Source organism: Diospyros lotus, chromosome 11, assembly GCF_014633365.1.
Source record: "Diospyros lotus cultivar Yz01 chromosome 11, ASM1463336v1, whole genome shotgun sequence".
In the NCBI taxonomy this organism is placed as follows: domain Eukaryota; kingdom Viridiplantae; phylum Streptophyta; class Magnoliopsida; order Ericales; family Ebenaceae; genus Diospyros; species Diospyros lotus.
The window spans coordinates 26,731,230-26,875,028 of record NC_068348.1 but is presented as its reverse complement, the minus strand read 5'-3'; the positions used below and the strand labels follow the sequence as shown (position 1 = coordinate 26,875,028).

The 143,799-nt window shown below is 35.7% G+C and overlaps 11 protein-coding genes and 1 non-coding gene across 20 annotated transcripts; 7 read left to right on the top strand and 5 right to left on the bottom strand.

Moving 5' to 3' along the window:
• Positions 1–6,194: 6,194 nt before the first annotated feature.
• Positions 6,195–9,272, top strand: LOC127812929 (probable polyamine transporter At1g31830). Its single transcript, XM_052353522.1, has 2 exons — positions 6,195–6,568; positions 7,519–9,272. The coding sequence occupies exons 1-2, from the start codon at positions 6,566–6,568 to the stop codon at positions 8,974–8,976; spliced, it is 1,461 nt and encodes a 486-aa protein (XP_052209482.1). The 5' UTR covers positions 6,195–6,565; the 3' UTR covers positions 8,977–9,272.
• A 1,008-nt stretch (positions 9,273–10,280) lies between these two features.
• On the top strand, positions 10,281–18,165 carry LOC127812932 (membrane-associated progesterone-binding protein 4). The gene is made up of 8 exons (XM_052353527.1): positions 10,281–10,584; positions 10,712–10,788; positions 10,904–10,975; positions 12,037–12,074; positions 13,597–13,640; positions 13,922–13,968; positions 17,121–17,295; positions 17,795–18,165. The coding sequence occupies exons 1-8, from the start codon at positions 10,465–10,467 to the stop codon at positions 17,960–17,962; spliced, it is 741 nt and encodes a 246-aa protein (XP_052209487.1). The 5' UTR covers positions 10,281–10,464; the 3' UTR covers positions 17,963–18,165.
• Positions 18,166–18,381: 216 nt separating this feature from the next.
• LOC127812930 (ATP-dependent Clp protease proteolytic subunit 4, chloroplastic) lies at positions 18,382–26,846 on the top strand. 4 transcript variants are annotated; one of them, XM_052353526.1, is made up of 3 exons: positions 18,382–18,915; positions 25,273–25,758; positions 26,526–26,846. In XM_052353526.1, the coding sequence occupies exons 1-2, from the start codon at positions 18,389–18,391 to the stop codon at positions 25,754–25,756; spliced, it is 1,011 nt and encodes a 336-aa protein (XP_052209486.1). In that variant the 5' UTR covers positions 18,382–18,388; the 3' UTR covers positions 25,757–25,758; positions 26,526–26,846. The 4 variants fall into 4 exon arrangements, with proteins under 4 accessions (XP_052209486.1, XP_052209484.1, XP_052209485.1 ...); XM_052353524.1 differs by having other exon boundaries at positions 26,418–26,846; XM_052353525.1 differs by having other exon boundaries at positions 25,273–25,783; positions 26,418–26,846.
• A 2,405-nt stretch (positions 26,847–29,251) lies between these two features.
• Positions 29,252–39,616, top strand: LOC127812495 (protein CYCLOPS-like). Of its 3 annotated transcripts, none has more exons than XM_052352896.1 (12): positions 29,252–29,358; positions 29,577–30,274; positions 31,266–31,321; positions 33,957–34,097; positions 34,592–34,640; positions 34,722–34,774; positions 35,058–35,713; positions 36,452–36,495; positions 36,620–36,671; positions 37,497–37,545; positions 38,613–38,741; positions 39,092–39,616. In XM_052352896.1, exons 2-12 carry the CDS (start codon positions 30,083–30,085, stop codon positions 39,213–39,215), a joined length of 1,545 nt encoding a protein of 514 aa, XP_052208856.1. In that variant the 5' UTR covers positions 29,252–29,358; positions 29,577–30,082; the 3' UTR covers positions 39,216–39,616. The 3 variants fall into 3 exon arrangements, with proteins under 3 accessions (XP_052208856.1, XP_052208857.1, XP_052208858.1); XM_052352897.1 differs by lacking the exon at positions 29,252–29,358 and having other exon boundaries at positions 29,508–29,687; positions 29,788–30,274; XM_052352898.1 differs by lacking the exon at positions 29,252–29,358 and having other exon boundaries at positions 29,508–30,274; positions 36,623–36,671.
• A 2,654-nt stretch (positions 39,617–42,270) lies between these two features.
• Positions 42,271–42,342, bottom strand: TRNAM-CAU (transfer RNA methionine (anticodon CAU)). Its single transcript has one exon. It is a non-coding gene; the product is annotated as a tRNA-Met (tRNA).
• A 13,468-nt stretch (positions 42,343–55,810) lies between these two features.
• Positions 55,811–59,897, bottom strand: LOC127812521 (uncharacterized). Of its 2 annotated transcripts, none has more exons than XM_052352930.1 (5): positions 59,561–59,897; positions 58,482–58,612; positions 57,400–57,522; positions 57,091–57,218; positions 55,811–56,552 (listed from the first exon to the last, which is right to left on the bottom strand). In XM_052352930.1, exons 1-5 carry the CDS (start codon positions 59,766–59,768, stop codon positions 56,246–56,248), a joined length of 897 nt encoding a protein of 298 aa, XP_052208890.1. In that variant the 5' UTR covers positions 59,769–59,897; the 3' UTR covers positions 55,811–56,245. The 2 variants fall into 2 exon arrangements, with proteins under 2 accessions (XP_052208890.1, XP_052208892.1); XM_052352932.1 differs by having other exon boundaries at positions 59,610–59,752.
• A 1,056-nt stretch (positions 59,898–60,953) lies between these two features.
• Positions 60,954–63,200, bottom strand: LOC127812472 (hypothetical protein At1g04090-like). The gene is made up of 2 exons (XM_052352868.1): positions 62,891–63,200; positions 60,954–62,793 (listed from the first exon to the last, which is right to left on the bottom strand). The coding sequence occupies exons 1-2, from the start codon at positions 62,994–62,996 to the stop codon at positions 61,223–61,225; spliced, it is 1,677 nt and encodes a 558-aa protein (XP_052208828.1). The 5' UTR covers positions 62,997–63,200; the 3' UTR covers positions 60,954–61,222.
• Positions 63,201–81,011: 17,811 nt separating this feature from the next.
• LOC127813100 (uncharacterized) lies at positions 81,012–86,724 on the top strand. The gene is made up of 4 exons (XM_052353857.1): positions 81,012–81,545; positions 83,464–83,739; positions 84,392–84,529; positions 85,038–86,724. Exons 1-4 carry the CDS (start codon positions 81,219–81,221, stop codon positions 86,589–86,591), a joined length of 2,295 nt encoding a protein of 764 aa, XP_052209817.1. The 5' UTR covers positions 81,012–81,218; the 3' UTR covers positions 86,592–86,724.
• Positions 86,725–87,563: 839 nt separating this feature from the next.
• Positions 87,564–98,462, bottom strand: LOC127813101 (uncharacterized WD repeat-containing protein C17D11.16). The gene is made up of 17 exons (XM_052353858.1): positions 98,119–98,462; positions 96,056–96,182; positions 95,371–95,555; positions 95,061–95,140; positions 92,631–92,726; positions 92,408–92,531; positions 91,483–91,541; positions 91,312–91,377; positions 90,377–90,447; positions 90,196–90,292; positions 89,339–89,413; positions 89,070–89,168; positions 88,748–88,891; positions 88,627–88,656; positions 88,453–88,515; positions 88,256–88,333; positions 87,564–88,011 (listed from the first exon to the last, which is right to left on the bottom strand). Exons 2-17 carry the CDS (start codon positions 96,172–96,174, stop codon positions 87,940–87,942), a joined length of 1,458 nt encoding a protein of 485 aa, XP_052209818.1. The 5' UTR covers positions 96,175–96,182; positions 98,119–98,462; the 3' UTR covers positions 87,564–87,939.
• An 827-nt stretch (positions 98,463–99,289) lies between these two features.
• On the top strand, positions 99,290–104,524 carry LOC127813578 (replication protein A 70 kDa DNA-binding subunit A-like). The gene is made up of 2 exons (XM_052354618.1): positions 99,290–99,728; positions 101,665–104,524. The coding sequence occupies exons 1-2, from the start codon at positions 99,451–99,453 to the stop codon at positions 103,892–103,894; spliced, it is 2,508 nt and encodes an 835-aa protein (XP_052210578.1). The 5' UTR covers positions 99,290–99,450; the 3' UTR covers positions 103,895–104,524.
• Positions 104,525–104,685: 161 nt separating this feature from the next.
• Positions 104,686–108,123, bottom strand: LOC127813732 (uncharacterized). The gene is made up of 4 exons (XM_052354861.1): positions 107,956–108,123; positions 106,371–106,536; positions 105,920–106,213; positions 104,686–105,570 (listed from the first exon to the last, which is right to left on the bottom strand). The coding sequence occupies exons 2-4, from the start codon at positions 106,509–106,511 to the stop codon at positions 104,923–104,925; spliced, it is 1,083 nt and encodes a 360-aa protein (XP_052210821.1). The 5' UTR covers positions 106,512–106,536; positions 107,956–108,123; the 3' UTR covers positions 104,686–104,922.
• A 15,933-nt stretch (positions 108,124–124,056) lies between these two features.
• LOC127813410 (probable methyltransferase PMT20) lies at positions 124,057–129,555 on the top strand. Of its 3 annotated transcripts, none has more exons than XM_052354367.1 (8): positions 124,057–124,502; positions 125,938–126,235; positions 126,317–126,465; positions 126,551–126,746; positions 127,055–127,265; positions 127,656–128,328; positions 128,462–128,539; positions 128,905–129,555. In XM_052354367.1, the coding sequence occupies exons 2-8, from the start codon at positions 125,960–125,962 to the stop codon at positions 129,125–129,127; spliced, it is 1,806 nt and encodes a 601-aa protein (XP_052210327.1). In that variant the 5' UTR covers positions 124,057–124,502; positions 125,938–125,959; the 3' UTR covers positions 129,128–129,555. The 3 variants fall into 3 exon arrangements, with proteins under 3 accessions (XP_052210327.1, XP_052210328.1, XP_052210329.1); XM_052354368.1 differs by lacking the exon at positions 124,057–124,502 and adding an exon at positions 124,754–125,500; XM_052354369.1 differs by lacking the exon at positions 124,057–124,502 and adding an exon at positions 125,585–125,804.
• The last annotated feature ends 14,244 nt before the right edge of the window (positions 129,556–143,799 follow it).

The window sequence follows — 143,799 nt, the reverse complement described above, 5'->3', positions numbered from 1 at the left end:
GGAAAGAGATAAAGAGGAAGATTAAGTCAACCAATGATATCTTTAAATATCTCAAGAATTATCTCTATTAGGGAAGATTATCTTTTCTCCCCATGGAAAGAGGATCAACATCTCTTTTTGAAATATATCTTATCTCCTAAGGGAAAGGCTAACGGACATCTATAAATAGAGGACAACTTCTACAGGTATCGGATCTGACTCCTAAAGGACTCTTTGATTATCCTTCATTACTGTTATTATACTCCTCAAAAACCCTATGAACTGACTGGAGCGTCGGAGGGATCATGGGGAGCAAGTCCCCACCCTTTTTGCAGGTACTTGGTCCGAGGCAGAAGAAGGTGATCGGCTCCGCATCATCAGCTGGGTATCCCAGATTTTACAACTTCTACTTAAATAATTACATTTTTATGATAATTTTTGTCCTTATTTTTAGCAAAGAATTACTCTTTTGTCTACGCAATCATAGGTTTTTTTTTTTCCACCGTCATTTCCATTTTCAAATCTCTTCCTCTCTCGTCATCTTCCTCTCTCTCTATACTTTAATTAATTTTTTTATAACACTTGAAACTTATACATATACACTAATTAATTTTTAAATTATCATTCTATAACTACTAAGGGTATTATGGACAATTATACAAAAATAAGTTATTTTACAGCTTATGGTATCAAATACCACAACTACTTAACTACAACTTCTAAGAAGTTGCAGCAAACAGGTTCACTGCTTATTCTAAGTTTTAGAAGCTATAATCTAATAAGCTATAAGTTATAATTTCTTTAATTAAACTGCAACAAACGGGGTCGACATCTTATTGTGTGATTTTTTTGGGAACAGTTCGGCACGGTTTAAAAAAAATTTATATCGCGCAATTTATGATTTGTGAATTTTTAACTCGATTAAAATTAAATCGATCAAGTATATTAATAAAAAAATTAAAATATATAAAAGCCTAACATGTGGACACTGCCTGTTAATGCTCAAGGATTATAACTCAATGGTCATAAAATATTTTTAATTTCAAAACATGTTAATCAATTTCTATTGCTTGTTAATAAGTAACTCCATTAGGCATTTTTCTTTGCACGTAGTTGAATTCAATGAGCATTATAACATGATGTGGCTATGTCGTAAATTTTGAAATTTTAATTTTATGTATATATATTTTAAATTACGTTTTATTATTGACGTCCTCAGCCATCCTATCTTTAGAGTTATACTGAAGAGGTAAATTGAAAGATGTGCCCGAATGACAATTATTTTTTTTTATTGAATTGTAACTTATTTTACTTTTAAACTCTAAGATATTGTAAGAATATAAAAAGTATGATTTTATTTATTTATTTTATTGTTTTACTTAAAAGTTCACAAGACAATAGAGAAAGCATCAAACCTCAAAAATCGCACGATACCGCACCACATTTTACGATGCAAATTTTGCACACCAAATCAAAAATCGTGGACTTAAAATATGTTCACTTTAATTTAAGTAGAAAAATTGCTTATATGAACATGATACAAACAAAAATAAATATTAAATTATAATTATTTATGCAATTTAATATTTTACAACAGACAAAAATAAACACATCACATGAACATCATATTTTTTCATTGTTTTATGAAATGAGTTAATTCTTTCAAGAACAAAAACACTTGTCATTCAACTTTTTATCTTTCTTAAAAAATTAAAGATAAATTAAAAATTAACAATAAAATAAAAAATAGGTAAAAGTAATAAAATGTTATTTTATTTTGTCTTATTTATGACTATTATATATTTATTATTTTTATCTCTTTTTTTTACCTTCTCTCTTTTTCCTCCCAAAATTTCTAAACTTAGCACACGCCATCAAGTGCCTAAGTCATGCATTGGCCATTGCTTCCTTATGCACCCATATGCTAGTCTTATTCTTTTTTTTTTTTTTTTCTCATTAAGGTAGCGTTTGTTAAAATGAATAAGATAAAAGAGTATCAAAATAAGTCCATAATAGTTTTTGAACTAAGATATGAAATGATCAAGATAAAATTGGGAAGCATTACGAGATTTTTATCAAGCTGTTTATTAAATTTTTTAAAATTCACTAGAGAACACAAATGTTATTTTTTTTTTATCTATAAAGATCAAAATATGCTTATTTTGAGGGAGATGAGAGATAAGTATATCTTGAAATATCAAGATAAGAGGTCATTAATGATTTTTTTTTAAAAATAATTAAATAAACTTAATAAATATGTTGGAAATGATAGAAGTTCGGGATACATCCCATATCTTGACTTTTCCAACTCATATCTTGATTAACAAACACCCCTTAAAAAAATTCAAATCTTCATATTTTAAGTATCTTTTTTCTACTCATTTTTTCTTTCTCTTATTTATATATCTCAAATGAATTTTTAGATTTTTCTCTCAAATTGCATTCAAACAACCCCCCGCCCCCCTCCCCTTTTTTTTTTTTTTTTTTTTTTTTAGTTCCAATTGATCGCCGATGAACTTTCGACCAAAAGGCCCGTCATGGATCCAATTAAAACACTCTCAAAACTGTTCAACTACTTTTAAAAAATCTTCACCTATTTAGTCATGCCAGTGACCCCATTTATAGGGTTTTCCCTAATACCCAACTTCCCAAATCGATCAATGGGAGACTAGAAACTTGCTAGAGGTAGTAATTAAGGCACTCGAGCACCTCCACCATGCAAGATTGTGTCATTGTCAATTGATTTGCAGCGCTTGTAAGAGAATTTTGCTCAGACCACTCCTTTCTTTTTAGTTCATTCACTTAAGCCCCCTAAAAATTACACTTGCATTCCTGTTCAAGAGTTTTACTTTCTTTGCAGCCCTCTAAATTTTACAGATTCCCTCCTCCCCAACTTTGTTTTGATTGAAACTTTTAAATACTTCTTTAAGAAAATTACTATGTTACCACTACGTGTGTGTGCATGTTCTACTTCATTTTTATTTTTTTGGTACCATAATAAATAATACTCAAAAATAATAAAAATATTAATCTATTCTTAGAAGACAATCAATCTCATCTTATCAAGTGTCTCTATTAATAAGAAGTATGAAAATGATAAGTGTCATTTAATCTAATATAGATTTAAAAGATAAGCTCAGAAAATATAACTCTTGAATCTTCATTCTAAATAATACAACCCCTATCAATATAGGGTTGGAACCAAGAACCTTGGCGATAACTTTGAAAATTCTAGCTTTCACTGTTAGCCTAAGATAACTGAGCATAGGATTATGAAGACAACTTCAAATATATTAGCTTATCTCATCTTTAGAGAAATTGATTTTGGCTCTATCTTTATTCAGTTTGATAAATTTGCCTTTAGTTCAAGATAATTGAGCCCTTGAATCTCAAAGATAATTTGAAGTATTTTGACTTACTTTACCTATATAAATCTGGAACCATTTTCTTTTAAGTAAACTAAGAGACTCTTACTATTTATTATGGATTCATTACTCATTTACTCTATTAACTTAAGTGTTAGAGGTTATATTGTGGAACTAGTTCTACTATTTTTTACAAGTGATTGTATTAAGGTAAAACTGTAGTAATCGATTCCAAATAAAACAAAATTTGGATTATTATAATTTATTTATTGGATAAATTGTCCCTCTAGTTCTTGAATTTTGTACTTAATGACAAATTTATTGTTGTGCTTTTAACTTTTATCACTGCAATCACTGAACTTAATTAATTTTTGTTAAAATTTAGTATCTTTTCTAGTTTCTCATCAAATTTTGCTAATAAAGACTGACGCCACATACATTATATAAATCTCAAAATTATTTAATTGTGAAGTTTAAATTAGTTTAATACAAGGTATTTTGGGATGCATAATAATGGATGTAATGTCAATTTTCATTAACATAACAAGATAAAAAAATTAAATAAATTAAATTTTAATAAAAATAAAAATGTAATAACTTTCCTATAATTTACCCTTTATTTAGCCACATAATGTATTGATTCCTTTAAAAATGAACGAATTTATCTTCTATATATAGCTATTTACTTTTGAGGGGGCGTAGCCGCCTAGGCCTAGCAATAATAATGCAAATCCATAAATATCAGTTGACGGATCCGAATAAGTAGATAGTTGATATGATGGTAGCTTTACTTTAGCTAGCATGCGGCATTATTCAGCATAAACAACATTATCCCCTTTAGCTTCCTCTGACTGCTAATGCTATCCTATCCATCGTATGAAAGTCTCTGGTTTTAGCCTTTTCAAGTAAGGTTTTGGTTTAATGGTGGCATTAGTGCAATCTTATGGATAGTGAGGAAACTAACAAGTATGGGGATCACTGAGAATCTAGATGGGTCTCACAGAATCTTCATGCCAAAATTACGTGGTGGATCCGAATTACCCATTTTAAAACTTCCAAATAGATCCGACTCCACACTTATCACATCCATTTCAGTCCTTGCTGCAGTTAGTGGTCCAGGATGGATAGAAAGTCAGACTTTTGGGGGGTGGGCTTTGGGGGGGGGGGGGGGGGGACAGGACACTGACCTCTATCGCGCCTGGAATCGTTCAATCTCGAAACGTGCGACATCCATGATAATGTATTGCGTTATTCATCCTATGTGCCACAATTTTTTTACAAGGCTATGTAAATGATTAGTTATCGAATTTATTGAAATTTATTATTTAATTAAATTAAATTAAATTAAAGAATAAAATAAAATAAAATAGATTGATTAATTTAAAATTTTAAGTTAATTCATAATTAAAAAAATTAAACTCAAATGGTATAAATCAAATCAAATCAATTAGATTGAAAAAATGTAAAAATACCAAAGAAAACAAAAGTAATTGATAAAAAATGCATAAAATTAAAAAAAAATAATATTATTTTATAAACATCAAAATAACATCGTTTTAAAAATTCAATTAGTTCAGTTAATTTAATTTTTCAAACTAAAAAACTAAATCAAAAATTTAAAATTAATTTTTTTAAAAGGATTAACTGAATGGAACTGATATAAGGAAAAAAAACCAAATAGAACCGAATCAACAAGTTTAGGTGATTCGGTTCAGTTAGTTCGAATAAATCAAACTTTTGCTCTCTCTTATTTTCTACAACGTCCCATAGTTCGTAGTAATTATTTTTTATTAGCCAATTGAATTTATTTAGCTAAAAGTCGAAATACTAGTGTGTAAAACTAAATTAAAAATTGAAAATTAAATTTTTATATCAAAATCAAATGAATCAAATTTGATAAAAAACCCTAAAAAGAATTAGCCTAAATTAATTAATTTAGTTTAAGATTTTAGATTTAGTAAAAAATGAAATTATATTAGACTTTTTATTTATATGTATTTTGTTTTGGTAATTAATTTTAGAGTCGTAGCTAATTTAGATTTCATTTTAGTTTATCACTTTATTTTTATTTTTCTTAACGTAGCGTTTGTTAAAATGCCTAATATAAAGTTGAAATACTTTTCAGATCAAGATATGCAATAATCAAGATTAATCTGGAAAACATTTTAAGAAATTTATCAAATTGTTTATTAATTTTTTTAGAATACACGAGATGACATATTCGTTATTTTTTTATCTGTAAAGTCTAAAATATATTTATTTAGAAAAAAGAGATAAACGTATCTAAAAAATGTCACATAAGAAGTCACATGACTTATATTTTAAGTTTTATCAGATAAGTTTAACAAATACACTAGAAATGATAAAAATTTAAAATATTTTTTACATTTGATATTTTTTGGTGTATATCTTAATTAATAAATAATTATAATTTGTATAAAGTTTAATAGTTATGGCCTGCTTGACAATGAATAGTGTGTAATTTAATTCTTTTTGATCGCGAGCTTAATGGCGGCATAACAAACGGGGGACTAAGACCAAGTGGTTAAGAAGGGGGCACAAAGTGCCTGTCGTGGTGAATCTTGGACCAAGACCAATGATTGAGTCTCGCAAGTGGCAATGTGGAGGTATCTCTCTCCAAAGTGAGGGGGGCTTCTTGTGCGCGATGAGCTCGGATCTAGCCACTGTATTCGGGTGGCTCACCATGATTAACCTTCTCTCACGTTCTGTCGGACCGAGAGTAAGAGACGTTCGGGATGGGTGATTTAATCTTTTGGACCAACGGGGGACTAATTAATACCCGCCTGGACGTAGCAAGGTAGTGGCGGTAGCAAGTGTTGTGTTGTCTCCAAGAAATACGGCCGATTGCGCTTCGTCACCCTCTTGTTTGTACTAGTCAAGTGCTTGCCACGAAGCCGAAGCTTTGATTTTTCTGGGCAAGTGTCGTATATCTTGACAGCAAATACCCAACGGAGAACGTATTCGATCGCATCTCTGTTTTGTTCCCAAGACTCTTCCCTCTCCCTCCCCTTCTCTAGACTCTTCCCTCTCGCTCTCTCTCTCTCTCTCTCTCTCTATATATATATATATATATATATATTTACACATGTATTCGCGAATATGTATATCTGCAACTGTAATCGGCCCAGCATATCATCACCCTTGGATTCGAAGATGACATCGCATAGGTTCCAGTGCCCAGACTGAGTTGCATTTCTTTTATGGTTCGTTCCTTTCCTCCTCATTTCTGTTTACTGTTTTCCCCTTTAATTGCTTGGTCGGATTGGTACTTGTTACTGCCTTTTCAGATCTCTGTCCATAATTTATGTCTTTCTGATTGTTGTAATCAGACTTGTGCAATTCTAGAACAAACCCATCTTTCTACTGGTCTTCATATTTTACCCCAATTTGCTTGTTGATTTTGAATTTTAGGGCATGTTGTAAATCATTTTCATGTTTCTGTCAATTTTGCTCATTTCCTTGTTCATAGTTTCAAACCCTTTGTTGCTTAGACTCTAAATTAATAGTTATATATGAGTTTTCTTTTCCTTCTCTTTTTGCTTCTCTATTACTCCATTACTTCTTTGAAGTCGGATAGGATAATTTTTTTTTTTTTTTAAAGAAATGATTTGAAGCCAGCTCAGGTTTGCTTCGACTATGATTTGATGCTTGCATGATGAATTTCTTTGTTTGGTTGTAACTTGTAACTTTTCGATTAGACCCTCACTGCTGTGAAGTGGACAAGACCCAAGTTAGTAATATCTTGTTTGTTGATTTTGGATTGTAGGGCTTGTTATAAATCCGGTTATGTTTCTGCCGATTTTGCTCATTTCGTTAGGGCTTGTTATAAGGAACACTTTGTTGCTTGGACTCCACATTGATATTTGTTTTGAGTTTTCTTTTCCTTCTTCTATCATTTTTTGAGCAAACTTGTTAATTACTCCTTGACTTCTTTGAAGTGGGACAGCATGCATTTCTTTTAAGAAATGCTGCGAAGCCAGTTCGTGTTTCTATTGAAGTTTTTCGCTCATGTCATTGTTCAGATTGGCATACCGCAGTTTGCTTCAATTGTGATTTGATGCTTGCATGATTAATTTATTTGTTTGCTTGTAACTTTTGAATACCGTCACTCCTGTGAAATGGACTTATCCTCATAATTTGAATCTTACTGTAGAAATTGAGGAATAAAGCTAATAAGCAAGTTTCAACTGCAATGGGAGAAGAAGATGGTGCGACATACGTGAGAATTAATGATGTAACTTCTCCTAGGGTCAATAGCGCCAGGAAAGTCTCTGTTTTGCCCCTTGTTTTTCTCATCTTCTATGAGGTTTCAGGGGGACCATTTGGGGTTGAGGACAGTGTTCAGGCAGCTGGCCCCCTTCTAGCCCTTGTCGGGTTCTTGGCATTTCCGTTTATATGGAGTGTGCCAGAAGCCCTTATAACTGCAGAGATGGGAACCATGTTCCCGGAGGACAGCGGCTATGTGGTTTGGGTATCATCTGCATTGGGTGACTTTTGGGGGTTTCAGCAGGGCTGGATGAAATGGCTTAGTGGCGTCATTGATAATGCGCTATACCCTGTATTGTTTCTTGACTACTTAAAATCAGCAATCCCAGCATTAGCTAGTGGTTTTCCTAGGGTGACAGCAACATTGGCTTTGACTACAATTCTCACTTATATGAATTATAGGGGTTTAACCATTGTGGGGTGGGTCGCTGTTTTGCTAGGGGTTCTCTCACTCCTTCCTTTTGTTGTTATGGGGTTTATTGCCATCCCAAAACTAAGGCCTTCACGATGGTTTGCTGTGGATCTACAGAGTGTTGACTGGAATTTGTATTTGAACACTCTATTTTGGAATTTGAATTATTGGGACTCAATAAGCACACTTGCTGGAGAAGTGGATAATCCAAAGAGGACTCTACCAAAGGCTCTGTTTTTTGCCTTGATCCTTGTTGTTTGTGGGTATTTCTTTCCACTACTAATTGGTACAGGATCTATTCCACTTGATCGTGATTTATGGACTGATGGGTATTTCTCAGATATCGCTAAGATGGTTGGTGGAGTATGGTTGAGTTTTTGGATTCAAGGGGCTGCTGCAATGTCAAATATGGGGATGTTTGTGGCTGAGATGAGCAGTGATTCTTTTCAACTTCTTGGCATGGCAGAAAGAGGGATGCTTCCTGAGTTCTTTGCCAAGAGATCTCGTTATGGAACTCCTCTTATTGGGATCTTATTTTCAGCTTCTGGAGTAATTTTGCTTTCATGGCTGACCTTTCAAGAGATTGTAGCTGCAGAAAACTTCCTATATTGTTTTGGAATGATTCTGGAGTTCATAGCATTTGTGAAGTTAAGAGTGAAGCACCCTGCAGCATCTCGGCCTTATAGGATACCTGTGGGAACGGTTGGATCCATTTTAATTTGCATTCCTCCAACCTTATTAATTTGTGTTGTCTTGGCTATTTCTTCCCTAAAGGTAATGGCTATAAGCCTCGTTGCTGTTGCAATTGGACTAGTGATGCATCCTTGCCTCAAACGCGCCGAGAAAAGGAGATGGCTTAAGTTCTCTGAAAGTTCTGATCTTCCAGATCTTGACGGCAGTGCAAATGAGAACACCGAATCCTTAATCAATTAAGACGTCCCAGCTATGTGTGTAAAGAAAATCATATTGGGATTTTGCCAGGTGCAAACATGGAATATTGCCTTTCATCAAGCTTTTGGAGAGGTCCCGATCATCGGCGAGTGTTCTACTGTAGGTTTTGTATATCATCAAGCTATTTGCTTTTCTTTAGATGCTCATTAGCTTTTGTTGAGCAGTAGGTGCTTGCAATCTTTGTTTTCACAAGGGTGTTCTGTTGGAACGACGGCTGATTTATGAATAAACAACTGTTGGATGTATCATGAAATCAGTTTGAATCTAATTGCCTGCAACAGTGTGTTCATGGCAGAAGCAATCCCTTCATTTTGCATTTTCTTTTGTTTACGTAAAAAATTTGGGTACTATTGTTGCAGAGACAAGCACAACAGCTGTTGAATTTTTGCGGAGTAATATTCTGGTTGGCTCGTGTGATTTGGTTTTCATCAAAATGCTGTGCTTGCAGGCTGTTTCTTTGTTTGTACCCCACCTAAAAAGCTTGCCTAAACGTGTGAGAATCTCTCAGAGGTTCAATTTGGTTGTCTCCACAAGTTGCCTAATTACATAATTTCACCCATTGCTTGGCATCAGAGAGGAAGAAAAGTAGCATATTCTCATTCACTGATTCTGATACTAGTTCTGTTTTAGTCGAAGAGACTTAAGCTTTGGTGACCTTATGAAATGCTTTGTTGGCACTGCAAACTCTGCACGTGGATTGGGTAATCCTTCTCCAGAGTTTCTCCTATTAACAACGGCCGGGCCCAAGTCAAAATAAAAGAGGATAATTGCGTTAAGTAGCTGACGGCTTGTGTAAAAAATAATATTATCATGAATTGTTGTTTCTTTGTTGGCACTGCTCTTGGAAAATTTATGGGAAATAGGAAGCAAAAACTGTACAATTAATAAAACACTTAGAGTTGAAGCTCCATTGCGCTGAATTCTGAACCTGGATACAGGGACAGGAATCAAGTTTATGTTTATAATCTCCAGTTTCTCCATGTTTGATACAGTAAGAGCTAACTCCTGCAGTTTATTCTGCTACCACAGTTACTAATGGCCCTTCATCCAGAGTAAAGCAGTTTATTAGAAGATTGTGACTTATCTTCACTAATTATATTTATAAAGTATTCACTCCTAAAACAATGGTGTGTTTCAAATTAAAATCTTGTTATTAAAATTAAACTTGAATTAAATATTTGAAAAAGAAAAGAATTGTTTATTTAATTGTGCAAATAAAAAAAGTAAGAAGAGGGAAAAAAATATTCCTTTTTTGATTTTAAAAGGGTAGAAAAAGCAAATCAAGAGTTCAAGAGGGAGAAAAGAAAAGTTTTGAGGGGAAAAGAAGAAAAACACATTTCTACAGTTCAACGTTCTTCCTTCTTTTCGCAGGTTCCAAACACAGCTTTAGTTTAGCTAACAAGTAACAATTCTAGCTGCTGTTTGTTGAACTGAAGGACTGTGACTAGAAATCTCTCTCTGCATCGATCAATGGCGTCTTCCCCTTTTCTGGGGATCGCAGCTTCGGTCGCTGTCCTTCTCGCCTCTTTCTTCCTCCTCAGATTCAGATTCGGATTCTTCACTCTCTATCCACCGCCACCAACTACACCGGTTTGTTTCCTCTCTCATTTTCACTTATTTTCTCTCCAAAATTGCTTTTTTCGGCATCCCAATTCGTTGCAACTTCCAATTATTTACTGAACCCCACATTTCTTTTCCTATTATCTGATGTTGACAGCGATTGTTCACTGCACAAGAATTGGCATTCTACAACGGCACTGACGATCGGTTGCCCGTCCTCTTAGCTATTCTTGGGTACCTCCACTCTTTCTCCCTTGTGCTGTATAACTATGATCCGGTTGCTAGTTCAATCATATTTTGCAATTTTGTTTATTTGTTTGCTTGTTTTGTGTGGTGATGAAATTGTCAGCTCTGTCTTTGATGTAACGAAGGGAAAAAGTCATTATGGGGCAGGAGGGGGTTACAATCATTTTGCTGGAAGGTTTGTGCTTTGCTTCCTAAGTTATTTCGTGGTTTCATTTCAGTCCTTCATTTACATGAAATAGGTGCAATAGGATCATGACAACGCTCGGGTATCTCCTTGGCTGTTGCTTCATTCCGTAGGCTTGGCCTGTAAGTGAATAATAGTGATAGATCATTTGATATATTATGGTAAGGCTATATCACGATCTTTATTTATTGTTGCTCTAGTGTCTGAGTTCTTTGAAACACAGTTCTTGGATTCCTTGCAGTGAACCGTTGTGGTTCTGGCCCAAATATCGAATTTCGCTCTAATCCATGGGAGCCATGCCTATTCAACAACCTTTTACTTATTTTATTTTTCATTTGTTTTGTTGAGAGTTGGGATATTCACTCATTCTGGTTTTCATTTATGTTTAGTTATTTTAGTTTGTGATCAGTTTTAGTTGTTTTCTTGTAAATGTACCAGCAGTGCTGAGTTCTTACAGAACAATCTGCATAGTATTGGAGAACATAGAACATTTTCCATTACTAAATTGAGTGTCTCTATTTAGTTAGGTTTTTGTGCTCAATGGTTCTCTTTGCTTTTCAAAAAATTGCTCCTTTTGTCCTTGGGTTGCTTTTGTGCGATAAATGGCTTATGAGAAGAACTGATGTTAGCTGTTAACATATAACTTCCTAGTTGAACTAATTTTTGATTTCCCTGCCTGGATTGTAATGGCAGTTGGCATTTCCTACTCATAGAATCAAGTAAACAATGATGTAGGTTGTCGTTTAAATAATTTAAAAGCATCTAAATTGTTGTAGTATGTTCTTTGTCCTTCAGTTGACTACCAACTGCTAAGACTTTCCACTTGTATTAAAACTTAAGTAATGTTTTACTGTCTGCCTTCCTGTTGCTACTTTGTAGACTTGTAGTATCATCAAATTACTCAAATCAGAAATCAATAGCTTGAATATTTATTGGTTAAGATCAAGCCAGTTGGGTTAAATTTTAATTCCATATTTCTTCTTTGCTTTGTTTGGATCCATGTCTTATTTGTAAGCTGACTTTTTTAGCTGGTGAAATTGTGATGATTCCAGAGATGCATCTCGGGCATTTGTTTCAGGAAATTTTACAGGTAAAATTACTTAACTATTGTTAAAAGGATCTTTCAAGAGAATAAAATTCCTTGATTCTTCCATTCCGTTTGTAAGCTAATAAATATACAAGAAATCTCCTAATAATTCTCCTAAAAACTAGGAACAGATTACAATCCTAATTAGTAGGACTAGATAACTTTACAATTTACAGATTTACATAAGAGATTAAGAAACTTAAAAATAATAAGGCTTTATCTTCTAATTGACTCCTATCCTCTTGGCTCCTTATCCTTTTCTATTTGATAGCCAATCATCCAGCTTTAAACTTCAATCGTTGACAACTATTTATTTATTTATTGTTTCTAAGGATGAACTATGCAAATTTCATGTAAAGTAATAAATAAAAAGTTTTTGAGGAAGAAAAATATTAACACAATAACAATTTGCAGTGATGCTTCAAAGGGAAATCAACAGCAAATATTTAATTCAAGCCTTCTAACATAAATTGTTGATATCAATTATCAACTTAACTTTTTTATTTTTATCAAGTATCAATGCAAAATGAAACGTAAAAACCCAATGCCCTCATTACATGACATGATAGATTTAGCATATTTAATTAACCCAGAACAGAACTCCAGATACTAACTCTAAACTGTTTAATTAAGCTATGGGGTAGACTTTGAACTCCACTTCCCCTTTTCCTTCTCTCCTTCCCTTCTTTCTGTCATCACCCTAAGTAACTGCACTAAAAATCAACTGCAATGATGTACGTTATGATGCCATTTGGATAAGCTGTATCAGTCTCACATTAGTCATTAGAGCTCCTTCCAGCTCTAAGCCTTAGTCCCACTATATGGGCTTGATTACATAGATTCTAGCTCACTAATCATTGTGCCCAGAATCCATCTTACAAGATCCGATGGTTTTTACACTGTCTTAACCCTCCTCCTCCATCCAGGTTTGGTTTGAGCTGTGATAAAGAGTAATATCTTAAAACACTCAAAGTGTGAAGAGGATTATTCAATCCACATGCAGTTTTAGGCTTGACTCTGTGATATCAAGGTTCTGATTTCTGTGAGGAGATAGAAGGAAATAATGAGATTCCATTGAGAAAATGGGATCCATCTTTCCAAAGAGTGGGAGCAAATTACTGTCTTTTTAGTTCATTTTTATATTATAACAGCAAATTTAAAATGTTTTCAAGGAAGCTACTAATAGTCTAGTTTTGAGTAGGCATGGATGTTTGGTCCTCTGTTACATTTACTCTTCCTTTGCACTAGGTTCTTCATCTCAAATAATATTTTCTGGTTTAAGAGAACATGCAGCTTCTCAATAAGCTTTTATACCTACAACCTTTGGCTTGCATATTTCGGCTTGTTTTATTGATTCCACGACACAATTGTAACCATAGTTTTTATGAAAAAAAAATTAAAAAGGTTTTGACAGAAGAGTTGCTATTCCTAGTGACATTTTGGCAGTTATTCCCCATAACTGTAGTCACATGTTTCCACACTTTTTTCTCTTATATATTACATTTCTGTCATTTTATGAATGCAGGAGATGGGCTCACTGACTCATTGCATGGTTTGTCCAGCACTGAGGTAATAAAAATTTTTATTCCTTGTGTTCTGTTTTTCTCTGAAAATGTTTTGGTGTAGCTCACCCCTCAATCATCCTGCCTGCCCTAATTTTCCCAAATAATCATTCCCAGTTCCAATCCATGGCCTACTTTAACTTTCAGTTGCCTGTGCCCCAGCCCTGGGGCTTGATGTCTGACTTGGGGATTGGGTGCAACATTATATTTGGTATTTCCAGCCAAGTGCCATTTGGCATGCATGGTCTGCAACTCAAAAGTTTAATATTTTTATGATTATGTCTGCAGGTGAAAAGTGTTGTTGACTGGCGTGATTTCTACTTCAAAACATACATGTGAGTTGCACATTATTTGTCTTTCTATTTGTTCAAGTACTCCAGTAGTAATAAATTGAAAAGAAAATTGTTAAAGAGGAAGGAAAAAACTGTGCAGTTCTAACCCAACTTATAGACGAAATTCAGCATGATTGCATGATCATTGAAATGGTTTTTGAATCACATATACCCAAACTTTGTTGTCCTTGCTTTGGGAACTTGTGGTGGGAACTTTATGAAAATACCATAAGCTTGATTCAAATAATTATCCATCAAACTTCTGCATACATTTGTTTGTGATTTTTTAAGATTTATTTATTATATATAACTTTCACTGTTTGTGTAGCATATATTTGTGGCTACTGTGTGAATATTGTTACCTAAAGGGAGGCGATTGCACTATTCAACTTTAGGGTTGGTGGTTCCCAAAGTATGGATACATATGAAACATGGTTTTTCATGTCACTGGGATTGGCAATGAGCACACATATGTTCTTTAGGTGCTATGCTTTTGAGACCATGCTGCTCCTTGCATTCCTAGTATTTGAAACTTGCGGTATGCTCTTGAATTGTGCTGACTAAATTTTCGAAATTAACTTTTTTGAACACACTGCCACCAACCCTAACTTGGTTAGGATAAGGTGCAATTGATGAAGAATTTGTTTGAACATGGTCATCAATATGCTAAAGTTCTACAGACATAGGTGGGAAGATTCTGGGCTCAAATTCTGAAGTTCAAGGACAGTGAAGAGAACGTTTTTGAAGGCTTAGAAAGGACGACAATGCTACTAACATGATCTTTCATGGAGCATTGTTTCCACCTTGTGTCATCTTATCTTTATGGCTTCTGTAGGCTAGTGTGATGTCTCCGATTTTCAGATTTTTTATTAAATGAAGTTGAGGGAACTGTTTCTTAGTTTCCTGATTTGCAGGACGAAATCAGGTTTGGTCCGCCTTTCGGGCTGGGTTATGTTATTGGTTCATTGATTGGTTGCTATGAGGGGTGAAGTTTCCTCCTTTTTTTTGGCTAGTCTAGGTTGTTGGTAAATCAGAGTAACAGAAAGATAACACACAGCTAAAATAAAGTTGAGAAAATAGGAACTGAACACCAAGATTTATGTGGTTCACTCAATATAGGTTACGTCCACGGGCAAGTGAAAAAGGGATCAGAATAGAGTAAATACAACTACTCTCTAATTGCTAGGAGAGAACAATTATTAGTCTCTATCAATAGGAGTAACACCTTACAATTTCTTTCTAGGCACTAAGAAGTGAAGCTATAGAGGAGAAGAGAAGAAATGTGATGGAATGAGATGGGATAATAAAACCATCCTCCAAACTTCCCTTATATAGGCTTCAAGGATGAACTATGGCCACAAATTTTGTGTGGCTAGAAATTGGGCAATTTCTAGCCATTCATTTACTTGGTCACCATTTAGCCACTTGGCAGCATTGTAGCCATTCATTTAGTTGGCCACCATTTAGCCACTTGGCAACATCTCTCCCACTTGTATCATGACCCAACATTTCTCCCATTTGAGTCAAATGGGAGAAATGTTGGGTCATGATACAAGTGGGAGAGATGTTGCCAAGTGGCTAAATGTCAAAGTCTTCAAGTGGGAGAAATGTTGGGTCATGATACAAGTAGGAGAGATGTTGCCAAGTGGCTAGATGGTGGCCAACTAAATGAATGGCTACAATGCTGCCAAGTGGCTAAATGGTGGCCAAGTAAATGAATGGCTAGAAATTGTCCAATTTTTAGCCATACAAAATTTGTGGCCATAGTTCATCCTTGAAGCCTATATAAGGGAAGCCTGGAGGATGGTTTTATTATTCCATCACATTTCTTCTCATTAGTTATCCCTGTAGGTCTGCCTTCAATTGCTACTAAGCAATTTCCTCAGGACTACCTTTATCTTTAGTTTCCATAGGGAGAAATTACGCCCATTGAACTTCTCAATATCATATTTTGCTGCCATGGTATTGACAACGATTTGTTTCTCAACAGCTTACTTTATTTCACCTTGAATGGTATCGTATACGCAAACAGTATTGTATATATATATACCATGTCGAGATAAACCTCGTATACGTTAATAATACTGCAAAAGTATACAACTACATGTGTGAATAGTAATCATGAATAGTAACCACTAACCTGACTCTGATACCACTATTGGTAAATCAAAGTAACAGAAAGATAACACACACCTAAAATAAAGTTGAGAAAATAGGAACTGAACACCAAGATTTACGTGGTTCACCCAATATAGGCTATGTATAAAACTACTCTCTAATTGTTAGGAGAGAACAATTATGACTCTCTCTATCAGTAGGAGTAAAACACCTTACAATTTCTCTCTAGGCACTAAGAAGTGAAGCTATAGAGGAGAAGAGAAGAAATGTGATGGAATGAGATGGGATGATAAAACCATCCTCCAAGCTTCCCTTATATAGGCTTCAAGGATGAACTATGGCCACAAATTTTGTGTGGCTAGAAATTGGGCAATTTCTAGCCTTTCATTTACTTGGCCACCATTTAGCCACTTGTCAGCATTGTAACCATTCATTTAGTTGGCCCCCATTTAGCCACTTGGCAGCATCTCTCCCACTTGTATCATGACCCAACATAGGTCCTGTGTTTTTAATTCGAAGCAGACCATTTCCCAATTGAAAGAAAAAAAGAATGTCATGATTAGATCTTTGGTCTTGTGATGTAGAATGATCACGCGGTAGACTGCAGAATTGTAGGTTCATTGATATTGGGATTGATTATTTTCCAAAGAAGCTTATTAGATTTGTGTCAAATAAGAAGGCTGGAATTGTGGGGAAGACATCAAATCTTCCGGACATTTTTGGGATCTTTAGCGTTGACAATATATATGCTAAGATTAATGCTTGTTGTGGTGCCCAAAATACAAGGACATAAAAGTAATATATTTAATTTTGTAGTTGATTTTGGATTTGGTCATTCTTTTCCCTCAACGAGCCATCTCTATTTCAATGTGCTGGCTTGTGTAGGGGTGTATAATATATGAGATCGCAAGTGTTTTCCCCTTTTTTTTATTTTGGCTCGAATATATTTGAAGCTACCATACCGAATAAATGTGTACTCATTGTTGAAAGGGCAAAACTGCTTGCCTTTTGTATGGTATTGATTGGTGATTTGTCAGATATGTTGGCAAGCTAGTGGGTCGTTACTATGATAGCCAGGGGAATCCCACAAAAAATCTGAAAGGCGCTGAAGCAAAGGCTGCTAGAGGTGCCCAGCTAATGGAGAAGCAGAAGAAAGAAGAAGCAAAACTACCTAGCTGCAATTCAAGGTGGAGTCAGGATGAGGGATCAGAGGTACAACCCTAACCCTGTTTAAATTATGTTTGGTCAATGGACACTTGGGAAGGCCCGCACAAAATTCTTTATGACCTTGGCTTGTTCACTGTTGTAAAACACTTGCGTCAAAATGATGTTTTTGCCCTTCATCAAGAAAGATGCCATTGCCAACTCATGGTCAGTATTAACAACAATAACAACATATCAAGTGTTAATCCATTATGTGGGGTCAATTGCATGAATTAGCTCGCCAACCACTTCCAACGGGGGCAGCCCTATCCTTTCATGAGGCCGTTACAACTCATGTATTTTAAAAATCTTCCACCAAATTTATATATGTATGTATCTTTGTCTACCTCACGGTGGACAAGGTAGTAATAAATCCTTTTTCTTAGGTGCATGTGTTTTGATAATGTTTACAAAACTTTCAAGCATCTTAACTATTGGATACTTAACCATGATTCAACAAGTATCTCTATTGTTGAGCTCTTTCTGAGCATGTGTTTCTATTTATCAGGTCTGGTGTGACACTGGCTATCCGCGGCTAGTTCAAAGACCACTAGAAATGGCCATTAGTGGGAAATTGAGCAAGCGCTGTGCTTGCTTCAGCGAAGAGCAACTAGGCCAGCCAGGACTGGAAGTCTACCAAGGATGCGATTACCTTGCCAAAGTTTGTCGACTATAGGCTGCATTAAAGTGTTTTCCTTAGAAGAAGGGTGATAAGAGACAAGTTATACGAGCAGTGGAATTTGGAGTAGAAGAAAACAAGCCAGGAAGAGAGAGCTTATTTATGGCTTGAAATGTTGTCTGTTTGCTCACGATAACCACAAGTTCTGTTAAATATCTTTTTGGTATGTTTTTGATAGTTTTAGATGATATCATTCAATAGATTATGCTGATGTTTAAGTTACGATGCTTATTGTTATGAAGGTAGATTGACGCTAAATATCACTTAGATGGGGAGACACCATGTTAATATTCTTTATTTTAAAAAGTATAAAAATGTGTTATTTTTCTAAAAATATAAACAAAGCATTAAATTAAACTAAATGGGAATTTCCCATTAAATTGAACGACGCATTAGATAAAAGGACGCCCATTTCCATTGTTAATGTCAAGTTACCAGTTGAGCCGAGCCGCAGCCACACCTTACCCGAGACTGTCTCTCTGCTCTCTCTTCACAGTGGACATGGCTATGGACTTGCTCTCCATCTCTTCTCCTCTCTCTTCTCATTCCCTCTCGTCTCTCCCATTTCAGGGTTCCCTCAAACTCCAAAACCCTCTCTTCAAAATCCCCGCCATTCTTCCGAAACCCTTCCCATTGCTCAAATGTTCCCTCGCTTCTCGCCAGCTATCGTCCAGTCCCCAAACCCTAGCTCATGCCGCCCTTTCGGGCCTCGACCTCAAGGAATTCGAGCAGTTTCCGCAATTGTCGGCTCCGCAGACGCCGGCGACAGCGATAAGGGGAGCGGAGGCCGACGCCATGGGGCTGCTGCTGAAGGAGAGGATTGTGTTCTTGGGCAACCAAATCGATGATTTCTTCGCCGACGCTATCATCAGTCAGCTGCTCTTGTTGGACGCTCAAGATCCAACTCGAGATATCAGGCTCTTCATCAACTCCCCTGGAGGCTCTCTAAGGTATTATTATTTTTTCCCCTGTTGTAGTGATGTTTGAACTATTGTGTTAAATTTTTCATGATTTCAGCTTTTGGGTTAGCTCTTTCATGGTGGGAATATTTGTATATCTGCTTAGTGTTTGTGGCGCGTATACATTTGCATAGCTGTTAGCTAAGCTTTACCGCAGACAGTTCTTCCAAATGACGATCTTTGGCTTCATTATTCAAATATGAGATATGAAATCTGCTACACTTACAAGTTACAAATAACTTAAATGTTATTTAACATTTGAATTATATCGAGGAACATTTGAAAGTGGTTTCTTCAGCTGTTCTTGCGATTTTCAGGTGCTTGCAAAATTATTTTCTCTGGTTCTTCAAATTACAACATAGAAATGGGAATTCCACTGGTGTTTTGGAGTTTGGAATAATCTAAGTCTGTGAAAGAAAGAGTATCAAGTAAGAAGAGAAACAATTACTGATAGACATTGGTGTCAAAGTGAGGAAGTGACTGTAATTTCAGGGCTCAGATATTGGTGTCAAATTATTGGGACACTTTGTTTCATTATAGTGGAATATTTTCTTCCATGGATGTCATGCTTTGGAATTTTTGAATACATCCTCGAGCATTATTCTTTCTGTTGGTAGAGTTTTTGATAATGGTGGTCCAATCTTAGGGCAGTCTATACCTAACAATCACCCTTCTGTGACCTTTTTTTCTGCTGCATTTTGACACCACTACTGATGCCTCTCTGTTTTCATCTTTTATGCATTTCACTTGGCTCAAATCCCTTGTTTTTCTCTTTCTTACTTTAGCTACATTAGATAGGTCTATTTCTCCACCATTTGTATTAAGCCGTTGTAAATTTTCATAGGTTTTCTTTGATAATTGTCTTTTTTTTTTTTTTTTTTCCTTTTTGACTTTTTTGGGGCAAAACTACTACCTTTTTAGGTTTTCTTCATCATCACTTTATGCAGAGTCCTGTAGCAAGCTCTTTTAGTTTTGATTTTCTCCTCTACCTCTTCATTCCACCATCAAGACTCTCTTTGATTTATAGCTTTTCTCTTGGACTTTCCTAGAACCATTTTTGTAGTATCTTGAATGGTAGTAGCCATTTTACTCCACACTTGTTAGCCTCTCCTTCTGCAGTCTAATTCTTCTGTTGCACACGTATTCCTTGAAAATAGTTTGTTTTCCACCTTTTAAATTGCAGCATCTGATCCTTGGACTTTGTTTTGCATCATTTCTCTCCTCTGTTTGTTTAATTTGGTCATTGTTAGCTTTATAGTGTTGTACATAGTTATTTGTTTTTCTTAATTGTACCTTGTAGAATTGTGTACATATATATATGTAGCTATGAATAAAATATTCAACACTTTTCTTTTCCCCAAAACCCTAATGTTACAAAACCCTAACCCTAATCCTTAGTCCGCCGCCATACACCACTTGTAGATACTCATATGGGCCCTAATGTTAAGCTTGTACCAAGACAGGGGGGACCATTGGAGGATCCTTAGTGATATAGGAGATTGGTTGGAAAGCTCAATTACCTCACTGTTACACTACCAACCATCTCTTTTGCTGTTAGTGTGGTGAGTCATTTCTTGGATATCCCTTGTGATAACCACTGGCATGCTTTAGTACATATCTTGAGGTACATTATTCCTGGTAGAGGCTTGTTGTTAAAGAAGAAAGGACACAAATATGTTGTTGGATATATGGATGTAGATTAGGCTCGTTGTCCTACAAATAGGCACTCGACCTTGGGCTATTGTATTTTGGTTGGAGGTAATCTAAGACACTTGTAAGAGTAAGAAGCGATATGTTGTGGCTAGATCTAGTGCAGAAGCAGAATATTAGACGGCCATGACTTTGGCCACATGTGAGTTGGTTGACTTCTTAAGGAGTTGAGATTTGGAGATTTAGGGCCTATGTAGCTTATTTATGATAATCAGACAACCTTTCATATTGTCTTTAATCTAGTTTTTCATGATCAAAATAGACACATAAATAGACTATTATTTTGTGAGACAGAAGTTGATCTCTAGAGAGATGGTACCTCATTCATTGGCTCTAATAACCAACTAGCTGATCATCTTACAAAGGCATTACAGGGTCCACGGCTTGATTATATTTGTACCCAGCTAGGCATGTATGACATATGTTCAGCCACATTGCTCCAATCAACCTATTATGTGTTTTGATATTTAACAAAACATAATTTTAGTAAAAGTATTTTTGGTATATTTAAAACTCCTAGTGGATTTTTGATATGTCTTATGGTAGATAATATATTTTTAAGTATTATAGTATTTTGTGTATCAAAATGAATCAAGAAATATTATTTCTCTAAGTTTGGAATATTAGCGCATTATAAGGGGACATATAAGAAAATGTTTTCATTTTGGAAAACTATTTCTCGGTATTTCGATAGCTAATATTTATTGTTGTTAAAATGATTTTTAATGAATTTTTCAAGAAATAGAAGGTATGTATTTTAGGGGTGGTAAAATCGCTAAATTTCGATTTTGTACTAAAACTAAAATTCTACTTTTTTATTGTTTTAGATTTTGATTTTTTAGATATTTTTATTGAATCCAAATGGGGGTACTTTCTTATTTGCATTTATGTATTAAAGTAAATGGAATGTAAAATATAAATAAAATAAAATGATGACATTTAATTAAGCTAAAGAAATGTAAATATCTTGTAATGTATACATGCTATATGGTTTATATCTTCAAACAATTACTATATGTATAAAATCTATTTTCTGTAAAATTGGCTTCAGAAGTCGATTCTTGTATATCTAGAGTCAACTCCCCTTAATCTGAAGTCGACTCTTGCAAAGTTAGAGTCGACCCAGCCGAGAGCATGTTATGCAGAGTTGACCTGGTAGCATTGGTGTTTTTCGAAGAGTCGACTCTAGCATTAGAGAAGTTGACTCTTGTATTACTAGAGTCGACTCCCACTTAAAATGGGAGTTGACTCCTGTTTTAGAGAAGTCGACTCATCGGGTCTAACGGTCAAATTTTTTTTAGCCGTTACAGATCCGTTGGAAGCTCCATTATATATATCAAGAAGAGATTTTTGGAGAAGGCTAATGCTCTATCAAGATCTATCTTTCTAAAGCATACCCAAGCTCTCAAGCAATTCAAATAAAGCAATCCAAGGCTCAAGTTCAAAGATATATCATTTGGAGCCCAAGGCAAATGAGAAAAAGATATTCTCTCCAAGTGTGGTAAATTGTGTTTGTATTCATACTTGCCTTGTAATATTTGTTCTTATATTCATATCCATATTTGTCCAAGTGTGTTGGACATAGAATTGTTCATTTGTATTATTTGTGGATTGTGAGGGCCTCCTAGAGCCCAAGTAATCTAGGTGTGGTGTTTTGTTGTAATAGTTTCCGAGGTGAGTTAAGGGGAAAACCTCGAGGTTGTACAAGTTTGCTAGGTGATCTTGTGTGGAAACCTAGTGTTGTAGTTATAGTGGAACCTCAAGTGTCAAGTTGACCTTAAAAGAGTGGAGTAGGTGTTGGAGATACCGAACCACTATATATTTTTGTATTGTTATTGTTGTTTGCATATTTATATTGCTATCACATCAAACAACATATATATTTATAACAAGTATTTTCTTTGTATAAGAAAATCTCAAGAGTTTAAAAGGGAAGAATTCGGTTGAAAAATTTTTAATCACTCAATTCACCCCCTCTCTTGAGTGGCCATTGTGTGTCAAGGGACCAACAATATATATGCGCCTACTTGAAGAGGGGGGGGGGGGGGGGTTATAGTGTTGTAGATTGTAATTTGTTTTCCTTAGTTGTACCTTGTAGAACTGTATTTTCCTAGCTATGAAAAAATATTCAACACTTATTCTTTCCCCCAAAATAGACACCAATGACCATAATTGTATGTTGTGGTCAAGCATTATCCTAGTACAATTTTACAACTTAAGCGGTCCTTTTGCCTCATAAGGAAATAGTCTATTTGAATAGTTGATATGCCATTTTATAGGTGATTAAGTCTTTGTACTGCTTTCTAAAACTAGTGTTAGCTTTAATGAGCTCATATGCAATGGCAAAATTTAGAATAGCTTTAACCTCATTATTTCTTTCTTTAACCAAATCCTCAACCTCCATCTCCATCTATATCCACGTAACCATTTAAGTCACCTCCTATGATCTTCTTATTTTAGGAGAAGAAAGTATTTCTTGTACCAGCTCCTCTAAATCTTTCCAAAGTTTTGCCTTCATCTCATTTCTTAACCCAACTTGCAGTGCATCTGGACTAACGATATTCATATTTTCTTCTCCTAAAATAATTTCACTTGTAATAATTCTATCTCTTATTCTCATCACATCCACTATTCCATCCTTTAAAGTCTTAACTACATAATCCTCACTTTATTCTTTGTTCAATCCTTCCCTTGAGTACCAAAGCTTATATCTAGATTCTGTTAGTATTTAAGCCTTCTCACCAACCCATCTTGTTTCTTGGAGGCACATGGTATTAATTTTTCTCCTAATCATCACATCCACTGCTTCTACAGATTTTTCTATCAAATTCTCAATATTCCATGTTACCATCCTTACTATATGCTCATGGACTAACGCACATTTGTCCATGAAAATCTGAACAACCCTTGCATGTTAAAACTAAATCTAGGTGCCCTTCCAACAGCTCTATCTCATTTTAACTACACTCAGTAGTGTAGTGTGTCACTATGGGAGGGTTACACCCTAATGATTTTTCATTTGTCTAGAATTCTTGTTGTTTGATCTGACGAGTTTTACGCTGAATTATTGTAGTAGGTAGTATTGGTTTTGTATAGATTTGGTTGAATTATTGTAGCAGGAACTACTGGTTTTGTTCTTCTTCTTCTTCTTCTTTGTGTGTATTTGTATCACTTCCTTTTGTGGCTCAGTTATTTATCTATATGTAAAGAAAACCAGGTTTAGAAGAATTCCTTCTGTTGCTTCTAACTTCACCAAATTTCTAGTCTTTTCTCTTTTTGTGTACCTGCCATCAGATGAATCTAACCTTTGATAGAAGTTGTTTGGATCTTTCACCATGATCCAATTGAGCACAGTTTAGACAAATGAACAAAACTCGCCAAGGGAAATAATTAGATAGAGTTATGTGGTTGGGCATAATCTGCTTGCATTCATATGCGAGAGCAATAATCACACTATAAAGGGCATCCCTGAACCCCATTGCACCATAGAGATAATTGCATTATAGTACAAGAAAAAATTATAAATATGGCCCCTCCCCCCAACACACACACACACACACTCACACATGCAAGAAATACTCAATAATTTGACAAATACCTAAGTCTCTGAAGTCACACGTATTTACTCTCTTTTCCTAATTAATCCTTTCCTTTGAGCCTCACCTTTTCGCATTCTTTTGTTATTTGGTGCTTTCTTTGTTCTCAACACCTTTATTTAGGGGGTATAAAATTTTCAAACATGAATTCCTGAAGTATTTAGGCATGAAGAAATTCAAGAAAAACTTTATTTCCAAAGCATATTTGAAAGTTACTGTCCTGAAATTTCAATGCATGTTTGGAATTTACTCTGCCATTGGCAGAGATTCTCAATGATGATGATCTGCAGACTTGGGGTGTACCCCACCTAACAGCTTGCTGGGGTGCAGTTCTTTATTTGCCCAAGTGATTTGCAAAATGATAATAACAAAAATTTATGGATATGAAATATTTAATCCTAACCTTCATGGAATTGAATCTCATGTTGTAAACCTCTCTTTCTCTTGCTGTTGAGTAATGATCAACCAGCAGGACCAAGTGGTAGACCATGTTTGCTAGACCGTATTTTTCTCTTTAATATCTTATGTGCTTGTAAATGTTTTGAACAATGATGTGAATTAGTTTAATATTTTGCTTATGCTTGAAGTAAACGATAAGTGAAACTTAAGTTCTGCTGTTGTGTTTTTCTGCATTTACATGTGCTTGGCACAATTGAATTATGTAAAATGTGTCATGAGCTTAGTCAAGTAAAACGCCTAGCTGAATGCAAATTCGAAACTGAGAAAAATGTCAACAGAAGAGTTCCAGTTTGTGTCCATGTCTTGGCAACCTTTATTGAATATACTTTGATGATTTTACCTTGTTTCCCTTGTAATTTTTTTGGTAGCTCTGTTTCCGTTATAATTGCTGAAATCATTGAGCTTTCCAATATTTGTCCAGTAATTGCAAAGTCAGCAATACAAAACAGTAAGAATTTATCTGGTTGTTGGTTGAACCTCTACTTTCCATTTTGTTGATCCTGGCAATTAGATGATATGAATTGTTGGTTGCGCCACCTTGCTGAGTACTGTGCTAATTAGCTTTGCTTGTTTCATTTATCAGTGCCACAATGGCCATCTATGATGTTGTACAGCTTGTGAGGGCTGATGTTTCCACAATTGCACTGGGCATTTCTGCATCAACAGCTTCCGTAATCCTTGGTGGTGGTGCTAAGGGTAAGCGCCTTGCAATGCCCAATGCACGGATAATGATACACCAACCTCTTGGAGGTGCAAGTGGTCAAGCAATTGATGTGGAAATCCAAGCCCGAGAAGTCATGCATAACAAGGATAATGTCACAAGAATCATATCATCTTTCACTGGCCGCTCATATGAACAAGTTCAAAAAGACATTGATAGAGATCGATACATGTCTCCGATTGAAGCAGTTGAATATGGAATAATAGATGGCGTTATCGATAGAGATAGTATTATTCCACTTATGCCTGTGCCAGAAAGGGTGAAACCAAGACTGAATTACGAGGAAATCAGCAAAGACCCAAGGAAATTCTTGACACCAGAGATCCCTGATGATGAGATATATTAGATGTAAGTGATTAAGTGATTGATACTGGTATGTCATTATGACTTTTATTTTTCTCATGTGTTCCCAGTACTTTTAAGTGTAATCTATTAAGTAAAACTGCAGATATTTGAAATCGCAGCAAGGAAGCTTTTGTTTTGTTTTGACTTTTGAGCGGACGTAAATAATTGCAATAACCATATACTTTTGATTGGGAGGGTGGTTTAGTATTCTGCTTATGAAAAAGTTTTGTATTGATACTGCTAATACCAAGTAGGTGGTAAAAAAGAAAACAGAAATTGCACCTGACTTCCAAATAAATGAATTCGTTTGATGACAATGGATTAAAATGTCTAGGGCCACTTGCACGAGTGGCCCTAGACATTTTAGTGCATGCTAAGGTTAACCCTCGGTCATTTGTGGATTTACCTTGTGGATGGTTTTGGAAAGATAATGGTTGTTGAACACGACAAAGTGAAATACTTAATATAGACAAATCTTCTTAGATACACTGACACAAAAGTGATGGATAAAGTACATATTCTTTTATCCGTGTTCATACTTGAAAATTCTGGATATTATCTGTTCTTAATGTTCTGTTAGGGTGTCGATTTATGAGTACTGTGATGATGTTTATGTGACCTTCTATTAATACTTTTCTTCTTTCTTCTAATTTTCTTGTCAGGTTTGAGTCAATGCTTGGGTTAGATTTTCAGCTTTTATCATATGTCGTAGTTGCAGATCCATGATTGGATTTTCATCAACATTAGTATCTTCATCGTTGGATTTTCAGATTCCATTGTGCCTGGGCCGAAGCAAATACTGTAGCGGGGTCATGGTCTAGATGTTCTATGACTCGTGTTTCCATTTACGAAAATGAATTGTCAGAAAGATTTTGTTCTGGCTGTCTCAGCACAAGCATTTGTAGTGTGATTCAGTAGGGAGTGGCGATGATAAAATTGAGGCAACACCAAGATGTAAACAACCATGTCTGCTTCTTCTTGTCTGTTTGGGCTAAAGATTAGGCTGTCCTGGCTTTGGGAGCTTGGTGAGTGGATGTATGGCTGGATCAAAGCTGAAGAACTATAAATCTAGGTGCTGTCTTTGCATTTTACACCAATATCTTTGCTGGATTTTTTCTGTATTTTTAAATCTCATTGCCTCACCTCTTTGCTTTATAGTAAGGAATATAGGTGAACTCACTAAACATGTTTACACATTGGTATTTTGATGTATGCTTTTGCAAATGAAATTCTAGTGGTAGATGGGTTAAAAGAAGACATGAATAATAAGCTGACCTGACATAATAATGCAATTAAGATTTGAAAGATCATGATTGTTTGGAAAGATATAATTCTGTATAAAAATGACCTTTCTAAACTGTAATCGGAGGAAGCCCTTCTCTAAATCTACCTGCAGCATCATAAAGGCCAAGACACCCTGAGATCAGTGCTGATGAAGCTGCCATTATTCTATCTCAGCCGGTCCCATAAAATATAAGCCTACAACCGCTTGCTGATAGTGAAAGCATTACCAAATCAGACTATTCCATTCAAGTGCTGGAATCGGGAGAGACAGACAGACAGACAGCCAGTTGATTGGCATTGGTAATTAGAGAGAGTTGTCACTGTTAGAGCATAACCACTAACAATTAGACCCTCCGGCTCCGCACAAGCTAGAGTTGCTGCCGGCTCTCCAAACAATATTCTAGTTCAGAACAAAATTGTGAAACTCGGTTTGCCGGTTGATGGTCAATATTATTCTACTTTTCTGGCCTTGAAGTAGACCTGTCGGATGTGTCCACGTCTTGCTTTCACCATTTGACCAAAACTCTTTGCCTCCGCCAATGCATATAGCTTGCTTTGTCAGCTACTGTTTATTATCCATTTTAGGTGAAAAGGGGACTTTTGTCTTGTTAGGGATAGATGAACCGTTTTTTTAATTTGGCAGAGGTTGTAACACATTGCTATTCAAAACATTTTTCTATTCATAACAATGTGACCAACATTTTTATTCTAAGATATTATATGAGTGATAGTTTGAATAGTTGTACTAAATTCAAGCATCGAGACAAAAAATATTATCAATGAAACTATTGTTTTAGGTGATGTTCTCTTATTTTTTTTAATATATTGTTATGTTTATCATAACATTACACCTTATTTAGCGGAATTAATTAAATAAAATTTACATCTTTAATTATTTTCATTAATGATTATATTTTTTAAATGACTATTATAGTTGCTATTGTGATTCAAAATAACATTATATATGTGGGAATTTTGGTCATTGAAGTGACACATTTGAGGTCCAGTCAAAACCCTTGTGAGGAAGCTCTTCCCAATGGACAAAATTGCTGGTTAAGAAAACATCTTCTTATAATAAAGATGCATGATTAGGTGATTGCTTAGGTATCATTGAAGCTATGTGTCTGAAGTAAATTGTTATTCAAAAACCAGTCACAAATTTTGTAATTTGCTGATAATTGGACCCCAACAAACGTTTGACCAGCCACTCTTATTTTTCATTACTTTTATACTCCATCTTTGCAAGGCTGATTCAGTCCTAATGTAGGTTAGGGTTGGTTTGATATCACCCTTTAAATAAATAATTAATCTTAAAACTCGATAAAGGCATATTTTTGCCAATATTAGAAGAGTTAATTGTTATATGTAATGTTATAAATAAATTAGGTTCGGTTGTTTTTGTTATTTTTATTTTTTTTAATTTTTTAAAATAATGAAAATGTATTTATTTTTATATTTTTTTAAAAAAATTGAATTATACAAAAAAAAAAAATAATAAAAAATTATTTTGACTGTTTTTATTACAAATATGTTCAAAATTTTTAAAATACAAAAAATGCTAGAAACAGAAAAACGCATTTTCAGTAATATTAAAACATAAAATTAAAAATGAATTCGAAACTGAAAATTGAAACATGAAGAAAACAACTTCTTATTTTTTACAATATGAATACTAAAATATTTTAATAATAAAAATGTAATTTTATATAATTTTTACTGAAACTTAACACAGTGTTTTCATTCTTTTGAGTCTCAGTCAATGCTTGTCTCAGTCAATCCTTTATTAAATCCCCATTATACCTGTTAGCCGTTAAAATGTAATTTCACACTGAAAAATCATTCAAAATTGAATGGTTGGTCGGCTTCTGCTACTTAAAAGTACATAATTTCACACACAAGACGTTCCCAAGGTCCAAAATTGACCCATCAACTACTACCCTTTTTAAATGTCAGTTTCCGAAGGTCCCTTTCATGGCTTCCATCATCCCGCTTCGACCTCCACCAAGTAAACCAAAATTCCTCATTAGTTTAGTCCGGAAATGCTTGGTTTATTCCAAATTCTTTTCAACTTGGTTTAGTTTACTGTCTTCAGTATGACTTTCAGATGCAAATTTATTCCTATACGTATACTTTTTTCACGTGTACATAGTCAATTAGGCGCGTATGAGAAAAAAACTGCATGAAACATGGCCATTTCTTTGAATTTGAATTGTTAAGGGTTCAAGTTACTGCCATGAAAAATCTCGTTTCTTGAGAAAAAGAAAAAGACAAAAATGTGGAGCTTGGAATATAAGGAAAATTTGGTTTCTTTGATTCCAGGTCTTTATGTTTGTTAATTATGCCTACAATCTGTATGTCAAAATATCCTAGACTAGAAAAATGAGGAAAAAGAAAAGCTTGTTAGAGTGTTTTATAATATTTGTACGCATCATTTCCTATTAACTATTGTATTAAGGTTTGGTTTGAAGTTTGTGTCTTCAAGCTTTCCCTACCCTTCTGGTCTTGGTTTTGTTTAAGAATATTACTTGTCTCTGCAGAGAAGCTTTGATGGGGTCATAAGAAAGACTCATTTGTACTAGTCTACTGTTGATCAAACTCGGAAGCATCCCACCTTTCATTCTTCAAGTGCAAAATTGGTATTTTTTAAGGTTGGTTTAGATTGTTTTGAGAGTCTGTATTCCATCCAGTGATTTTCCAAGATATTCTCAAAAGTCTTAAAGTGGTTAAGAGTTTTGAGTTCTAGTGCAGTTTATGATCAGAAGCAGTTTGCCTGGTTAGCTGGATTACAAGGATTTCTTCCTTTTGATAAACCTAAGGTTTATGACCCTTAAAAGTCATAATTTCTTCAGAGAGGCATCCTAGTCTCCTTCTTGCCATATAATTGACTAGAAAGGTTCTGATGCAAGGTAGATTCCATCAAATGACAGAAACAAGGGAAGCTCAGGCTATCATTCTTTTTTAAAACTGGGACTGGTCAGACAACTTGAATTCATACTGATCTCACGTAGTTCAAAGTTCAAAGGAGTGTGTGAGAAAGGATCTCATGGAGACTGAAGGAAGGAGTTATTCAGACATCTATAGGAACACAAGTGAAGAGTTGTTCTTGAAGTCCTTGATGGAGACATCAGTTGGTATGCCAGTGCAAACAATGGAAATGTTGGGTTTTAAAAATCTCTCACAAAATTTTCGTACGGACAGTGAGGATCTCTTTAAATGCTGGCTTGCAAATGGAGAGGTAAGCAGTTGTGTAATTATTGATGCTGACTTTGTAGGATCATTAGGTATTGTCAATCAAATACAATGAATACTTGGGAGCTTTATGGTTTTAGATCATTTCCGGTCTAGAAATTTTGATTTCCAACGTTCTTCATTCCTTCGATACTCTACTTTTTCCTTGAAAGTTGTCAAGCATTGTTAGTTTCCCTTTTATAGAGGCAACAAGCTTCATGCACTCATTGCCTTGATTTTATCTCAGTTATTGGCACAAAAATGCTCTAGTCAAGACATTTTCTTAAATGTTGCTGCAGGTGTGCTTAAATGTCTTGGAATTATTATTGATGTACTTCATTTCTTTTTATTCTTGACATTTTAAGTTTAATACCATGCTGAAACGTTAGCTTGTCTGAAGTCTGTTTTTCTGGAGTGAATTTCTATTCACTTTAGTTACTAGGAGATAAAAAATTTATAAATGAGAAGCACTATGCATCACCTTCCTTTTTCAATCATGCCTTGTAGGTCTGTGACTAGTGAATTTATTTTCTTTGGTTCACTTTAATGGTAAGAGTCCAAAACCGTAATATCAGGCAATAATTAAGTGAGAATTGTGGAAGTTATAACCATATGCCATCTCATACTTGACATTTTATAAATCCATGGATACATTATAGATGGTCATATTTTTTTTCTTTGCAAGTATATTTATGTAATTGAGAAAAATTGGTTTAATGACAATGGGAAGAGTTTTGTAAAGAAAATCAAATAGTTGAACATGTGTGATAAATGTCATGGAAGAAGCGCTTTTTTTTCTAATAGAACATGATGTTCATGCTTTTGGTGGTTTTTACCAAGATACAAACTAGTGGAAATTATTGAAATGCCAATTTTTGCTTAGCTTTACTTGCCTATTTTCTTTTCTTTTCTTTTGTTTTTTGGGTATGTGCAGAAAGGTTGTTTGATCATTCATTTATGATGCCCTTCCTTTAAGTTTATATTCTTTTGTTTTCCAGAATCATGGCCATAACTCAGCTGGCACAGAGTATCGAAATCGACAAGCATCACGAAGGTTAGTTGGTGATAGTAATGAAGTTTCACATTAGGTTTTGTAAGAACTTTTTATCCTTTATTTCATTTAATTATTGAAAGAACTTGAGATTTCTTTTTACTTGTTTGTTGGAACCCTTATTTTGTGTATCAGCAGTCCAGCAATAAGACAAAATCTTTTGCAAAGATCTCCATGGCATTTGTATTGGAAATATTTGTTGCTGTAGAAGTAGGGGCAATATAATATCAGTAACTGTCAGGATGATTATTAGTATCCTTGCCATGATATCTTAAGAATCATATAAACATCAGACAAATATTTTGATAAGGAGACTCAGTATTGGATTGGGAAGTTTTGGTGTTAATTGCCACTTAACCAATTTAACTCTTTTCCATTATACTTGACATTATTCACCACTTAAGACATTGTGGTACTTAACATGTACCATATCAGAATTTGGTTCCATCTCTCAATGGGAGATTAAATCTGGTTAGACAGTGACTTGATTCATAGGGGGACAAGGCTGTGGGGATTGATAGATGATGGTTTGAAAGCGTTCCAGGTGTATGATGTCCTTAATGATTCCAATGGAATCAAAATTCTAATTCCAACAGTTTTAATGATTCCAACAGAATTAGAATTCTAATTATTTCGTTTGCAACTAAACACTAAAAATTAGAACTGAATGCCAATTCCAATATTTGAATCAAGATGAAAATGGAATTAAATAAGAAGTTTGACCATATGGTCTTAACAACCCAATCAAAATAAAAGGTTAATATACAATATTAAACAATTGATTTTAATTTTTAAATGTTCTATATAAAATAAATAACACTGAGTTACATACTACTGAATTGTAGAAAAAAGTTTAATTAAGATATTAAGTACCAAAAATAATATTACATAGCCATCACATGTATAACTTTAACATTTTATCATTAAAAATGTTATAACTAAAACAAGATGTTAGCTAAAATAATGCAAAAGATATGATTTCAAAAAGCATTTTTTCACACAACTTAAAAGTAAGATAATGTAAGAAATTAACATCACAAAGATTGAGAAAGAGAAGGAGAAGGAGAAGGAGAAGATAAGGAAACCCTAAAAATATTATAAGTGGGGAAGGGTAATTGTGGAAATAAAATAAATAAATAAGTGGAGCTTAAGAATTCCAATTCTTTATTTTACAATTCCAACCAACCTTGATTCTAGTTCCTACACAAACACAAGAATTCATTAAAACTCTGAAATTGGAATTCCTATTCCAGAGTTTTTGAGGGTTCCCTACGGACTGTAAGAGCATTATAGAACAACTAAGAAGGAACAATTTCTTTTTTTAATTTCATCTTTGAAATCCAATCATCTCAATGAAATTGAATGTTTTAAACATACGATAGAAGATAATGAGTAGTGGATAGGAATATACGGTGAAATTCATGCCATAGAAATATTAGCATCTTTTGTACCGGATACAATAAATAAAATTTTAGATAATTCAGTGGGAATAGGTGATTTTTCTAGAAAGGTCATATACAATCAAAGTTAATCCAGTACGTACAAAAAGGTTGATCCAGAGAGGTCATCTGTAACCATTGCAGGAAATGGAATAGTAATACACCATTTCTTGGGGAATCTGTCCTCAGATATACAGAGAGTGAGTACTAGCCAATGTGTAGCCACATGATTATGGTAAGTACCAGAACTTGGGAGTTTTATGTCTTGTGATTCACTGAATTAGCAGGATTGAAATAATTTGGTTTAAAGTCTGGTGGATGTGTGGAAATTTTCTATCTACACAAATTTGTTTTCAATTAACTCTTGAAGCATAATGCATCATAGAACATATTTGGATGTGGCCTTTCTGATTTTGTTTTCTTTGTTTCTGTTATTTCAATAAAACACCACAAAAACTTCTTAAGACCGAATTCTATATAGGAGTTTCATTTCATAGAAGTGACATTGGAATCAAAGGAAAAATCATTTTGAGATGAATTTTTGAAATTATATTTTTTTTCAAGGTGGTGTCTTTTGGTTGGGCTCAGTTGTTTTAACAGCTCTCAGAGGTGACTTAACAAGTGAGTCTCTTTTCAAACAGGATGAGCATTTTGGACTTGTGGTGATTAAACACAAGGAGAATTCGTGAATTCCAAGTATTTCTAATTTATAATTGAAATCTTGGACACCACTTATAGTTTTATAGTTTTGACCCTAAGTGGACACTCCGAAAATTTTATTCTTTGAGTTAAACTTCTCATTCTTCAACTCTTAAGAATATTAAAATTGTTGTAATTATCCTGACAAACTACCAATTTTAGTTTGATTTATGACTTGAAAAGAAGCCATCACTGACTATGAACTTTTCTCTGAAAATGAAAGATCTCCCATAATTTTGATTGCTACCTTTCTCTATGCCTCCCTTCCCCCTTCCTGTCTCCCACCCCTCTCTTGCTTGGCTTGCTATTCTGTAAGGACTCTGATAGACTAAGATTTATCTTTTAATGCAAAACATGGAATGTTACAGAGCTTTGGTTAGGCATAATGGATTGAGTTAGCTGTGGATATCTTATGAGGGATGACATTTGATCCAATTAGCGAGAATGATAATGTTATATGTCCAACTTCTGTAAGAACCAAATGCCATTATCAAATGCAGGATCTCTAGAGAGCTAGCCAGCTTATCCAGTCAGCAACTGGGGGGTGTGCTTCAGAAGAAAGGAAGTAACGATAATTTATTCCCGCAAATTACTCCCGCAACTGATGAACAGTTGGATGATCTCAATCAAAATTCCATCAGGTGATCTTCTGTAAATTTTTTAAGATATGCATCTCATTTTGAATCACGTGGTTTTTGCCTTCTAAATTTTTCCTCATTATTTGCTCAGGTGACAAAAATATAATACCAATAAAAAAAAAAGCAGGAATTGAAATTATCTGGTTTTGTTATCTAACTTATCTTTGTATGGCTTTTGGAAATTAAAAATGAATGTCTCCCTTTATTACTAGCATGGGCAACATTCATTTTGGTTGTCATATTTCATTGCGACACCATCAACCCGAACACATCCCTCACCAAAAGTACCATGAGTAATCTTTGATATTTTGCTGGACAGTTTCAGCTTATTTGCTTCCAATCTTTTCGAAGTTCATACATGTCCAATATGATCCTAAGTGTTGCGACCTCTTACATTTTCTAGGTTCATTCACAGAAGAAATGGCCTTTTTCTGCATTGGTTTTGTATTAAGCATTTGTTTTATGGTTGATCACTGAATCTGGTCCTTCTCTACCAGGAATGTGGCTGAGAAAGGGCTGCAAGCTAGTAATCTCTATTTTGCTAAGGTCTGTATCCATTGAGATAGTTTCAGAAAATCAGTTTAATATGACATGCCAGGACCATCTCATATGTCAACTCACATGCAGGCATGGTTTAACAGTTCTCAACCCATGACAAGAAGCCGATCCTCTGAACTACGGTATCATTTTCTTCATCATATAATTTCCCATAAAAATTATATCCACAAGTTTTTTGGTTACTAGTTAGCACTTTCTTAAATCAAACCATATGTTAATTTTCATTATAGATCTTCAGTGATGAAGAGGTTAGTCATTCTTATTGGAATCAAGGGAGAGCTAAATACATGTAATGGGTTTGAAAGAATCCAAGATTTTATGTTTACCTTTCTACAGCTGAGAAACGTGATTGAAGGAAGTTTTATCATCTTCTTGGATCCATTTGAGTAAATACTTCTTTTGCAGGAGGAGATATGCTGCAATGCAGAACTTTAATGTTTCCGGACCCGGTATCAGCAATTTGAAACAGGAATTTACAAATCCAACCGGACTTGGTAGCATTTCAATGTGTGAGGTTACCAACCAGTTCTGCTCATTTATACCTCCATCCAATTCATCCTTGTCTACTTTCAACACACCTCCTATTGATAATGTAGACAAAGTTTCCTCTGTTGTGAGCATGCTGAAAGACACATTAGAGCGCAAGAAGCTTACCAGTCCTATTGAAAGAGGAGCTGCTGAAGATAGCTCCGTTGGACTTTATGGTGCTCAAGAAGTTCTAGGCGACACAAGTTTGAATCAAGGACAAGGAGATTGTATTCGTGAGGCACCTAGAACATTTCAAGATATAATATCTGTTCAAGCTAATTATCCTGGAGTTTTACAAACAGTTGAAAGGTCCTTGGGTATGGACTTAGAAGGTTTTCTATCTAATACAAATCCAATGCAGATGAACATGGTATCTCGAGAACCTTCTCCAAGTGAATCTTCTGCTGCTGCACCAGTGGTCTCAACTGGGTTTGATCCATGTGATGGACCTAGCAATTCAGGTTATACTATGAGTGAAAGCTCCAGGAAACAAATTGGAAATGGAAGTTCAGAAAGTGGTTCCAAAGCCAGAAGTACGTATAATATGATGCTCTAGATAACTTCACTGTCTGAGTCATATGCATAAAGTAGATCGAGTAATTGCTTGCTAATCATTATTGTTTAACAATGCCTTGTTTAAGTTAAATGTTGTCCTAACTTTTTCACCTTGAGGGCTGCTGCGTTTTCTATTCCTATCAGTATCTGACCACCTAAAGCTTTTATTTCCTGTTTGAGTTTAAAATTTGCTGTTTTCTGCCCAAGAAGTAGTTACTTTTTCTCTAATTAAGAAAATAGGACACATAGATTAAGCATCTGATATCAGCATCTTATGTAATTCTACTTTTTAAAGATGTTATTTTGGTAGTACAGAATCTATTTTGCTCCATAATTTTACTTCTCACTTCTCAGCCATGGGACTATTTCTCTCTTGCACCATTTCATAGTAATAAAATATCTTGTTTAATTGAAGTAAGTTGATGCCTATGACAAACTATAGAGCAAAAATTTAATCATTTTCTAGTGAACTATAGTTGAATTACTTCTGAAAATCTTTCTTTATTTGCTTTGAACAAAAAATGCATTGTTTAGACTGCTACTGCTACAAGAGATGGAGGACCTGACCTACAAAGGGATATTGTATAAGTTTTAAAACACCTCTTCTGACTTTTTCCCAATTTTATATCACTTACGAACATCCATTTTCTCTTCCTTTTCCCTTTATCTATAAATATGTGAACACTAAGTATGAGTTTTTGCTTTTTGATCTACAGACATAAGGGAACGCATATATGACAACTTGAAGGATGATCAAAAGGTATGCTCCACCAAATGATAGCTCCTTGACAACAAGGAACAAGATCAAAACAATATTATTAATTTTTTTTTTTTTTTAAGAATTGCTAAAAGTTCACATTTTTCTTTCTTTTTTATGCCTTCAGCAGAAAAGAAGTCTTGTTCGATATGGATCTATTACATCATCTTCTATTTCAGGTAACAAAACTTATTTAGAACATCATCTGAAAAACACGTTGCTTTCCATCTCTACACTTCATCAATTTCACCCTACAAAAGTAGAAGCATGAGCACACAGTTTAAGCCTTAGGTCAACCCCTTTGTGAACATAGTGCCCAAGGACAAGTCTGTCTGTAGCCTTCCCCCGTCCTGCACTGTCTGTTAATAGGGGCTTACACTGGCCAATGGTTTTTGCCTTTTGGTGTCCAATCCAAAATAGGCTACTAAATGTATTTTTCTCTTTTTGGAAAACTTCTGGAGCTTGCGACTAGATTTCTTTTAGGATTGGGTTTTTCTAGGTTGGTAATTTGAATAGAACGTTTTATATGTTTGGGTCAATAAAGCAAGCGGTCTTGAGTACCACAAGTGTCAGCAGATTGTGTATAGCTTCAATACTGAATGGAGTTTCGGGTTGGACAACAAAGGTTTCTCTACCATGGCTCTACCAAAACTACAAAAGGTGCAGAGGCATATGGGAAATGGAATTAATACAACAAAACAGAAACAAATGCAATATTAGAAATTGCCATATCTACTTTCTGCTTCTGTCTGAGCACTTGTGGAGCTGTCTTCCTCTGATATCACAGCTCACCTTTAGAATATTAAATTCCTTAAGAGCAAATCCTGCTACAAGAACATTCACATACGCACCCCCTGGGGAATATGTAATCTCATAAGTTTTTAATTTAATTTCTTTATTTCTGCTTATTTCATGATTTTTATCAATGTATATGTGCAGAATATATTTTGATATAGGCATTTGTTGGGTCATATAATTTTCTCTAACCAAAAAAATCATTGCAGTGGAGAAAGCTGATCCTACAAAGAAGCGTAGGGTGGAGCGATCTCGGAAGTATGTATTACTCCCTTTGTATATTTCCTTTTTTACATATATTTCTATAACCTCAGAAACAAGTTGTTTCAATTTATAAAAAAACTAAAAAGGCAAATGCACCTAGCTCCATTAATGTCTTCCAAGTCATGCTTGAAGATGGAAAATTTCAAGAATGTATTCCTTTTTACTTTTTGGAATTTTTGTTTTGCAGAATTTTACTTTGCTTGAAATAAGACTAGATATCAGGCAACATAGCATATTTTGACATTCAAACGCAATCTAACAGTTATTAACCATGATCAGCTACCATTTCACGTTACCAGTACCCTTTGAACCATTATTTTCTCTTTTGATTCATTTTCCTTTCATATTTCTCTTCTGTCAGATTATCAGATTTGCACCTTGACTTATCCTGATTATTTTTACAATTGGTCACTACCCATATGTTTTTGTTTTAAAGAAAATAAGGCCCAATAGTTGGGCCTTACACCTATTCTGATGCTTTAATAGCGATAGTGATACATGATCAAATCACCAGGGTTTAACTTCTCTGACTTTGTCCCAGAATTCAGAGACCAATACAGGAAAGTCCCTCCCAAAGCTATTTTCCATCCAAATTTGACTTAAAGAAGCCTTTGTAGTTTCCCATTTATGGAACCAAATCCCAAACTGAGATTAGATCTTATTTATGCTCGTGCAGAACCCCCAAGGGTGTTTGTTTACCTATTTTGCATTTATACATCTTTTTATTTGCTTTTCTTAATCCACTTCTATTCGCTCTCTTATAAGTAGTTGCATGAACATGTAGAGAATTGATCCATGGTAGCTTGTAAGTGGTTAGGTAAAGTAGGTTTTGCATCACTTCTTTCAGGCATCATCACTATCACTCTGTCTATTATGAAAAAAGTTCTTAATCAACCATTTGATTGCTTTTTTTCTACGGAAAATCAACTTGATTGCTTTTCATTGTCCACTAAATCTGAATATTCGTCATTCTAGGTTTTAATTTTTAAATATATTTGTAGCAACTTAAGACATACATGCCAGATGAAGATGAAAAGTATCTGAATCATCTATTGATGCAGAATGGCAGAGGCAAAGGAAAGAAATCTGACACCATCAGTTCCCTCGGACGTGCAGTCCATTTTGAAGCGGTGTGATAATCTTGAGAAGGAAGTGCGATCACTCAAACTTAACTTGGCCTTCATGAATAGGTACTGGAGATTCTAAGTTGAACTTTATTTTAACTGAACTAGTAAATATTGGTTTCATTCGATATGAAGCACGCAAGTCGTCCAGTTCTTTTTAAGTTTTGAATGATGATAAATATAATCAGATGCTAATGCTATGCAGAATAACTGATTTGCCAAGATAAGGTGAGGGCTGTTGACAGATTTCCCGTGCTTCTTAATTAGTAGCATGCACATATTTACATTATAATTCTTTGGATATTTACGTTATATGTGATCAGTAATACTACCAAGTTCTAGGCATGTTTCAGTGTTCAAAAATGGTCCAAATGCTTCTGCCATGGCTAACAATTCCACATCTTTTAAACTTTCAGAAAGGATTCTGAACAGACCAAGCAGATAGAAGAGCTTCAAAAGGAGAACACTGAGTTGACAAAAGAGAAAGAGCTTCTTCTAGTGGAGATTGAAAGGATTATTGGGGAAACTGAGAATATGTGAAACCTTATATTTCTTTATATGTTTCCATGCCATGCCCACAATGACTAGTGATGCTACTATGGAATCAATTTGGAGAGCCAAGCCTCCATGGCAGCCCCTGGAATGTTTGAATTGCCGGTTTGGTTCTTGAAGGAAATTCAATCTTAACTCACAAGTGAATCGAAAAATGCAAATGCTACCCTTCTTCTTGTCCAACTAAGGGTGGGTTGCTACTCTTTGTTGATGCTCTTGTAACTCCTGTTAGTGCCCTGTATTCAATACTGTGGTTATTGTATTTCTCATGACATAACAATGAAACAATGATGACTACTACGAAACACCGTGAGCTGGCTTTCAAATAGTGAGCTTTGTTAGTAACAATTGTAACATTTCAAATTGTTCAACTAATTGAGAGGATGAAATGGTTTAAATATACATATATATGTAAAGTATAACATATATATATATATATAATTATATAAAACACACACACACACACACATATAGAAGCAGGCAGCGCCAGCTGCTTGCCTGTACAAGGGCCTAATGCTCCCTTATATCATTGGGGATGGCTTGGAACCCGTTGATCCCCTTCTTCTTCCACTATTTTCACATGTATTTGTAGGGATATTTCACACCCCCCCCAAAAAAAAAGTTTCAAAAATAAAAATAAAATACAAAATTTTCATATTAATTAGTTTATTTATGGGGAAGATGAAGAGTTTATAAATTGAGGTAGGGTCTATCAATTGAGGATTTGAAGTAAGTGTAAGAGAATAGAGAAAATAAAGAAGAATGGAAAAGTCAGTTAAGAGAATAGAGAAAATAAGAAGAATAGAAAAGTCCAGAGGAAAGGGATGCGACTAGTAAAGGGAAAAAGAAAGTTACGTTAAGGTGGCTAAATAGTGGTTGAGAAGGTAGGAGGAGCAATCAAAATCTTCCCTAAAGAGATCCAACGTGAAGTTTTCCCCCTCACAAACTCTTATTTCAAGAATTTTTGTATTATAAGAGAAGTTATCTTTGAAATGTACTTTGTTTTAGATTTTTATTTGCATCTATGATCATACTATTTTGATTTATGTTGTTCGGCTTGAGATGACGTGGTCAGAGATTTTCCAAGAAACACTTATAATGTTAGTTGAGAAACTTGCCTTTTTTTGGCTACTTAGGCTTGAGGTGATATGGTTAGGAATATTTTAAAATGCACTTTCGATGTTAGTTGAGAAAGCTTTTAGAAAAAGGTTAACACAGTTACAAATGACACTACAAAGTAGAAATTTGTATTTTCTTTCATGCACACATTTTATATAAATGCTTTATTTTTATTTTTTAGAGAGAGTTCCTTATTTAGAAGGTTCATCTTCTAACTTGGTTCATCCTTTTAAATATTCAAATATTTCAAGCGAGACATGCAACTCAAAAGGGAAAAAAGTTCTTGAAGTGTAACTTTTGGAAGCTTAATTATTTTTTAACATGACATGTTTTGTATATGGTAAATATGTTTTGTGATGCACTAGAAGGATGTATAAGTTTTATTTTGACAATATCAATTGTATTAAACATTTTAAACTCATTGTACGAATTTAGTTCTCATTTAAAGCATGTTATTTTATTTTGAAGGAAACAAACGACTTTTAAGTTCATGTATTAGGTTGCACTGACTTAAAAGTTCATTTTAAGAGATTCTAAAAATATTTGGTTGGACACCTAAAAAATCTTTCTTTTTCCTTTAAATTTGGTATTTTGGAATGATTTGAAAATTTAGACTTCTTAATACAAGTTATGAATCAAACTAAATTTATCTGTTAAAATAAGCCCACTCACAAAAATCTCGCCTTGATGAACTGAATTGAACACAAAGTTTCTGTAACATCCTATATCGAGCGATAGTAAGGACCAGAACAACTTACTTGATAGGCCTACACAAACTTCTCAGGGAGTCATCCATCCTTGAACTTCCCTAACTCAAGCACGCTTAACTCGGGAGTTCTTTGCCTACATTCAGCCCCAAAGATATCTAACTAGTATTGTTTTATTTCTTAGTTATTTTTGATATATACTATCATTCTTTGGGCCCTTGGGGTATTATATTCTCCTCCCTTGAGCACATGACATTCTCGTCATGCGACCTTACAATTGGTCTCAGATCTTCTCCTCTTTGAAAGCTATCATCTAAGAAGCCTGTCAGAAATCGCTCATTGTATAGACCCTCGAGCCCCGACGCCACTCCTTGCCCTCATCAGACCGTATTCACCAAGGGTCGGCTTTGATATCACCTGTAACATCCCGCATCAAGGGATATGAAGGATTGAAACAACTTACCCTGATAGACCTACGTGAACTTTCCAGGAGTCACCCATCCTTAAGTTTCCCCAACTCAAGCACGCTTAACCCGGGAGTTCTTTGTCTACATTTAGCCCAAAAGATCCAACTGGTATTGTTTCTTTCCTTATTTATCCTCGATATATATTATCATTCTCTGGGCTCTAGAAGTATTACAGTTTCGGTGAAAAGGCAAGGCCACTAGATATAAACATCTCTAAATATCGGTTAGGGAAATAATTTTTAGTAAATTTGAGAAAAATAAATAATAAAAATGAAAAACCAAACAAACAAAAGTTTTTTAAACAAGATGTAAACCGTCAACTTTATGAAAAATGTTTTCAAAAAAAAAAAAATCTTCAAATTATGACATAAAAAAATATTTTGAAAAGCCGAGTATTTCAACCATTAGAGATCAACCATTATTACTTAAAATTTGTCATACATCTTTAAGTAAGAGGCCTTGGTGTAGGCCCAGAGACATTCACAGAGATTGCAACATTAAGGGAGTACCATCACAACCAATTACTACCCCATGAACTAGTAAGGTGGTATCGAAGAAAGGAAAGATCCAACATGTATATAGCTCTAAGCATAGAGATACAGCCAAACGTATACAATATATAGTTGGAGAAAGGGTTATTATAACTACAAAAATCCCTAATACTATGTAGCTACAGGAAGGGGCGAGCTATCACAAGAAGTTCAAGACCCAAACAAAATCCAAGGCAGAAAGAAAAAAAATATTGTTTGATATCAGAGCCAGGTTTCGATCCTGGGACCTGTGGGTTATGGGCCCACCACGCTTCCGCTGCGCCACTCTGATTTGTTTATTTATTTAAAAAGTAAAATAATATAAAACAGAAGAATAATGCGAGATACTGGACATGAAAAAGACCGGCAAGCGAGGCTCAGTCCGGTTCGGTCAAACAGAAAACCGAACGGAACCCTCGCGGTTGGACCGCTCTTTTCTCAGATCGAAGAAGAAGAAACTTGCAGACTTTCTCAAACAAACCCAGATGAGATAGAAGAACAAAGAGCGACCTGAAACGATTTTTCATTGACGAAAACAGGGCCTTCGTCTTCGCCAGTGATTGCTGAACGGAACCAACGACGGCGGCTGGACTGGATCTCTGTAAACAATCCTCGTCTCCTCGATCGGCTTTTCTTCGTGGGTTGGAATGGAACCAGCGATCTCCTTCAACATTTTTAGTTTTATGTAATCTTTATCTTTTCTGTGGTAATTTTAGAACTAGTGAATGAGTAATGATGCTTTTATTATTAGATATAAATTGGCTCTCATGAATAGGTGCCGGAGATTCTAAGTAGAACTTCATTTTAACTGAACTAAACAGTAAATCTTGGTTTCATTTGATATGATGAAGCATGCAAGTCGCCCAGTTGTGTTTGAGCTTTGGCTAATGATAATAAATATGATCAGATGCCTAATTCTAAGAGAAGGTGAAGGCTGTTGACTGATTTCCTGTACCTCACAGGTACCTCTATCAGTTCTATTCTACTCACTTGTTTATAGAAACTCAAATTGATTGGAAAAACATTACCATCGTCAAGTCAAAGAAAATCTTCAGTGATCCCATTGAAGTGCAATAAATAAAGAGAGTATTGTAGCTGAGATTTAAAAAGCATCAAGTTATAACATAGCCCTCTAGACCATGCAAGCTAGGGAAGCCATGATATCATGGTGGACTAATAATTAATTCTTTTAACTCTCTCTTGAATCTGTTGGAAAAAATTTAACGTAGAATAGAAACAAAAGGAAGATGATAAAAGTAATTAAGTTTGAGGTGTGATATTGTTATCTTAAAGGTAGATTTTGTTACATATAATAATAATAATAATTATATTAAAAATGGTTACTCTTATGATATATCAAGTTCTTCTTTTATTATTAATTACAGAGAAATAGTACTATAAGGTGACAGAACCAACAAAAGAAATAAACCCAACAAATATTTATACAAAAGAGAAAATAATATTAAAGAGAAAAAAAGTAATGAATTGAAGAAGATTTATTATGTGTGATCTGACCAGATCCCCTATTTATAGAGAAAAAGTGAACAATCTCAATTCGATAACTTTAGTGTAATTCAATAATAAATTGAATTTATCTAATTTCATCAATACAGTCGTAATTTCAATGATAAATTGAAAAGTCACAAAAGAAAATGTTGAAAATTATAAAGAAGTAAAAGGAAGAAAACAATTCTAGTGCTAGTAAACAAGAAGGCTCTAGAGAAGAATTGCCAACTTTGACAATTTGACAAAGTGGAAGAAAGAAAAGGGAAGGTTATGGAGAAAGAGTCGCAACTATTATATACACATATATAATAACATAAATATTTTTTGAAATATTATTATTTTTATAACAATCTCCCAAATATTTTAAAAGATTTATAAGAAAGGAAATCATCAAATACTGAGTTATCTCATTTGAATATAATGCATTGTATGTAGTACTTTCTAGACTATGAATTAGATCAAGTTATAATTTATAGGATTAATGGTGAAATAATTTTTTTTATGAACTATAATCCTTATTATAAATTATAAACCTCACCATTCATATTACACCCCCCCCCCCCCCTCAATTCTTTGCTGTTCATTATGGTTTTGCGCTAATAGGCCATGCACGTGTATGGTAATTCACAAGTGCTCTATAAATTTAGCCACAAATTTCATATTTATCCATGCATGAATTATTTATACCATTAATCAAGCCAAGTGATTGCATTTTCTTGATGTAAGAAATATTAACATGTCTTAGTCTAGCATGCCAAATATCATACAAGTCAATCAAGTAAGCAAAAGAAAAAGCATCATTCTTATTCTTATTCATAATTTAAGCAACATTAAGAACAAATAGTCCCTTACTACAATAGCCCTTTCCCACAAAAACATTAATTTTTGTCATTGCAATCTTATCATATTCAAATGACACTTTAACCCTTACTTTTCCCAAAAGAGCAACAGAAACCAAATTCGCCCTTATGTTTGGAACATGAAACACATATTCAAAGATAGAGTTTTTTTGAGGTCAACTTTAGAAGAACCTTGCATTTTCCAAGAACTTGTGTAATTCTTGAGTCGCCCAGGCACACATTTTCTTCTCCATCCCTTGCAAGTGTGCAGAAAGAAAAAACATCTTTGTTTGCACATATATGCTTGGTAGCACCAGAGCCTACCACCCATTCATTTGTGTTGCCCACAAGATTTACTTGAGAAATGACCGTAACAATTATTTCATTGTCATCTACTTCAACCGAATTGGCCTTAGTAGGATTGTCATTTCTCATTTTCTTTCGACATTGAGTTGCATGGTGACTTGGTTTCCTACAAACAAAACAATTGCCCTTCTTTCTCTTAAAGTTGGGGTTAAAAATTTTGGGCTTGAAATTAAACTTAGAGTTTTTATGAAAATACATGTTGTCGTTGTTACATTTCCTTTAAACCAAATTGGCCTTTGAAACAATCTCTTTTGCTTTAACAAACTTTAGTTCCTTTTGATTTGTGTCTTCGATGATGATGTGGACTATGAGATCTGACAGCGACAATTGCTTGAGTTGTTGCTTGTAGTCATTCCAAGACTCGAGCAACTTTTCAATAAACAACCTAGCTATAAATTCTTTTGGCATGTTGATCTTTTCGACTTTCAAATCTTCCAGCAACTGTTGGCACTCATTGATTTGGACTTTGTCATCTATCATCTCCCATCAATAGTATTTTTCAATTACGAACTTTTGTTTGCTGACATCTTCAGCGGTATACTTAGAGATTATGGAACTCCATATCTCCTTTGCTTTTTTATAAGGATTATAGGCATCAAACAAATCATTAGATACAATACTAATAATGGTGTACCTACATACCTTGTTGGCATGCACCCAATTTTCCAGCTGCTTGTCACTGACTCCACTCTCACCCTGCAATTAAAACACAATAAAAACAAATCATAATAAAACTTTTATATTTTTTTTATTTTAGTGAGAGGTTTATACTCGCCAGTGTACGAGTGCAGTTGTAGTCCAAATTTAAATTTATATTTTCTGGATGAATCCAGGTCGTCCACTGAGAGATTTATTTATGGCAAAAGAAAAAGAATGTCACACACACGCACACGCATTTGGACAAATTGACAACAAGATTTTTTATGGTTTTGTTTTTAGACAACAGATACTAGAAAATAAAGTAAGGCAAAAATTGAAATAAACATTAAACGTAAAAATATGAATTTGGATAGTGCTTGAGTTAAGACAATTTCAGTACCAACCCGTTGATTCCCAAATTTTAGCATAAAAAATTAGCAACATTAATTTAATTTCAGATATGAGGGTTTGTTATTAAATGCAATTAGAGATGATGATAGTTCTAGGTTAAGCAATCCCCATGCATGATATGCGAGATTCTAATTTAAGCAACCACCATAAATCCAATTGCAATTAATACACAAAACAACTAAATTAATCATCTGGGTTTAGGTATGATAGCGTTTCCAGTTCTAGTAACTCTCATACATGGCATGAAAGCTCTAAGTTAGGCTTACGCTCCAATCCAAACCTAGTGATTTTTTAATAATTAATACACACTCATACTGAAATTTAAATTAATGTTACTTATTTAAAGCGCAGCTTTCTTTGGGAATCATTAGCGTTGGACACTGTCCTTGCCTTAACCCAAGATTAGATTTAACTACTCATTTTTATTTGAAAGTTAATTGACATAAATTTAAATGACGTAATTTAAATAACAGAATTTAAATGACAAGAAATTTAAAGGCATAAACTAACCGGCCATTTAGGCGGTGGATAATTAAATGACAAGAATTAAAATTGCAGAAATTTAAAGGCATAAACTAACCGGCCATTTAGGCGGTGAATAATTAAATGACAAGAATTAAAATTGCAGAAATTTAAAGACACAAATTAACCGGCCATTTAGGCGGTGAATAATAAAGTAATAATAAATGACATAAGAATTTAAAAGAAGAAAGAAAAAAGTAAGATTATAAGAGAAAGTACTAAAGAAAATGAGAAAGAACAAGAACAATTCTCAAAGAGAGAATTATAAGGAAACAACTAAACTTTTATTCAAAAATAATAATCACACTTACAAATGCAATCAAGTGAGCTATTTATAGGCCACAAGATGCAATACAAACCACACAATTTCAATTATTCAATTAGACATAATTATATCTAATGGGCACTCACACACTTAAAGTTAAATGGATTTTAGCTATAATACACACCTAATATTAAATGGATTTTAGCTAAAATACATACCTAATAAAGCACTCATAAAGTTAAATGGATTTTAGCTATAATATCCACCTAATAGTTAAATGGATTTTAGCTAAAAAACACACTTAATAAAGCTCTCACATAAAAAATAAAAATAGATTTCTATAAATTGGTTTTTAATCTTCATTAGGATTAAAAATAATCCTTGGGCCTTCTCCAAATAATATTTTCCATGGGTTGTTCAAATTGGGTCTTAATTCTTCATGGGTTTGAATTCTTCATGGACTTTAATTTTTTATGGGGCTTGATTTCTTCATGGATTTGAATTCTTCATGGACTTGATTTCTCCATGGGTTTGATTTCTTCATGGACTTGAATTCTTCATGGACTTTAAGTCTTCATGGGCTTGAATTCTTCATGCCTAAAAAAAATAAAAATAAAAATAATTTAATGTTATTAATAAATTATATATTATATATATGTATTACACATGGCATATATATATATTAGATTATATTATATATATATTACATGCATGCATATAATGATATATATGTATTATATATAATTTTATATATTATTATTATTTACTTTAGAACTTCATTTCATTCATCTTTCAATTTAAATTTACATATAACCATAAAATATATATTAATATCTAATTTAAACCATATTTAAGATCGAAAGAAGGGTATAATTATAACAAAATTTTTACAAAATTAACCACTAATCATACCCCCAACTTAAACATTGCTAATCCCTTAGCAATCAGATTATACACATGCCAAGCTTTAATAACTGTATGAATGTAAAAATTTCAAATTCGAAACCGAAATGCATAAAATTGAATAAATAATTTAGTATTCTAAATCAGATTTTTGGTTAAAGGTCATATAATCTTAGGAATGAAAATTAGGATAACCAACACACAGACTTACTCCCTCAAAGTTTTGACTTCAAATCTTACTATGGATTTTCTCTCCAATAAAAAGGATTCCTCAAGTGTATACACAAGGGGGTGCACCGTTATAAGAGTAAATGCAGAACAAGTTCAAAACTCGGTGCCATCCCAAATACAAGGAACGTATTTTCATGAAAGAACAAGGAAATTGACATAGCTTCACGATTGGAATAATGCTCTAGATGAGTAACTTCTGAATTTTAACATGATTCCCTACTCCAAACTCGAATTCTGAGATCACATGATTTATAGCATCAAAAAGGGACCAGAATGGGTTGTAATGGGGCTATAAGGTTAATACGGGTTGTCAAAGAAAAGGTAGAGTGTGCAAAGGGTGTGTCGGGATTTTTTTTTTTTTTTTTACCATTTCTTTTGAAACAGTTATGCTGAATAGCTAAGAGAATTTTCCCCCTTTTTTTCACTTTTTTTTCTTCTTTTTTTTTTTTCTTTTTTTTCATTTTTTTCTTTTTTTTTTCTCTTTAAATATGAAAATAGATAAACAGACTAATTCCCAAAATCACACCAAACGAGGGTAACGAAAGAAATTGTACTACACATAGCTCAAATGGGATAGCAAATGAGGTTAATTTAAAGAAAGAAAAAGGTTTAATAAGCTCAAAATGAAAGAAATTGATCCCTCTATCATGCTTCTACAAAACGATGATACTCAGTCATCTAATTCAGAGTTTGAAACCAGTCAAACTTATCCATTATCATACTAGACATTCAAAACGAATTGATATTTTGAAGCCATTGAAAAGATAAGATAAACAAGAGAGCATATTTAGAGTAAGTGTTATTTCACTCAGAATTAATGGTTATTAGGCTCAAACACTTACTTGGGTAATAGTCTCCACTTCTGTTGAGGGATCATACAATGTACTAATCAGCTAATTACTGTTACCTTTGACTTTATGACCGATAACCAATTTTTAAATTTTGAATCCCCGATGAATGCAAATTACTTATTCTAATGCACATACGTTTTCAAATAAGAAATCAATGCATCCATGTTTCGTATTGCAAACTTAACCGGCTATCAGTGCATAACTTCAAAACTTTAGGAATAGCATTATTTAAAACACATTTTTTTTTTTTTTAATAAGAGCAGATAAAGATAATCAATTCACACAAGACAACAAACTAGCAATAGCAAACTCACAGTTAAATATGAACCAAATAATTCATAACTAAATCTTACACCCCCCAACTTGAATTGCAGTAATAAATTAGGGTTGTTAAGAATACCTGTAACTCCACAAGTCCATAGATTTGCTGTGAACTGCTAAAACTTAAACAACAAATGAGCACACCATATATATATATATTTATATTTTCACACCAAAATAAAAATTTCATGCAAGTCATAAGATAAGCAAAATGCGTCTCAAGAGTACAAAAAGTACTCCTTACTCAGCCATCTTATCAAAGACTTTGCTAACAACATTCCACAGTTTTGTTTTTTTGTTTTTTTTTTTTTTTAAAGAACACAACCAAGAAAAATCCTGCAAGGTGTACAATAACTAGATGCGTCTCAAGAGTACAAAAAGTACTCCTTACTCAGCCATCTTAATAAAGAGCATTTCTCACAGTGATAAATCTAAATTAATCGGACCCCTTTGGCGCTTGTTACTAATTGCCTTAGACCAGTCTATCCGAGGCTCATGAGGATCGTACTGTGGAACATAAGCATGTAATTTCTCTAACAGCTTATCAATGGTGGATGCAGAAATGAGAATCTTTCTTGCTGAACGAGAAATGAACTGTTGGTCCACAGCTTGATCAAGAAAAGAGAGTAACCCATCGAAAAAATGGTTAACATTTAAAAGTCCAATGGGTTTGGTATGGAGATTACTCTTGGCCCAGGAGATTATACAAAAGATTTCTTCAAGTGTTCCAAAACCTCCTGGTAAAGCAATGAAGGCATCTGACTGATAAATCTTACAAGCCATGCGCTCAGACATAGAAGTCGTTTCTATAAATTGACCGCGTGTAATCCCGGAAATATGTGGTTCAGCTAAAGGGATTGGCATTATACCTACCACAGATGAATTTTCAAGATGTACAGCTTGTGAAACATAACCATTCAATCCACGACTTCCCCCTCCATATACCAAATTAATTTTTTTCTCTCCTAATTTTTTACCAAGTTCGTTCGCTGCAAGTGCGTAACAAATATCGCTCCCAAGTTGAGAGCCACAAAGTACGCATATGGTATTGATTCGACGAACTAACTGACCTTCCATGTTTGTTCCTTTTGTATGTCCTGAAAAGAAGTTTGGCGATCAAAAGTAGCTATACAACAATTCAACAAGAAATAAATACAAACAAAAATCATGCGTATGTATAAGTAGTTGTGATTGTGGCTCACATCTTCCTCTGGTTTTACGTCCAGAAACGGCTTAAACACTTTCTATGAAGCGGGGATAAACTTCCCATCCAATTTTCTTATAGATTGGCAAACAGGATCGTTTTTAGTCAGATTCCCAAGACTATAGCGTTGGTGGTCACTTCTGAACTGGGTCCATAAAGCAAGAAGTTCTCTTTGCACTATTCCACATGGATGCGTCTCAAGAGTCAATCGGATATCATCCAGAGACTCCTTACTCAGTCCATCCTTTATGAAACTAATTTTATCTTCTCGATTTATAGACGTAAACCCCACAGATTTGCATCGTGTGTTACAGGTCCATCGAGCACATTTGTAACAACCATTCACTCTTTTCGCTCTTCTTTTCTTCGCAAAACTACTCTTCCCTAAGCCTGGAAAATGCTTAAAACTAGGTGAAGTTTCACCAGCTAATCGAACTTTTGCTTCGATCAGCCAACGAATATCTTCAGGGATGTTATTAAGCATCAACAACCTAAGTCTTTCACACATAGCAACATAAATTTTTTTCAAATCATTCTGCGGGAGAGATGGATAGTACTTGTGAATTTTTGAGAGATAAAGATCCATTTTTTTTTTTTTTAAAAAAAAATTATACTAAGAAGAAAGTAAAGAACTATAAACTTTACAAAAGGGATGAGAGTACCTGATCGGAGAATAACACAAAGGAGAGAAGATTGAGCTCAAGAGGGGTGACTTGCCTCATACAGATATGGAGTCTCTTATAGAGCAATGGGCATCACTATTCTACACTCGACTCGAGGCATGCCATAATTGCACCGTCAGACTTGACGTCGTTTAGCGTCTCATTTTTCAACATTTGGCAGTGTGCCTTTTTTTTTTTTTTTTTCAACGCTCGGCGCCTCTGTTTTCAACATTTGGCAGTGTGCCTTCTTTCTTTATAGGGCAGTGTGATTGCACTGCCCAAGAAAAAATGGCTACCACCAGCATCAATTCTGTCTCTCTCAATTCAATTTTTTTTTAATTAATTTTGTTTTATTTTTATTTATTTATTTTTTTTTAGGTAAAATTTTGTAGACACCTTACCCCCCAACTTAAATTGCGTATTGTCCTCAATTGGCAATAAAAGGATAGAAGATAGGCATACCTGGCGGTCTTCAATACATAAACTCGTATGGAGAAATTTTATTTAGACTGCACATAGAGAAACACTAGTTAAGTAATGAAGAAAATGAACAACTTATATGTATATATATATATATAAAATTATTTTATTATATTTTTATTTAATTTTTTTTTAGAATTTTTTTTCTTTTCTTCCAATTAAGGATCAAATGAGTGGTTGCCCACCTAAACGTATAATATCTCCCATTCACTACACCACTTTTAAAGTTATTTTCAAAATTATATAAATTGATTTTTCTCATGAATGCACATATATATTTTGAAAATATATCGTCCGGAGGTGTTCGTTTTATTATATCCGCGTATGACACTTTAATTTGCACAAACATCTCACACGTGTTTGGTTTAATTTGATCCTCAATAATATCGACTAACCTAAAAGATAGAAATTGAGGGGTAAATGTGGATAAACTTATGATTTTTTCACATTTTGGCTCTCGAATTTTATCCTCTTCTTCCTCCCAGGTTTCTTCTTTTCTTACATCATTTTGGTCTTTTTCTTCCTCCAAGGCTTCATTGACATCTACCTCACTATGATCAACCACTCTCTCTTCTTGCACCAAAGGGTGTACTGTCCTAGGGGCATCAAGTTTCTCAATTATTTCTCCATTCCTTAAGACAGTCACTCCTATGTCCTGCTCCTGACTTTCACTTTTGATGATGGGTTTTATTAATGGGATTTGGAGTGAGTTGGGATGGACAGGCTCTGACATGCTCAAAGTCTGTGTTAGCTGTGTCAATTGGTTCCTAATGTCCTCTGTAACTCTAATGGTATGTTCTTGACATTTGGACATTTGTGTAAAAATTTCCATTTGGCCTTGCATAAATAGATTGAAGGTATCTTCTAATGAACTCCCATGAGGGGGTTGATATGCATCGAATGTAGACCCTTCATTAGTTTGAAATGATTGAGGCTGGGAAAGGAAGTGCTCATGTGGTTGGGCTACAAAATCATTTTCCCATGAGAAATTTGGATGAAAGTGTGAATTAAGGTGATATGCATCAAAGTCCGAATGGTAGTTTTCCTCATGGTTCTGGTAATACATTCTCTCATAGTTGTGTGTGTGTGTGTAACTGGATTGACCATACAATACCTCCTTAAAAGCAGGTATTATAGGGCAATCATCCGTTAAATGAGCTGAAGTTTCACACACAGCACACCAAACCTCAATTTCATGGTAAGTGGGTAACAAATGGGTAGTGTCTGGTTGCAAATCAAAAGTGGCTTGCCTAAGAGGGTATAGATAATCCTTAAGAGGTCTAGACAAATCGGATTCAAAATGATAATTTTCATCATGATAAGTATCTTGTGCAGACAGATTGTAGTAATTTTGAGACATGAGTGTAAAGTTGACAATCCAATTGCAGGTAAAGACTCAGAATGATATGAAAATACTGTTTCAAAATTCTACCTGATCTCAGTCTCATATACAATGCACAAACAAAAATAAAGTAAAAGAGAAATAGAGTTACCGATTTTATCAAGAGATGCTTATTCTTTTATTTTTTTTTATTTTTTTCTTTTTGTTTTTGCCTTAATCTCCCCGGCAACGGCGCCAAAATTTGACTGCACTCTCACCCTGCAATTAAAACACAATAAAAACAAATCATAATAAAACTTTTATATTTTTTTTATTTTAGTGAGAGGTTTATACTCGCCAGTGTACGAGTGCAGTTGTAGTCCAAATTTAAATTTATATTTTCTGGATGAATCCAGGTCGTCCACTGAGAGATTTATTTATGGCAAAAGAAAAAGAATGTCACACACACGCACACGCATTTGGACAAATTGACAACAAGATTTTTTATGGTTTTGTTTTTAGACAACAGATACTAGAAAATAAAGTAAGGCAAAAATTGAAATAAACATTAAACGTAAAAATATGAATTTGGATAGTGCTTGAGTTAAGACAATTTCAGTACCAACCCGTTGATTCCCAAATTTTAGCATAAAAAATTAGCAACATTAATTTAATTTCAGATATGAGGGTTTGTTATTAAATGCAATTAGAGATGATGATAGTTCTAGGTTAAGCAATCCCCATGCATGATATGCGAGATTCTAATTTAAGCAACCACCATAAATCCAATTGCAATTAATACACAAAACAACTAAATTAATCATCTGGGTTTAGGTATGATAGCGTTTCCAGTTCTAGTAACTTTCATACATGGCATGAAAGCTCTAAGTTAGGCTTACGCTCCAATCCAAACCTAGTGATTTTTTAATAATTAATACACACTCATACTGAAATTTAAATTAATGTTACTTATTTAAAGCGCAGCTTTCTTTGGGAATCATTAGCGTTGGACACTGTCCTTGCCTTAACCCAAGATTAGATTTAACTACTCATTTTTATTTGAAAGTTAATTGACATAAATTTAAATGACGTAATTTAAATAACAGAATTTAAATGACAAGAAATTTAAAGGCATAAACTAACCGGCCATTTAGGCGGTGGATAATTAAATGACAAGAATTAAAATTGCAGAAATTTAAAGGCACAAATTAACCGGCCATTTAGGCGGTGAATAATAAAGTAATAATAAATGACATAAGAATTTAAAAGAAGAAAGAAAAAAGTAAGATTATAAGAGAAAGTACTAAAGAAAATGAGAAAGAACAAGAACAATTCTCAAAGAGAGAATTATAAGGAAACAACTAAACTTTTATTCAAGAATAATAATCACACTTACAAATGCAATTAAGTGAGCTATTTATAGGCCACAAGATGCAATACAAACCACACAATTTCAATTATTCAATTAGACATAATTATATCTAATGGGCACTCACACATTTAAAGTTAAATGGATTTTAGCTATAATACACACCTAATATTAAATGGATTTTAGCTAAAATACATACCTAATAAAGCACTCATAAAGTTAAATGGATTTTAGCTATAATATCCACCTAATAGTTAAATGGATTTTAGCTAAAAAACACACTTAATAAAGCTCTCACATAAAAAATAAAAATAGATTTCTATAAATTGGTTTTTAATCTTCATTAGGATTAAAAATAATCCTTGGGCCTTCTCCAAATAATATTTTCCATGGGTTGTTCAAATTGGGCCTTAATTCTTCATGGGCTTGAATTCTTCATGGACTTTAATTTTTCATGGTGCTTGATTTCTTCATGGATTTGAATTCTTCATGGACTTGATTTCTCCATGGGTTTGATTTCTTCATGGATTTGAATTCTTCATGCCTAAAAAAAATAAAAATAAAAATAATTTAATGTTATTAATAAATTATATATTATATATATATTACATGCATGCATATAATGATATATATGTATTATATATAATTTTATATATTATTATTATTTACTTTAGAACTTCATTTCATTCATCTTTCAATTTAAATTTACATATAACCATAAAATATATATTAATATATAATTTAAACCATATTTAAGATCGAAAGAAGGGTATAATTATAACAAAATTTTTACAAAATTAACCACTAATCAGTCACCATCTTTGGGTTTGGATCCAATTAATGCGAGGCGACTCTATACACATAAAGTATTGAATTTACTCTTTCTTGCCACCGTTTGAAATTGTTGCCATCAAAAACCTCAATCTTGGATATGATAGGAAATACCTTGGCATATGACAATGGTGTGGATGGAACAGGAGATGGAACATTGATGGAATTTTCCTCACCATTTGGATTGGTGGCATTGTCAATAGAATTGTTGATATCGGAAGAGGCCGTCTACTTTTAGATTGTTGGGAAAAATTGAAGGTATAAAAGAAACAAAATGATGATGATAAAAATAATTAAACTTGAGAAGAAATATCACTGTCCTAAAGATAGATTATGCCACAGATAATAATGATTATATTAAAAGCGACTATCAGCATAATATAACAAACTTTTCTTGTATTACTAGTTATAGAATAATAGTAGTATAAGGTGACAGGAACAACAAAAGAAATAAAACCCAACAAATATTGATACATAAGAAAGTAATATTAGAAAGAAAAAGGTAATGAATTGAAAATCTATTATGTGTGACTGGGCAAGATTCTCTATTTATAGAGAAAAAGTGAACAATCTCCATTTGATAACTTCAGTAGTAATTTCAATAGTAAATTGAATTTATCCAATTTCATCAATGCAACTGTAATTTCAATAGTAAATTAAAAAGTCATGTAAGAAGATACAGGAAATTATAAAGAAACAAAAGGAGGAAGACAATTCTGGTCTGGAGAGAAACTGTCAACTTTGATAAAGGAAAGGGAAGGGTATGGAGAAAGAGTTACAATTATATTATATATATATATATAATAATATAAATATCTTATAAAATATTATTATTTTTATAACAGAATCTTTATAACTTTGTAAATTGCATGTTAATAATTAGTTAAATATCATTCACATAGAGCATCAAATTTCCTGTTGAACCCCTTTAAAAGGTAATGAAAGAAAAAGTACCTACGAATTTGCAAAAGGCTGAGACACACGTCCCTGTTGCTCGGGCAAATATTGAAGCCAGAAAACAAAACACAAGGATGGGAACATAACAGATGCTTTCCATATAGCCAAGAGTAAGATTTTACACCAGCAGAAGAAATGCTGAGTTGCTCACAATCATGATATGCTAATCTTCCTAAAGTTACAACTCTCAGTAAGACAATCAATTCACCAAACTGCAAAGATTTCTTGTTACAGACTACATGCTTTTGCACTAAATGGTATGACAAGGTATATCAAGGTACCCACACAGAAGCACACTTTGCACAATAAGGTTGCATTTGTTTCTCATTGTAGTTCCAGAAGTTACCCATTTCCAATTACATCGGCAACCAGCACTATTACCAAAAAAGAAAAAAATGCTGCTTTGTATTACTGCACTCTGGAAAATATGTGGGAGGTGACCCTTTTCTATAACGGATGGCCAACCAACCCATAAGAAAGAAGTATGCTACAAACAAAACAAGCCTTCTGCTTTGTATCAGCGTACTCCAGCAATACCCGGGAAGCCGAACATTTTTCCATATTGGATGGTCAACCAACCTATGAAGGAGAAGTATGCTACAAAAAGACAAGCATGCTTTAGGCGCTCTGCATGGGAAGCCAAAGGCCTGAGCCTGACTGCAGCACCATGGGGCAAACAAGATTTAGCTTGTTGGAGGATTTTAATCAACGCCATGGAGATCAAGGAAGTTGAGAACCCCATTACAACACCAGCAACTGCTTCCCACTTCCAGTACCATGCTCTTTCCCTCCTAGCATACCAGGTTTCTACTATCCTCATGTATCTGTCAAGTGTAAAGGCAAATTATAACTAAATAATATGGATGGCAAAACACAGTGGCACCAGGTATACATCCACGTACATTCTCCTCAACCATGTCCAAGATAATGGATGATTCCATACATCAATTGTAAAGAAGTGCTTTTAACAAAAAGATGGAAAATATTTACAATCCTTCCAACCAAGAGAAGGGCTGCATATCTACATAATCCAAATAGCACCAGCATGTATCTAAACACGTCAACTAATCACTATGCTGTTTTTGAAGTTAAAAAGAAGATGCACATTCTGAACCTTATACAGTTAGCTGGTTTCGGTAATCATATATTGTTCTTATGACAATATACAAGGTTTTAGTATTTGTCCCAACAACCAAAGAATTCAAAGAATATATTATGAGTGATGTGACAACAAAATAAATGAGGTCTATGAAACTTCATTTAATGAAGAGATCTCCACATGGAGAGTTCATTAAGAATGGGAACTTAGAGCACGTGGCTAGAATGGGCTAAAGGAAAAGAAAAAAACTGCATTATACTCACAGGATGAGACATTGTCTGAGCATCTCAACAGTAGATGGACTTTTTGCTTGGCAATTAAAAAAACTGTCATGATAAATATTTACTTTGGAAAGGCCAAATGTATACCAGCAGTTGTAAGTTTCATTCACCTAAAAAATACCATTAAGATGTAAGAACATCATCCCCAAATCAGAATTTAGAAAGAATGAACCAAATATGGTAGTCAACAAGCATGTAAAACAATTGTTGAAATTCTTAATTTATCTAACAACAGTTCAAGTTTGTTCAATTGTAAAGTGAGAAACTACACTCATTTTTTGCAACACCTGCCTTGAACTTATCTTTCGTCAACCATGCAACACCAAAAGTAGGTCTACAATGAGGGGACAGGGCTTCATTTGGCTCCTCTACAAGTGCGAGTCGAGTCTGACCCAAACGGTCTTTGTATTCAACCTGAAATTGTTTGGGGGACCAAAAAAATGCTTAGATAAAATAAAACTATAATTTAGCTATCTTAAATTCAAGAGGATGAGCCTCGGTAGCAATGGTAAAGTTGATCCTTCGTAATTGGTCAGTCATGAGTTCGAGTTGTGGAAGCAACCTCTTTACAAGGCACACGTAAGACCACATATGAAGACAACCCTCGCAAAGCAAGGAGCCTTCTTCTCTAAAGACACCCTCTTTTCAGCTATCTTAAATTCGATAACCATCACCAAGCATCCATCAGCAACATCAGAAAAAGAAGGGAAAGGAAATGGAGATGAAAGAAGTATATACCATAGGCCCTCTAAATGGACTAGGTTTTGGTCCTAATTCAACCAAGTAACAATAATAGAGACAGTTTCAGTTCTTACAGTGGGTAAAAAGCAATATACAAAAATAATTATGCCAAAGAAGAAAGATGGGTTATCTGCTACCATGACCATGTCCAAATGAAGACAAATAACAACTTCCACATCGTAAGAAGATTTAGAAGTTTTTAATAACATACCAGAAACCCAAAAAAGAAAGTACAAGAGATCCAACACCAAAAATATAGCCTCAAGATGAGGACAGCAAACAGCCAAAAAAGGGGAAAAGCGGATAAAAGAAATCCCCTGACAAAACAAATCAACTCAACTTGAGAAGAGAGCAATACACCACCAAGTACTATATAGTACTAGACAAATATATTTTCTATCATGAGAACATTAATGAAGAAAAAAATCAATAGGGCAATGCCATGAGTAAACTTCATATAGAATATTTAACTCTCTCAACAACTTTTGATGCTCCAAGTCAATGATATGGAACTTATTAACATGCAACCTGAAAAGTTATCAACGAAAAGTTAAAAATTATTGATCAGGTACACGCAAAAGAAAATTTGACACAGTAGTCTGTCACATGGTTCAAGAATTTACAACATTCACCTTGAATATGGAAGCCCAATAGTAATCATAATGGCATCGAAATTTCTTTCTTTCAAAGGGGTAAAACACATCTGTTGCTTTATAATTTAACAAGCCAAGATCGCAGACCTTAGATGATCTAAGATCCACACCTGGAGGAAACAAGAAAAATAAAGTTAAACAAACCAGGCTTGAAATTCTACAGAGAGCTAGTAAATAGTTTTTTTTTTTATTTTATGCGATAGCCACAAAAGCAAATGTAAACCTGATTATGCGTCCATGAATGCCATTAATGCTACCACGTCTTAAACTTGCCCACGGTTCTATTTTGCAGTTACTTTATTTTTTTTTTTTCCAGACATAATAATTGGTTATCAAACATTTCACCACATTGCCAGAAACTCTCTTCTCTGTGTGCTTTCTTGAGAGTTATTACACTCCTACGTAAGGTTCTATAGAGCAAAAGACCCATAAATGTTTTTATACGGATATTAATAACACAGAATATACCACTGTCCATTTCACGCCTACAAGCCCTAATATAAACTTTCAACAAACCTTCTCTTCAATAAAAAAGAGAAGGGTGAAGAAGGGGAATAACAGATTAGAAGCACAAATCACATAAGCAGAGTAACATCACAGATAATTATTACCCCATGAATTGGTAAGCTTCTACCCAAGAAGGGAAAGATATATAACGTCAAAAATATAGATACAGCCAAACGTATATGACATCATAGACTACATATAACTGGGAAAGAAAGCGCCATTGTAGCTACAAAAGGGGCAATCACATCTGCCATTTACAATTTTGAGGGGATGGCGAATGGCGAATGCCTCATGTATTCAAAATGCAAGCGTTCAGTTCCCTCTGCTGGGAAAAAAAGGTTCAAGGAAAGACAAAAGACACTGAGAATCAATCATTGCAACATGTAGAGTCGCAAATTTTGCTTTCTTATTATGGAATCTTCGCACATTTCAAACAGACCCTAGTTCATTTCTCTATTTCGTTCTTATTAGCTGCTTTCCCTCATCGCAGCCGAACAGACCCAAATTTTATATAGTCAAATGAAACAATAAAGGAGGTCAAGAGAATTTACTGTTAGAGACTATCTTGCACTGGGAGGGAACAGAGATCGGATTGCGCACCCATAAATCGCCGGAAAAAACTGCTAGGAAACCTAGCATAAACGCCAACGACAATAGAGCAACGAGAGAGAAGAGAAGGGAAACAGAGCAGCGCAACCACGCATTGCGCCGAACCTGCTTGCCCTCTTCCTCCTTGTCGGCGGTTTCTGGAGAATCCATTGCTGGGTTTTACCGTAAATTAATGAGTGGCTGCAGGGCTTTTCCGGAAGTCTCGCCCGGTGATCGGAATTGTTCAAGAGAGGGAAAGAGAAAGCGAGCAATATGGTATTTGCCTTTGCCCCCTTCTTTTGTTTTCTTTTCTAATTTGAACTTTTTCTTTTTTTCCCTAAATTGTGGGGGCAGACTTCAAACGTAAAATCCTGGAATTATTTGAAACTTTTAGAATAAATTATAGAAAAAATAAAAAATAAAATTTAAATTTTATATATTCAACTTTATGAAAGTTATATGATATTAATAACAATGATCAATATAACATATAAAAAATAATATATTAATAATTTTTTTTGTGATAATGTGAGAAACTCAAAGATCCCTAATCATGGATAGTTTTTATTATGGACCGTTCCGATCTCTCTAAAATTCACGGTCTATCTTAACCTAATTTAAGTATAGAGAAATTTATTGTGAGTCAAAATCAAAAGTTTAGTTCTTAAAATAAATAAATACGATTGTACATTCTTGCATAAAAATAAAATCAAACTTACGATCTCATAAGATTTTAAACTCCCAAATACGTGTGGCAAACCATCTCTACCACTTCTAAGTATTATATATTAATAACTTTAAATCATTTCAACTTAAAAATGAGGTGAACACATGGTTGAAATCATTATTTTTATTATTTATTTCAATTGAAACTTTTTAAAACCCTTGACTTTTTTGAATTATTTATTACTCATATGATACTAAAAATTAAAGGCAGCAATAACATTTAAGATTGATTAGGAATTTCTGGCAGGGCGAGTTTTTGTTGTATTAGAAAAGTTATTTTTTTAAATAGAAGAATATTTATTTGAATTGTGAAAAAACCTCTATCTAAAAACTTCCAATACTAAAATAAAAAATTCTAATACTAAAACGTTTGAGTTTAGAAGTTTATCATACTCTATAAACATTTTGCATATATTATCTTGTAACTCATTTTCCACCCTCTTCACCAAATCATCTGATTTACTTCTTCTATTGGCTAGTGTTAGCCATTGAGTCTATCCATTCCAGAGTGGCAAGAAAGCCACCATCCCAGCAAAAATAATGATATAAATTGCTAGTACTGAAGCCAATAGATGTTTTCATCAACAGCAAATAGAGAAATTCCAAGAAGAGGAGTTTGAGATTCACAGGTTACCCATTAAAGCTTAAACATTTCTTAGCTGAGAAAAGAGACAAGTACAACACACAGAGATTCACAGTATAGTGGAAACTTTATATGCTACAGAAGAGCATCCCAAGCTGCTGCTGCTGCTGCTTCACAAAGAATGAAACTAATCAGAAACACAAAACCAGGCTTTTGTTTAGTGAAAAGCAAGCAAAGATCTGAAGAATAGAGGAGCCACTTCTGCTTGCAACTGAATTGGCTTTAATTAGTGTATGAGAGAATTCTGTCTTAAGCTTCAAACCTCATCTCCAATCCAATTCTTCTTCAACTTGGGGCCAGTAGGACCATCTTCACTATAGACTTCGTCAGGCAGAATGTTCACCAAACTCTCAAATGCCGATTTCAGGTCCCCCGTCAACACACTCTCCACCTTCTCGACCTCCTTCCCGATGTCATGTGTAACCTTTGGACCCCATTTCCTAGCATAGTTCAGCCATGGTGGCTCCACAATTTCCTCCTTGCCAAGATACTCGGCTGAAACCACCGAATGCCTTGCCCCAGTATCGATCATCTTGTCACTTTTCGCCGTGTCATTCCTTATCCCAATCCCAGCAGCCCCCTGCAAGACAAGGCCTGGCTTCGCGTAGAAAGCATGGCCATTCCGAGAGGAATAGCCCACGGGCTTATTCCCCTTTAGGAATTCCAGCATCGGGGCATCTATCCATTCCCCCGAGCTGTGCTCTGAGAAGTAGACACTCTGTAGCAGCCCATTGAAGTTGCTGATTCTTAGAGTCAAATGCTCCCAATCTCCAATATGTTCCCCAATCTTCCCCAATGGGATGTCGATCAGGCCAAGCTTCGCAGTGCCCGGTCCATTGAAAGGGTAGAAGATCCATATAGCAATGTCTGTATAAGCTGCTCCTAGCATTGGCTTGACGTGCAAATAAGTCTCGGAGCTGTTCAAATCTCCCTTGAGAATCCTCTCTTTCGCGCTCTCATCAACCGGGAGGTCCATCCAGTACGTGCCATCATTTGAGCCGCCTTGGGGAAGATTCGCACCATTTGGCTCGATTGCAACAGGCTTTGATTCTTCCCCTTGCTTGTATAACAGTGCACCTTCGCTAAAATACCAATTCACAGAAGAAGGTAGGTAAGTTTCTTTAGGATGAAAGTAAATCCATGGAGAGTAAGCTTGGACCAAAGCCTCAAGTTGGCTTAGATTAGGCATGGAAGATAAGTTGGATTTACTGTTGTTCTTCAAGCAAGCTAGAGATGGAGGAGGAACAGAGCCATTGTTTTGGGCTAAAAAGGTTCCAACTGGTACGCCAGCCTCGTTGGTGCCTCTATTTTTAGGCTGCAAGCTATACACACCGAAATCATCTGATTTTATTTCATTCTCCGGTCCCCAAATCCAACTTTTTATCTCACATTCATCGGTGAGATCAGATCGAACGCATCGGATTTTGTCAAGAGAAGGCTTGCTTGGAGAGGTGGTCACAACATGGCCGACAGCCTTGTAGCCATCTGGTGGTGTTGGCAGCCAGATATAGCCATTGCCATCGGCCATAATTTTCAAGGACTCACTGCTCCAGACCAGAGTGTAGTCAATTGGCGTTGCTAGCGCCCCTCTTGATGCATCATCTGTCACATCTTTGGCGACAAGAACCGACCCAAAAAGCCGCCGGTTGTTGGGCTGGCTGTAGCAGCCAAGCATGGAGAATCCATCAGGGATCTGGGAAGGCTCAAAGAAGGTTGCTCCAAGGTCACCTGGACCCCCTTCTTTCGCAGCCCAAACTTTGGTGAAATTTGAAGTTTCATAGACTTGGAGCCCTCCTAGATCAATCACTCCACTGCCAAATCCTTCACCTGTGATAAGAACCCACAAATACAGAAACACAAAATAAGCTAACTAAAGCGAACATAATGGTTTATGCCAATGTGACATGAAACAGAAAGTAGAAACCTGGTGGCCAAGTGGGACTTGATGAAGGAAGCTTGAAAATGGTGTCAATGGGCAGATATTTGCTTTGCTTGGAAGAAGATGAGAGAGGCAGGCAATTATTCCCCATTGCTGGATATTGCAAAGAAGATAGAATAATGACAACTGGAGGAGGCTCTTCTATAAATAGACTTGGATAAGGAGAATACAAGGGTAGATTGAGGGCATATATTCTGATTATATGTCAGCACAGTGAACAAGTAGAGCAGTCTCTACAAGGAAGGTTAATGGGTATTTCTTGCAAGTAATCCCCACTGATGAATTCTCATAATCTCATATTTTTAACATGTTGGAAGAATATGCTTCTTTTTTTTCTCGTTTTATTCCTATTTTATAGACTTCCAGTTTGGCAATTGCCATTTTCAAATGGGACAAGCTATTGGGAGTTTTTTTTTTTTTTGTAAATGTTGTTGGGAGATATGTTATCCTTGGAACGGCCATCGTTTATCTTTTAATTTGGGTAGCTGCATTCTTGGTGTGCTTAATTAATTAATTGCTACAATAATGAAGCCAATGGGTGCCAACAACCATAGATAAAGTCCTGCCGAAGGGCTTCCTTGGGCCACCACCACCCTTCCTTGTTCCTCGTTTGGGTCGCTCCTACTTATTTGCTTGCCTTTAACAACTCATCAATCACGTTTTCGGTGTTACCCTACGCCTACAAATGATGTCGTCGCACATAAGAACACGTCCACACACACAACGAGAAGAAAGACAACACGTGGGGTCAAAAGGAAATTAAAAGAATATTTGACCCTTTTGTTTTCCTTTCCCAAAACTCAATTGATTATTGAGTTCGCTTTGATGCAACCTATGATGCCACCACCTGTATTAGATGGAAAATATTTAGGATCCTTCCATCCAACCAAGAGAAGGGTCGTTTGGGAAGAAATATATGTACAATTATAGGTTTTGAAAGGGTCGATTGCATGCCGTCCATGACATGAAGTGATGAGAAGGCATGTTGGCTGTTGGCTATTGGCTGTTGGCTGGAGATAATATTTACTAATTCAAGTGAAAATTAAATCTAAATGAATAATCAATTTTGACCCTTGTTATTTGTATTAATTCCCAAATTAGACCGGTTTTAAAACGTTTTAATTTTTGAAACCACAAGTGCAATAGGCAATAATAATTTAAATAATATGGTCAAAGCCATTATTGCCAATTTAAATTATCTTTTCAATGTGAATAATAATGAATCATATTACTTTTTTTACATTAAAATGATTTCACCCTGTCTTATTCTAATCTTCATCATCATAACATAGGATTCGGTTGCTGAGCTGTAACGGGTGCTTGATGGGTTGGGGCTTAATTTATTTGGGTCAAATTTACTAATTATTTTTAAGATTTAACATAATTGTAGGGATCTTTCTTTTATTTTAAAAGATTATATATGGCGTTGTCACTCCTATCACAAAGAATAAAATAAATTAACTATTTCTTAGAAGGTGTGGCACATGACAAACGTGATTGGATTCACTACATAGAAGGCTACAAGAGAGGTTTTGAGAGATTCCATCTTATCTAATTTGTTGGGGATGAATGAAGATATACCTAGTAGGAGGAGTTGTGGACAAAAATTAAGAGGGTATTCTAGTCTTTTGAACACATAGGTATAGGTATAGAGTAAACTCCTTATTTCTATGGAAAATTTCATGCAATACCCCTAAGGTTTGAAGTAAACACAAAAAATTACTTTTAATATTTGAGAAAATACAATAAAAATCCTTGACATTTAATGTTGTGTTGCAATTTTCTTCCTATAGTTAATTAGCCTCCGTTAAATATTTTATAATGGCCAAAATACCTTCATATTTGAAAAATATTTTTTCTCTCTCTCCACCTTTTCTTTGACAGTTGAACGGTCACCATTGTCATTGCCTAGAAATTATTACCTCTTTTCCTTTCTTATGCTCTTTGTCACCCTCTATTTTCTTTAGTTATTGAGCGATCGCCATTTCATCATTGTCAATAAAATTTTCTTATTCTTCTTCATCTTGCAACCCAATCGCATTTGCTATCACTACCATTTATGCAACGATCGCTATCGATTATCTTCCATTTGTTTTGTGTAAGATAACTCTTTTTCTTTTTCTTCTTCTTTTTTTATCTAACTTTTAATTTTTGATAATTGAACCCAAACGTAGAGGGTTTGAACTTACTAGTTGTGTAAAAATTATCTTATGCACATGACAATTGAAGTAAATATTTTATTAGATATAATTGTGTATGAGATAATTAAAGGGTTTAATAAGATAATTGATTATTAAAATTATATTTGATTTAGAAAATATGTATAAGTCCTAATAACCCTTGATGGGAGACTATTTCTACAAATATAAATAAGGGTTTGGTCTCTCTACCCCGTGCATAAAAAAATAAATTATAGTTATATATTTTTTTTTTATCTATAATCAAGGTCAGGGTTAAGAGGGAGAAATCAAAATTTTCAATTCTCAACAATAGGCAACGCATTTTATGTCTTAAAGTTCCAATAGATCAAGATACGCTTTTATTTATTCGTATTATGTGAAATACATGGAGTTTTTGATATTTATGAGCATAATGTTTAATTGTTTGTTGTTATCTTTACAAGTAATATAATAACTTACATGTGGTGTTAGAGTTGATGGTTTAGAAAGTCATGTATTTTCCATTTAAAGTTGTATGTATTATGCCTTACGTGAATTAATTTGTAGGTAAAGAATGGAGGGGAAACTCACCATTTGGAATCGTTGAAGAGTTTAATGGCAGATGTCGACAAAGAACAAAGGCTTAAGAGCGGTGAAAAGCCACGACTCTTCGTCTTCTTTAGCTGTATCACGTGGGTTGCCTCCGCTATCATTGATCTTGGGCCCTTTTTGGCCTCAATCTTCTTCTATAATGTTAGAAAAAATCTCGTTATTGTTGTATATTTTCTCTAATTATAGCATAGAATATTGTATATTAATTCTTTTTTAGAATAGTTTCTTATATCACCTTATATTAGTACGTGTATATTGTAAAATTAATTCAATAACATCAAATATTCTTCAAATATTCATTGATTTTAAATTTAATATTAAGTATTGCTGACCGACCGCAAGTTACGCCTTTGCCATGACTATCAACCTTTGTCCTTCGCCTTAGTCATGGGTCATCTTTTTCGTTTGCGTCCCTTTATTTTCTCGATGGCTAATCGGCCATGGCTTTATGCTCTTCGTCGTGATTGACCAATCGTGGGTTTCTTCACTCGCATGCCATCGCTAATTATGAATTTTCGCTTTCACTATGTTGTTGTCATCACCAACCATGTGTAATATCTCGCATCGGACGATAGGAAAGACCGAATCAACTTACCCTAATGGGTCTACGCGAACTTCCTAGGTGTCACCTATCCTTAAGCTATCCTAGCTTAAACACGCTTAATCCGGGAGTTTTATATTTACATTCAGCCCAAAAGGTATCCAGTTAGTGTTGTTTTCTTCATTACTATTATCAATATATATACTAGCTTTTCTAGAGTCCTTTCTTAGACCTGACATTGGTCTCTCGGGGTATTACATTCTCCCCTTCTGAGCACATGACATCCTCGTCATATGACCTTACAATTGGTTCCAGATCTTTTCCCTTTTGGGGGCTGCCATCCTAGAAACCTGCCAGGAGTCGCTCATTGTTTAAGGCCTTGGCGCCACTCCCCGCCCTCATCGGACTGCCTTCTCTAATAGTCAGCTCAGATACTACCTGTAACATGCCACATCGAGCGATAAGAAGAACCATATCAACTTACACTGATGGGCCTACGCAAACTTCCCAAGGGTCACCCGTTCTTGAGCTACCCTAACTCAAGTACGTTTAATTCGAGAGTTCTCTATTTTAACCCAAAAGGTATTTAGTTGGTGTTATTTTCTTCCTTACTATCCTCAATATATATACTAGCTTCTCTAGAGTCCCTTCTTGGACCTGACCTTAAGCTTTCGGGGTATTGCAAGATAAGCTGATGGCTTTACGATGAAGTTATAATGAAGAGAGAAGACAACAGCGGCGATGCATCAAGTTAAGAAGAAACCCTAGATGGCCTCATAAAGGAGATGGGTTTGACCCATTTAAATGGTTGGGTCAAGTCACCCAACCCACTATTAGGTCAGGATTCAAATTGGTTTGACCCAACCCTAAAAGCGATCCATAAGTGAATTTGGATAGGGTCAATCCAACCCATTAACATGCAGATCCACACGAGCTAGGCCCATTACTCTATCCAGATCCGCGATCCATAATTTGACCCATTTAAAAAAAAAAAGGGATTATGAAAACTATTTATAACTTTAAATTTATATTAGGAATAATTTGTTAGTCACCAAAGTGGCTAAATTTTTAAAGTAAATAAATTTCAAGTTATAAATTGTTTTCAATTACCCACAAATTTTTTCTTTAATGGTGACATTAAGATTATGCATAATATTTGTTTATGAATAAATTAAAATTTGCATTATAAGATAATTCGAGATTAGCCCAAAAGTTAATTATATGTTCTTATAATTGACAAATATAAATGTGATGATTTGTATGTTCCATTAGTCTTACTTTGCATATCCAAAGGTAGCAAAAATAGATCTAATTGGTGCATATATAATTGGCAATGATTATTTTATTTTGTACATTTTAGTATCGTCCAAATAAGAACTTTGATGTACTATACACTTATTTATGTTATATATTTGAATCTAAACTTATATGAAATTTTATCTTTAAAAGTATTAATGTATGAGTATTTTAATTTTATTTGCAATATCTATACCTGCTTTAATGCATTTACATGTTTCGTCTGTTCCTCTATTTAATGGATTGAATTTCTTTGATTGGAGTGAACAAATTCAATTTTACTTAGGTGTTTTAGATCTTGATTTGGAAATCTGAACAGAGAAACTCACTAGTATTACTATGAATAATCAATGATCAAAGGTCTTTCTATAAAGGGTAGGAAATATTGAACAAATCGAACTTGATGTTTATGTATATAACAATTGCAAACAATTTAAAGACAACTTTTTCTAAGACTGATGATGCTAGGGAATTTATGAAATTTGTGAAAGAACGTTTTTAAACTACTAATAAATCTTTTGCTAGTACATTAATGAGTATTTTGACAATCACAAAATATGATAATTCTTGTACCATGCATAAGCATGATCTTGAGATGACGACCTTAGCATCAAAATTAAAGACTCTGAGAATGAATATGGATGAGTACTTCTTGGTACAGATTATACTCAATTTTGTGTCTCCTAAGTAATATGAGTTAGTTTAAATGAATTACAACATTATAAAGGATAAAAAGAATGTAAATGAATTCATCAATATGTTTGTCTAACCACAACAACTAATATTAATCAAAGTAAGGCAAACCTAACAGCAAGTGAAAACATTTTCTCATAATCTACATCCTAAACTTGAGTATAGCCTTTTGTTACCAGACAAACCTTATATTTATCTATCTATCCATTTGCCTTTCTTTTGATCTTGAAATGCTTTTTCTATTTGGCAAGAGACCAAGTCCCAAACTTGATTTTTGCTCATAGTCTCTATTTCATCCTTCACTACAATCATCCGATCATTGGAAAGTAGCTTGGTAGAATGTTCTTAGGATTTTCATCATCCATTGATGTACATATTAGTCTTTTTCCCTCAATCTTAAGACTACAAAGTACAAGACCACATGCACTTCTATGTACAGTAAAACCATCTAAACCTTTTGTGTGTTTCCTGATCTAGTGCTTATTATCTAATACACTCTTAGTCTGTAACACATTCTCACTTTGAGTAAAGTCGCTCCCACAATCGAATGTGGGTAAATTAAGATTAAGGAATTCTCTATTTTTTCCCAAAGTGGATTTGGTGGGCACATTAGAGGTTTATCTATCTCATAGAATTCAAATTAACCCTTATTTATTTCACCTTCGCTAGGAAAATTATCCTCAATGAAATCCACATTTCTAGAGTATATCTCAATTAGTCCTCAACCAGCATGTTCACCAATAAATACACACTTTGACATTTTAGAATAGCAAACAAGGATACATTTATTCATTATAGGGTCTAATTTTCCATATTTATAGGAAGAATTATGGGCATATGATGTTGAACCCAAGGGATGCAAATGTTATAAATTGATTCTCAATCCACAATTCATAAGGAGTGGCACTCAATTAAGAATGTAGATTGCAGTTATTAGCAATAGAGTTGGCAATTTTGGACACGACACGGAGTTAAGCGGGTTAGTGTTAGGGTTAGGGTTAATCGGGTTCGGGTCATAAACGGGTCAACCTGTTTATGACACGATTATTTTCGTGTCTTAGACGGGTTAACCCGTCTAAGCCGTTTAGACACGAAATGACACGTTTAATTAAACGTGTTAACGGGTTGACCCGAACACGTTAACACGATTATATACGAAATGACACATTTAATTAAAATGGTTAGTGGGTTGATCTGAACACGTTAACACGATTATACACGAAATAATACGTTTAAAACTAAATAACACGTTTAACAGGTGACACAACACGACCCATTTAAATTAAACGGGTTAAATAGGTTAACAGGTGACATGACACAACACGACATGTTTAGTTAAACGGATTAAATGGGTCGTGTCGTGTTACACGTTTAATAAACGTGTCGTGTTCGGGTTTAAGAAATTTGACACGATTATTAAACGGGTCGTGTTCGAGTTAGCCTGACGCGTGTTATACGTGTGTCTCGACACGACACGATTACGACCCGCCAACACAAATTAATTAGCACATCACCCTAATAAGATTTTGGGAGATTTTCTTACACCATCATTGGCATAGTTAAATAACTTACTACTCCTTTTTTATCACAAATATCTTTAATTGATGTGATAAATGTTCGAACACAGAGTTAGTTTAGAGAACTTTTACTCTCAAGTTCAATTGATTCTCAATCAAACTTAAAAATCATCTAAAGCAATGCAATGCTTCGAATTTTTGGGAGATCAAGCAAATCATTCCATAGCGTATATAATCATTGATAAAAAAAAAATGATGAAATATAAACTATCATTCTATCCCTAAACATTCATAGATCAACATATGTGAATGCTCTTTGTGCCCTTTCAAAGGGCTTCTTGATTGACTTACCATTAGAAAAGATTTACACGTGGACAATTCCACTTTTAACGAGTAAGACTAATAAACCTTCTCTAACTAAGCTTTTCATGCGATCTTGCACGACTCAATCTAACATGTCATTTGAGACATTTACTCACAATATTATCATGCGAAGTCAAATAAGAAACATTAAAATTAAAATAAGCATCTTTAATATCCAACATAATCAAGCCATCAGAAATAAACAATGCTCATAAAAGATGTCTCATGAAAAATTTTAATGGAATCCAAGACAAGTTAAACCTATAACCTAATTTAAGTAAAACAACTATTGAAAGCAAATTTTGCCTAATTCTTGGAGAGAAAAAGAATATCATGAAAATCTAATGTGTGACCATCTCACAACTTTAGCTAGTAGGTACCAATTCCTAACACCTCCTTGTTGGTGTTATTTCCCATATATGTTCTTTGTCCCTTCAAAAGTCTACGATGGTCCACATGCCCTCCACAATCTCTTACTACGTGGCTCGTTGTTCTTGTGTCTATAATTCAACTAATGAGAGAATGAACTTCAAACACATTTATATAAACATAATTAAATGTACAAGAAATAAAGTTAAAAGGTATTTTTATTTATTCATTTCAATATAGTCACGAGCAAAAATTCTCAATTTGTCACAATTACAGTAAGCGTTCCTTGCTTTCCTTTTGCCTTTACCACGCTTCCCCTATGGTGCTTCATGGTTTTATCCTTCTTGTGAGCAAGTCATTTTCCTTATTTTTGAGGACTTTTTTTCTCAAATTATTTTTGCTTAGGCCAAATGTATTATGTGATTTTGACTTTGCGAGAGAAATATTATCATCTTCTACGTGCTAAGTTTCAAGCTTAAGGTGTCAAAAGGCGCCTTCAAACGCTTTAATGTTCTCGTCATGTGTCAACATGAGCTTCAATTGATCCCAAAAGTTAGGAAGAGATTTGATGACAAGTAGGAATTAATTGAACCCAACCAAGCTGAAAAAATAAAATTTTGCTCCAAATCCTTTTAAAAATTTTTTAATCTAGAAAGGGTCTGACCCAAAAAATAAAATAAACCCAAAAATAAGCTTGGGTTTAACCCAGCCCAGATAGAAAAGACCGGCCCAAAGTAGAAGAATAAAAAAAACAGAAACAGGAGCCCAGTCTAGAAGAGGAACCCCTTCTTCGTCTTCGTCATCTTCTTCTTCTTCCATATGTAACAGAGGGGGCAGCAGCCACAGCCACCCGCCGTTTCCGATTCTGGCGTTCGAGGGCGACCACCATAGCTGTCAATTCGCCGCCCGATCTGTAGGCTGCCTTGTCCCGTCGCCGTTGAGCGCCAGGAACTGGAAGAAGAGTCTTCCCCGGGTTCCGCCTCCGTTGTCGCCGCCACCTTGTCCCGTCGCAGTCGAACGCTAGGAAGTTAAAGAGTCGGCATCTGCGGCTTGCTGCCTTGGCAGCCTGCCTTCTCGGCCTCAAGTGGTCGAAGCCGGATCTTGAGCCGGCAAAGGAGGCGTCCCGGGGATCCGCCACCATTGCCGTCTCACATTGTCGCCGCCGCCGAGCGCCGGGGAACGGGAAGGTGAAGGGTCAGGGTTGCAGCAGCTGTCTGCCACGCACGCCACCTGAGTTTCGCCATTGCCATCGTTGGATCTACAAGGCCGCGACTGGCTGTTTTGAGTTTTCCCGACTAAAACCAGACATTTGAAAATTCAGAATTCAAAATACTCAAACCCCTCTCCCCGCCCTCTCTCTCTAGATATATATATATATATAATATTTATTAGAAAAACGCCAAATACATGCGGGATTTTTGGATTATTAAACGATGTGACATTTAGTTTTTAATTAAAATTTTTTATATTTAATTTTTTAATTATATTTTTTATAAATATTTTAATTAATTAATAATTAACGAAGGTGACATATAAAGTAAAATTTTTATTATACATTAAATTAATTTTTTTAAACTAATTATATAATATATCTCTATACTATTAAAATATATAATCTTCCTCAACTAAAATTTTAGCATATTTTATATTTTAATTATTTATTTTCATTCTCTTTAATCTTTCAATTAATTGAGAGTTAACAATTCAATTAACTATGATAAATAAGACTGAACCTCTATAACGCATTAGATTCATTTTGATAATTTTTTTATTTTATAAAATTGTAAGACAAATTTGATAGTTATACAAAATTTAATTTCTTGAAGAAACTAATCCGTTATTGTACATAATATATTGACAAAATTGAGAATGTAGATAAAGGTTGTTAAAATCAAAATTTTAAGTGAAATAAAAAAATAGTTTATAAAGTCAAATCGTAAATTTGGATTGTAAAATTATAAAATTTAGAGATAATTAAAAATACCATTTAACGTATGTAAATATATATTTAGAATAACATAATTTTATAAAAAAATAATTAATATTACTTAAGAACATAATTATTACAATTTATAACCTTATTTTTTATGAATAAAATACATGTATATAATTATTTTAAAATAATTTTATCTATTTATTTTAAAAATATTAAATAATATAAAATTTCTAAATATTAAGTCCATCATTATCATCATTCATTCATAATAAAAATTTTAAATATTAATTTATATATAATGTAAATTTTAAAATTTACCAAGTTTATAGTATTGAATAGGAATTAACTTCGATTCTATGAAAATTCGAGTTTATAAGCAAATTGACTCGTTTAAAATTACATGAATGGTAAACTCATACGAGTTGACTCATGAATTTGACAATAATTATGTAGATAGTGGTAAAGAAAAAAAGAATTTGTCAAAATTAATCTCAAGTGTTATTGAGATTTTATTTTACTTATTACAATTAATTCAACCATTAATTCTCAATTAACTAAATGACCAAAGGGAACAAAAATAAATGGTTAGAGAAAAGAATATGTCAAAATTTTAGTTGAGAGACTAAAAATTATATTTTTTTAATAATTTTAAGATTTTTTTTATGTATTTAGCCTAAAAAATTAATCTAATGCGTAAAAAAGATTTCGTCTTCCATCTCAATGTTAATTTAACCATTAATCCCACACTGTCCATAAAAAAAATAAAAATAAAAAAAAAAATCTTAAAAGGAGCTTAAGATTAAGACAGTAATTTTATGACTGGTGGTGTATTTTTTTTTAAAAAAAAAAAAGCATATATTTTGTTGTATACGTGAATTTTAATTTTTGTCGTGTAGTTGGCTTGGGCGGGAGGACGGAGGAGGAACTTTATTTCTTTATTAAATGATGATAATAACAAGGGGATCCAGATCCAGATTCAGATCCTTCATGTGACCCTATTTAATTTAGCCCCCTCGTAACATGGGTCTCTTCCTCCGCCTCCTCCTCAACTTCTCCCACAAAGTGTGATTCCGATGGGGTTTGACCTTAATTCACAACATTAATAGAAAATTATGAAACCCTTCTCCACTAGTCCAATCAATGAGTTGGTTGTGGTTTAGATTTGGACTGGTCCAAACTCTTGAAACTTGTTCTTTTTCAATACCAAATTTATTTGGTTCATATTGGGTTGACTTGAGTTTAAACAATTCGGATCTAAATTGGGCCAATGGACCCAACTAATTCTCCGGATCCATCCCACATGACTTCAGGGTGAAGCCTTCACTTTGTTGTCTCACACTCTTCTTCTCCCTCTCGTTCCCTTCATCATCAACAATCTTCAATTAGGTTCATCATCTCCTTTGTAAATCCAAACCTTCTTTTGTCTTCTTGAATCTCTGCGTGCCAGTTGGCGGCCCGTCTCCTCTTTCTCTTTCCATCATTTGTATTTGCTAAGTCTCACCAAATTTACCATTGCAGTACTGTGCTAACTGAAGAAAGAAAAAAGCCATGCTACTATGCACCACCAGTCAAAAACAAAAGACTTCAATTCTCTCTCTCCGTATCATCACTAAGGTTTCTAGATTTAAAAACCCTCCAATTATCAAAGGGGTTTTAGATCTGAAAACTCTACTAGATGGTTATCGGGTTCCGGCTCTAGGCCAGCCTTACTATCACCCGCTTGTGGTGGCTAGAATTAGCAATGGTAATTGTCGACCACCACTTGTATTTGTTTTTATTTTTTAAAAAATATTTGTTATTTATTAATATTTTGTAATAATTTTTAATTTTATGAAAATATTTATGTTTACCCTTCGACAATATTTTGATAATGGCATCAGTTTGCTCCTCGGCCTGTCGGGGGACTAAGGCTTTAGCTGGAGTTGGTTGCGAAGCCAACTCAAGAATTGACGCAAGGGCCTTGGACGATTAGGCACCCCTCTCCAAGGTAGGGACCTTTTCGGCTGCTTTATGGGCCGACTCGATTCTCAGCTTAGCACCCCTCATCTGAGGTGCGCGCTGCCTCACCTCCTTAGCTGTCATTTTGGGGGTCATCTCGCCTAAAACAAAAAGTAAGTAGCATGAGTAACACAAAATGATAGCCGGGAAAATAAGGCGGGGTAAAAATTGACCCATATATGCAGCTAAGCCCTCTCGGTCATTCTTGTACTTAATAAGAACTGAACTCTCCAACATCGGGCAATCCCTGAGGTGATCCACCATCAGCTAGTCTTTCGGGCTTAAGCTCTAGTATTCCACTCCCATGATGGAGATCGGCTCCTTGCTCCAACACAATGGGAATTTGACGGTCACGTTCTTGTCCAAGAAAAAGGCGAGCTCGTCCTCCCAAGAAGCCACTTTAAAGTAGTCGACCTTGAAATTCTTGTAAGAGTTGTTAAAGGCCTTTAGCAATTTTCTTCTCGGAAGCGCACTCAAAGGGACCCAACTGCTCTTTGCTGACTTCCTTTGACTAGAAGAAAGAGAAGAAGACCTCTGTACTTGTTCCCCAACTTAAGAAGTTCGGCAGCACTTTAAAGGCATTCATGAAGGCCCAACTATTTGGGTGTTGTTAAGTCAGGGTGACGTTCAACATCGCTTACACCGAGCATTAGAAGTCGGAAAACGGGAGTCGAAGACAAAGACACGTGACAAACGTCTCGTACATAAAGATCGACCCCGAGTCCGCGACCATAAAGACTCACTCATCTTCCCCACATGATCAGCACTCAAACAAACTTTCATCCTTAGTCGCTGACAAGGAGATCCATGATCTTAGCACGACAACATTGCTTGAGGAGTCGTATATCAAGGCAATCTTCTCTATGTCCTCACTCACCCAGTTATAATTGCCACACACACTAAAAGATGGACTTGAAGGTGACCCAACCATGGATACAACACCTACACTATCCCCAGAGGAACCAGAAAAAACATAACTATCATAAGTTGATACCTTATGCCTACTTCAAACTATGCTTTGAATGTGCCGATCTATGCTTTGAATCACTCCCTTAAGCTCAACCAGCAAAACTGACGGCTAGCCCTCTGCATAGGTGTCGAATTCCTTGCCATGAGCTCTCTTACGAAAATCACAAAATCATTCCTTTCCCCATATTCACTCTTCGAACTCGCCATAATGCTCAGTAACTGGCAAACAATAACAACAGAAAGAATGAAAGGGAAAAGAATCAAAAGAATTAGATTTGAGGAGTTACTTGTGAAGCAAGTGAAATCTATAGGACATAAGTGAAAAGGGAACTTGACCCAAGCCAAAAGCACACGAGCAATCGGAGACAGGAAGGCGTAGAAGCTCTCAGAGAACCAAAGTTTGAAAATCAGAAGCAAGTGCGAAAAATGAGGCAGGAAAGCTAGAAAAGAAACCTTTATATTGATATCGCTCAACAACCGTGATTTAGGACCATCTGTGAGAATAAATCAACGACGTACAGTGCATCTGATGAATAGGATTCAAGCATCACCAATTGATCGCTATAATCGCGCCACCTGTAGCATTTCGAATTTTAGGACTATGCGGGCCATTTGTCAAAAATTTGAAAGTGACCCCCAAAGCCATTAAGCTTAGCTTGAGCCTAAGGCACATCGGAACGTTTAGAGCATTATCACCATCTTGGCTAAGCATCTCGAGCTCGAATGCTTGCCCCTATGAACATCCAACTTGGCTCGGCCCGAGCCTAAGGCACACCAGAACGTTCAGAGTAGTATCACCATCTCGACTAGGCATCTCGAGCTCGAATGCACGCCCCTGCGAACATCCAATCTAAGGGGTTGTGGACCGTACTAATTCTATCAAGTCTGGCCCAACGGTAAGCCTATAGCTCGGTATTGGGACCGATCTCGATCCAACTCCAACCCAACAACATTCTGATCCCATCAACGCCATACCAAGATCCTTGCGCCCACAATAGGCCTTAATTGTACCAAGATCCGCAACTCTTTATCTTGGTAGAATGGCCGACAACACGTAAGGGGCTCTTTATTTTTCTATTTAATAAGTAAGCTAACCACTAGTCTAGGTATGTTTTTTTTAATTTAACAGAAATTTTATCACCTTGAACTCTTTCTTACTTAAGTATCAGAACACCTATAAGTACCTCTACTCTTGTCGTGTACATCACCGTTGTCTCAAATTATTCGTCCAATCACCCCTGAAGAAACAAAATCTAAACCCCTGAAACACCCTTTGTTAGGCCAATATATTCATCCCATTCCCACCCAATTCCAATAGAAGACTTGAAGTCGTCAAGTTGAACCGCGTTAGTAGACTTGGGGATTCCATTTTTCAAAGAAATGGCTAAGCCGCATTGATTTTCTCCTGCCATTTGTCAACTGAAGTCTGATCATTCCAACTGCCAGATTGAAATTCATCATCGTCGATCCATCATCATTTACTTATTATTGGGTCCACTTTACAACTTCAAAATTTTTCTTTTAATTTATTAACCGTTACTCATAGTTAATAATAAAAGGTAAAGGAAACAGTATTTCGAAAATTCTGATGGGTCATCCCCTCCGCCCCATTCCTCAATAATAATAATAGAAATAAAAGGACAGAAAGAGGGGCCCCGAATCGATTGAGATGCGATCCCCCGCGTAATCATGACGCCACGCACTCACCCCCAACTTGAATTGCAATAGCGGCATTAGGCCCCCCCAATTCCAACTATATTAAGAAAATTCTGGGTGTCCTTTGGTAAGGGACACAGCAAATCATCACCTCCCGCTTTTCTTCAAGTTTGATGGCCTACTTGTTTCCATTGACACACCCAACCCAACCACACGCCACGTTTGAAACTACCTTATATTCATATGGGTGGTCTTCGTTAATATGCGATATTTCGAGTTTCAAGATAAAAATAAATTAATGATCTATTGATTTTGTAAATGATATATTTAAATTTGAAAAGAAAAAAAAGAGATTTGGCCACAAAAAGGTGATTGGCCTCTTGGACCTTATTTTGATGGGAAAAAGTGATTAGGATTAGAGCGGATAATTATTGGGCTGTCTCAATTTGAGTGTATTTAGTAACTCTCTTTTAGTTTTGAATTTGAATTTAGCTAAAATCTATTTCATATGTAATTGTCTCCTAATATAATCTTCAACAATAAAATTAGTTTCGGTATTAAATGAGAAATAGAAAAATATTATGTAATAAATAATATATATCTCTTAAAATTTATGTCTTTATACAATCATATTATAAATTCAATAAAAAGTCATGATCGTGTCATATAAAAAATTAAATCTCGGCCCATAAGTCAGTCTTAACAATAGATAATGGAGATTTGAGTTCAAGTTGGAGTGAATTTAGTCACTTGCATTAGGATTTTTAATTGAATTTGGTATATTTTTAAAGTTAAATTTTAATATATATCTAGAATCTATCCAGTTGCCTGGCTTAAATTTAAATTTAAAATTTTAAGAACATATGCCACTTCTAAGAGTTTTAAGAAAAGATATTTTTATAATTTTTCATAAAGTAAATACATTACTTATCAAAAAGTTTAAAAACTCATAAAGCTTCCTAAAGCTTATTGAATTTAGTAAGTTATTAATATTTTGTCTAAATCAATCACAAACTGCTATCTGTCACTAAATTCGTAACCCATTGAGCTACACAAACAATACCCCCATTTTGACACTAAAGTGGCGCATACGTCATACAATTATTACACGTAAAATTATTGTTAGGGGAACAGAGATATTGTTTCTAACCCACCCCATTTTGAAATCAAGTTGCTTGGGATTGGAAGTTGGGTAACCCAAGCAAGCATCATTTTATATTTTTATCTGATCTGAACTATAAGAAATAATAATCAGCGGGAAAATTAAGCGTTACAAACTTGGTTGTTAGCTAGCCTGCCAAGTGCCAACCCTTTGAAGCCGGCCCAGCCATGGCTCCTTACTCATTTCTTTCGTGTTAAGGAAGTAAATCGAGGCAATGATGGACGGAGGTCCCCATGATTCCCAAATCATGAAAAAAGTGGAAGGATCGGGACGTATTTAATTGCAGTATTGTGTCGCCACTATGCTAAAAGCGAAGCAAAAGCGCGCACGTCTCCACTACAGTTCTCTGCCGGCACCCCCCGCCGCCGCCGCCGATGTCTTGCAAATTACATTCCCAGGGCGGTCTGGCCTTAAAATGCATTGTTATATTTGAGATAAAACCAACACAAATGGTGAGACTGGGTTAAACAACCTCAACGCCCCACATTTGGAGGTGTTGTGAAGCCCAAATGGGGCCTTCGTTTTGGCCAATTTAATTTAAAATTTTTGGATTCTAAGTTCGTTCTCAAAACAATAGAATTAATTGTACCAAGACAATACTTTATGTGCTCTGTGATCCTCATTATATATTTCAATGCGAATTTAAAATTTCTGGGAAGCACGAATTCGATTTTCATATTCAAATTTTCATATTCAAAATCTCGTTGTCTAGCAAAACTAGTGATCTTGGGTGGACCGTGGGGGACCATATTTGATGTTGTACTAGGATTCTCGCCGACGCTAGGCATGGTTTTGTTGTTGGGTCCAGCATCTCTTGCAAACTTAGGCCGCCCCACAACCACGGCCATGGCCTTTTTAAACTTTTGAATTTTTTAATATATATTAAAAATAAAAAAATAAGATTTAAACTTCTGTCTTAAGGAAGAAATTACACAAAATATAATTATCTTAATATTAAAATTTTAACCTCCTAACCTTGCGTATTGTGTCGGCCCCTGCCTACTGCCTCTCCCCCTTTACCCTTCTTTGCTCCTCCCGATCTGTTACAGTTCCGGTCGGCAGAAGCAGCATGCTCTCTTTGTGTTGAAGCAAGCAAAATCCTCCACCTCCAGGATTAGGTATGGGAGCCACGTGTTCAAAGAATCCCTCTTCTTATCGGTATCTGCAGCGTTCGTTCTAATTGTTTTCTCCCATCCACGCCCTTTTTTATGAAAATCATTTTTTTAATATTATATTCACCTCTTGTTTTTCAGTCTCAAAGTCAGCTAGCGAGCTGACACGACGTGTAAACTGCTGCCGCCCCGGCAATTAGGCCGCCGTTCAAGTTGCTTGGACCACGGCCAGCCAGTCAACCCAAGAAGTGCAGTCTACCTACGAGCACGTGCCCTATCGATATCTCACCGTGGCGGCATTAACTAGACTCGGTAGATTTTGGGTCGAATGCGGATCCGCCAGGTGGAAGCTCTCTCCTGCGACCAGCCCAATGCACATCCCCGCAGTTGCGCCCTTGTTACGCTTTCCCCCTCCTTCCAGTCGGCACGGCAGGAGGACGTCATGCCATGCGCCCATCCGCATGCCAAAAATATCTCCACTTCCAAATTAATTATGCACCACGGGTAACGGGGTACGAGAATAGAAGCCGCTGTGTTAGCCGCACGATCATGCTAATGAGAGAGAAGCATAATGTGAGATTGCGACGAGTTAAGTGTAGTGTCGGTCATATTAGAGAGTTAAAAAGGAAAAAGTAAAGTAAAGTCGCAGGAGGTTTGAGGAGGGGGGTTTGGTTGTTGCTTCTCCAGCACTGCTATTGAAGAGAGAGGGGGGGGCCGGCCTATCCTAGACTCCGCCCTTCACGGTCCACGGAAAGATGCGATGAAACAAAAGCAAGTAAAACAATTCTGCTACTGCTACTACGTATCTCTCTGCCACAATTCAACGACCCCCTCTTGTTTACAATCAATGCTTTGGTCTTCTGCTAAGATTCTGCCAGTCTCCAATCTCCATACCTACATGTCGTTTCTTACAGGAATCTCCTTTTTACCCAGCGTTGGGCTATGCAGCGTGCATTCTAATAGTGCATATGCAAATTACTCACAACACATTAATATTAATATTAATGTAATAACATATAATAGGTAAGTCTTGTGCAAATTAAGCAAAGGGTCACATAAAAAATATAACTTTTCTGTATTTAAATAACATTTTCAAACCAACTCCATCCCTTCAAGCTATAAGGCATGAAAACACAAATAATAAGACATCCCAAAGACATGTCTCTACATCCACAACAGGAGGCCCCATCATGGCCATACACCAAAATAGGAAATGTCAAAGTTTATAACATAGTCTCACAAACTTTATTCATAACTTAACGTGATCTAATAATTAACTTAATTAGTAGATATATCATTAACTCATTATATTATGTTATTGATAGTGTGAAAAGATATACTGTTATATCTAACATATAACAAGGTGAACTAATTATTTTTTATTTTTAAAGTATGAATAATTTTATTAAAAAATAAATTATTGTGTTTAAATATTATCCTAATATTATCATAAATTAACAGGTATCTATTAATTAATTTATTATAAACAATGCGTGGAATTTGGGTCTAATTTATAGTCTTGGGCCGTTTAGCATTTGCAGGTCAAAATAGAGTGAGACTCACGCTCACCGGCTCACGCACGCTGCGGGTGGTCAACTCAAGTAACCAGTTAACCATGGTCAAAAAGTGGTCTAGTTTGTTTTTGACCGCGGTAAAAATTAAACCACGGACCAATAAAATGCCCCCCAGGCACCTTCCATCCCCCTTGTCTCTGGCGCTCACGTCTTTCGAGTTTCGCCCATCTCGAGTCTCGAGACCCTGGAGAGTGAGAGAGAGAGAGAGAGAGACACCATTTATAGCTATTATACAAAGCGCACGCTCTGAGAGAAAGTATATTAGGTAGTATACATTATACAGAGAGAGGAGAGGTGACTGGTGGTGAGGGTGCTGAGGCAGTGACTACTTGCAACCACCACTCGGTCCGCCGGAAATGACGGTGTTCGGGAACTCAGGCGGCGGCGGTTTTCTCGCTGGGAAGCAGGTGGTTCCGGTGGACTACGAAGCGGAGGTCTCGCAGCGCCTCCTCGAGGCTTCGCATTGCAACGATCTGAAATCGGCTCTCGAGTGCATCGACAGTCCGTTCCTCGATGTGAACTTCGTCGGCGCTGTGTCCTTGAAGTTGCGGAAGGCGGAGGTCGTCTGTCGTGACGAATCGGCGCATGAAGTTCGCTTTGAGTATGAAGAGTTCAAGACGGATGTCACGCCGTTGTTCCTCGCCGTTCATGCCGGAAATGTGACGCTCGTCAGGAAATTACTGGTATGTGACTGCGCTTGGATTTTTCTGGATCCTATCTATCCGGTTAATGTGGCTCAAATTTGCAAGTATTCATCGTCTTTCTTTACAAGTTTGTTTCTGGATTGTTTTTCATTTTTAGCCGGAGAATCTCTTTCTGCCCCTCGTCGCAGTATTTGCCCCGTGGAATGCGATTTTCTTCGTTTTAGCCATCCTTTGTTTGTTAGCTACTTTTCAAAATTTGAAACGAAGTGCCCTCGATTTGGTATTTTTACAATATAAATCGATTAATATTTGAATTTTCTTTAGATCTCTTGGTCATTATATCTTAATATACTTAATTAACTAAGAATTTCCGGATATCTATGCGATCGCCTATCAATGGCTTTTGTTATTTGCTTTTCTTGAAGAGAACCTTTCAACATTGACTTGCTGAATTTTGTGCTGTGGTTATGTGCTACTTGCTCAAGTTTTCCTTTTCCTTTAGCAATTTCATTTGAATTTTGGCTTATCTGCATTGTATGCAGAAATAGTGGAGCAGAAACTTATTTTCTTCTTAATTGCAGTTGAATCTCCATCTGCTATTGCCAATTTCTAATATTTGAGAAGACCTTTGATTTTAGTATTTCCTTTTACTCCTAGACTTTTATACATTTTGACTTTTGGAATCTATCATTTATTTCTATTTACTTGTTTAACTTATGAAATTACTGGTAATGGAATATTGTTTGATTAATGGACTTATTTAAATAGATTGCTTTAGGAGAATGAGAACCTTGAAAGCTTTCAAAGGATAATGGTCTGGTCTCACGTACAGCAGGCTTTTTGTTCAAAATTAAGGCTCTTTATTGGTTTAATTCTTCGGCATAATTTGACTGCTTTCCGATACCGAGGTCCCCATTGAATATTTAATAATAATTTCCTATAAAAAAACGCTCTTCTGCTTTTGATTAGAGAAGAATTTTTGGTATCCAGATTGAAATTAATTTTATTCAATAAATTGTGCTTTATTTTGTTTTAGTTATATATCATATTAATCAAAAAATCCAAATCGATACCCAAAGTTGTGTGGGAATTTACTGCTGAGAAGACGATGTCCTCATGTTGACAACATTCTACTCCTAGCAAACTTGGATGATACCTGGGGCTTTGTTATGCATTAGATGTTCAAACCAATTATAACATATATTTTGTTTTGCGCAGATTAGGTAGTGATGATCTTTGGCTTAAAAGGTAAAATTGATGTGTACAGAGAGACCTGTTTTGTGGATGTAATGTTTAGTGGAGTCATTTGTTGGTTTCATTGTTAACGTTTCACCTATCCGTACTTGTAATGCTCATTTACAGGTGAAACCTTTTAATCATACTTCCTTTATAATCAAGAAGGCTAGAGCTATTTTCATAGTGAAAACACGTCACAGTTGTAAAAAGTGTAATTTTCACTTGGTTTATTCCCGGGAAAAAACATAAATGATTTCCCTTCATTTTGTGGTCTGGACATGTGCCGTGAAGCATTGAACATGAAAGTGAAGGAAGAATGAATGAAATGTTATCTATTGGATAAGGTATTTTATTTTCATGTTCGGCCAGCCAGGCCCATTTTGAGTTGTCTATGAACATTGAACAGAACTTGAAGGATTCCATGTTGGCTCTCTAACATGATGCACTCCCCATCCCCATCTTCCTATTTATGAGACTTGCAACTTGCTGAAAGTTCCTTATACCATTATTTGTCACATCAGTGTGTTCCCTATTTTTGTCTGTGACTGGCCATAACTGCCTGTACTAGAGAATACAATATACTATATTGCTTTTTTTTTTTTTCGTCTTGACCAGCATTAAGATTTTAAGGGTAAATAAGAATGAATGACTAATAGTGTCCCTGTGAGTATTTTTCATTATATTTGCAATGCCTGAGTGTTGGCATTTGTCAAAATCACAGAGTATTGGAGCTGATGTCGACCAGAAACTCTTCAGGGGCTTTGCAACAACAGCAGCAGTGAGAGAGGGCCACGTTGCGATTTTGGAGATCTTACTTAAAGCTGGTGCTTCTCAGGCAGCTTGTGAGGAGGCCTTGTTAGAGGCAAGTTACTACGGGCGTGCTGGACTAGTGGAGCTGCTTATGGGTTCGGACCTGATTCGGCCCCACATTGCAGTGCATGCTCTTGTCACTGCCTGCTGCAGGGGGTTCACAGATGTGGTAGATACTCTCCTGAAGGTAAAACTTCCTGTTCACTAACTCAAATGGGCTTCCTGTTCACGTACCATGATTGGTTACAGACATATCAACTAATTAATTATGTTTAGCATCAAATATTGTCCAACTATTTGTCTGACACTAAAGTTAAAATCCATTTCAATCAATAGATTGTCATGCTTTCCATTCCTTTGCCCTTACCGCTTCAAGTGGTTGAAACTTCATACTTTTCATCATTTTTTTTATAATTGTTGTAAACAATGTAGGATATTCACTTTCAGTGTAATATTTGCTAGGGATGGAAATGGGGCCCCTATTAACCCCATTTAAGTGCTTGTTTTGATCAATTTTAAAATGAACCCTGTTCTTATACCTCAATTTTATACTTGTTTTCACTTTAGATGGGGTTAATTGGGACTCATTTACGTCCCTAATCTTTGTTAGAGAAATGTTTTGCTGTTTGTCCGTTTGCTGAAGTTTAATCAATCCTTTGTTTCCCAATAATGAATGTAAACTTTTTCCTAGAATTACATGAAGCCAATTGTTGGGTGCAAATCAGATTAGGTACTGCCGTGCGTTTGATAGGAGATGATCCAGGAATTGTTTATGCTTTGTATCATGCTAAGTTCCTATCCCATTTTGATATAATATAATATCCATTACCCACTGGCAGTGCGGAGTTGATGCAAATGCGGTTGATCGAGTCTTGCTTCAATCATATAGGCCTTCCCTTCATGCAAATGTTGACTGTACTGCACTCGTAGCTGCTGTTGTGAGCAGGCAGGCCTCCGCTGTTCGTCTGTTGCTGCAGGTAAGGTTCAAAACTTGACTTTGGTGCTAACTTACTGGGCTCTCCAATAAAAGGTGCAAGGTCTATCTGCTCCTCAGCTGTGAAACGACATTAGAAGTGAAATTATCCCCTTTTTCTTAATCATTAAGCTCAAAGGTATTTTCAAAAGCAAAAGTCTTGTTATATTTCGAAAATGAACTTCCAATTATTTCTCTAGTATCCTTAACTCCCTATCATATATATGGCATGCATGTAGGCCCCCCTTTTGGGGTGTAACAACTGTGAAACAGCTGGATTTGTCCTTTGGAGGACAATTTGCATGATGATGATTATATGTACAGACATACTGCATGAGAATCTCAAACAGAAACTTACCTTATCTCCTCGGTCACTGAATTATACTGTGGATTAAGTACCACGGGCACTGGAAAGTCCAAAATTTTTTTTCCTTGTTTTGTTAATTTGTTTTTCCTGCTCTCCTTGCACGACTAACGCCATTGCTTTCTTTTCTCCAAAATGGTAAAACAAGGCTGGAGCCAGAACAGACATCAAAGTTAAACTAGGGGCATGGTCATGGGATATGGCTTCAGGCGAAGAATTTAGGGTGGGTGCAGGACTAGCAGAGCCCTATTCAATCACCTGGTGTGCAGTGGAATATTTCGAACATAGTGGTGCCATCTTGCGTATGCTTCTCAAAGTAGTCTCCCCCAACAGCCCACTCTATGGACGAACCCCTCTGCATCATGCCATCCTTTGTGGCAATGCGGGAGCTGTCAACGTGCTTCTAAGATGTGGTGCACATGTAGAAGCCCGTGTTAAAACAACCCAGAAAACTGAGTTCCGTTCCATACACATGGCAGCTCGTCTTGGATTTGCAACGGTACTTCAATGCCTAATTGATTATGGTTGTGATGTGAACTCAAAGACGGACAGTGGTGAGACAGCTTTAATGATATGTGCAAAATTAAAGAGGGGTGAGTGCCTTAAAGTATTGGCGGCAGCCGGTGCTGATTTTGGTTTGGTCAATACAGCCGGTCAGTCTGCATTATCAATTGCCACCTCAAACCGATGGGCTCTTGGTTTTCAGCAAATTGTTTTAGATGTGGTAAGGGCAGGAAAGGTTCCCAACTCGAGTAACATGTCTAATTTTTCTCCATTATTATTTGTAGCCCGAACTGGTGATATCCAGGCCTTGAAAGCACTAATTGGACGGGCAGATACTTATCTCGATTATCAGGATGATAAAGGTTTCTCTGCAGTCATGGTTGCTGCAATGGAGGGTCATGTTGAAGCCTTCCGCATGCTTGTGTATGCTGGGGCTGATGTGAAGTTGTGCAACAAATCTGGGGAGACTGCCATTTCCCTTTCTGAGTTCAATCACAAACGCGACCTGTTTGAGAAGGTAATGCTTGAATTCGCTCTTGAAAAGGGTAATCATAATAGCGGAGGCTTCTACGCCCTACATTGTGCAGCTCGCCGTGGAGACTTGGATGCAGTAAAATTGTTGATGAGCAGGGATTATGACGTAAATGTTCCAGATGGCGACGGTTATACACCACTGATGTTGGCAGCAAGGGAAGGTCATGGACGCATGTGCAAGCTCTTGATTTCATGTGGAGCGCGCTGCAACTTGAAGAATCTGAAAGGTGAGACCGCACTCTCACTTGCACATAAGAATGGCGGCATCCAGAATGAAGCTGTACGGGTAATATTGGATGAGCTTGCTCGGAACCTGGTGTTAAGTGGAGCCATGGTGCTGAAGCATACCAAGGGAGGCAAAGGAGCTCCTCACGTTAAACTAGTTAAAATGATCGAGGCTACTGGGGTGTTGAGGTGGGGGAAGTCCAGCCGTAGAAATGTGACATGCCGAGAGGTTGAGGTCGGACCAAGTTCAATATTTAACAGGCTCCGGCAGCGGAAGGGTGATAATAACGAGCCTGGACTGTTTCGGGTGTTGACAGCGAAGAACAAGGAAGTGCATTTCGTTTGTGAGGGAGGGTTGGAGATGGCGGAGCTGTGGGTGAGGGGGATAAAGCTTGTGACTAGGGAGGCCATATTTGGTAAAAAGCTAAGGGATACATGAAAAAAAAAAAAACTATGGATTTTTATTTGTTTTGACTAGGAGGTATGTATAGGTTTTCTAGAGAGTGCTTCATCTCGAAGTACTTATAATTGCTTGATCTGTTTTCAACGTATGAACCTGGTGTTTAGTTCTATTGGAGGGTTTAAAGCAGCTACAATCTTCCGAGCGTAGAATCTTTGCTGGTCCAAGCTGCTGTTCTGATTCAATCGTACGGCATGTCTCCAGCCACCAAACACAAGCTAACCTCTTAGAACAGGCTCTAACCAAATCCAGCCTTGTGAGTTAATATGGTGCTAAATTCCAGTGGCTACCCTAGCCATACACCCATGAATATATGGCCAACTAAATGTTCCAAATTAACCGTAAAGTATAGAGGGTGCCTGGGACTTTTTATCCCCACAATTCATAAACAAGGAAATAGACTTAATTGTAACCATTATACCCTGCATCTTATGCGCCTCAATATTGCTAGTTAGGTACTTTATATATTCTCCATCCTCTCTCGGCACCTAGCGCGCGTCCAAAATTTTTCCTTGGGGGCGGCCAATAGGAATAGGGTTGAAAGTACACCTTCAGGCTTTTCTCTTAGCCAAATTTAGCCTAAAGAATAAAATTTAAACAAAATAACGGAGGCACCACAGAAGAGCTCCATAACTTGTAAGAATCCATTAATATATACGAAAAATCTTCAGACTTTCAAAGAAGCCATCTTGTCTCAGGACGGACCAATTTTGTGTATTATCATAAGCAATTATCAATTATAAGACAAAAGAAACGAGCAAGAAAAAGAATATACAAAAATCAAACTCGTACTCGTGGGACCACCTAACATTTCGTAAATCTCTGCCGGGGCCAAAACCTTAACATTGAACGAAAGGGATCACAGCTGGTCTAGAGAGCCTTGATCACATTCTCAACTAAACACAGCAACCCCAAATACCCATACCCCTCCCATTTACACGGGGCCAAACCTAAAATCAAAATTGCCCATTTCCATGGACTTCTGACTTTTTAAAAAATGCGCAGAACAATGACGCTAGTTAACAACATCTACTGCGCCTAAACGTAGGAGCAAGCTGGAAGAGAACCCAATGACAGTAATGTAATCGATTCATTCCATGGCACTCCTTCCATCATCCAAACAAATATATATCTCATTCCAAATCCAAACCCACCAAACTTCTAGAAGACTAGCAAAAAGACAAACACATCCGACCTTTAATTCTGACATATAGAATAAATTAAAAAAAAGAGACCATTATTCTAACCTCCCCCCTTTCTAATTCTAACATAAATAATAAATAAAATAATACCTTTATTCTCTAACATACACTATCACGAAACAAGATTAAGTCCTTTTCTGATTAGCGTACTTCCCAAATCTTCTGGCGACCCCGGCATCAGATAACGTATCCCACACCTGCAACATCAACAAATGACAGTCAGTTTCACTACAGGCTTGTACGTGCAGGCTTTTATAGGTTGGGCCTCACCCAGCTTTTGTGCGCGCGCACATGTATGTATGTATCCGTTGCAATTATTAAAAAACAAAATTACATAAACATTTTTCATTTCTGTTAGAATACACCATCATAGAGAGAGAGAGAGAGAGAGAGAGAGAGAGAGTGGCAAAGCATGGAGCATAGAGCGTTATTTTTACTCACTTCCAATCTTCCTTTGGAGCCCCCCATAGCCAGCAAAAAGGGGCTATCCTCAGAAAACGAAAGGGAAAACACCGCTCCCTGAAAACATTAAGCATAATGCAAGAATGCACCTCGTGTTTACAAACAATTTGATGACTAGATATAACCCATTTTACATACAAATAAGATAGATATATAAATCTCAAAAAACCACATACAATTTTCAGATTCTGAGATGCAATGCATGACGGTTGATTGTCAGACAAATCCCACAATTTTACCTGCAGCAATCAATAGACGCTAATTCAGAAAGATATAGATTATGCATAATTCATCAGCTTGTCGCCAATGAAAATGAAAATGAAAAACCCCAAACTAAGGGAGAAGTTTACCATTTTATCAGTGGATCCAGTTGCAAGAAGCTACAAGAATTAGAGGGTGAAAAAGTTAGAACTAGCAAGCACATAAAAGCTGAGCATTAAAAATTTGTCCATAAAGAGAAGAAATATGTACATTTGGTGCCAAAGGATTATAGGAGACAGTGCAAACGGCTTTGTCATGTGCATGAAGAGTGAAAGATGGTTTTGACTTGGAAGATTGATTGCATGTGGCAGCTCGGATGTCAAAACCGACGACTGTACCATTTTCCAGACTGACCTGAAAACACACATTCATGATAATAATTCTGTTTCAAGCCAATTTAATCAAACAAGACTAGGTCAAGACATGTTTAGTAACACACATCCATAAGCCTTCTGAATTTAAGACGAATAATGTGCTATGCTACTCAGAAAATAAAGTTGAAGATATAAAGTGAGACATAGTGAACTCATACCACAAATGAGTACTCGGTGTGTGGATCCCATTCCACGCTTTCAACATCAGATGAAACTGACCACGTAAATCCTGCATGAGAAGGTATCCTTCCATCCTTCTGCATTTTGTAAGCAAATACCTTATCATATGGCAACTTGCTAGTGGATGCATAAATTACCAAAACCACGACAAAAGAATCCATTATTTTAGTTACCATACTACATCAATGAGATGTAGAATGATTAAAGGTAAATGCAGCAAAAAAATAATTTCAAAAATTTTCATTACCATCACCACTGTGTGATCAAAGGATCCACTAAGTAGAACCTGTGGTGCATGATGATTCCACGCAACAGCTTGAACCTGAAAACAAGGTGAGAACAAATTCATATACAAGTGGAGTTCTGCGGCAATAAATAAACATTACTAGCAGTCCTTGAAAAAGAAAATTAAAAAATAATAAGGTATAAGCTGGTAATCGAAAACCGCCATAGATCTCACTCTGATGCCTTCAATCAGAACTAATTTATTATTAATCTAATGAACTAATCATTAAAACTAACAGAAGAAATAGCTCCTTCAGATGGAAAGTAAATTGAAGATAACCACTTGGCACTGCTGCTGAATACTTAGCCAAACATCCACAAGAAGCTTACTAGACTGTTTAGATCATTTCCTGCTCTTAGTACCAAAAGCAGCATACAGAGATTGATTTTCTTCGACAAGTAAAAGTAGGATAGAGAGTTGTTATTCACACTATTTAACCAGTTCCTTTTTCTTAAAAAAAATAATGAAAAGAGAGAACTTTTGCCATAATAAAATGCACAAATCAAGAACTGCCTTAAACAAGTTACAGATCTTGCTTAGACCTAAGCCAACTGAGATCTTTTTCTCAGGCTCCATGTAACAAAGATCTATATTTTCTGCATGGAAATCTAAATCTCATTATTAACATTATTTACAAGTGTTCATATGACTACATTATCAGGTAGAAGGAGATGGTGACAATGGGGAGTCAAGGGGACCCTTTTTTTTCTTCTTTTTTTTTTTGAAAATTTACAACCAAATGACACATATGCCTAGTGATCTATCCTTACATATAGGAGGAAAATAAATCAGACAGGGAGAACATGAGTAATTCTTGCCTTGTCTGTATGGTGTGCCAACGTGATATCACATTTACCAGTAGCCAGATCCCAAATCTTGACCAGTTTATCAGCACTAGCACTGGCAAGTATATTTCTGTATAACACAATAGCATTATTAAGTTTTAAAAATAAACATTAAAAAAAGACCAATTAAGATCCTCAAGGGATGGACCCAGACCTGTACTCCTTGTTCCAAGCAAGACCAAGTACTGAATCAGTGTGGCTGTCACTCTTGTACTTGATTGATTTCTACCACAAAAGTAAATAGATGAATCCTGATTAGGTACTGGAAAGGTGGAATTACAAGGGAAAGACATCAAAAAAATGTGTTGAAAAAAAAAAAAGAGCTAATAAAAGGGATAAACTAAACTAACATCTGATGAAGACATAAAATGAGGTTATAATAACCCAGCCAAAACTCGTTCACAGAAAATGCCAAAATCTATACAACAAATATCACATTACAATATAAAACTAACGATGCCACATATGAACAGTTCAATTAATTTTGTGGTTTGAAATCTATTTATTCCGTTTACACTGATGAGAATATATATACATATATATATATCTTGAAAATATAAATGTCAGCAAACAAAGAGAAAGATCTTCATCATAAAGATGACGTGATTTTATTAAAGATCCAACTGAGCATGCTACACCAACAGAATGATATGGCAACTTAGGGGAAGATAAAAATGTAAATGAAATGAAATTTGCGAGGAAAACACTTCTTTTTTATTTTCAAAATGAGTAACCAAATGTAATTTTCTACCTCCCTTTTCAAAATAATGAAAATGAATGCTGAAATTGGAGATGAAAACCCTGCAAACATGCCCTAAAAACTCAGTCAAATGGACCTTTATATTTATTAATTCTTTGGTAACTTGACTGGATTTATTACACTTTCAAAACACTCAATTTTGACAAAAAGATAGGCATAACATTAATTTGAAAACAAATTTTTGTAGAACATGCATGCAGAGGATTCCAATAGATATATAAGCAAACCCAAGGTTGGTTTTTTTTCTTTTTAAATTTTTTTGACAAGTACAGAATTAAGCAAAAGTAAGATTCAAATGCAATAAGCTGGGAAGAAATTCACAAACAAACCTTCTTTCCTTTTTCCTTCTTCTCGAAAATGCCACCCAAAACTAATGATGGTTGGACTTCATCAATCTGATAAGTGATAACAACAAAAACAAATAAGATTTGGCCTGATAACATCACTATCAATAGCTTGAACAACCTATCTACTGAGCTCAAGCTCCATGATCCACATACAATGTCAAGGTCCCATATTTCAATTGCTGGTTCCATTGAACCTACAGCTACAAAGTTCCCTGCCAAAAGGAAAAAGAAAATTGAAATGGACACACAAAATAAGAGAATACAAGCACAAGGAGATAATAATATTCAAGTAAATTTCTCAATGAGGGCAATAAAATTTAATCCAAGGCAAAACAAAGAATAACAGACAGGATGGTTTGCAATGTGATTTTTTTTTACAAGCAATTTTGACGTGTAAGTGCTTCAAAAGTTCCCCCATAAGTGGAGCTTTTAGCCTAGTTGAATGCAAAAAGATGATGATGATTCAGCCTTGCAAGTTGCAAATACCACAGCCATATTTTCAGTAGTAGCTTCTTTATTTCTCAAATGAAAGAGGCAGATACAGTTCTGTTACAACTAATAACATCATCTTACATTAGAGAAACACCCAAAACAGAATGGATTGAAGAGCAAAAGATAAAGAACAAAAGCCAAATTTCAAAGGCAGCTCTATAAGAAATTTATGAACCATCATGTGGAAACCCACATTACCATGGTTTTGCAATTCTTCTTTTTAAGGGAACAGCAAAGGGATCTCTTTGTCATTTCCCATAGGCTACATAATAATTATATAGTATGATTTGCATCAACTTTTTTGTGCACATGAAGCTAAGATTTGACTAGCAAGAATTAATCAAAAACATTGCATTCTGTTGTCGTAATCATGAATACTACTCTCTCTGCATCATCTTCCCAAGCAACCACTAACATTGATTCCAAATGACATCCTAAAAAAGCTACAAACAAAGACGCGCATGCCAAGAAAAAGGGGCTATATTGGAATCATTGGGAAACAAGAGTAACCAGACATGCAATTTTAAGGGGAGATTTATTTCAATTAAAGAAGAAACAAACACAGAAACATGTGCATATTTCATACCTTTTTCTCCACCTTTAATTGGGCAATCAAGCCATGCTGTGCACAGGGGAAAAGCTGGAATGATGATATCATGGTGAACATACATGTTGGAATCACCATCAGCTGTGTCTTCATAAATCCAAACCTGCGTGTAAAAAGTCAACTCACCAAATGACTGCCCAACTGATACAACAAAATAGACATTAGAAATTGAACAATTATTTTTCAATAACAAATTACATGCCTCGAGATGACTGACATCATCCTCATTACGTGCACAAACTATGACAGCATCCTCAGCTTTTATAATCATGTCCTCGTCCTCTTCAGAGTCATCACCCTAACAAACAACAACCCCCCACCAAAAAAGAAAAAAGAAAGGAAAAAAATAAGAAAGGAAAAAGTGAGAAACATGGGACCAATGTTATTAAAGGCGCGCGCCTAGGCTCAAGGCGCACCTTGGGCGCCTAAAAGCCTTCCAAGCAGGCACAGACCAAAAGGCGCGCCTCAAGTGCGCCTCAGCCCAAGCGCCTTAGGCAAAGGCCCGCGCCTTGGGCTTTTTAGCTGTTTTTCAAGCTTTTTATTTCAATGTTTGTTACTTTATTTAATTTTTTACTATTTAGGGTTTAAATTTATTGCTTCAACTATAAATTTGACAATAAATAAAAAGGCTACTACTTCAAATGCTCCAATTGAATTTGAACTAGATGAAGATGGATAGGGAGAATTGAACAAATTCAAGGCATGTAATAACAAAATGCAATATTAAGTCACCAAAACAAAGAAAGATGCAAATTCAAGTCTAGTATATTACCTACCAAAAAAATGTATGAAACTATCATCACATTTCTAAACCATAGAAATCATCCAACAAGAGGAGAAGATGATGTGGAAGAAGATATTAGAGATGATGCTTCTAATGATGAAAATATAGAAATGTTTGGTCTTTAGAGTGGTTTTTTTTATAACATGCTTATTAAAATATTATTAGAAGTTATGACCTATTTTATGCCTTTTTCTTCAACTATATTTTTATTTTTTTTATTTTTTTATTGACTTGCGCCTAGTTCCACCAGGCTCGCACCTCGCCTTGCACCTCAGGCTCCAAGACCCTTGTGTACCTTAGTGCGCCTTGCGCCTTTAATAAGATTGCATGGGACTAAGACTAAAACAAAGAAGAAAGAAGAAAAAAAAAAATCTAATATAGGACCATAGGCTGAAAGAACAACAACAATCACAACCCTTAAGAGTTAGCTACATGAAGTTTAGATCTCCAAGCATCTCTATCTGTGGTCATATCCTCTATAAGGCCATTATATCATATGTCATGCCTAAAGGTTTCCCACCAAATTTTCTTTAGTCTTCATCTCCCTCTTTTGTTACAAATTCCCTTTCATTAGATCCGACATATCAAAATTGATCTTTTTTCTAAATAACTTTACCTCAAATTTCACAATGATATCATCCACACCATGGTTAAAATCGCGAGTTTACTCGTACGATTTTACGAGTTTACGTGTCATCAAGCATAAGACGAGTCAACTCGCATGTAGAATCGATTTTTGGTGGAATTCGACCTGACTCGCGAGTCAGGCCAGTGAAATCAGTAGAATTGGACCGAGTTCACCAAGTCAAGTTTCCAGGTGCTTAATCAGTGTGCTTTCCAGATTTCCCCCATTTTGGTCCCTCTTCTGAAACCCTATAGGCTAGCAATCGCGTTCCCCCTTCACCCCGTTGCTGCGACGTGCTTAAATCGGCTTCCCCCTTGCTGTGACAAGGTTCGCTGGTCCGTCGGTGCTTGCTGCTGCGTCCGATTGCAGCGTCTGGTGCCTGCGTATTGCTGTTGTGATCGACTCCTCTGCATCCGATTGTTTTGCTGTAGGTGCAATACAATAATTCCTATGCTTGTAACTTATTTTGTTTCCATCTTGGGATCTATTATTTATTGAAAACATGGGTTTGGGTTGGCTGTTTTTGACGATAATGGTGGTGAACTGTCGGGTCAAAACTGTTGGGTCTACCAGAAATATTTGATGAAATGAAAAATCAAAAGGCATGTGATTATGCTGATTTTGGCCTTTGTGCTTTCCAATCTGGATTTGTTAAAATTATTGGTGGCCTTTAGTTGTCTGCTATGATTATGCATATATATATATATATATATCTTGCTGTTCAAAAGTTAATTCATGCCCGATGGTCACAGGGAGTGAAACATTACATATTTAACAATGTTTCTTGATTATGATAGTAATATTTGTTTTTTGAAATTTTGATTATGGATATATGAATGATGAATTGATAATAAATGATGGACTTCATATTTAGTATTTTTGAAATTGATAGATGAAATAATTTTGAAATAGGTACACGTATTTCATTTATACTAAGGATTATGTCATTACAAATATATATTTACATAAATTAAAGGGTATTTTTAATTATCTATAAAATCTTACGATTTTAAGATTTGATTTTACGATCCGATTTTATGCACCCTCTTACGATCTTACCTAAAATCTCAATTTTAACAACCTTGATCCACACTTTTTTTAGTGAACTTACATTCCACATTCAGTTTCCAACCTACTTATTTTAAAACCTTTGGGTTCTATGGTATTTCTCCAAAGGAACAGAGAATCAAAAAAAGACAAGGTGCTAAAGTGATCAAACTTACATCATTATCCTTCAAATACGGGTCCATGTCATTACTCGGATAATAAGTGCCCCCAAGCCCTGCACTGAACAACTCAACACCTGCAGCAACAAGGAACATATGCATGCTCTCGCTCAGAAGCCATGTTGAAAACTTTTGCAGGGGAAAGAGGGCATGGTTTGACCATGGGTTTCCAGTAAACAATCAATAAATTTGTCTAAATACTTTTCAGGTGCTTCTGGGACAAGCCATGACTTCAGGCATAGTATCAAAGCAGTTCTGCCCCTAACATTAAAATATCAGTTAAATAATTGGGAAACAGTGAAGATACCTTCATCCTCCTCATCATAGTGTTCCATGTCCAATTGCTGTAAAGCGTCAGCTATGTCCTGAAAATTTGTTGTTGAAGCTTTGCCAAGTGCATTTGCTGCAGCTAATGCGCGAGCAACTTCAACACCCTCTTTGGAAGCATCCATGTCCATGTCTTGATCATGGTCTTCACTCTCACTATCCTCACTGCAAAACCCAAAAGAATCAGAAGTACTACCCGACCAACAATAAGTTACATAAAATAAACTCTTTTACTCTAAGATATTAGATATATGCATTTGGAACTAAATAGTTCCTCACATGAATACAGATACATACTGCCATAGTTAAAATGGCAGTTTGGTACAAGTTCCCGCTATTTGTTCCACATCATATACTTAGTATATGGAGGGTTAGATTGACTAGAAGGAATGCATAAAGGAGACAAGAGGGTAAGGAGATGAGTGATGCTAATTTGTTTAAAATTTGCCTATTAATCCTTTCCCCATTTTCAGTAACCCATCAGGTAATGTCTAGATACTAACAAGGGAGGGAGGAGGGGAGGGAAGAGAGGATTTGCATTTAAAATTAACTGATTTAGTTGCAAAAATGTTCTTCCTCCCTTTCTTTTTGAAATCCACAACGTGGCATGAAAAATTAAGAAAACAAATAGAACAGTCAACTAAACGACTGAGCCAAACCATTACCTTCTCTCTAAGGCACCACTTTTTAAGATCTCTTCAATCTCCTCTTTTGAAGGAGGCTCGGCTGCAGCAGGGACAGACTTCGACACCCCTTTGGGGACCCAAGAAATTGCTGCTATCATTCTTTAGGCTAAACTTCCATCAACACATAAGAAAGGAGTCATAACACACTTTCAGAATATAACTAACAAAAAAATAATAATAAATTAAGAAAAAAAAAACAAATTGATGGATACTAGCAAGACCAGCGATAATCTTATAATTTAAAAGCACCTACATATACTTGTCCACAGCTTCATTTTCCAAAAACAAAAGAGGCCTAACAGTTATCCAATCATAAAGCCAATGAAATGTCCGCTACCAACAAGGAGGGTTGGGATTAAGAACAACAAAGTAAGAGGTGGCAACTTTGTTTTCAGAAACATGAGCACACATAATACTTTCTTGCATGCTTATGACATTTACCATCAAAGTTGATAATAATAAATGAAAGATTATATTTGAGAAGAACCCATAATCTCCTAAATATCAAGAAAAGCTGCCAAGCTATCCTTCAAGTATGAGAACAGAATAGAGTTCCTAAGAAAGTTGTAAATAAAGGATAATCCTGGCGAAAACAATCTTTGAGGTAGTTTAGCAGAATTGAAAATTTCACCAGCTATACTTAACAATCTTTGATGTGTTTCTGTCTTAAATTGGGAGCACTGGCAGCCTTTGTTCCTCTCAAGAAACCAATCAAACACCCCTCAACACACTCACAACTCACCGGCCAACACACCACAACACAAACATGTAATAAAGAACAGAAATCAAAGCATAAACAGAACAAGAAATGAAACATTCAAACCACATGAGAAGACAGAATTTTATCCTAGTTCATGCCATGTGAATGGCACTACATCCACCCTTGAAACCACCACCGAGCAACCTTCTTTATTGATGGATAACAACAGGTCTTTCCCTCTTTCTCTCTCCTACAATACAAGCCTTCCCAAGAATGAACAAGACTATTCTAACTCACAGCTTTCTCACTCTCTAGGATCTCATGAAAATAGAAAAGAACATGCGGTTTTTAACAATTATCTTTACTTTCTTATTTTCTATAATCCATCCAAAAGCATCACAAGATTAAGTTGGTGGCTTGGTGTTATTGTGCTCCTACAATGTAGAGGTGAAAAATGTCCTGTATTAAGCTCATGTGGAAAAAAATTTGAAAGGATACATATTCAAAGTGTGCATTGGCTGCCACAATGGCATTTTCCAAGTTTCGCATCCTTGCAAGACTAGTGGTTTTCATTGCCCAACAAAAAATTAATTCTCACAAGGGCAAGGTAGTGACATGGGATTTTGTTGCGACTTGACTGTAAACAAGGTTTTTATTATTGGCTTCATGTAGCCAACACCACATATAGGGGTATAAAGGCTTGGTATGGTGTCGTTTTCTTATTCATTTTACTCCAATCCAATCCTTACCCGATTTTTTTTTTTTTTTTTTTTTTTGGGGGGGGGGGGGGGGTTGGGGAGAACATAATACTAGATGTGTTTCTGAGCAGAAAATCATCAGAGTCTCCTTTTGCTTCGACAAATCATGCTGTAGTTAGTATAGCCGGTGAATTTTCAATTCTGCTAAACAACCTCAAAGATTGTTTTTGATGTAAACTTTTGTTATTTGTGGTTCTTGAATCTTTAAAGTGCGCTAGACAAGATTATCCTTTTTTTTTTTTTAACAATTTTCTTAGGACCTCTTTTCTGTTTTCATATTTGAAGGAAACCTTCGCAGCTTTTCTAGATATTTAGGAGATTATGGGTTCTCCTCAAAGAAAAGTCCTTCATTTATTTGGTATAGTCTTGAAAGGTTATATAGTTCTTTAAGACACATCCATCCTAAAAGACATAATCGTTTCAATGGGTGTCTTTTTTTAAAGAGACGATCAGAGAACATGAAACCCTTCCAATTTCCCACTAATTAAGCCACACTAACTAGATTAATAGAAACATGAGAAACCCCTTCTCTGGCTTCATTATATATATAATAGATAGATTGATAGATAATAGATAGATGTTACCTAAAGTAGGTCGATAGCGGTGACAGGTCAGGCCGGACGGTGGCAGTGAGGCGGTGGCGAGGGTTGCCGGACGGTGGCGACGGAAGCCGTCGCTTCACGATTATGCGGCAGTCAGTTGTGGGCGAAGAGAAAAACGGAGGGGCGGTGTCGCGTGCGGCGCTAGGTGTCGGTGATGCGGCAGTCAGTTGTGGGCGATGATGGCTGTATCGCGGTGGCCTTCCGACGTCGTCGCGCTGGTCAGAAGGACGATGAGGAGTTGGGGGCCGGCGGCGAGCACCACGGCCTATCGGAAAAGACAGAGGGGTGAACCGCAGTCCACAGGGGTTTTCCAAACCCTTACTTCCTCAATGAGGCCATTTTATAGCAAGGCCCATAGATCAGGGTCGGGTACTTAGTGGGAGCGAGCAAAGCCCGCCGAACTCACAATCCAGGCTTGCCGATTGGGCCAGCCTACTCAAGGGGCTGGGCTGGGAAAAAAGGGTAAGGTGAAATAAAAGGAGATACAATTCTACAAGTGCGATTTTGTTCACCCCCTTGACAGACAGACAGGGGTAATATAATCCCATGTCAAAAAATTAATGGGCCTCTCTCCTCTCTCTCTCCTTCCTTAACAAGTCTATCGCCGTCATCATTGTCGCCTTACTTTTTGTGTGTCAATTACTCTTATATCATTCTTCATCACCTTCATAAAAAGGAAAAATGTAGCGATGAGGATGCAAAGACAAAGATGTAGCGAAAAAAGAAGATGCAATGGCAAGAGGCGAGACAACGAAAAAAAAAATAACAAGAACAAAAAAAAAAAACAAAAAATGATACAAATCTCTTAAAGAGATGAATTCTCTAAAATAACTTTGTTACCCCTCAAATTAAGAGAGCGAACAAAATCACACTCCAATCCACTGCAACTATCTCTTCCTAATTCTTTAATTTTATCTCTTCTTTGACACTTAAAAAAAAAAAAGAAAATTCACCTCCCCCTCATTGTTTAATTACAACTATCTTTAATTTCCCTCCCTCTCATCCTATTATAAACATTTCCATTTCCTTGCCTCGCGCCAATTCCGGATTCCAAGGAATCAGGGACAAAAATGTCATTTCACAAATTTCATAAAAAAAAATGGAAAGTAAGATAAATAAATCCAATTCCTATTCGCGCTTTCCCTCTAAAATTCCTGGCGCTTCTCCGCCCTAGGGTTTTGAACTGTCTCTTTCTCTTTCTCTTTCTCTTTCTCTTTCGATCTTGATACCGATTCAGGTAATCTAATCCAAACGATTTTCGTCGATTCGGCTTTGTATTTTCTTGGAAACGTTTCGGCTCAGGGTTTGGAGGAAATGGCCATCAATCTGACGGAAGGCGCGATAGCGATGCTGTCGAGCGGGGACGGGCAGGCCGGCGACGTCAAGCCGGTCCTCCAAGTGGCGGACCTCCGTCTGGTGAACACTCAGAACCAGACGAACGAGAGGTACCGGATTCTGCTCTCCGACGGCGTCCATCTCCAGCAGGGCATGCTCGCCACCCAGAAGAACGAACTCGTTCGCTCCCACGCTCTCCAGAAGGGCTCCATCGTTCAGTTGACTCAGTTTGTCTGCAACGTCATACAAGGCCGCATGTACGGCTCCTATATTCACTTTCTATGATTTCAGTTACGTCTGGGGTGTGTCTTTGGGTGTCTACTTGGTTTTTTAGGCACGTGGGAAACTAATTGGTTGGATAGCTTTAAAATTTTGCCGATCATAGGGATGTCATCTCATCAATTGCTTTTGGGACTATAAAAGGGTAAAGATAAAAAGGATCTTAAACAAAGAATTCAGAAAGCTTCAGCTTTTCTGGAACAGGGCCGGAGTCAAATAGCAAAAAAGCTAAAAGCAACTAATGTTCACGCTTTCTCCAATTTTACAGCGATTCTAGGATTAATGTGTGCTATATGCTGCTGAAAGTGAAATGTGTGGAAAAGATGATGTAACAATCAGTTCAAATTCTGGACCTTTGCCTCAAGGAGATGTTAATTGCCTTTAGATCAGTGCCTTTCCTCGCTAGTCTTAGTTTGAAGTGTATCATAGTTGATGATGGCGTGATCCTTCCGTTTGCCTGGTTTTAATTTTTCTGTATCTGTATTATTGTAATCAAGGTTTTGTGTTAATATGAATATTTCATCACACTAAAAGGTTTAGTATAGTTAATTGATGGGATATAGTTGGCCAGTCTTAGAAGACAAGATTCTTATGATCATTGCCATTTGATATCATCAACATGGAACCTTGAAGTATATTGCTCTGCATAAAATATGTAAGTAAGAAGAGTCCTTAGAATGCCGTGTGTTGCTCAATTGAACCTGCAGGTATAGGCATTCTACAGATTGTACTCTGTCTTGCTATTGCATTGTCAAATAGAATTTGTTATTTTCACTTACTTTGCAAGAAAATGCTCTCAGACATACGGGTTTAGTATTTCGCGCCCATCATGTTCCTCTTGCAGGAGGCTTCTTGTATATAAAAATTGTATTTTTGTTTTTCGGTGCCTTTGTGAATATGTTTTCTTTAAATCTCCATATCCTGGTAGCAAGCTTCTTCTGTTGCGTGAGAAGTGAGAACGAGCAAATAAATTAGGAATAGCAATAATTTGGTGCCTCCTTATGATTTTGAATTGGTATGACACTGGTTGATAAGCAAATCAGATATTCCTTTTATGAAAACGGATCTCTTTTCACTGTTGGTATGTGTTATTAGAAAACTAATTTTTATGCATCTAGTCAAGCATAACTATGCAATATGTGGAGAGTTCAATCTTGTCCTATGATGAATGTTGGAGCCAATGCTATCTAAACTAGCTAGTTCTGTGGTTGACCTTCCCCAAAGTTTTGAAATTATTCATGTTACATGATTCAAAAGTCATGCTAATTCAGGTAACCCCTAAACAAGTTTAAACATTTTTTGTTGATTGAGCATTGAGTCTACTTCTGTAGTTATGCTTGTAATTAGTTTCTCCTTTGCCTCCTTAAAAAGGTGTGTCTATATTCCTATGAGTTTGAATACAATTCCAAGTGGTAGCTTTGACATTTTTTCCCCTTTTGATGGATAATGTTTAATTTAGTTTGGACATTGTGATAAGATTTTAAATTTATTAATATTGTGGAAGTTTCTTCTTTGTTTTTGGTGGGTAAATTTAATATTTGAAAAACATTTTATTAAGATAGAAGATTGCTGGTAGCTTGACCCCTAATTGTACAAACTCATGTCCAAAAAGTGGCACTTAGATTTTTCCCTTTTCTTTCACACAAATATGTAAATCATTAATGCTATTATCAATTTAATTGTTCTGTTTTTCTTTTTTTGGGTGACAGCATTAGTTTCTGCAGTTCAATATCCAATTTTTAATTGCATAGCATTTTAATGAAAAACTTGAGGATCCACACTAGATCATGGCATTATGATTTTATTTGAAAATGGTATGGGGTGAAATTTGTCAAGTTTATATCCTATTTATTTCCATTACTTCAAGTCTTCTACTTGCTGATCATTGACACCATGATCGTTTCCTTTAAACAGGATCATTATAATCATAGACTTGAATGTGATACTTGAAAGGTGTGATCCCATAGGCGAACCAAGGCAATTTGAAAGGCCCAGTACCGGTACTGCTACCCCAGTGGCAAGATCTTCTGCACAGATGCAGTCAACTGCTGATCAGTCTGGGTCTAGTATTTGCAATCAACCATCTTATGTTGGTAGTTCACTTGGTGGCTCTGTTGCTAAACCAAATGTACTGGGTGGCTCAGTTAACAATCCTGACCAGGGACGATATAATGGGCCAAACGCACACCATATGTATATCAAACCAGAAATTGGTGCTGGGGTATCGCGGGCTCCATTTAATAGTTATGTTCGTCCACAACAGGCTGCATATCAGCAACCACCTCCAATGTATACAAACAGAGGACCTGTTGCCAAGAACGAGGCTCCCCCTAGGATTATTCCAATTGCTGCTTTGAATCCATATCAGGGGAGGTGGACAATTAAGGCCAGAGTGACAGCAAAGGGGGAACTTAGACACTATAGTAATCCCCGGGGTGAGGGTAAAGTATTCTCCTTCGATCTTCTTGATTCTGATGGTGGAGAAATTCGAGTCACCTGCTTTAATACTGTTGCTGATCAATTCTACAACCAGATTGAGGCTGGTAAGATTTATCTGATTTCCAAGGGGAGCCTAAAACCTGCTCAGAAGGCTTTCAATCATCTTCGTAATGATCATGAAATTCTCCTGGACAGTACATCAACAGTTCAGCCTTGCCCTGAAGATGATAACTCAATTCCACGGCAACAATTTCATTTCCATCCTATAATTGACATTGAGGGCATGGAGAACAACAGTATTGTAGATGTGATTGGCGTGGTATCTTTTATCAGTCCATCTACTTCAATAATGAGAAAAAATGGTACTGAAACTCAAAGGAGGGTTCTCCAGTTGAAGGACATGTCTGGACGAAGTGTTGAACTTACTTTATGGGGACAATTTTGCAATGCAGAAGGACTTGAAATGCAAAAGATGTGTGATTCTGGTGTGTTTCCTGTTGTGGCTGTGAAATCTGGTAGAGTTAGTGACTTTAATGGGAAGGCTGTAGGAACCATATCCTCAAGCCAGTTAATCATAGAACCAGATTTCCCAGAGGCTCAAAGGCTAAAAGAATGGTTTCAGAATGAGGGTAGAAACACACCATCTGTCTCTATATCCAGGGAGATAATGACCATAGGAAGAACAGATGTTCGGAAAACTATATCTCAGATTAAAGATGATAAACTAGGGACTTCAGAGAAGCCAGATTGGATTACAGTCAGTGCGACTATCTCATTCATAAAAGTTGATAATTTCTGCTATACAGCATGTCCTATCATGGTTGGAGATCGACAATGCAACAAAAAGGTTACAAACAATGGTGACGGAAAATGGCGGTGTGATAGGTGTGATCAATCTGTTGATGAATGTGATTACCGATATATTCTCCAGTTTCAGATACAAGACCACACTGGTTTGTCATGGGTAACAGCATTTCAAGAATGTGGTGAGGACATCATGGGTGTATCTGCAAAAGATCTGTACTACTTGAAACATGAAGAGCAGGATGATGAAAAATTTGGAGAAATTGTGCGAAAAGTTCTATTCACTAAATATGTATTCAAGTTGAAAGTGAAGGAGGAGATGTTCAGTGATGAACAGCGGGTCAAGTCCACTGTGGTCAAAGCAGAGAAGATCAATTTCTTATCAGAGTCCAGGTTTCTTCTGGATTTGATGGATAAGCTTAAAGGGGAGAATAATGCCAGTTCTTTAGGCCCCAAAACTGAAGATGTCTTTTTGAGCACTGGAGTAAAAAATACTGGCTCTGGGACTTTCGGAGCTAGACAACCTCCCCCTTCTGCTGGATTGCCAACTAATCAAACGAGTCAGTATGGAAACCAGTACAATGGTTCTAGATTTACTGCTAGTGGATCCAGTGGTTCGTATTTGAGCTGCAACAGCTGTGGTGGTACAGGGCATAGTTCATCAAACTGCCCGAGTGTGATGACTGGTCAGGGACACTCGTATGGAAGTGGCTTTGCTACTAAGACATCTCCTGGGGCTGGCATGGCCGGTGCATCTAGTGAGTGCTTTAAATGTCACCAATTTGGGCATTGGGCAAGAGATTGCCCTGGTTTGAGCAATGTACCCCCAGCCTATGGGAATAGCAATGTTACACCTGGAAGATACGGTGGTGTTGCAAAACAAAGGGTTGGTGGCTTTTGAGGCAAATTGCAATGAGGTTTGTAGAAATCTGTACGCATGGATGGCTATTCTGTCAAGATGAATCTTAGACTTGGTGTTGTGCATGGGAATTCTTTTTGTAGATGGGGCATTGGGGCGTTGGTTTCCTGTGTGCAGCAAGGCGTCGGGACAGGTTTGGCATGCTCTTTAGGTCTCTTTATGTGTAATCATAATTTTGGGTCTAGCCGCTGGCAGGTTTTGTGGACAAACATTACGGCAAAGGGTTTGGTTATCCATGTTGGTTCCTGTAAATTATTTCCCATCTCTATGTTTCATAGGATTTTGAACATCGTTCAGTAAGTTTGGTTTGTTTTACAATTGTTGCTTCTTTTCTGGTTTTATTCCTTGCTAAGGTGAACTGTATCATCTTTTATCAAATTGGGGTTACATCCCGAGGGCTGTAATTGGAGATGCCATTATTATAATTCTTGCACCGTCTTGTGGGCAAGATGGTGGTATGGTAGTAGGGGTGTTAAAATAGGTAAATAGGTTAGGTTTAGGTCGTGTCTGGAGGCCTAGCTTGGTTTCCCAACTCCTTGTGGGTAATGGCTTATGAATGATAAAGCTTAGAGTATGCCAAGGTCATGGAGATCGGACTTGTACGATGTGCTTCCTTGCGATTTCTCGTAGAAGTGTTAATTGACCAATTCCGAATTACTGCTTTATCCGCAAAAAACAGATACCAAAGGTGCCTGTAATTTAATCCTTTAGAAGATATTTAAAATGATGATAGTGGTAAATTATGACAATTACGTTTGCAAGTTTGCCACAAGAAAAAAAAGAACACATTAGCATATATTGCCCACGGAATTCAAAGAAGAGATGATTCTCTCCTAAACATGTCTTTCGTTGGTATCATTACATATGGCTGAATTGTTGCTTCCATAACAGAAGCAACTTAAGAATCATATATCACAAAAACCCAAGTCCCTACACTTGGAATCATAAATCATCACTACACATTGTTATTCTTAGACTTGTCCTGTTCTTAACAGAATATTCTTACCAACTCAGAAGCACATGTTAGCTGGTGAAGATGTGGAACTACCAGCCTTGACATGAACTGGTTTCCATACCATTCCTTCCTTGCCACAACCAGCAGGGGCAAACTCATCATCCTTGCCTAAAATGTACCCTGCAATAGCACCTTTATTAGCAGTATTTGCTGCCGTCTTTTCTCTTTCAGCCTTGGCTTTCAGACGGATACGCTCGGCCCTAGAGCCGATTACCTGACCTAGAATGGAAGCTGCAATCGTGACGGCCATAGCATTTTTGGGCATCAGAACAGACTTCCTAAGCATGGCAATGAAGGGCACGGATGCGTGCACTGCTGCAAACCACGACAAAGAAAATTTCCGAGTGTGCTCCCTCCATATGCCAAGGGGAATGTTGGCTGCTATCCCTAAGGCCCCAATTACAAGCATCTTTTCAGGGAGTGGCTGAGGGCGCAGGGTCTTGACAAGGGCAGTTCTAGCAAGGGCAGCCCTGGCGGCAATTATTGCAGGAGGGCATTTAAGCTTCATGCCAGCCGGTGGCTGAAGAGCTGTTGCAACAAGGGGAAGGACATGGCTAACAGCTCTGTAGGACTTGGCAATTGGGCAGTTCCCAGTCTCTAACCACTCGTTTCCAAGTGCCTCGTGTTTTGATGAATCATCTCCCTGAAAAATTCAGAACACAATCAATGTTAGGTCCCTAATCCCAAGTATTTAATAATTCCAATAATATGTACATCAGTACGTGGTTAGTGAAGAAATCAGTGCTTAAACAATCAATCATTTAGAAGAGTATTATCGAATTATTTACAGTAGAAATGACAAATTCATTGCAACATGAAGGAACCAATGAGCAAGGCTCAAAGTCTTATATTCATATGATTGTGGTAGCCGGATTGTGAATTCTGATATATTGTTAGTATTTCTTAAATCAAATATGGATAAAGTAATATGTTGAACATTGAATAGCTTCAATTCTTGGGAACAAATTGTATTATCCTGTCCAAGAATATACCTGAAAAGACCGGTCTTTCTTTTTGGATGACTCGGACATCTTTTTCTGATTCTTCCAGTTCTTGGAGAAGAAATCAAAGCTGAATGGTCCCCCAGGTCCAAATGATGACAAACTAATGGTGGCTGCTTTTGCAGCCAAAGGATTAAACTGGGCTGCAGGCTCGAGTCCCAGTTTTTCATCATGAGAAAAAAACCTCCCCGAGAGTGGTACTACTCCATCCCTCCCATGAAATAGCTTAAAAGCCATATCAAAATTGGGGCCATCTTCAAAGATTGGACCTTTGCCTCCCCTTGCCTGAAGAAATGGAAGAAATAAATAGTCTTATAGGATCATAGCAACACCAAAAGATCAATGGTGTGGAGAGCAAAAGTATCACATTGTCATGCACTATTTCGATATTAAAAAAGTTTAGTATATGACTGAATTATTTTGAATGAAATAAACAACTTACGGGAATGGGGAAGTTTAGAGAAGAGAAAGAGAAACTGGTAGGCTGGTTAATGTTCCTCAAAAATGGACACCTTTGGATGTCTTGGTCATTAAAGGGGCAATCAGATGTCTCCTCATTCATTCCCTTAAAGAAAAAATCCATTGCTTCGATTCTCTGAGCAGTTCCCCTGTAAACAGGGAATTGAAATGAACTTTTACATTGTACATATGAATAAATTACAGTGCAAACCAAGAAAGGATTCTATAGGCGAAAAAAAGCTAGCCAGTGCATCAGCTTCTGAACTGCAACTCTACCCCTTGCTTGAAGAGGTTATTTTTGTATGTGACACATAGGTTGCAACTAGGTCTAATAACCCCAGCAACATAAAAAAAAATTATTACATCCATGATACACTCAAAAATATTACACGCTATTGAAGATATATAAAATCATATTTAATTGGACAATGATTTCAAAAATGCAGAGTTAGCCATATAGAATTAGGGTAAAACAATAACAGTGCAAGAATCTAATACCGAAGAATGGGCCTCAGAAGGAACACCCCAACAGCCTGACTCATTCCTCCAATAACAAGACCTGATTCAAGCCTTCTCAAGCCACCTACCAAAAACATATAGGTACATATACATGTAATCTATATATTTAGGTAGCCTTGTGTCTTATGATAACTTAATTGGAAGTTATATGGCTTCTCCTGTGTATGAGACTCCCCATTTTGAGAGGGTAGAGGAAGGATTGTTTTTCTACATGGTCTTACCCTTGTTTCACAAAGAGACTGTTTATACAACTCAAACCCTAAACCTTGCAGTAACAAAAGAAAAAACTTACTATTTTTTATTTGTTTTCAAGGTTCGGCCTTAGAAATCAGGATTTTTATGCATAAATATGTTCTTTACTCGTCAAGAGAAAAGTCAAGTAAAGTATGATTGTGCATAAGAAATAGTATGATTTATGCACCAAACAAGGCTTAATAACTAAAACCCATAATACAATCAGGTGAATTAAGTCCCGGATATCGATTTATTTTCTTCAAAAATAAGGGGGGGGTGAAACGACAAAGAAAATGTTGTTGGGGATATCTAGTCATTATATCAGAGCCTGATCATATATGTTTCTGCAGACGTAGGATTGAACAAGAGATCAAAAATAGCTGATAATGCCTACAGCAACATCCACAAAGAACAGGCATAAAAATTCAACCCCAAATCCAGAATCAAACCCAAAAGGTTGGATTTGGATATTTGGAATCCAATTTGGAACTGAGAGACAAATCACAATCCCAACTTTACAAAGAACCGTTCATAAAACACCCCCAGAATCAACGGCCTGAAGAATACAAATAAAACCCAGAAAGAAAAGCCAAAAATCGATTACTTCACCACAATCGTACAATCCTAATCAACAGAACACCCAGTTTTTCAACTGTACACAATCACACCAAGAACACCATTGGGTATCACGATTCAGACCACCAAATTCAATGCAGATACACATATCCATATTTGTGTGTCTATAATATATAATTAGCAAAAGAAGAGAGATGGGTATTATAGAATCGATGGAATTCTGAGAGGAAAGCACGTACAACAATGTAGGCAGTCAAGTATTCGCCGGAAATTGCAGAGCCTGGATGGAGGAGCTGAGCGACGTGTGGTGGGCACAGACGGAGCGGTGTAATTGTGGCTCTTGACCTGCTCAGACGGTTATATTGTATCGTTCATACAGCTGGGCTTTACCTGCTGTTGCCGGTGGCAATAGTAGTTGAACTGCTCCACCACAGGCCACCTAAATGGAGCAAAAATAATTGCATTTAAAATTAAAAAAATTAGATAATTTGCAAAATAAAGATTATAATGAATTTCTTCCTATCACCGCATTTATGTTGTTATTTATTTATGTTCTTAATTACATAAAAAAAAAAAATTATAGAAAGTGTCTCGAACATATTAGGGTTCGAACTTACGACTTATAAAAATGACATCGATATATTATGAGTTTGTCCTTTATTATCCAAACTGTATCCGAGAGCGAGAGCAAGATTAAGATGAATTGCTTCCTCAATTGTTTTGGTGCACATAATTTGTAAAATTATTATCATTAAATTAAATATTATTTTTGAAATAATTGCAATGTTATTTTATAGTATTTTAAGATAATAAAAAAAAAAGAAATCAGAATGATAAGGAAAGGCCTCGAAGATTGCGTCTGCAAACGAGCTGACGGATCCTGCGTGGTCCGGTCCCAATTGCCAACTCGTTGAATGTCTCAATATAATTTCAAAAATGGCACAACTGCCCCTCCTTGCAAAACGCGGCCATTTACTCCCTTTTGGACAAAACGGTCATTTTAGTTGCTGTCTCGATGGAGAACCGCCCACGTTCCAATCGTGGAATCCACCGAATGGCATGGGTTCACACGCCACCTACTCTTTGTACTTTAGAGAATAATAATAATAATATCGATATTTTAGAAGAAATTGCATGCAACACCCATAAAGTTTGGCAAAATTGTAAAAAGCTTTTCAGATTTAAAAAAATAATAATTCTTTTTCTTAAATAAAGAGATAAATTGGACAATTTACCCTTCATTCTATTTCTTCTCTCCTTTAATAGAAAAATAAAAAATAAAAATAAAAAATAAATATTGTGTCGATCAAAAATGATAAAAAAATATTGATGACGAACGATGACGAACGAAAGTCGATGATGAATGTAGCATTTATGAGATGAGAGAGAAATGAGAGTGAAAGAAAAAAAAAAAAAATGATCTTATATGTAATGTAATGATAATTTGATCATTTTTAATAATTTTTGAACATAATTAATTAATGATAAGAGAAAACTTATAATATAACATTAATTCTCAAGATTACTTATTATATTTTTCAAACTTCAAGTGTAATTTTTACATTTAATTATCCCAACCTTGAAGGGTATTATATGTAATTTTTTTAATACTTTATAATTATTTATTATATTTTAAGTTAATTATTATTTTTAAGAAAGGGAAAACATGTGCTCATCCTAAAGTTTAAGGTAATTGCAAAAAGCACCTTTAATATTTGAAAAAACACAAAAAGTACTCTCGAGGTTTATGTTACAATTTTTCACCTCGCGACCGTATTTGAACTTTATAAAATAATTAAAATATCTTTATATTTAAACTTTTTTTTTCTTTTTTTATTCTTCTTTTTCTTTCTTTTCAAATCCTCTTAAACGGTAGACAACTATAATTGAAATTTAAAGAATATTTTTATTGAATTTAAATAAAAATCAATATTGTCGACAAAATAAATATTAAGAGTGTGTTTGATTGAATTACCTAGAATTTAATTTTAGGTAATATTGCCTAGAAAACAAAAACCATCACACCCTCTTAGAAAATAAATTTTATAGAAATAACCTTTAAATGGTTATACCATACATATTTTTTCATAAAAAAATTAAGAGTGTTTGATTGTTTTCCATAAAAAATGTATAATAATTACATATTTTTCATAAAAAATGTGTACAATCAAACACACTTTAAGTGTTTAAATAAACTTGGCAATTACAAAAAACAACCCGCTAACACAAACTTATCTCCTAGAAATCCTCTATTGTTTTAATTTATCCAATCCAAAATTTTAAAACTATCATTGACCGAAATATGGAAATTAAAAAATATATACAATATATATATATATATATTGTAGCTCAAATTTGAATTCGTCTCTAACATTCTCCTTATTAATTCAAAGAGCTTCAACTCCTATCGTGACTCAAAATTCTTTGAATTTTGCTTCATTTAACGAAAAATGCTAGAAAGCCCGACGGGCTTATCGACGGATTTACCGAAAGGGGGCAAAAAATCGATTTTTCCCCCACGCCCTGCTTTCTCCCTCTCTCTCCCATGGATTCCTCCCCTCATGTTCTGTGCATCTCCCATGTCATGGCCGCCACCTCGCCTCGTCTCTGTCGCCTTCCTACCATGGCCACCTCGCATCGCCTCTCCCTCGCTGCATCGACTGTCAGTGAGGCGGCCATGGCAGAGAAGCAACGGCAGCGAGGCGAGGCTGCAGCCATGGCAGGAAAGACGCACAGAGAGGAGGGATAGTGGCCCGCTTTGCAAATTTACAAAGTGGGCAGGGCAAAATTGTCTTTTTTGCCCTCTTCTGTGAGCTGCTTGATAGGCCCGTCGGACCCTGTAGAACGACTCTTTGTGAACGTGTCTCCCGATTAACTGTCAGTGTTGACTTAATGTAGCTCTGTAACTCCATTAACAACTAATTCTCACATAAAATGATGCTTTATTTCAACATGTTTTGTTCCTCTTTGTTGTATTGGATTTTTAGACAATGTAATTGTGGATTTATTATCACAGAAGATTACAGTTGCCTTCTTTTGTTCTTGCCTTAAATCTGTCAAAATTCTTCTTAGCCAAACAGCTTGACAAGCTATTGTTACAGCTGTATACTCAGGTTCCATGCTTGAGATTGTGCTTTGTTGCTTGTGTTTGAGGACCATTGAAATGGCTCTTTCATGAACCAAGGCTAACCGCATAACATGTTGAAAAAAAATTGAAGGTGGAATAGAAAGAAAACGGTGATTAATTAAGCTTGAGACGCGATATCATTGTCCTAAAGATAAATTTCGTCACACACAATAATAATTATATCAAAAGAGGTTATTCCTAGAATACAACAAACTCTTCTTATATTACTAACTATAGAGTAATAGTAATATAAGGTGACAGGAACAACAAAAGAAATAAAACTTAGAAAATGTTAATACAAAAGAAAATGTAATATTAGAGAAAAAAAATAATGAATTGAAATAGATCTATTATGTGTGAGTGGATCTATTTATAGAGAAAAAGTGAGCAATCTTAATTTGATAACTTCAGTCATAATTTTAATAGTAAATTAAATTTGTCCAATTTCACCAATGCAGCCACAATTTTAATAGTAAATGAAAGAAGATGTTGGAAATTATAAACAACCAAAAGGAAGAAGAAGACAATTCCGGTGCCAGCAAGCGAAAAGGCTTTGAAGAGGAATTACCAACTTTGACAATTTGACAAAGTTGAAGAAGGAAAGGGAAAATGTCTTTAAGATACAGTTTAAGTGATTGAGTCACGATAAATTGAGATTCACGCTAATAAGTCGTGAATTTAATTTTTTACCTTGAGCAATGAGGTAAAATCTTCATTTTTTATTTACCTTCTTTGTCGAAATTGAAGACATGAGTGGCGGGAGACCGTGCAAGAGTGGTAATCTCAAGAAAAAAAGAAATATCTGTGGAGAAACAGTTGCAACTATATTATATATATATATATAATTTAAATATTTTTTAAAATATTATTATTTTTATAACATAACATAGCCTATTGTGTGTTGTTTTTATCATCAATACAAGAAGCTTAAGCACTACTTCCATAGCAACAAGATGATTTAATTTGCCTTTTAAATGCCTTGAACATAGTAGAGAATTCTCTTTGCCGCTCCCAAATGATTTCTGTTTGGCCTAGCTATGCATAAAGTGAGAAATCAAACTCACCATAAAGACTATCTAATCTTGTGTGATTGGGATACAATATTCCCACAATGTTTCTTAACTACTTCTCATCAACTTTTTCAACTCTATCATCCAAAGAGAGCTTCTTATTTATAATATTTAATGGAGTCTTGGCAGCTACATATTTCTTTTGACAAATAAAAATACCATGTGAATCTTGCACTACTTCGATACCCAAATTAAAAATAATGTGAGGAACGCAAATCAGACATTTCAAAAGTCTGCATCATCATCATGGACCCATCAAGCATTTCTACCATTTGAGAAGAACTACCAGTATAAACCCATGTTATCAACATATAAACACACAGCCAACAAATAACATAAAGAGTAGGTTCATTTGCACTTTTCTGGAAATTATTTTTAGCAAAATAGGAATCAATTTTGCTATATCAGAACCCCCCCCCCCCCCCCCCCCCCTTGGGGCTTGTTTTTGAGCCCATAGAGTGCCTTGTGCAACTAGTTGACTTTCTGTTCTTGATCCTTCACCACAAAGACTTGAAATTGTTCTACATATACATCTTTTAAGGTGTCACCATTAAGAAAAGCTAATTTTATGTCCAGTTGATAAACTTCCCATCCATTGTGGGCTGCCAAGGCTAAAAGGGTTCAGACTGTCAAAACAAACAACTGGAGCACAAGTTTCGGTTTGGAATTTGTGTATATATTCCCTATATCCACCAATAAATAGTGCTGTGTGTCTTTCCAAATAACCATCCAAATTGAATTTGGAATTGTAAATCCCAAGGTCCATGTCTTGTTCTTCTCAATTGCTTTAATCTCCTCTCTTTTCTCATTGCGATTGGCCATTCTTCTTTCTCCATCGCATCTTCATAAAAGGTGGGGTGGGTTCCAAGGCAACGTTGTCACATTACTGATAAATTTTAGCAAGGCTCCTTATGCTTCTTGGAGTTGATTTCAGAGCTGATGAGGAGAACTCATGTCGACTGTTTGGCATAAGATCAATAGGCTCTTGTGGGCTGTCTAACTCAGAATTTGAAATCTCCATATTACTAGGCTACAAAGCACCATCTCCCCAGTTCTATGCATCATTTTCATTAAAAACAACATCATGACTAACAATTAATTTTCCGAAATTGCAAGCTTCACAAAGATGTCTTTCACCTCTCATATAATTAGAAGGCCATTCACCATATATTCTTCTTACACAGCAAGGTTAGCTCATCAAATTTAGATGGCCATATCGTTGATGTCAAAGCCAATGATTATCACTGTAGCACTAAAAACATTAATAGGAACTTCTAAAAACACAAGGAAAAACATCTTATTTTTACCCACTTTAGCTAAATAAATTAATTTCATGCTCTTCTTATCAGATATCATGCATTCATCATTACCAAATACCCACATAGTAGCCTTAATTTCTTCAGCAACTGACCCACACTATATAATCAGATTTTGAGCTAACTCAGGCACATACATCACATCACGCAGTAATTTCTCTCCAAATTTTATCATCACAACAATGGTACCCATTCCACCGTTGTTCTTGCCCATCATTGCTTCCATTTTCATGAAATCATCAATCTCCACAAACAACCTTTTGCTGCCAAGCAATCATGCATGTGATTATTGAAATCACTATCCAGGTATCAAACATCTTTTTCTTCATTCATATTGTAATTTTCAAGTAGGTGTCATGCTTTCCTTTGATGTTGTGGCAGCCATGACTTGTGGAAAAATGGCATCATCTAGTGCTGCTTAATTGTTGAATTAAAAATAAAGCCTTGGCATGCATCCTTACTTTGCTTTTCCCTTATAATGAGCTTTTCTACATATGCAAGTTCTCCAAGACCATTCTCAACTAGGTCCCATAGATTATACAACCTCCTCATCTTGTACACCAGAACTGATAGTTTAAGACCAGTAAAGGTAGGAGGAACATTTTGAGATGATGAATTTCCTAAACACTAGTAGAAGCCTAAAGCTCTAATACCACACTCTTCAACTGTGTGGTGGAATTCCACTCATAACAAGAATTGAAACTTGAAGAATATTTTTATTGATTTTAAGTGAATTGTCAACAAAACAAATACCAGGTGTTTAAATAGCCTTGGTTGTTACCACAAAAAAAAAAAAAAAAAAGCCATTAAACAAGCTTATCTCATGAAAATATTTTATGATTTGAATTTATCCAATCCTAAATTTTAAAACTACCATTGACTGATAAATGGAAATGAAAAAGAAATATCACAGCTCAAGGTTGAATTAGTCTCTAACAAATCCCTTATATGATTTTTCCTTTCCTGATCGGTGATAACAACTGTGGTTGTTCATCTCTCTCTCTCTCTCTCTCATTCTCTCTCATTTGTAATAGTGGGAGATTGGTCAAGGAGGCGGCAACAAGGCATTTGGTCACTGCAGTAGTAGATAAGAGTGCAAATAATAACAACGGTTACAACAATAGTCATCTAGTCTTTCTCTTCACCCTCTCTAACTTTTTCTTCTTCCCCCTCTCTCTCTCTTCTTGGAACTTAAATTTGGGTTCATTGTTAATCCAAGTTTAAGATGAATAGTTTCACTCTCTTTTTCTTTTTTTTTTCTTATCTCTTTTTCTTTTCAAACCCAAATCTATGTCCATTGTTTATCTTGAACCCAAATCTAGATTTGAGATAAAATGTTTCACTCTCTCTTTATTTTTATTTCATTCGACCTTAAATCTAACTTTATTATTCATCTCAAATCCAAATCTAGGTTCTCTCTTTATGTGGTTTCTTCTCCTTCTTATCTCTCTTTCTTTCTCTTTTTCAAACTCAGATCTAGGTTCATCGCTTCATCTTGAACTTAAATTTGGGTTAATCACATCTTGAACTTAGATGGATTTATTGCTATTGTAACATGGAAGTGGGTTTTATTGTGGGTTATTTGCTAATTTTTTTTATTTTTCAATATGAAAAGAGAGGACAGAGAATAAGGGTAAATTAATTATTTTATCCATTTATTTAACAGTATTGCTATTTCTTAAACGTGAAAAGTTTATTTTAATTTTGTCAAATCTCAGGGATGTTCTTTGCAATTTACATTTAATAAAATACTTTGAGCAGAAGCTTTATATAATTACAGAAAATATGTTTTAAATTTAAATGCCATTACATTTTTCTTAACATGGATTTTTTAAGATCTATATAACAGCGAAAAAATTAGTGTAATTTTTAAAACTTAAGAGGCATGTGTTGTAATTTAATTATGAAGTCTCACCTCAAATATAACTTACTCTATTTTTTATTAGCTTCTTAAAATAAAAGACACTTTGTAACTCGTTGTGATTGAAAATTTAAGGGTTTAGTTATTGAAATAATATTTTTTAAAAATAAAATAAAACTAAATAATATATCATCTTCTTTTTAACCCTCATAAAGCAAGATACTATGCATTAAGAGTAATGGTTGGTTAAGTATGAAGAAATGTATTTTATTTTCAGAGAATGTGCATTTATTACTTATCACTGATTTTATTAAGACAAGTAGATGACATAAAGGTTTGATTTTTGGTGATTGAATTGGTTGTCGACCCATTAACGAAGTTAGGTTTAGGTTGTGGTTGTGAAACATCTATGGCATTAATTAGTTTGAAAAATGATAGTTTTTTTTTCATTTGTTAAAAAGTATTATTAAAGCAATATAAACATATTTTAACAAGTGTTGTTGGGCATTTAGTCAAAAACAGTGGGCTCTGGTGGGCTGTGTAAAGCTTTCATAATGGGCCCAGTTAGCCCAGCTAGCCACTGGATTATTCTTCACTTCTTTATCCAAACATCCAAATAATTAATGTGCAAAAATTCAAACTTATGATTTATATAATATATCATGAGATATTAGTCACCATCTCCATCTCAACTATATTGAAGAGAATTGATCCGTTGCCCGATGCGACCTCAGAGGGGAAGTCACCATCCCCATCTCAATTATATTTAAGAGAATTGATATGTTGTTCGATACAAATTTCACAGAAGAAGAGGGGTTATGGTGCAAGGAGATGGGGCGACATGCACAAAGGGGAGCAATATATCAATTCCGTTATCTTTAATGATAATTTTATTTTTTAAGAAAATAAGAAAAACTAAAGAGAAGAAAAGATATAAAGGAATAAGATTTGTTTTTTCTTTTAAAAATATATAGACATCAGAAGGGAAATGGATTACAATAGAGAGGGGTAAAAACTTTTATTTTTTTACCTTCAACATACTCCTTTCATGTGATTGAACTTTAGTGATGAAGTAAAAAAAGTAAATAAATAACATTAAGAGTATAATAATAGGAGTTTTATGGATGGAGTTAGACTTAGGAAATATAAATTCAAATTATTGTGATTTGATTGTTTGTCTAACTTAGTCTGATTTTTATTTTGTTTTGCTTTATTTTTTTTGTCCCTATTGACAACAAGTTAGGCTCCAGTTACACCATTAGGTGTACAAATTGATTTGAAAGACCTACATATATTATAATATACATAATATCAAGATATTATTATTTATTTAATATGCTTTTGTCTTTATATGTTTTGTTTATGCTTTTTCTTAGAATTTATATTGAAATAAGCTTTTTATATCTTAATATTTTTATGTTCGATAAATAAGTTTATCTATTTTGACATTTTGTTAAATTTTTTATATTATTATTATATTTATTAAAAATAATATATTTTCCTAGCACGTATCCACTTTATTTGATGAGCAATGTCTTAACATGTGACTTTGTCCGGCCGTACTATATTACCATGCTTTAGCGTTGATGCGTGTTGTCTTATTATAAGACAAAGGTCTCCTTCCACTTAATGACTTATAATAATTAGCGAATTGAATAACATGACTACCAACCACCACCTTAGCTTTCTACTTTCTAGTGCCATGCCTATTGGCCACTGACCAGGTATAACTTTTAATTAATTATTGTTACATGTATATTACGCAAGGTACGTATTATTATGAGTGTTAATTACTTTCGTAACCATCAAAGCTAAATCCTATGTAATGTAGAGAGAAATGATGTATTTATAAAATTAAAAAGTTAAGAAAATAAATTAAAAAAAAAAAAGAAAGGGTCAAAGTCGTCCTCAGAGCACAAGTCAAGTGATTGGGCCATGATCAGTTGGGATTCTTACTAATAGGTTAGGAGTTCGATTTCTTGCCCTGCACAGGCCCAAACCTATAGTGTAATTCAAGAACTCATTGTCTCATGACCCATAATTATGTTAATTTAGGGGTCCATAAATTTGAGAGAAAATTGATAATTTTGTCCTTATATCAAAATGACAATTTTGCCCTTATATAAATTTTTTCCCCCACCCAAAAATTTGCAAATCACAACACACACACACACTTCCTCTCTTTAAATAATTGATTTAACTCTAACAGTCTGATCTTAGATCCGACTGTATTTTTATTATGAAATTAGCCTCGATCTATAAGACCGTAAATCTTTTAGTTTTATCAATAATTATTTTTAATATAAATCCATGATATATACATATATACGAATGGTTTGAGTTAGGTCGAAAGTTTAATTTTAGATATATGGAGATTTGGGCGTTGGATCTTGTTAGATTTTTGGTATGTTGGTCGATGGGGATAAGAGTATTGGGTGATTGCCTCTGATCGCCAGAAATCACTGACCACGGTGACTGGTGGGGTCTAGAAGTAAGATCCCCTTTCTTGAGCTATTTATATTTTTGTTATTTTTTATAATATATATATATATATCTTAGTGAACTAGAAGCTTTGTTGGTAATGGGTAACTAAAATTTTATGCATTTATTGGTTTGACAAAAGAAAAAAAAAATATTCACCAATGGTGGGTAGGTATTGGGAGTAAATTCCCTGTTGAGATTAGTAGTGAAAAAATTAAAGAACTTTGGGAATATATGTAGAGAATTTATGTTTTATTATTATATATTCTCATGTGATACTTTCAATTATTAGTCCAAACATGTGTAAGTATTTCAAATATTTGTTTTGATATACTTTAGAATGCTTCAATTTCAAACTCAATTATTCTGGTGACTATATCTATTACAGCTGCATTTGTAGAAAGAAATTTTTTCAAGTTGAAATTGATCAAAACTTATCTCTGCTCAACTATATCACAAGATAGATTGAATGGAATAACTATGTTGTCTATTAAGAAAAAAAAATGCTCGAACAACTTGATTATGTAAATTTGATTAATATTTTTGCCTCTAAAATTGTAAGGATTGCAAGGAGGGTAGTTTTTAATTGATTATTTAAAAAAATTTGATTTTATTCTTTGATATGGTATGAATATTTGTTTATTTTTTATATTTTATTATAAAAAATAAAATTTGAATATATACTATGATTTAGGAGCCCATTTTTTTATTTCGACTCAGGGCTCTAAAATTTCAAATACGACACTGATTTTATATAATAAGGTAAAATCTTTATATATAATTTACTTCATTTACTGAAATTCAGAATACGAGGAGTGAAAAATAAGGGTGATAATTCTAAGAAAGGGTCAAAGTCAATGGTGAGTAATGAATAAATAAATGATGAATACATGGGCACAGGAGACGCTATAAATTTGAACAAATTAATAATGCAGGTTGCAGAGAGCTTAAGTCTAAGGATGTGGACCGGGGAATGCCCAAATGGTTTGACTCATTCCTTGCCGACTCCTTGCTATTATTCTTAATTTGAACAAAATTAACTTTATCCAACAATCCTTACCGACTTAGTTGAAATAAATAAAATCAATCAGTTTGGAAAACAACTCCTCTCAAATGGATAGATATAGTCAAATGGGGGGGGGGGGGGGCACATGCCCTATGCCCAATTATTGTGATTGTTTCGTTTGGAACCCTATATGACCTAATAATAGTAACTTGTCTTCTTAAAGAATATATACCAAAAAAATCATATGGATATATAATTTATTGTACATTTGGTAATGGGTGGTATATGACGTGATGGGTTGGAAGTTGAGAGTCACATTTGCAGCATTTGGAGGGCTACCAAACCATGTGAGGCCATTGAATTATTTTCCCCGCCTCTTTTGACTTTCAGTATACTTACCCGTTTCCCAGCATGATCCCATCCCATGCTCCCATTTTTGCTGGCTTCCAAGCACCTATTATCTTTATTATTATTATTATGTGCACCTCATCCACAATAATGCCAACTTTCTCATGCATTGAATTTACACACCCATCATTATGCATAAGCAAACAATCTAATCTATCAGAGAATTAATATAATCTAATATAGAGTTGATATGTTATCCGTGTCAGACAAGATGGTGTGTGGGCCCCACCACCTTCTTATGGGGTTCACGTCTCTTCTCTCAAATTAATCGTGTCGAACAAATGTTATGTTGTTCGATATGACTAATATAATAATTTTATAATTTAATATGCATTTTTTTTTAAAATTACTCGCACTAAATAAATATATAAAAATTTATTTGTAAGCTTTTAAAGAAATTTCAACTTCTATTACAAAGAGTCCTATTATAATTCCTTTTCTTGCCATTAGGATAACCTTTGCTTACATACGATACAAAAGAATAAGAATTCACGATCATAATTTTTAGGTATATATTGAATAGATTCATTAGATATATTTAAAAATGTGACACAAAAAGATTATCAAAATATTATTTCCAAAAAAGCCAATATGGCATACTACCCTAAAATCGGGCTAATAATGTGATGACATGTGATATTTTCTTTGATCCATATCCAAATCTAAAAGAGTATTCTAGATCTAACTTTCAAATTTCAGTCCATAAGATCTCGGATTAGAATTAATAAGTCTATCTTCATTTAAATTCAAATTAAAAATTTTGTTATTTGATAAGAGCTAACTTTAAGAATCCCAAGAAATTCTTATGGGGACTAATCCCAAATATCTAGTTTTTTGGGGGGTATATATGTAAGGAAGAACCTCCATAGATAAAATTATTTGATTACAACATTTTTATATATATTTTTTAAATTTTACTACTACCTCGAGTGTTGAAGGCCATATAGGTAAACCTAGCTAGTCTCACCTCACTTTCTTGTAAAAGCACTGTTCAAGAAGTCAATCACGAGATTTAGATCTCAAGATCCAATTTCCAAAACAGCACATGGGAATTAATTTCACCTCTCATCATTAGATAGCTAGTAATCAAAATGTCAAAGCACATCAAGTAAACAAATAAAAATCCTTGTATGAACTTCCTTTCATATAACTTTGAATCCCGGTGGCATAGCAAGTTATTATAATAACTCACTACCACCGGAACAAACCATAGGAGTCTACAAAAGGGTAATTTTTTTATTTATAGCTTATGTCATTTGGGTCATTTATTGTGATTTATTTTTGGCATTTTAGATTCAAATGGTTTATTTATTTTAAAACTAAAACATTAATAAGTTACACTTAGAGCGACACTCTACATTTATATATTATACATTTACATTGATAAGTTACACAACACAAAACATTAATACAAAAATGTCACCACAAATATTAAAATTAAGCATAGAAATAGCATTTCTGCATTTATTTCATTTTAATGTTTAATGTTGAAAAATAAAACATGTAAAAAAATCAGCATATACAGTATAATAATAGTATTTTTATATGAGAATTAGTTATTTTCTTTGCATAAAATAAGTGAGCGAAAGACTTAGGATTCCTCTTCCATCATTTCATTGTCCTTGTCCCTGCTACTGACTGCCCACCTTGACTTCCCATGGCATTGGCCACCCTTCTAAAATCTAGTCCAATTCTAGCTACTTCTAATTCGTTTGTATAGTAAATTTGGGTTATGTATTTTGATCGATTTGCCCATAACTAATTCTAGATTTAGCTCTAAATTTGAATTTAAATTCAAATTTGTAATCACTATATGTAATTATAGGGTCAATAATTACAAATCAACGGTTGAATTCACTTTCTATATACTAAATAAGAGAAAAATATGTTCGTGTAGGGTCAAACGATAAAAATCCCTCACAAGAAAGGGTTATTCCAAGTATACTCGTGCATGCTAATATATGTATTAGATATATATAATGATGAAAAGACTACTAGATAATTGAAAAAAGTTGAAGTATTTGTGTGTCCTAACTTATATAAAAGAAAACAATCTCTTAAAATAAATTCTTGTGTATGGCTTTTAGGCTATGGCAAACAAAGGATTTTCAATTTTGTGATTTTGTTTTGGAACTAATAACTCAACCTACGAAAATTCAACCCAATTCTACTGTGCAAAATCAAGTAAGTCTAATTTCAATTTATGATGGTTTTCCTATTCCATTTGATTTCATATATTTCCAACACAATTTCTATATATTACAATGGAAATGGTCTTATCCATATCTCTTTCATTTCGTTAATTCTTATTGAAACTAGAGAATGATAGAAAGGGATGGAGAGATGAGACAAGGAACCTAATTGACAGTCGCCTAACTAAGGAACATGATCATGTAATAACAGCAATTAGGGGTCGCAGTGTAATTTACTCCAAAATATCCAATGGGGGGTAACAATGCAAATTTGGACAGATTATATTATTTGCTTGTCTTAGTCAAAACAAACATATTTAGAAATAACTGTGTCCTAACAAAAATAAAAATAAAAATTAAGTGTTCATCTGCAGTTACTGCTTCAAGTCAGTCACATCTTAGTCAAATTCTCTTTCTATTTATGGTTGAATTCCAAAAAACTGGTTCATTTCTAATTAGAGACCAAAGGAATCATGCAATAGTGTGGAGTTTGTTCGGACGATGGCCTAGGAAACAACAAATAGGACAATAGGTGGACAGGTGTCCGCCACAGAATTAACCTCAAATTTCAAAATTTAAGGAAATGGAAGCCTACTATTGTGTTTCAAAATTTAAGTCTATTTATTATGTACTAAAATAGATGATCATATAAATGTGGTCACGTTACCTTCAAAATGTTTTCATATATTAATTGGCTTGTTTGACAATAAAAGGACAAGAATTGACAGGAGAATAGGGCGTGCACGCCTGTCTTGGTCTTGGGCTAGCGCTAATATCAGAACGGCCATCATGGGACATGTCACGATACTGATTACTGACTCCCAGAACACCAATCATGCTATGCTACATTATTATTATTATTATTATCTTTGTAATAATTTTCATTTATTCTAAACAACTAAAACAATTATTTTTATATATAAAAAATTATAAAGAATATCCACATTAAAGACAAAATAATTAAGACCCACGACAACATACCACACTGTGAGATATTATTACATGTTTGTATTAATTATACGATTTTATTATATTATCTATCATAACATTTATCAGAAACGGATAAAATAAGGGGGGGGGGGGGGGGGTTGGGGGATTATGTAAGAATATTAAGCCTAATAATAATATAATAATAAAATAACTGCAATAGGGTTCAGAGCTTTGAAGCACAGGAACGGTTCGGAGATGTCGTTTTGACGTTTTCGAATCATTTCCCATTTTGGAAACATGAAAAACAGCCCGAAACGTTTTTCGGGCTGTTTGTGTAATTTTTGAAAAATTATGGGCCATTTTGAAATTTAAGAAAATGGGCCAGAAACGCATTTCCAATGACAAATCCAAACCTTCAGCAAACTGTCTTCTTCTTTTTTCAGAAGTAGGAAGGTGAAAGTTGTCGAAGAAGTGGGGGTTTTCAGGCCAGAATTTGCAGACCCAAACGGTGATTTCATCTTTAGAGACGACGAGAAAGAACCCAGCTAAGAAGTCCTTGTCTTGATCCCGAAATCAACTAGCAATTTGGGAGATTGAACGAAGGAAAGAACAGCGGAGCGAGTCTGGATCTTCAATTGTGATTCGAACAAAACCATTCGACGACAAGGGCGAGAGGCAAGGCGAAGGCTAGAATGGAGAGAGAAGTGAGGCGACGGCAAGATAGGCAACGACAGTGGCAAAACACTCTGACGAGAGGCATGCAGCGACAATGGCAGAACACTCCGACGAGGGGCGACGTGGGTCTTCTCTAGCTGCTTCAAAATCCAGCAACTTTGATATGCAACTCTAGGGTTTGCAAGTTGCAACTTAATATTATTTATATCATATAAATTATAAATTAATTTCACATACACCCTAAATTTTAAAAAATTACAATTTACCCCACGTTTTTCGTTTTCTAACTTTTTTGAAAAATGCCATTTCCACTCTCCATTTTGTATCAGAAACGTTTCGCGTTTCCATTTCCATGCAACCTAGGTTCAGAGACCTTCTTTGTGAAACAGTTCCAACCCTTTTATCACTGCGTATAAAATATAATAACATAAACACCCTTGAAATTTAGTTTAATAACATACAATACACTTTCACAAATTACACTAGTCACTTGAAGGGGAAAGATTATGTTTCCAGATAGACACGGCAAATTTCGATGGGGACTTGGTTTTTCTTCTAATTTCGTATTTTGATATTTCTCATTATAAATTTGCAAAATTTGTGAAAAAAACATATATTTTATTTTGTGGGTCTTTAAATAAACTGTACCAAAGAAAAACTAACAACGTTTGCAGAAAAGGTGTTAAGAGTTACATTTATAAATTCAAAGCCTTTGATCGTCACATAGTTTGGTGATTTATCAAAGTGTGAGTGGTTTAGGATGTAATGCTGAATGTTGGGCGGCATGCAATTGCAAAGAGTCAAAAAACCATGTGATTATTGGCTCACCTTCTTCCTCTTTTCCACATTATACTAACACCGCTCAAGGTGTTGGCTGTAATCAACCCCACCACCAAACAGCTCTGAAGTCAATAATAATCAGATTAAATAACATGGCCTGCCCTTTCCTCTCCTAGACTAAAGAATTTCAACAGTCTTCAATATACATGAGTAAGTGCATCAAAGCAAGTTTGGCACAGATCTATACTTGGGAAAATCTAATAAAAAAAAGCTTGGGAAGGCTCAATTTTTGGCGAAACTAAAGCATTTAATTTCAATTTTGAATGGATCCCAGAAAAGAAAAAGAAATTGGGTGGGGCCACTACTTTCAAGGTGTGGCAATCTTTTACCGTCTCGTGTGGACATCACAGATGGCAAAATTTCCACTTTTCCCTGTGGAATAAGAGATATTTATTGGTTGTCAATTATAAGGGTCTTTGCCCATTGTAACAATGGACGAGAAAATCCAGGAAAATTCAGACACTGTTTTTTAGTCTCTTTTCCTGTTTTTAGTTTTACCCTCTTTGGGATGGGTGGAAGGGGGAGCTATTTTGGTCCTTTATTTCACGAGAAGTTATGAAATTCACAGAGAGAGAGAGAGAGAGACCATGGTTTTGAACAATAATAATAAGTAAGGAGGAAGAAGATCTGAATTCTGGAAGGCCCACGCTTTTATTTAAAGGTTTTGGTGGCATCTCTCTCTCTGTGCAGACATGTTTGTGGGTGTTGGTCTTGAGATTTCTGAGAGCTTGCCCCCTCCATTATTCTCTTTATCCAAACTCTGTGAGAGAGAGATCTCATACCCCTGAAACATTCAAGCCTTTTTGGGGAAGAAGAAGAATAAGAAGAAGACATTTGAGTATTTTCAGTTTCGTCTGCAAAAACGTTCCCAGAAAGAAAGGTACTTCTCTCTCTCTCTCTCTGATTGTTTTTTTCAGATATAGAAATCAGATCTTTTCTTGATTTCATTCACATTGCAGCTCCTCCATCTTTCACATTTTCTTGTTCCTTTTTTAGCAATTGGGTTAAGTTCAATTTTGTGAAGCAGATCTTGTTTTGGACAAAGGATTCCTTTTTTTTTTTTTAGATTTTTTTCTAATTTCCATCTGATCAAAGCCGGAGAACTAATTCTTACCTAAAAAGAGAAGGAAAAAAAGAAAGAAAAAGGAAGCCTGGGAACGAAGATTTGGCAATAGGCCCGAAAAGAAAATTGGATGTTTTGACTACCATATATAACTAAATATTCTTTCCTATATATGTGAATAGATTCCTCTGGTTATTGCTTAAATTTCATCAAGATTTTTGAGAATTCTTTGCAGTTATTTTGTGGGTTTATTTTGCCACTACTGCTTCTACCTTTTCCTTCTTGGATTTTCTTTTTACGTGGTCACTTTTATTAAGAAAATCGGCAGACTGCCAACTTCTTTTAGAAAGATTAAATCGTCTGTCCACTGAAAATACTGAATGTATATACACACACAAATATGTGCATATCTTTGCTTTTTCTTTCGTCTGTTTTGGTCCTTTTGCATGGTTGCGTGGGAGAGAGATTGATTGATTCATTGTTCTTGAAATCTTTCCTGACTAAGCGGCCGAGAGGGCCCCATTTTAATACAAGGACGGCTGAATTTAAAGCTGTTGGGCCCATTATCATGTGGAAAGCGTAACGTGTCCCCAGTTGCTTTCTGATCTTCTGCTTTGAAAAAGCTTTTTCAGGCTGTTCTAATGGCGGATTTGACAATTAGATCTGCATCTAACCCTAATTCTCTGTGATTCTCAGTATGCCCCTGCCTTAGTTAGCCTTCACTTTCTCTGTTTTGGGTTGCATCAAAGCCCATCTGTTTCTGTTTTTCTTTTTCCATGGTGATGCCGATCTGGGTTTGTTAATTCGTCAATTGGGTTGGTCTTTCTTCTATTTTTCATTAATGGTTTTGCTTATTCAATGATCAATCGCACTAGACACACCTGCACATGTTTAATGAACGAAAGTTATTTAATAGAGTTATTACTTCTTACTTAAAATACTTAAAATTGAGTATCATTAATGGATGATCTGACTCCCAACCACTTCGTTTTATAGTTTTCTTAAATTGATAAGAGGACATAGCCGAATAATCGACACATGGCATGCAACAATTGCTTTTGATTTGGGGTTGCCATCAAAACGTTTTCAACAATTTAATTTTCTCTTGAACGATCAATGGTGTGTCAGCAATCAAGCAGAAAATTTGTGGAAAAGTTTATCAGATTCTTTTTTTTTTTTTTTTTTCTAGAGATGTTCTTGATGTGCCTTCCTTTGTTCCTATAAAGACTTGTTTCTACAACTTGTCCTGCAGATAATCGATTAGTTCGGGGACCATGAAGCAGAAAGAAGGCAAAGCGGGTTCTCAACCAGATAAAAGTTCTCGGGTAGTTCCCATGGTGATCATGGTCAGTGTACTATGTGGGTTTTCATTCTATCTTGGCGGCATCTTCTGTTCCGAGAAGGAGAGATACATTAGTAACGATGTCACTAAAACTATGGAATCACCCAAGGACAATGTTGCTGCCTCTGGCCCCATCCAGCTTAAGTCCATCGCCTTCCCTGAATGCGGCACTGGCTTCCAGGACTACACGCCCTGCACAGATCCGAAGGTAATTTCCCTATGCCGAATTTTCATTGTTCAGTGGATTTGTTTTATGCAGATAATAATGTTTTATTAATTGGTACTGCAGAGATGGAAGAAATTCAGTTTTCATCGGCTCTCCTTCTTGGAGCGCCATTGTCCACCCGCATTTGAAAGAATGGAATGCTTGGTTCCTCCGCCGGACGGATACAAGGCACCGATCAGATGGCCTAAGAGCAGGGACGAGTGTTGGTACAGGTAATATGGTGTGTCTTGCATCCTTATGACGGAGAGCTCTGTGGAATCGAGTCTTGCTAAATGAGTTATTTGGATTTGATTGAAGGAATGTGCCCTATGATTGGATCAACAAGCAGAAGTCTAATCAGAATTGGCTGAGGAAAGAAGGGGAAAAGTTCCACTTCCCTGGTGGTGGTACTATGTTCCCCAAAGGTGTCAGTGCTTATGTCGATCTTATGCAAGATCTGATCCCTGAAATGCAGGACGGGACTGTTCGAACTGCTATTGATACTGGATGTGGGGTGAGTTTCATTTCACTATAGTCTTCTTCTGTTTTGAGTGCCATTTGATCAGTTGAAATGCAGCAAGATCTGATCCCAGAAATGCAATGCGGGACTGTTCTAACTCCAAATCTAGATGCCAATGAAACAATCTTCGGGAAACTAGAGTTCTCTGCCTGATTGATGCATTTGTTTAGTGGGATGTCCATCATGGTGATTAGAGATCTTCTTGAAGAAAAGATTGCACCGTGCTCAAGAATTTTAACTCAATGGTTTATAAATTTTTGGTATGTGTTGAATAATTAGTCACTAAGTCTCTGCAATTGCAGGTTGCTAGCTGGGGAGGTGATTTGCTAGATCGTGGAATTTTGACAGTCTCCCTTGCCCCAAGGGATAATCACGAGGCCCAAGTCCAATTTGCTCTAGAACGTGGAATTCCTGCAATTCTGGGCATCATTTCAACCCAGCGCCTTCCTTTCCCGTCAAACTCATTTGATATGGCACATTGCTCAAGGTGCCTCATCCCTTGGACAGAATTCGGTAATTCATCCCTCTCAACTCATAAGGGCAGTTCTGGTTGTGACAGGAAAGCAAAACTATATACTAAACAATGAGCCTATCTTATAATTCAGGAAAATTTGTTTTTCCTCTGATCAAACTGTGAGCTTTAGATTGCATCAGTTTATTTCTGGTTATATTTATTTACTTATTTCAGGTGTGCAACAAGTCATTATCCATTGCAATAAACTTGCATATGGAAATACTGTGTTTTTCTCCATTTTCTACACTGGATCTAGTTAGGTGATAGCGTGCTTGTTTACATGTTTTGCATCACCACAATGGTGCTGCATTTCCCAATTTCTCTGAAATGAATCTTGTCTTCCATCATTTGTTACCGAGTTTTTTAACTGGGGGAAACATCATTTCCAGGTGGTATTTACCTTTTAGAAATACACCGGATTCTTCGTCCTGGAGGCTTCTGGGTTCTGTCGGGCCCTCCCGTGAACTATAAGCGCCGCTGGAGAGGCTGGAACACCACTGTGGAGGAGCAGAAATCTGATTACGAAAAGTTGGAACATTTGCTAACTTCAATGTGCTTTACAATGTACAACAAGAAGGATGACATTGCAGTATGGCAGAAGTCTAAAGATGACAGTTGCTATAAGAAACTTGCTGTCCCCGATGTCTATCCGCCCAAGTGCGACGATGGTACCGAACCAGATTCGGCATGGTACACTCCCCTAAGGCCTTGTGTTGTCGTTCCAAACCCCAAGCGGAAGCTAGAGCTCACGTCCATCCCCAAATGGCCGCAGCGGCTACATGTGGCACCTGAACGCATCGGTGATATTCGTGGTGGCAGTGCTGGCGCCTTCCAGATTGATGACGGAAAGTGGAAGGAGCGAGTGGAGCACTACAAGAAGTTGCTCCCTTCATTTGGGACCGACGGGATAAGAAATGTGATGGACATGAATACAGTTTATGGTGGTTTTGCTGCCGCTCTGATTAATGATCCACTTTGGGTGATGAACGTGGTCTCTTCATATGCTCCCAATACACTTGCCGTCGTCTATGACAGGGGCCTCATTGGAACCTACCATGACTGGTAATTCTGAATGGATTCTTATATGTGGATGGCATGCTTGCATTTGACACGTTTGTTTCTAGGATGATAGAGGGTTTTGTCTTTTTTCGCCTTTTTCTTCTGTTTTTGGATTCATTTGTTACATGTGTTGTAGGTGTGAGGCTTTCTCAACTTATCCTCGGACGTATGATCTCCTCCACCTCGATGGCCTTTTTACGGCTGAAAGCCAGAGGTAAGGGTTGAAAATTTCTTGTCTCCTTTAGTCAATTATCAAGGCAGAAGATTGACCATAGTAAACATTTGCTCATGGAAAATTCTTGATGTGAAACCTTTACTCCAAGAAAATTTAATCTGTCAGAGCACTGAATTTTGGTGCTGAAAGCTTATTGTTGAGATTTTTTGGTTCCTTTAGTCAATCATTGGTTATTCTGGTTGTTTGAGGGGCTATGGCATTTGCTGGTGCAGCTACATATTGAAAGTTCTTTGCTTAATCTATTTAGAAGTACACAGACACACACATTCAAATGGAACTGATTTTAGATTTCTTGCTATCAGTACCCCAAGTTTGTAGCCCTGACCCCGGATAATGCTTGGCAGGTGTGAAATGAAATATGTGCTCCTGGAAATGGATAGGATTCTTCGGCCAAAGGGGTATGCAATAATCCGTGAGTCCAACTATTATGTGGACGCTGTGGCCACAATTGCCAAGGGGATGAGATGGGGATGCCGCAAAGAAGATGCTGAAAATGGGGCTGAGAAGGAGAAGATCCTAATATGTCAGAAGAAACTCTGGTATGCCTCTAACCAAAGTTCCAGATGATAAACCAAGCAATGCCAAAACCGACCCAAGTATATTCGCACGACCACGACCACGACCACGCATAGGAGTGGAGATTGAGAAGTTCGCATAGGAGTGGAGATTGAGAAGTTATCTGTCGTAAAGAAATTAGTTTAAACCTATACCAGTAAGCTGAACTGAAATAGTAACTTAAGAATTAGTGATCTTTCTTCTTCTTCCCCCCTCTACTCCTTCTTATATAAATTACATTCTTTGTAAGCCAACAGGTACTGGGGATTGTACCCTTTTCTATTTTTTGGGCCTTTTCTTTGATATGGTCTCGGCATATATGTGAAGAATTGTGTTGGTTAAAAGCCACACCTCACAGCTTGTGATTTTGATGTATCTAAAGAAATTTGATTCCAAGTTTCAGTTCAAGAGAATGCTGCCTCTGTACTTTTAAAGATTTTTATCCTACTTGTCTTCTTAATTAGTCTTTTAGTTTCTTTTTAGAGAAATGATCTCAACTGCTGAAATTATCAGTTGGATTAGGAATTGTGTTCTCTGCTTTCCTGTGAAAGAGCACAGTATTGCAATGAGAGAACTGGCTTGCAATAGTAATTATTCCACAATTATAGACATCACATGAGGAGCTCTAGTTGTATCTTGGCTAGGATCAGACACATAGCTAATATTTATTTGGGTTTTTTCCCCATTTAGCAGGGATAACAATGGTATAAATCATGTATTGTGGAGATGTAGTCTTACATTAGCATGACTTTGACTTAAGGGTGAGTTATAGTGTAGGGTCATTCTTCTTTCTATGAGAGTCTTTTTCACAAACATGCAGCAACATCTATGCATGTTTTTATGCCAAAGTAAAAGTACCTTCTATATGACATAGCCACGTTTTTGTAAATAAAAAAATAAATACAAAAACGCTCAAACAACAGCCTAGATGTAGAAAGCTGGGCACGTACTTGCCCGTAGGACCCAAACCCATCAATTGGGTGGCCCAAACTGAAGGTGGAGCATAAACTAGAGAGTGAGAGAGAAGCACCGACACAAATAGTGGCAATCCACCAAGTACCAAAATTCAGAAGTGGCTATCTACAAACCCTCTTTTCATCTGCTCTCTCTCCCCTCAATGGCTAGCCCTTTTGCTTGAGCTCCTCTCTAGTAAGGCTGTGAGTGAGGGAGGATTTTGATTTGGGGTGTAAGGGAGTGAAGGGAGGTGGTTGAAGGGGACCAATTCCCTAATCAACTAAATAGGTCACCAAATAATCCATCAATTTTTAGGTTTCACCTAATCCCATTTCTAATTTTTTGGGTTGAATCAACCACTCTAGTTTGATTTTTCTCAATCATTGCTATTTTGTAAATATCTACTCGCATTCTAGTTAAAAAATTGAAGTCTAATTAATGGGTTAATTGTTGATAATAAAGGATTAAATGACAATCAACACTCTGAGCTGAACTTTGGTAGAAGACTATTCTCTACTTCTCAAAAATTACACTAAATACTTAGGGAGCATTTGATGGGGTGGAAAATGGGATGAAATTCATTTTTCATTCAAATTTTAAAAAATTTCATCAAACAATTTTTTTTTTCATAAAATTTGAATTCTATTTTAGTTCAAAAAATAAATATTTTTTTAAATTAAGAAATTAAAATTCTTAGGAGATGGGGTGAAAATTGGAATTCTATTAAATTCGCCTCACTTTTCACCCCAATCAAACACATTTTTATAGTAAAAAATTATGTCCGAATCCTTCCTATGATTAGATTTACTTTTGAAATTAGAAAAGAATTAGAAAAATTGTTAACTCACCATTTGTTAATTAGAGGGATCATCTAGAAAGCAAGATGTTATAGATGTCAAAGTCCGAAAAAATATTTTAAGAGATTTAAAAGTTCCGTTGAGCGCCTCATGATTATGTTATAACAATAGATTAATAAGAGTTCAGCATAATTTTTAGAATAAATGTAAGACATATTCGTAAAAATATAAATCTTATTTGACACGTGTCGCACTGGGTCAAATTTTGGTTAGACACAATTACTTGCCATATGTCAGTTAAAGTCTTTTACGTGGGTTTCAACTCAATATATTTGATCTAAAAAATATTTAAAAATATCTAGTGTATAAAAATTGTTTAAATTTAAAACTATCTATTATCACAAGAAAATTTTAACCATGTAACGTTTGTTAAAATGAGTAAGATAAAATTAGAATATTTTTTGAATTAAAATATAGAATATTCAAGATAAGATTAAAAAATATTTTAAAATTTTAATTAAAATATTAAATTTTTGGTATGTATCGCAGGATATAAGCATTATTTTTATCAAACTATTAAAGGCTTCTCCATGGGTTTTAACTTAATATGTGATGTAGAAAATATTTAAAAATATCTAGTGTATAAAAATTGTTTAAATTTAAAACTATTTATTAATACAAGAAAATTTCAACCATTTAGGTAGTGTTGTTTTCAAAAATATAATAATTAAATTTTATGATGTGGGACTTACTTGAACTCGATGTCTAGTGAAATAAAGTTATTGTAAGAAAAATTGTCACAGGAGAGTTCGCTAGAAGAATGTTCGCCTCAGGAATTTCGTCTTAAGAATCTCGCCTCAAGAATTTTACTACAAGGATATTCGCTATAAGAATTTCGTCTTAAGGATCTCACATCAAGGATTTTGCCTTAAGAATCTCACCTTAAAGATTTTGCCACAAGGATCTTCGTCTTAAGGATCTTGCCCTGTTGATATTGAAAAATGGGTTATAAGGCTCGTGGAAATCTTCTTCCGTGATAACCCGCTGGTGCCTAAGTCAATACTAGATGAAGATAATTGTTCACAACAACAGTAAAAACATAGTCAATATGTCAAAATTTTACTAAATTCGGAAGTCCTTTTCATTGTCACGTAACTAGATATTTATAAGGCGTGATTCTTAAGAATAATTGGTGCTGACACGTGTCGCTTGTTGAATAAGAGTCTTGGTCTCGCCGAGAAGAGACTTTTGCTGCTAGGTCCATGGCCCCGCAAGGCTTCTTGTCGTGAGACCTCTTGCGACAAGGCCCTAGCTGCGAGGCCCCTTGGGGTAATGCCCTTATCTCGAGGCCCATTTGCCGTGAGGTCTCTTACGACAAGTCCCTTGTCGCAAGGCAAAGAGAAAATAAGGATTTTTAAAGCAAAAATAAAATATTAAGGCTCGTGACAATGTGTTCTAAGCCGCATGAAAAAGAGAGCCTTGCGGCAAATGACCCTTACGATTAGGGTCTTGTCGCAAGAAGCCTCGCGGTAAGGTAAAGGCCTTGCCGCAAGCAGCCTCGCAGCAAATGGCCTTTGCGGTCAAGGTCTTGTCGTAAGAGGCCTCGCATCACGGGCCTTGCGACAAAAGGCTTTGCGGCGCTATGGACCTCTCAGCAAGTGCCTTTTCTCGATGAGATCAAGACTCTCATTCAACAAGAGACACGTGTCAACACCAAGCATGTAACGCCCCACTTTTCCCAAGCGAGTGTTAAATCGAGATTTCGGGAATAATTTTTTTTTTTTTCAACACAACACAAGCCTTTTGACATACACACCTTCATCATAGTCATTTCCGACAATTTCGATCGTATCTTCTCAGTATATCCAAATTTAATAATTAATAGACTAAGACAGGTATTATCAATCACATCAGCGAAAGGAAGATCGAAACCTCAATAATATATAACCGACAATTCCTTTTACAATAACCAAATCGATGTTTCACATGAAAATATCAAAATATTACATAACCTCTGAACATCGTAATCATAGACAAAAACCTACGAAAACTAAACATAACAGATACATCTCGATGATATTCTTTCTCTTGGTGCCACTACATTCACCTGGAACGTTTGAATATTCCAGGAACATAGTCCAAATTAGATGCTGAATCATCTAAGTGAGAGTTCAAAAATATTTTCATATAGATATGCAAAATTATATATAAAATCGATAGATCCCGACATGCCCTAGCCTAAGAGAATCCCACATAGCACTTAGCCCTAACCGGGGAAAATGCAATCTCTCTAAAGGCGACACGACCACATCGACCCATTGGCAGACACAATCATGCTTAAGAGGGACAACCTCGAAATATGAACTCGAGAATCACCCCATTGTCATTGTTAGGCTTTATGCTCCTACTCAAAAGCATTCAAAAACCCACGCAACCCTAGCCCCAAGAGTGTCACATCAGCACTACCCCCGAAATCCACGACACCTCGGCCTTAATGCTATTACTCAAAGGAACCTAGGGTGGTATCCACTCACAGCCCTGCCACTTGAGTACAGTAGGGTGAAGTCCGTCTCAGCCCCGTCCCAAGTGGGTCACATAGCATTAACTCTTGGTACGCATTCCGAGTGCTGACACTCGAGAGCTACGTCACAAGTTAACAACCCACGCTCCACATGGACAACACAACATGCCAATGCCGAAAAATCATAACATGCATAACTTAAAATCAACATTTTGATGTATGCAATTTATCGTACGAAATTCAATGCATGTGTAAATAACCGTTTGGACAGACCATCACAATAAATCAAGCCATAGGGATGAATACTCACAGTAAACCATTCACATGCTACTATAAGTATTTTCGGGTAGAACTACTCACATTTAGGTACAATTCGAATCTCTTCTTGAAAGCGCGGTACGTCTCGATTTGCGTGCCCACCTCACACTTTGCACGAGTCACTTCGTCTCAACCCTCAAGGCACCCTAATCATCATATTTATACAATAATTATAATTTTTTCTTAATTTTCTCACATTTTCCTATTTTTCTCTCATTTTTCTTCTCTAATAATCCAAAATAAATATCTACGCAACTATTTTCTCAAATATTTTTACATAATAATTCATAAAATATTTTTCAAGAATTTTGAAAAAAAAAAATCAAAAATTAGCTATGTGGCACGCGCCCTCACGCGCCGGTCATCTTCTTCCTTTCTCCGGTCGCCGGCGATGCTCCAATGCCTCCGAAACCGGTACCCCCTGAAAGCCCACGAAGAGTCGATCCCAACCCCACCGGTTTCAGGCCGAAAGGCCGCCGAAAAACCTACCAAACGGCCAGTTACAGGCGGCGGTAGGCAGTCCGCCTCTCTTCTCCGATCAGCCTCCGAAACCCCTTCAAATCACCTCGAAAATTCACCCAAATTTCCAGAAATTCTCCCATTGCCTCAAGGATCAAAAGCCCCTTATTGGCTTCCCTCGATTCGCCTTCAAACTTGACGATTTGTTGCTTCATTTTCGGCTGAAACCCTTGGCTATTTATAAGCCCAAACTCACCCCCACGTGACCGATTTCCGGCCAAAACTCCTCTCACACGCCTCCTAGACTACGCTAGGCCATGCCCTGACGAGATTTGCTTCCCAAATCTTCCAATTTTTTGGCCAAATTTGCGGCCAGATCTGCCATGCTTTGGCATATTTTTGAAAATTGCAGTTTGGCCCTCCTTGAACTTCCTTTTACATTTTGACCCTTATCCTTAGGCCCATGATCTTCCCAACAGTATCACCAAGACCCTCAAGATTAGTACTTCTCATTTCTCCTTGGAAACTTTTGAAAAATTACCGTTTTGACCTCTCTCGGGCAAATTCAGAAAATTACACTTAGGCCCAATTGATCGTTTTGACCTCAAATCCACTCGATTCAACCTGAAACCACTTAAGGGTTGTTCTATACATCGAATATTAGTCCTAGACATACTCTGTTGATTTTTCGGACATCCTCTATAACAATTCGGTAATACGACCTAATTGGCAAATGTATTTTTGCTGTACCCTAAACTGTTCCCGATCTCATTTCTTTTATCACTAAAAATCATAATTTAAATCAATCGTCGATACTACACCATTTTTCTTGGCTATCTAGGGTCTGGGGTACTCCCTCTGACTAATTCAGTCATCCAAGGCTGTGTTAGTGTACCCTATAGTCTTATTTTTTCCAAAATTCCATTTATGCCCTTTATCAAATATCATTTTTATCCTCAAATTATTCCCGGGTATTACATTCTCCCGCCCTTAAAGAAAAATTTGGTCCTCAAAATTTGGTCCGTGATAATTGTATCACTACTATTGCTAATGACTCCCAATTGAAATGTCCTAAGTACCATTCATAATCCTTAACAATTATTCATAACTTATATCTCCTTATGATCCGAGCTTACTAGACACGTCATTTATTTTCCAGAATATCCCGTTGTAGCTCTAAGCAGGCGACTACACAAATACCAAAATAATTCATAATACTTAATATCATTCCCAATCGTGTCCTCAAAACTCATTTTATTTGACAAATAATTCTCCCAACCCATTCCTATACTAATGCATATGCCATGATTGCACAAAAATTGATAATATTGAACCTTAACTTGGCTGCTATGATTATAAATCAACCTAAATTAAACTATCATACCTTTGGTCATTATCGGATGGGTCTCTTCGTCATCTCTCACCAAGCCAGGGTAAACCTCTTCATTTTCTTTTTCTAGGCAATAGACTCGTCCGGTACGAGGTCCTGGTGTCATGTTTATCTTCCCGGATTGATCCATCTTTTGTCTTTTCGGACATTCGCTAACATAATGACCGGGTTGATTGCAAGAGTAGCATGTGATCCCCGTTCGATTCCCAATTGAAAGTACATCTTCTTCTTAGGGCAGTCCTTCTCCTTATGTCCTTTTTCGCCACATGAAAAACACGTGATATGCCCTTGTGAACAATTTCTTCCTGGGTGTTCTTTATTGCATCGAGGATACGGTTTGCTCTCTTTGAAATTTTTCTTTCCTGACTTATGCTCCGGGGCTTTCGAATCTCTTTTCTTTTCAGCAAATCTTATCAGTCCTACATGCAGTAAGTTCATTTTGGTGATCAGAGCCCTATCCAGCGCCTCGTTGTAAGTGTTGATGGTACATGAGCTGAGAGCTTGTTGTAAATCCACCTTCAATCCACCCACAAATTTCTGTGCCTTATGCCTCTCGTCAGTTTCGTACATAGGCACGTACCTGATCAGTTGGGTAAACTTGACATCGTATTGAGTTACTGACATCTCATCAGTCTGCCTTAAGTTCATGAATTCCCAAGTCTTCTCTTCCTTCCAGCTTTGGGGAAAGTACTTAGCATTGAAAACTTCCTTGAATGCTTCCCAGGTTATCAGCTGAGCTTGTCTCGGTCTTGGATCTTGTGCTGCTTGCCTAGGTGTCCTTTACAGAGCCCACTAGGTTGATTGCCACCATCGTGCAGCCTCTTCCTCTAGCATGAATGTGGCGCAATTAACCTTCTCTTCGTCACTGCACTGTAGATGTTGGAGCAGCTTCTCCGTTTGCTCTATCCAGTACTCAGCTGCACTAGGGTCATCTCCCGCTTTTCCTCTAAACACTGGGGGTCTTTGCCGGCAATACTGATCCAGCACATTGACTGCACTCTCACCCTGCAATTAAAACACAATAAAAACAAATCATAATAAAACTTTTATATTTTTTTTATTTTAGTGAGAGGTTTATACTCGCCAGTGTACGAGTGCAGTTGTAGTCCAAATTTATATTTATATTTTCTGGATGAATCCAGATCGTCCACTGAGAGATTTATTTATGGCAAAAGAAAAAGAATGTCACACACACGCACACGCATTTGGACAAATTGACAACAAGATTTTTTATGGTTTTGTTTTTAGACAACAGATACTAGAAAATAAAGTAAGGCAAAAATTAAAATAAACATTAAACGTAAAAATATGAATTTGGATAGTGCTTGAGTTAAGACAATTTCAGTACCAACCCGTTGATTCCCAAATTTTAGCATAAAAGATTAGCAACATTAATTTAATTTCAGATATGAGGGTTTGTTATTAAATGCAATTAGAGATGATGATAGTTCTAGGTTAAGCAATCCCCATACATGATATGCGGGATTCTAATTTAAGCAACCACCATAAATCCAATTGCAATTAATACACAAAACAACTAAATTAATCATCCGGATTTGGGTATGATAGCGTTTCCAGTTCTAGTAACTCTCATACATGGCATGAAAGCTCTAAGTTAGGCTTACGCTCCAATCCAAACCTAGTGATTTTTTAATAATTAATACACACTCATACTGAAATTTAAATTAATGTTACTTATTTAAAGCGCAGCTTTCTTTGGGAATCATTGGCGTTGGACACTGTCCTTGCCTTAACCCAAGATTAGATTTAGCTACTCATTTTTATTTGAAAGTTAATTGACATAAATTTAAATGACGTAATTTAAATAACAAGATTTAAATGATAAGAAATTTAAAGGCATAAACTAACCGGCCATTTAGGCGGTGGATAATTAAATGACAAGAATTAAAATTGCAGAAATTTAAAGGCATAAACTAACCGGCCATTTAGGCGGTGAATAATTAAATGACAAGAATTAAAATTACAGAAATTTAAAGGCACAAATTAACCGGCCATTTAGGCGGTGAATAATAAAGTAATAATAAATGACATAAGAATTTAAAAGAAGAAAGAAAAAAAAGTAAGATTATAAGAGAAAGTACTAAAGAAAATGAGAAAGAACAAGAACAATTCTCAAAGAGAGAATTATAAGGAAACAACTAAACTTTTATTCAAGAATAATAATCACACTTACAAATGCAATCAAGTGAGCTATTTATAGGCCACAAGATGCAATACAAACCACACAATTTCAATTATTCAATTAGACATAATTATATCTAATGGGCACTCACACACTTAAAGTTAAATGGATTTTAGTTATAATACACACCTAATATTAAATGGATTTTAGCTAAAATACATACCTAATAAAGCACTCATAAAGTTAAATGGATTTTAGCTATAATATCCACCTAATAGTTAAATGGATTTTAGCTAAAAAACACACCTAATAAAGCTCTCACATAAAAAATAAAAATAGATTTCTATAAATTGGTTTTTAATCTTCATTAGGATTAAAAATAATCCTTGGGCCTTCTCCAAATAATATTTTCCATGGGTTGCTCAAATTGGGCCTTAATTCTTCATGGGCTTGAATTCTTCATGGACTTTAATTTTTCATGGGTTTGATTTCTTCATAGACTTGATTTCTCCATGGCTTTGATTTCTTCATGGACTTGAATTCTTCATGGACTTTAAGTCTTCATGGGCTTGAATTCTTCATGCCTAAAAAAAATAAAAATAATTTAATGTTATTAATAAATTATATATTATATATATGTATTACACATGGCACATATATATATATATTAGATTATATTATATATATTACATGCATGCATATAATGATATATATGTATTATATATAATTTTATATATTATTATTATTTACTTTAGAACTTCATTTCATTCATCTTTCAATTTAAATTTACATATAACCATAAAATATATATTAATATCTAATTTAAACCATATTTAAGATCGAAAGAAGGGTATAATTATAACAAAATTTTTACAAAATTAACCACTAATCACACATGGGGGGTGCGCCTTGGTGGCTCGTTCCTTGTTACATGTGTCAGCACGCCTTCTAGGGCCTGATTGCTCTTCTTGTCGTCTATTGCTCGTAGCGCGATTCGACTAACGACTACGGTGATTACTTGTAGCGGAATTCATAGAGCAACTACGGCAGCTGGTCGTGGAACGACTCACAGAGCGACCCCGATGACTGCTACTACCGCTTTCCTCATCTCGTTCATTGAGATCCATGATTCTTCGAGTTTTCACCATCTGAAAAAGGAAAACACCAACATTTTCTTAGAGGTAACCTCATTCATCAAAATCCTTAGACTCTATTTTCAATAACACTAACTGAACCTTCCTAGGTTTCTCATTTCCCTAGGATCCATAGTAAATACCAAATCATTCTAATACTCGAACCTCGATGATTCATATCACCTATTTACATCCTTAACCTGATAGCTAGATTACGTCACATCCGACTATCTATTAATGACTCAATCATTCTCAATTTTCACTAGCACTCCTGAGTCTCCAATCGGGGTTTTAGCTAGTTCGCTATGATACCAACTGTAACGCCCTACTTTTCCCAAACGAGAGTTAACTCGAGATTTCGGGAATATATATTTTTTTTTTTCAACACAACACAAGCCTTTTGACATACACACCTTCATCATAGTCATTTCCGACAATCTCGATCGTACATTCTCAGTATATCCAAATTTAATAATTAATAAACTAAGACGGGTATTATCAATCACATCAGCAGAAGCAAGATCGAAACCTCAATAATATATAACCGACAATTCCTTTTACAATAACCAAATCGATGTTTTACATGAAAATATCAAAATATTACATAACCTCTGAATATCGTAATCATAGATAAAAACCTACGAAAACTAAACATAGCAGCTACATCTATGTATATTCTTTCCCTTGGCGCCACTACATTCACCTGGAACGTTTGAATATTCTAGGGACATAGTCCAAATTAGATGCTGAATCATCTAAGTAAGAGTTCAAAAACATTTTTATACAGATATGCAAAATTATATATAAAACCGATAGATCTCGACATGCCCCAACCTAAGAGAATCCCACATAGCACTTAGCCCTAACCGGGGAAAATACAATCTCTCTAAAGGCGACACGACCACATCGACCCATTAGCAAACACAATCATGCTTAAGAGGGACAACCTCGACATATGAACTCGGGAATCACCCCATTGTCATTGTTAGACTTTACGCTCCTACTCAAAAGCATTCAAAAACCCACGCAACCCTAGCCCCAAGAATGTTACATCAGCACTACCCCCGAAATCCACGACACCTCGGCCTTAATGCTATTGCTCAAAGGAACCTGAGGTGGTGTCCACTCTCAGCCCCGCCACTTGAGTACCGTAGGGTGAAGTCCGTCTCAGCCCCATCCCAAGTGGGTTACATAGCATTAACCCTTGGCACGCATTCCGAGTGCTGACACTCGAGAGCTACGTCACAGGTTAACAACCCACGCCTCACATGGACAACACAACATGCCAATGCCGAAAAATCATAACATGCATAACTTAAAATCAACATTTCGATGTATGCAATTTATCGTACGAAATTCAATACATGTGTAAATAACCGTTTGGACAGACCATCACAATAAACCAAGCCATAGGGATGAATACTCACAGTAAACCATTCACATGCTACGATAAGTATTTTTGGGTAGAACCACTCACCTTTAGGTACAATTCGTTTTTCTTCTTGAAAGCGTGGTACGCCTCGATTTGCGTGCCCACCTCGAACTTCACACAAGTCACTTCGTCTCAACCCTCAAGGCACCCTAATCATCATATTTATCAAATAATTATAATTTTTCCTTAATTTTCTCACATTTTCCTATTTTTCTCCCATTTTTCTTCTCTAATAATCCAAAATAAATATCTACGCAACTATTTTCTCAAATATTTTTACATAATAATTCATAAAATATTTTTCTAAGAATTTTGGAAAAAAAAATCAAAAATTACCTATGTAGCACACGCCCTCACTCGCGGGCGAGTGGGCTGGAGGGTTGAGCTGGCACGTGGCAGTCATGCGCCGGTCATCTTCTTCCTTTCTCCGGTTGCCGGCGATGCTCCGATGCCCCCGAAATCGGTACCCCCTGAAAGCCCATGAAGAGTCAATCCCAACCCCACCGGTTTTAGGCCGAAAGGCCTCCAGAAAACCTACCAAACGGTCGGTTACAGGCGGCGGTAGGCGATCCGCCTCCCTTCTCCAATCAGCCTTCGAAACCCCTTCAAATCACCTCGAAAATTCACCCAAATTTTCAGAAATTCTCCCCTCGCCTCAAGGATCAAAAGCCCCTTATTGGCTTCCCTCGATTCGCCCTCAAACTTGAGCGATTTGTTGCTTCATTTTCGGCCGAAACCCTTGGCTATTTATAAGCCAAAACTCACCCCCACGTGGCTGATTTTCGGCCAAAACTCCTCCCACACGCCTCCTAAACTACCCTAGGCCATGCCCCGACAAGATTGCTGCCCAAATCTCCCGATTTTTTGGCCGAATTTGCGGCCAGATCTGCCATGCTTTGGCATATTTTTGAAAATTGCAGTTTGGCCCCCCTTGAACTTCCTTTTACATTTTGGCCCTTATCCTTAGGCCCATGATCTTCCCAACAGTATCACCAAGACCCTCAAGATTAGTACTTCTCATTTCTCCTTGGAAACTTTTGAAAAATTATCATTTTGACCTCCCTCGGGCAAATTCAGAAAATTGCACTTAGGCCCGATTGATCGTTTTGACCTCAAATCCACTCGATTCAACCTGAAACCACTTAAGGGTTGTTCTATACATCAAATATTAGTCCTAGACATACTCTGTTGATTTTTCGGACATCGTCTATAACAATTCGGTAATACGACCTAATTGGCAACTGTATTTTTGCTGTACCCTAAACTGTTCCCGATCTCATTTCTTTTATCACTAAAAATCATAATTTAAATGACTCGTCGATACTACACCATTTTTCTTGGCTATCTAGGATCCGGGGTACTCCCTCTGACTAATTCGGTCATCCAAGGCTGTGCTAGTGTACCCTATAGTCTTATTTTTTCCAAAATTCCATTTATGCCCTTTATCAAATATCATTTTTATCCTCAAATTATTCCCGAGTATTACAAAGCATCATTGAGAATCACGCCCTATAAATACCCAGTTACAGGACAATGAAAAGGGACTTCTAAATTCGATAAAACACCTACACATTGACTATGTTTTTACTCTTTTCGTGAACAATTATCTTTATCTGATACTAACTTAGGCATCAGAATGTCATTACGGGTGAGGATTCCCACGAGTCTTATAGCCCATTTTTTAGTATCAATAAGCCAAAATCCTTAAGGTAAAGATCCTTGCAACAAAATCCTTGAGACGATATCCTTGAGGCGAGATTCTTAAGGCGAAATCCTTGAGGCGAATATCCTTGTGGTGAGCTCTCTTGCAACAACTTTATTTCACTAGACATCAAGTTCAAGTAGGTCCCACATTATAAAATTTAATTATTGTATTTTTGTCAACAACAGATAACGTTTGTTAAAATGAGAAAAGATAAGATTGAAATGTTTTTTGGATCAAAATATGAAATGCTGAATATAAGATTGAAAAATATTTTAAGATTTTTATCAAACTGTTAAATTTTTTGGAATGCACCAGAAGACATAAACATTATTTTTTCTTATCTCTCTAAGGATCAAGATATATTTATCTTGAAGAAGAGAGATAAGCATATATAAAAAAATTTAAATAAGAAGTCACGTGACTTTTTTTTTTTAAAAATTATCAGATAAATTTAACAAATACATTAAGAAATATAAAAATTTATAATATTTTCAATATTTTATCAATTTCAATCTAACAAATACTATCTCAATCTATTGATGGTCCATAGAGAGTGCATATTTTTCCATCAAGATAACGACGGGGCTGGCTTTACACGAATGTTCTGTTGGTGCTGAGCTCCATAAATTATATTTTATATTGCATTAACATAAATATAATTATAAATCTTAAGAGTCTTGTTGCCCGCGGCAAGAGGGGTGTATGTGTGGGATATGTTATTGTGGCGGGCAATAGAATAATTTTGTAAATATTAATATATAAGTGTATATAAATATTAAAATAAAAATAGCCAACTAATTATTCTGCGATTTCCGCCATTCTTAGAGCAACTCCAACGGGAGTTGCCATTAGGGGTGCCATCGGTGTAACTGTCGAAATGGCACCTGAAAATACAAAATATTCACTCCAACGGGAGTGGCAAATGAGGTTGTAAAATGGCAACTTCTCTCATTCGGTGCCATTTTTGCAACTTTTGGAAAGAGAAAATCAGAGGTTGCATTTCACCAACGGTAAAAAAATTAACGGCTATATTTTACATTATGTATATATATATATAATTACCTGAACAGAGGAGACGGGCTGAGCAAGAGATACCAGAGGCTTCTGCGAGGGCGAACAACACTGAGTGAGAAGAAGAACAAGGCAAGGGAAAACAGTGCCAGCGAAGGGGAGGACAAGGGCGAGCTATGAGCAGAGCAATTGATTTGCAAAAAAGAATAAAATTTCTGGATTGCAAGGGCGAGAGAGCGAGCTGTGAGCAACTGAAATTAATTTCCGGAGAAGAGAAGATAAAGGCTTCTGGATTGCGTCAAAAGCGAGGGCAGCAATTCATTTGTGGAAGAGAAGCTTCTGGAGGCCAAGGTATGTTATAATATATAAATATATAATCATTATAAATATTTACAATTGATTTAGAGGAAGGAAAGTTTTGGAGGCGCCCAAATATCTTATAATATATATGTATATAATTATTAAAATGTTTACAATTGATTTGCTAGAGGAAGGGTCTGGAGCGTCCAACTATATTATAATATATATATAAATTGATTATAAATGTTTATGTTGTTATATATAAATATATATTAATTAATTATAAATATTTAAACAGTATGTGGGGAGTTGTAAAACAATTATTGAAAGTTAATTATTAGAATTATATATATTAATTATAGTTAATTGTTATGTTTTGTTTTAGTTAATTAATTATTAATCATATATATAAATGTTTTTATTCTAGTTAATTGTTAGAATTTAAATTGATATTTTTAGGTTAGAATTATATATTTTGATTTTAATTTAAAATAAGTATTTTAGTTAATTGTTAGAATTTA

Bases quoted from the DNA above. Each gene is read 5' to 3' on its own strand.
- LOC127812472 (XM_052352868.1), bottom strand. From the start codon at position 62,996: ATGGGGAATAATTGCCTGCCTCTCTCATCTTCTTCCAAGCAAAGCAAA. The intron at 62,794-62,890 runs GTTTCTACTTTC...TTCTTATCACAG, and splicing joins AAGTCCCACTTGGCCACCAG to GTGAAGGATTTGGCAGTGGA.
- LOC127813101 (XM_052353858.1), bottom strand. From the start codon at position 96,174: ATGATAGCAGCAATTTCTTGGGTCCCCAAAGGGGTGTCGAAGTCTGTC. The intron at 91,378-91,482 runs GTATGTGGATCA...ATCACTTATCAG, and splicing joins AAATATGGGACCTTGACATT to ATTGATGAAGTCCAACCATC. The intron at 88,657-88,747 runs GTACATATTTCT...TAATTCTTGTAG, and splicing joins ATAATCCTTTGGCACCAAAT to CTTCTTGCAACTGGATCCAC.
- LOC127813732 (XM_052354861.1), bottom strand. From the start codon at position 106,511: ATGGATTTTTTCTTTAAGGGAATGAATGAGGAGACATCTGATTGCCCC. The intron at 106,214-106,370 runs GTAAGTTGTTTA...CCATTTCTTCAG, and splicing joins CTCTAAACTTCCCCATTCCC to GCAAGGGGAGGCAAAGGTCC. The intron at 105,571-105,919 runs GTATATTCTTGG...TGAATTTTTCAG, and splicing joins AGAAAGACCGGTCTTTTCAG to GGAGATGATTCATCAAAACA.
- LOC127812521 (XM_052352930.1), bottom strand. From the start codon at position 59,768: ATGGATTCTCCAGAAACCGCCGACAAGGAGGAAGAGGGCAAGCAGGTT. The intron at 58,613-59,560 runs GTAAATTCTCTT...TGTTTCCTCCAG, and splicing joins GTGCAAGATAGTCTCTAACA to GTGTGGATCTTAGATCATCT. The intron at 57,219-57,399 runs GCAGGTGTTGCA...GGTATTTTTTAG, and splicing joins TGACGAAAGATAAGTTCAAG to GTGAATGAAACTTACAACTG.
- LOC127812930 (XM_052353526.1), top strand. From the start codon at position 18,389: ATGTCAAGTTACCAGTTGAGCCGAGCCGCAGCCACACCTTACCCGAGA. The intron at 18,916-25,272 runs GTATTATTATTT...TTCATTTATCAG, and splicing joins TCCCCTGGAGGCTCTCTAAG to TGCCACAATGGCCATCTATG.
- LOC127813410 (XM_052354367.1), top strand. From the start codon at position 125,960: ATGAAGCAGAAAGAAGGCAAAGCGGGTTCTCAACCAGATAAAAGTTCT. The intron at 128,329-128,461 runs GTAATTCTGAAT...CATGTGTTGTAG, and splicing joins ATTGGAACCTACCATGACTG to GTGTGAGGCTTTCTCAACTT. The intron at 128,540-128,904 runs GTAAGGGTTGAA...AATGCTTGGCAG, and splicing joins TTTACGGCTGAAAGCCAGAG to GTGTGAAATGAAATATGTGC.
- LOC127813100 (XM_052353857.1), top strand. From the start codon at position 81,219: ATGACGGTGTTCGGGAACTCAGGCGGCGGCGGTTTTCTCGCTGGGAAG. The intron at 81,546-83,463 runs GTATGTGACTGC...TCAAAATCACAG, and splicing joins CGCTCGTCAGGAAATTACTG to AGTATTGGAGCTGATGTCGA. The intron at 83,740-84,391 runs GTAAAACTTCCT...ACCCACTGGCAG, and splicing joins TGGTAGATACTCTCCTGAAG to TGCGGAGTTGATGCAAATGC.
- LOC127813578 (XM_052354618.1), top strand. From the start codon at position 99,451: ATGGCCATCAATCTGACGGAAGGCGCGATAGCGATGCTGTCGAGCGGG. The intron at 99,729-101,664 runs GTACGGCTCCTA...TCCTTTAAACAG, and splicing joins AACGTCATACAAGGCCGCAT to GATCATTATAATCATAGACT.
- LOC127812932 (XM_052353527.1), top strand. From the start codon at position 10,465: ATGGCGTCTTCCCCTTTTCTGGGGATCGCAGCTTCGGTCGCTGTCCTT. The intron at 10,585-10,711 runs GTTTGTTTCCTC...TGATGTTGACAG, and splicing joins CACCGCCACCAACTACACCG to CGATTGTTCACTGCACAAGA. The intron at 17,296-17,794 runs GTACAACCCTAA...TCTATTTATCAG, and splicing joins GTCAGGATGAGGGATCAGAG to GTCTGGTGTGACACTGGCTA.
- LOC127812495 (XM_052352896.1), top strand. From the start codon at position 30,083: ATGGAGACTGAAGGAAGGAGTTATTCAGACATCTATAGGAACACAAGT. The intron at 36,672-37,496 runs GTAACAAAACTT...AAATCATTGCAG, and splicing joins TACATCATCTTCTATTTCAG to TGGAGAAAGCTGATCCTACA. The intron at 38,742-39,091 runs GTACTGGAGATT...TTAAACTTTCAG, and splicing joins AACTTGGCCTTCATGAATAG to AAAGGATTCTGAACAGACCA.